At 46.1% G+C, this 121,896-nt stretch overlaps 1 protein-coding gene across 1 annotated transcript; it reads left to right on the forward strand.

Moving 5' to 3' along the window:
- Positions 1–10,442: 10,442 nt before the first annotated feature.
- On the forward strand, positions 10,443–120,191 carry PPP1R16B (protein phosphatase 1 regulatory subunit 16B). The gene is made up of 11 exons (XM_003411713.3): positions 10,443–10,502; positions 41,792–42,142; positions 96,511–96,581; positions 101,239–101,384; positions 103,358–103,461; positions 105,239–105,363; positions 108,694–108,819; positions 109,375–109,450; positions 110,252–110,381; positions 110,474–110,642; positions 115,698–120,191. Exons 2-11 carry the CDS (start codon positions 41,893–41,895, stop codon positions 116,205–116,207), a joined length of 1,707 nt encoding a protein of 568 aa, XP_003411761.1. The 5' UTR covers positions 10,443–10,502; positions 41,792–41,892; the 3' UTR covers positions 116,208–120,191.
- Positions 120,192–121,896: the final 1,705 nt, after the last annotated feature.

Genomic DNA, 121,896 nt, shown 5'->3' on the forward strand with positions numbered 1-121,896 from the left:
GATTTTTATTATTAATGTTTATTTATTGATGCTGTAGCCAACAACCTTGAAGAGCTCTCTTATTAGTTGTAAAATGTGGGGGGACTGTGCTTCTATGACCAAGCAGTGCTTTGAGACTAGACCACGTGGACCCCGACTTCCGCCTGCTACAAACATGTGCAAGCACACGGTAAGACTGTGCATGTAGAATACAAGAACTAGAGAAAAAGAAAACATGAAAAATACTCTATTAATATAATGGAACAAAAAACTAGACTGAAGAGAGGTAACATAATAAAAGCCATTTTAATATAAAGAGAAAAATCAAGAAATTGAAGAATAGTGTGCTATCATGAAGATATAAAAAAGAAATGAGGATAAAATTATAAAATACTTCAAAAATAAGTTGAAATCTATAATGCCCTTGATATTAAGTACAGGGTCACAACAAGAAAGCAAAATGATATTATTATTGCACTAGCTTTCTAAAGAGACGTGGTCTGGAATTTTCAGTCCCTCACTCACAAGCTGCATGAACTTCGGCAAAGGCAGGCAACTGCTGGAGACTGGAGGGTCAATTAAGACAGAAAAGCTGAATTATCTATGAGGATCAAATTGACAACGACAACTTGACAGATTAGATAGGAACCTTAGGGAGAAGTGAATTTATGTTAATGGGGGAAGACCAAAAAAAAAAAAAAAGAAATCTGAGACAAAAACACAGGCTAGTAAAAACAAAAGCAAAAAGTGCACAATGGTATATGACCCTGGGAAATTCGGCCCCATCCCCAAATCAGAGAACTCCTTTGACTCTGCCAGATCCAGGACAGCCTCTGGTCTGGGGTGGCTGAGTCATTCTCTCTGTGTGGTCTCTCATCCTCAAGGAGTCTTCTCTGGTTTTGTTCACTATCTGGCCGTGTTCTAAGAGAGCCAGCCAGAGAGCCAGTCTCGGTGCCCAAACTGCTGGCATCCCGAGTCAGTGTAGAAGGAGACTACGAAAGGCAGGATAGCAGGAGGTGTGGCTCATTGGGGCCCTTAATGTAAGAATCCACCACAGCAGGCATGCCTGGCCCTTCGCCTATTCATAAACCCAGGTGAGACCTTTCCTGGAACAGTCAAGCATAGGCAGATGGGACCAGAGCCAGTGCAGTCTGAATTATTGTTGGGGGAGGGGGAGGGTGTTTTGATAAGAGGACTGAACCAGGTGCTGGGGCAGCACAGAAGGGGACCAGGGGGCGGATTAACCAGTAAGCAAGGTACGCACAGGTTTACAGTAAGCAAAGTCTGCATGGGCTTAATTGTGTCTACTTACTAATCTGTCATGCACAATTTCACATCTTTGATGTGGTAAAAAAACAGGTGAAATTGTGCACGACAGATTAGTTAATAACCACAAGTAAGCCTGTGTGTATCTTGCTTATTGGGTAATCTGTCCTTGAAGGGGACTAACCAGTACCAGGCTTTGTACAGCTAGAGGTGACAAACAGATTGTGGACTCAGACCAACCGGGGTTCCAGTCTTGACTCTGTGGTCCTGGGCCAGTAACTTCCCCTCTCTGATCCTCAGTTTCTTCTTCTGTGAAATCTGCATCATAGAGTTGTTTGAGAATTAAATGAGATCAGAAGAGCTCAGCCTGGCACATGATAAGTGGTCTATAGATGGCAGTGGTGGTGGTCAGTGTGACAAGAGTGATGGGAAGGGTAATGACTGTTGATGAGAATGGGGACAGGGTTCAGGGATGCTGTGGATGGGTAAGTAAGAGTGGCCTGTGAGAGAGGGGCAGGGAAGGGCATCCTAGGCAGAGGGAATGGCATGGCCAAAGGCCTGGAGGTAGGAACGAGTACCACGTGCCATCAGGAGTGTGTGGTTCAGTGGACAAGGGGCACTGTGGATGATGGCCTGTTCCAAACACATCCATGGCACGTCCTCTTTTTACAAAGTGACCTTGACATCCCTCCCACCATGTGGTGGTCTATGCCCTCTCCCCCCTGAAGCTGGGTGGAAACACTCATACTTGAACCCAGCTACCATGCTGTGAGGAAGCCCAAACACAGAGAAACCACGTGGAGAGACGATAAGTAGGTGTTTGGGCTGACAGGCTAGCTGAGGTCCCAGCAGACAGCCCGCATCAGTCGCTAGACTTATGAGCGAAGATGCTTCTGCATCACCACCTCCCCACCCCCCGCCCCCAGCCTCAAGTCTTTCCCAACTGATGTCTCAGACATTGTGGTGCAGAGAGACAAGCTCTCCCTGCTGTGCCCTTTTCAAATTCCAGACTTACAGAACTCAGGAGCATGATAAAGTGATCGTTTATACAACTAAGTTGTGGGGTGGTTTGTTACTCAGAAATACTAACACTCGAGGGCTCTTTGCAGAGCAGCCACCACCAGCCTGGCTTCCTCTCTCAGATAAAAACGCATCCACTGCACTCCCTCACTTTGACAGGGAGCTGATACTGCCATCTAGTGGCCCAAAGAAACAATGCACGATCCACTGTTTTCCCTTCTTAGAAGAACCTTGTTCTCATTCATTCATTCCACGAACAGTCACAGTCCCTGCAGGTGGTGGAACAAGTGTGGTTTAAAACAAACAAACAAAAAAAACATTGTACCATTATTCTTTTTGTATGCTTTCATTTTTGGTCATGAAATTTCCCTCACAAATCCTCAATCTCTTTACCTTTCTCCAAAATCCAAAATTCTCTGAAAACTGAGTTTTTCCATCAGTTTATACAAGCTCATTCAGTGGTTAAACTCCATAAATATGGTTAAATACCATATTTAGGGTATTTATTATTTCACAGCAGAAATATTAATCTTTGATAATGGGGTGCTGCTCCCCTCTGGGATTTTATATAATAGAAAGAGAGCTCTCAAACTGTGGGTCCAGACCAGCAGCGTCAGCATTATCTAGGGATTTGTTAGAAATGTAAATTCTCGGGCCCCACCCCCAACCTACAGAATGAGAAAACTCTGGGTGGGGCCCAGCCATCTGCTGTTTAACCAGCCCCCAGAGGCTTCTGATAAACACCTAAGTCTGAGAACACGGAGTACAGGCACATTTATAAAATCCAAAAAATCCTGAATCCAAAGCACATTTGGCCTCCCCATGATTTCACATAGTGAACTGTGGACTCGTATTTTAAAATTTCAAGTAACATGAAATGTTTATGTTTAAAAAGGGGACAGAGGTTCCTTTTAGAAATGGAGAAAGGGTATGATTAATAATAATAAAAGCTAACTTTTGTCAAACGTTTATATCTTTCCGGGTACTGTGCTAAGTGCCTCCCCTCACTTATTCCACACAATGAACCTAGGAGATAGGTATTGTTATCCGTGGCTTCAAGCCGGTTCAGAACAGTTTGGTAATTCTGACTTAAACAGGGCAGAGTATATATGCACTGCATAGCAACCAAATCTTTTGCCCTGTTGTATTTTGACCTGAGTAGGAAACAAACAGTGGTGATCGGCTCAAAGATGGCGGCAAAAAAAAAAAAAGACCACGCTGTTTTGGATATGTGTCGATCTCCACAGTCCTGCCATAATCCAATCTCCCGCATTGATCCCCAAAATTTCAGGAGCTGATATGGGAGATTGGATTATTGGCAGGACTGTGGAAAGCAACACACATTCAAAGCGGCAAGCTCTGTCGCCATCTTTGAGCAGGGCACCACTGTTTCCTACTCCGTCAAACACTAGGTACTAGGAGCAACAGATTTGGTTGCTATGCAACGGGTAGGCTGCCCTCCTTTATGTTGGCAATTACTGAGTCATTCCAAACCATTTTGATGCCCTGTTTTTATCATTCCCATTTTATGAATAGGAAAACAGGCAAGGGGAAGGAGCAATTAGCAAAACCTGGAGAGAGTAATCAACAGAAGCTGTGGCCTTCAGTAGAAGGATGCAGCCAACTCACACAGACTCATTTCTCACTCCCCTACTCCCCCAGGCCTCCTGGATCAGAATCTCCACGGGGAGGGCTTAGCAATTTGCATTTCCTCTAATTATTTTACTTTGAAAAATTTCAAACCTTACGGAAAATTGAAAGAATAGTACAAGGAACTCTTGAATACTCTTCAACCCAGTTCAGCAGTTGCTCTCATTTTGCCACATTTGTGCCTTTTCTCCCCGCCTTGTCTTCCTCCCAACATGTCTCCTAAGAATGAGATAAGGACCGCCTCTTACAAGAACACAACACCATTACCATATCTATGAATAATTCAATAATATCATTTAATGTACAGGCAATATTTAAATTCCCAAGTGCTCAGCTGCTAACCAAAATTTTGGTGGTTTGAACCTACCCAGCAGCTTCATGGCGTCTGCCCCCATAAAGATTACAGCCAAGAAAACTCTACAGGGCAGTTCTATTCTGTCACATGGGGTCACTATGAGTCGATGGCACCCACCAACCACAGTTTAAATTCCCAGTGGTCCACAAAATTTCTTTTCTAGCTATTGTTTTATTTTCTCAATCCAGGATTCAATCCAGTTTCATACAATATATATATTTTTTTTGTTATGTCCCTTTAGTCTCTTTTTGATCTAGAATAAGTCCCAGCCTTTATTTCCCCCATGCTATTAACTTTTTAAAAAAGAGTCCAGGCTTATAGAATGGCCCACATTCTAGATTTGTCTAAATTTTCCTCATGATTAAAATCAGGTTAAGTATTTTTGGCAAGAATATGACATAGAAGATCTGGCATACGTCCTATTGCATCACATCAGGGGCACACAATGTCAGCTTGTCCCGCTCTTGGTGATGCTGATCCTGATCGCTTTGTTAAGGTAAAGTTGGCTGGCTCTCTCCCCTGTAAATGGCCATTTCTCCCTTTTTAATAAATAATCTGTGGTGTGATGTTTTGAACCATGTGAATATCCTTTTACCCAACAACTTTTCACCTACTAGCTGTAGCGTGTATCAGTGGTCCTTGCCTCCTTAATCAATTACATTGGTGATTGCAAAATGGAATCTGCATTTTTAATAAAGTGCTTCCAAGTGATTCTTCTACTCCTGGAGTTTGGAAACCCCGTTTAAGCCCAGGCAGAGGATACAGGAGAAAGAGGTGTTGCTACCAAGACAGCTGAAGGCATTTGCTAAGGCATACTTTTTTTTTTTTTTTTAAACATCAGTTAAAATGCATATTCCTAAACCCCATCCCATACCAATGAATCAGAGAGGGATGTGTGGGGCAGGCCTAGGAAGCAGCATTTTTAACACCCTTCCCCTCTTCCCCCTGGTGATTCTGTGCTCACTGAAGTTTAAGAAACACCTGCGAAGGTTGATATTAACCCTGGCTGCACTTGGCACATTCCACTCGTCTCGGGGAGTTTTTTGTTTGGTTTTTAAATAGTAATGCTTGAGCCCTACCTCCAGATATTCTGATTCAAATGGTCTGGGATACAGCCTGGGCATCAAAATTTTTAAGCTTTTAATTAAAGAAAATTAATTTAGTTAATTTTTTTTTATTCTAACGTACAGCCAAGATTAAGAACTACTGCGCTAAGAGGATTCTCTCCGAAGTGAATATAAACATGAAAACCAGCCTGCCCCCCTCCTAATTACCATGATTCTCACAGCATCACAGGCCTTAGCTCACCAGTTAGAGAAAAAAAATCCTGATGCTGCCTTTACCCCACGGATAGAGCTCCCACTGTGTGCAAACAGCTCCCACTGTGCTCTTTGGGGAGCTTACAAAAGAGGTAGAAGAAAGGTCACTTCCTTCAAAATCGTGGGGACGTGGGAAAACACACACACACAAATACACTGAAGTATGGTACAATTGTAGTTTTACAGACCAGGAAACCGACGTTCTGGAAGGGGAAATGACCGCCCAGTGAGTTAACGGCACAGCCAAGGTTCTTACCCAGGATGCCTTTCTTCTACTTGGTTAATTTGTACTTGAGCCCATGTTGGGCCTTCTGAACTTCCTGCACTTCCATTGGCTGGGTCTGGCCTGGAGCCAACATCTTCAGCAACAACGTCGGCGTCAAGACTGGAGCCTCTTATCAGGGACTTACCCTGGGCTAGATATTGGACAGTTGAAGGAATGAATGGAGGAGTGAATGAAGGAATGCAACCAGTTCAGCACCTGCCTGGCTGGAATTAAGAACCATTGGATCAAATAACCTCTAAAATAAATCCCTTTTGAGGCTAGAATTAGCTCATTTTTCACAGGCTCAGGAATCTCTAGGCCTTCCTTCTTCTGGAGGCCTTGCCCCACATTATATATATATATATAAAAAACAGAAAACCCGTTGCTGTCAAGTCGGTTTTGACTCATAGCAACCCTACAGGACAGAGTAGAACTGCCCCATAGCGTTTCCAAGCAGTGGATTTGAACTGCTGACCATTTGGTTAGCAGCCAATCTCTTAAACACTATGCCACCAGGGCTCCAGCCCCACATTATAGCAACCATATAACTCATCCAAATTCTGCCTTATTTATAATGCAACTATGAGTTGACTTCAGTTGCAGTTGACTAGCTGACCTAAAGTTATATAGGTATTTAATTCTATATTTATAACCACCAATTTTTTAGACTTTATGTGGTAGAGCCAATCCATTTATTTTCAGGTCCTCAAACATTTCCCATAGTGTTTGGAATGTTCGTAGGTCCTGGAATGTACCTTAATGTCTAAATGGACCATAGGTAACCCCGAAATAAAGGCAGGGACTTTTCCTGCCTGGGGTCAGGAGAGAGGTTTAGAGGACACAGTTGGTGTAGCCTTCAAGCACCAAAATGTAATTTTTGATTTTCGTAACAGCTTTATTGAGATATGATTCACATACCCTGTAGTTCTGGTGGCGTAGTTCAAATCCACCAGGCACTCCTCAGAAACCCTATGGTTCTACTCCGACCTATAGGGTCGCTATAAGTCCGAATCAACTCGACGGTGACGGATTTAGGTTTCTGGCTTTATAGTTCACCCATTCAAAGTCTGCAATTCAATGTTTTCTAGCATATTCACAGAGTTGCACGGTCATCACCACAGTCAATTTTAGAATAGTTTCATCACCCCAAAATACTTTTGTTTTACCCTATAGCAGTCACCCGTGCCCCCCCTTTTCCTTCCAACACCCCCTCCTCCCCAGATCTAGGCAACCCTAATCTACTTTCTTTCTAGATTTGCTTATTCTGGACATTTCATATAAATAAAATCATAAAACATGTGGTCTTATGTGACTGGCTTCTTTCATACAAGCGTAATGTTAGCGGGGTTCATCCATGTTGTAGCATGTATTAACACTTCGTTCTTTTTCATTGCCAAATAATATTCCACATTTATTTATTCCTTTATCAGTTGATGGGCGTTTGGGTTGTTTCCATTTTTTGGCTATTATGAATGATGTTTCCATGAACATTTGTGTACAAGTTACTGTGTGGACCAATTTTTTTTTTTCTCTTGGGTATATACCTAGGAGAGAAATTACTGGGTCATGTGGTAACTGTATGTTCAACATTTTGAGGAATTGCCAGACTGTGTTCCAAAGCAGCTGCACCATTTTACATTCCCGCCAGCAGTGTTTGAGAGTTCTGTCTTCTCTACATCCTCTCCAGCATTTGTTGTTATCTGTCTTTTTGATTATAGTCATCCTAGTAGGTGGAACGTAGTATCTCATTGTGGTTTTAATTTGCATTTCCCTATGGCTAATGATGTTGACAATCTTTTCATATGCCGTTTGTATATTTTCTTTGAGAACTGCCTATTAAGATCCTTTGCCCATTTTAAAATTGAGTTTTTGTTTTTACTATTGAGTCGTCAGAAATCCTGGTGGCGTAGTGGTTAAGTGCTGTGGCTGCTTAACCAAAAGGTCGGTGGTTCAAATCCACCAGGTGCTCCTTGGAAACTCTATGGGGCAGTTCTATTCTGTCCTATAGGGTCACTATGAGTCAGAATTGACTTGACGGCAGTGGGTTTATTTATTTTTTTTAATTCAGTTTTAAGACTTTTTTACATATTGTAGATACAAATCCTTTATCAGATATATGACTTGTATTTCCTCTTCGGCTGCAACATCAGCAGCTGTGGCTTGTTTTCTTACTTTCTTGTTGGTGTTCTTTGAAGCACAAAAGCTTTTAATTTGGTAAGTTCCCATTTATCTATGTTGTTCTCTTTTTGCTTTTGCTTTAGGTGTCATATCTCAGAAACCATTTCCTAATTCAAGGTCACGAAGATTTACGCCTGTTCTGAGAATTTTATAGTTTAGCTCTTACATTTCAGTCTTTGCTCCATTCTGAGTTTATTTGTTTTATGGCGTGAGGTAGAGATCTAACTTCATTCTTTTGCATGTGGGTATCCAGTTGTCCCAGCATCATTTATTGAAAAGACTATTGTTCTGCCATTGAATTGTCTTGGCACCCTTCTTGAAGATCAATTGACCATAAATGTAAGAGTTTTTTTTTTTGTCTGGATTCTGAGTTTTATTCCATTGCTCTATATGTCTATCCTTATGCCAGTACCACACTCTTGATTAATGTAGCTTTGTCGTAAATTCTGAAATTGGGAAACGTGAGTCCTCCAACTTTGTTGTGAGTATAGTTTGACTTTTGACCTCGAATACTGTGGGAGGTGGGTAACCAGCACAGCTAGGGATTTGAGAGCCCATGCCCAACGGCTTCATTTCAGGAGCACAGGCCCCAGGTTCTAAACTAGCTTGGAGAGCTAGATTCTCACCTTCCCAGCCCACAGCTCTTCATTTTAAATCAGAGGAAACATTCTGCAGGAAAACAATGATCCCCTTGGGTTATTTTAAACATCACTTTAAGTCTTCCGCACCTGCTCTGCTCTCTAATTGCTCCTACAGAAACAGTGTCATTCACAACTGCATTATTAATGAACTGAGAGGAGCCTGGGGGCAAGTTGGGGAGGGGGCTTTCAGAGGACCTGGGGGTGCCTGGGAGCCTGGAACAAGCCCAACTCCACAGGTTTTCATTCCCCCAAGAAAGGTTGCTGTGTTTCCTTAGCAAACATGAAACCAGTAAACTCAAGGCACACTGTCAGACTCAAAAGAAAATTGCTAAGGATATAGGAGACTGCTGGAAACTGAGCTAACTGGGTGTTGCTGTTTTTAGTTGCCGCCGATTGGTTCAGACTCATAGCAATCCTATGTACAACAGAATGAAAGACTGCCCGGTCTTGTGCCATACTTATAGTCATTGCTGTTGGAGCCCATCGTTGCAGCCACTGTGTCAGTCCATCTCATTGAGGGTCTTCCTCTTTTCCGCTGACCCTTTACTTTACCAAGCATGATGTCCTTCTCCAGGGACTGGTGCCTCCTGATAACATGTCCAAAGTGCGTGAGACAAAGTCTCACCATCCTCACTTCTAAGGAGTATTCTGGCTGTATTTCTTCCAAGACAGATTTGTTAGTTGGAGCTGACTGGGTACAATCTCCAAACCGCAGATTTAAACCCTGCTGCTCCCCAGCTGACCGGCCCTGGGGTGCCTTAGGGCACTAATCTGGAGGCTGGGAAAGCTCTGGAAAGAAGGCCCTTTGTAGAGAAGAGAACCCTATTGTTCTGCAGCCAGTGTTCAGCAAGGGTAGATTCCAGAGAATGTTTTGGGATAAAATTTTTTTTTCCTTTGTTTTTTAACTTTCTCTCCTCTTCCAGAAGAGGAAGGGGGAGGGGGGATGATTTCAACAACAAATTAAAAATAGTTATGTCCATTGTCCTGTAAAAAAGGCTGGTGCTCAGGGTGCAGTGGCGTTCAGCCAGGCAGAGAGGCTAGCATTAAACCATAGCTGATACCGCGTGCGTTTTGCTTTTTTTTAATCATAAAATCTCTGGGACCCAGCACCTATCTAGATACCGCACGTCTCAAAGGTTGGCAGACGTCAGCGGAGGTACGACCACTTCCTTCCTCTTTCGCTTCACCTCCTTTCCAGAAAGAGGACATAATGCGAGGCCCCGCGCAGGCCACGGCCCCCATGCTCCCACCTGGCCCCACTGATCTGTCCCCAGGGCTAGGCCCAGTCGGGCCCCTGGACGTCCTGGGAGCCTTCAAGCCCAGGCTGTGTGGGCCCTCAAAGTAAGAAACTTGAATTCCGGGGACTAGGACTAATTCTGTGTGAGCTCGGGCAGAGTTCCCCCTGGGGGCCCCTCTCTGGGCTTTACGCTGCCCATCTGTGAAATGGGAGCAAGAATACCGTCCTCGGCTTCCCCTTTGCATGATGGTGATGCGGCAGGAGTGTAAAGAAAACTATTCGGAAGCCTGGCCTCATCTTCCCCAGCCCTTCTACTTCCTGCTGCTCAAAGGAGGGGCTTGGCCCTAGAGGGCAGAGACCCTTCCTCTCTCCGCCGCGCGCCCCCGCCGGCCGGACCAAGCGGAATCTGGTGGAGCGCGCCCACCCACTCCGGCCAGTTTAGGCTCCGCCCCGGGGAGGGGCTGAGGGGCGGTGCGGAGGCTGGCGACCAAGCGGAGCCGGCTTCTGTCGCCGCACCGCCAGCTGCGGCTCGGGGCGTACTGACAGATCCAGCCAGGGCCGGGAGCGCCCGGGGCAGGGCTCGGGAGAGCGGGTGAGTTCCCGGGCGGCGCCGCCTCTCTCCCTGCGCTCTGAGACTTGACAGGTCGGACGGGGAGGTGGGGTCCCGGCATCCTTAACCTGGCCAGGGGTGAGGGGGTGCGTTTTGGCCAAGGGCCGGCGGTTCAGATTTGAATGGGAGGGGAGTGCGTATTGGGAAGGCGGGTATCCAGAGCGTAGGGCCAGGCTGGGGGCGTTTTCCTGGGCCTCGCGCTCCAATGATGAGGCTGGGGTCGGGGGTGCATTGGTAGGTTGTTGGCCCGGGCCTCCGTGGCCTGATCTTGGGGTGGAAAGGGGGTTCCTTGTCCGGTTCTGGATTCATGGGCCACCGTCTGCCGGGGGGCGCAATACCGAGCGGCGGGAGCTCTAGCCGCACCAAACACACCCCGCATCCAGTGTCCGGGCCCGGCATGGGGCACCGCCCCCTCGCGTGCTGGCTCGGGACCCGCTCTTCGCCCCCGCAGGCAGCGTTTGAGCGCTGGAAGCGTTCCTGCCTGGGCGGGAAAGGTCCCCAGGGCAGGCGCCCCCGCGTGCAGCCCTGCCCCGCCGTGGGATTTGGGCGGACAGTGCCCGCGGGCTCGGGTCGGGAGCCTCCGCGCGCGGTTCATCACTGGGAAAGGTGCTCCTGGCCTCTTGAAAGGGCCGCCTTGCGCCGGCTGCTGGGTGCCTAGCGCCAGGAGCGTTCCCCTCCCGGCTCTGACTCCGGCCGAGAGGAGCGCCCCCGAGCGCCTGGGATGGACTGAAGCTGTGCAGCCCGCCCCAGAAAGATCGCGCAAAGGGGTCTCCCCAAGGTCACTCGGAGCGCTCTGGCTGAACTGCCCGGACCACTCCGGGTGGGGAGCGGGGAGGAATGACTGTAGTTGCCCGCCTCCTTCCCTGCAGCGGCCTTCCCCCGCGCCCAGCCCGGACTCGGCTTCACTGGAGATGCCGCTGATGCAGCCCCCAGGCCCGGGCGGACAATTGAGCTAAGTCGAGCTTTGAACCTGGCCCTCCCGGGAGCCAGGGCTGCGGCGCCGCCGCGCTCAAGGCCCGGAACTGGTGCTCCGGGCAGCTCAGGAACCGAAGGAGAGAGACGCGGCTGTACAGGCAGGCGCCTGTCAGAACCGAAAGCCGAGCTGCTTGCGCGCCCATGTGATTAAATTCCACATAATAGTCCCCTGTTCTCGCTGTCAGAGGAGCCCACCAGCTCCCCGCGGCCCCAAGCACCAGGTGCCGCCACTGAATCGCCCTCTGTGGAGGGCCGGGGGCGTTCTTTCCCCCAGGGCCCTCTCTGGAAGGGGTCTGTCGTTAGACTCCTCAGCCCGCCAGGGTAACTTCGCTGTGTGCCCTGCCATTTCCTGCGGCCTTCTCCTGAGGTGGTAGTAAAGCTTCCCGGCTCTGCCGGCTACTAGCTGTCTGCCCATGGGCAAGGCACTTGGCCTCTCCGACCCTCAGTCGCCTTAAGGAAGAAACAGGGCGAATAATCCCGCTGAGGGAGGATGCAATGGCAAGTGCCTGTAAAGTGCTTGGTGCAGGAAAGCTGGCAGGAGAAACGCCCCTAGGTAAATGTTGGCTGTCTTTGATATTGGGTTTTAGTGGGGCCGTGTCTTCTCCTGTAATCCCGAGCAAGAGAGCAAGAGTGGGAGCCCTGGTGGGTGGTTCTGCAGGGGCTGGGGGTGTTTCCACATCTTCTCCCTCAGCTCTGTCATAAAATGCCAGCTTGCCGAGTCCAATGGGGGCCGGTGAATCCTTTCAGCTCCCTGCTTGCTCACAGGGCCTTCCCACACAAATCCCCCACCCCATTCTCTCCCACCCGTCGTCCAAACCCCATCTTCTCTGCTGGAGACCCCAGGATGCTGGGGGCCAGATATCAACCAGGGCACTTTGGACCTTCAACTTTGCGCCTTCCTGTCCCCTGGGGTCTACCCAACAATGTCCATCCACCCTGGAATCTCTCGCTCCTCTCCTGGCTTCAGCTCTTCTGGGCCTCTGGAATGCCTTCCTTCAGGGAGAACCCTTGATCCTTCCTACCCCTCTTTCCGTCTCCTCCCACAGAGCACACACTGTGACATTCCTCTGCCAGCACTGTGGTTCTTGTGTCAGAACTCTGTGTGTCCTGTTGCTTTCTGCATCTTCCCTAGCCTGGAAGACATTGTAGGCAAGCCCCCATGCCCATGTAGACTTTGCTCTCTGGTAACTGATGCTGGGGTGGAGGTTCAGGTCTAATCTAGCTGTTAAATCTGGTAGGGAGCCTGGGCCACAGGGTGAAGAGGATGCTGATACAGGGAGATGGTTTTTACCTGAGGCAAAGAGCCTCTCTGCAGAGCCCATTTGGACTTTTTGGAAGCTTAGGCCTCAAGTACTTCTCAAAACCAGCTCCAGACCCAGAGTGAACTTTCTTTACCAACAGAGGCTACAGCCAGCTGGTTTTGCAGATTGCAGAAGGCACATACCTGAATTCTCGTGCTGGGCTGGCACTACTAAGGACACCCCATCTTCTCCCCAGGACCTGAAGCATATGTTGGACCATGGGTCCCAACTGATATTCTTCAGGCAGAGACACAGCAACCTTCTTTGCCCCTAGCACATCTTGAAGAACAGGCTTCAGAGAGGCTTGGAGAGGCCTGTTTCTTAAGAGAAAGCTACAAGTGATGAAGAGCAGGATAGTGAGACGGGTCTAATTCAAATTGTGGCTCTATATTTAAAAGCTGTGACCCTATGTAAATTACTTTCTCTTGGAGCCCCGGTTTTCTCATCTGTAAAATGAGAATAATAATAGTGCCCACTTCATGGGGTTTTGAAGATTGTGTGAGATGATAAGGCATCAAAAGTACTTAGCACAGTCTGGGGTCTTAAATGCTAACAAGCGGCCATCTAAGATGCATCAATTTGTCTCAACCCACCTGGATCAAAGGAGAATGAAGAACACCAAGGTCACAAGATAATTATGAGCCCAAGAGACAGAAAGGGCCACATGAACTAGAGACTTACATCATCCTGAGACCAGAAGATCTAGATGGTGCCCGGCCACAACCGTTGACTGCCCTGCAGGGAGCACAACAGAGAACCCCGGAGGGAGCAGGAGAACAGTGGGATGCAGACCCCAAATTCTCATAAAAAGACCAGACTTAATGGTCTGACTGAGACTAGAAGAATCCCAGTGGTCATGGTCCCAAACCTTCTGTTGGCCCAGGACAGGAACCATTCCCGAAGACAAACTCATCAGACATGGAATGGACTGGACAATGGGTTGGAGAGAGATGCTGATGAGGAATGAGCTACTTGTATCACATGGACACTTGAGACTGTGTTGGCATCTCCTGTCTGGAGGGGAGATGGGAGGGTAGAAAGGGTTAGAGACTGGCAAAACGGTCATGAAAGGAGAGACTGGAAGGAGGGAGCGGGCTGACTCATTAGGGGGAGAGTAAATGGGAATATGTAGTAAGGCGTATTTAAGTTTATATGTGAGAGACTGACTTGATTTGTAAACTTTCACTTAAAGCACAATAAAAGTTACTTAAAAAAAAAAAGTACTTAGCACAGTCCTGATGTGGGCAGAAATGCAGGAAGTGTTTATCATCACCTTCATCATTATCTCCTTTGTGCTGGGCCCCCAGAGATCCTACCTCCTCCAAAGGGGTGGGGGGAATCAGACCCTGTCTCTTCTGCCCCAGCTACCAGGGCAGGGGACGCCTCTCCACCAGGAGAGGGCGGGCACTGACTCCTGGGAATTTGAGTCCAGGGAGTCTGTGAGCCTTGGCTTAGCCTTTCTCAGCTGGCCGCCATTTTTCGGGATTCATTCATTTATTCAACAGGTATTTCCTGCCTTCCAGACCTTGGGATTTTGAGATGAATAAGGCAGCTCTCAGGAGTCACACTCCATGGGGTCTGAGAGGCAGGCCTGGAATCAGTTACTGAGGACATGGTGTGACAAGAGCTTCAGCAGCAAAGAGAGGGAGTGAGGAGGAGTCATGGAACAGGTGGGCTGAAATAGGCCCAGGCGGGAATCCTGAGTCCACTGCCTCATAGCTGGGTATTGATGGACAAAGGGCTCCCCTCCCAAGCAGATAATCTACCTGCCTACGGTGCGGCTGTGAGCATAAAAATGAGACAATGTGGGTAAAAAACTTAGCACAGGGCCTTCTAAATATGAATAAGTGCCTATACATGTTAGTTGCTGTTGTTAGTAGTCTGTTATTACCAGTAACAAAAAAAAAAGGTGGGTAAAAATTGCCATGGGAGCACATTTGAGCCCTTCACAGACAATATTGCAGGTGGCAGGTAATCCGGGGAAGGCATCCTGGGCAGAGGCACAAAGGCCTAAAAGTACTTGGTGTCTTTGGAAAGCAGTGGGCAGGAGTTGCAGTCCAGGGTGTCACTGAGGCAGGGGCAAGGGGCAAGGGGCAAGGCCAGGGAGGGAGGAAGAGGCCATCCTGCCATGGGCCTGAATGATTAAACACTCACTGATCCGAGGCAGGCACCCTGTAGCCTTGTCAGGCACGGCCCTCTGAGGAGGATTGTCTGCTTGTAGCACCTGAGAAAGTTCCAGAATAACTTCTGCATGGGAGGAAGGGCTGGCCTGGGCTCATTTGCCAATACAGTAAACGCCCCCCTCTTGCTTCCCACCTTTCTAACGCCACCTTAGGCAGGTAGGTTATCTGCTTGGGAGGTAAGCCATTTGTCTCCTCCCTCTTCCTGAGATGCAGTCTCCACCTCTGTACCTGTTTCTCTCAGGACACAGCTTTTCATTGCAGGAAGGAGGTGTGGGTGGAACAAATGTTTTGACCTGGTTCCCTATTGATACTGGACCAAGGGCTTCTCTGGATGCTAGTCACTGCCCAAGGACTTTCCCTGCATTGCCCTTAAGCCCTCATACCAACTCCTTGAAGTAGGTGCACTCATCATCCCCATTTCACAGAGGGGGAGACTGAGGCAGAGGGTGAGATGATCTGATGAAGGGCATGCAACTCATAAGGGGCAGGAGCCCATGTCTGAGAGCCTCCAAAGATGCCCGTGCTATCCTGCACCACCTTCCTCATGGTGCTCTTTGTAAATATCTAAAGCTGACTGCAGAACGTCTGGCTTCTCTGTCACTGTGTACCCTTGGGTGCTGGGCAGTACACACCTTGGAGATGGGGTCACAATGGGTATAGTCTGGGTACTTGGGGTCTGCTCTCTTCCCTCCCTGCCCTAGTTTTTGAGAAGGCCTTATATATGGGTGCTTGAGGGGAGGTGTTCTTGGATGTCTTAGATGTCTCAGAGTCCAGGGCCAGCATTGCTCTTCCTGCTGGGACCCCACAGACATTCTTTGATGCCGACAGTTTGCAGCTTGACTGATGTGGCTGGTGGTGGCCAAGCTCCACAGTGGCCCTGGGATGGCTGTTCAGATCATCACGTGACCGCAGACCCTCCCTGTTTACAGAAGACATCAAAACAAAGGCTCAAATTTCCTTTTCCAAGAGACGCAAAGTTTAGGGCAAGAGTTCAAATCCCAACTCTGCCTTCCACTGACTCTTGGGCTTTGGGCAATTTCTTCACTATCTTGAGCCTCGATTTCATCTGGAAATAAGGCTTATATATTCTCTTATGTATAACTGTATATTTTTCTGGGTGTATAACTGTATATATACAGCATTATATGTTCATATCTTCCGAGTTGTCATAGGGATTTGTAATCATATGTGAAGTGCCTGACTTCCAAGTGGTAGATAAAACCAAAAAAACCAAACTCTTTGCCATCGAGTCTGTTTCAACTCATAGCGACCCTATAGGACAGACTAGAACTGCCTCATAGTGTTTCCAAGGAGTGGCTGGTGGGTTCAAACGGCCAACCTTTTGCTTAGCAGCTGAACGCTTAACCACTGTGAACTTTTCTTCTATGGTACTTATCAGAATTGTGATTATATGGTTATTTGTGTCACTGGCATCTAGTGGGTTGTCATGACCCATGTGACAGAGTATAACTGCCCCATAGGGTTTTCTTTGGCTGTAATCTTTATGGAAGCAGATCACCAGATCTATCTACTGCGGAGCGGCTGTTGGATGCTGCTAATAGCCCTATAATGCACAGGACAGCCCTGCCCTAACAGAGAATTTTCTGGCCCCAAATGTCAATAGTGCTGAGATTGAGAAACCCTGCACTGGACCAATAAGCCGCGTAAGGTCAGTTGCTGTGTATAACTCATTCAGTGCTGTGTCCCCAGAGCCCAGCAGCATGCCTGGCACACTGGGGAAGGGATGAATGAGAACTTGGAAAGCCTCATGTCCCGTGGAGGTTTGGTTTGCAGGACGTTTTGAATGGACGGAAGAGCTTCAGATGAACCTACATGATGGACGGCCAGTCGATGATTTGGGCCAAAGACATTTAACCAGGCTTTCAGTTTTCCTCCCCAAGCAGGTACTTAGGGCCTGAATTATCGAAATTGCCATTGCCATCACCACTACCTTTTTGCCCATGTAAGTACAGGGCCCACCTTTATCTGGACGAGTAGGCCGGGGTGGGGAATGCTGTCGCTGGGCCCCTGGGATTTGCCAAGCTGGGGCGCAGCTGCTGTCAGTTTCCTGTTTTTTCCCTTTCTGGTGGAATGAAGGAAGCCCACTGAATGGCTGTTTTCCACTGACATTTTCAGCAATGCGATAGGCCTTGGATTAATGAGGTCAAGCTACAGTGTGAAATCTGCGCGATAACTTGAAGCTCGGCCAACAGGAAGAAATTGCTTGTTTTCTTTGGGTTGTTTGATGTCTTTGGATGGGCTTTGGACGGGGGAGCAGGGGTTGCAACTCTGTACAAAAGAGGGGGGTGTTTTGTACCCTGAAATTACAGTGGTCAGAGCGGTTGTCTCTTTTTCAGTGTGTTGGGAAGGTTTATTTTAATGTGGAGTTTAAATGAATAACTCGCGAAAGTGAAGGTTCACCCTGAGTCTCAGGCCAGCAGCGGAGCATGGATCTGGGTGATAGGAAAGATCATGCTGTTTTTCCGGACCTCTGTGGGAGTTTGAAGGAAAAGATTGACCCCAAAGGATGTTTGGACAAGTCAGGTGTGCACATGGATTAGAACCTATTCTGCCAGTGGGGAAGGGTCTAGGGCATATGCCTCAAACTTGAATGTGCACATGAATCACCACGGGCTTCCTATTGAAATACAGATCCTGATTCAGTAGGTTTAGGTTTGGGATGGGGATTCTGCATTCTGCCATTTTGTTGGTTCGTAAACCCCTCTTTGAGTAACAAGGATCTGGGAACTCCAAGTCTACAGTGAGGGGTCCCTGGTGTAATCCACTCAAGCAGAAGCAGGCTTTTGTCTGTGTTCGCACAGCATCAGGGCCGCAGATATGGACGGCACCCCTTCTGAGTGCCCACGCCAGAGACAAAACACGAAAGACAGGCTACTTACTCCCAAGGAGCAATTCAAACAGCCAGAACAAGGTGTGAAGGGCTTCTAGTGCTTCCGTAAGCATCTGTCCAGGAATACACTATTCCTGGGTCATCTGGTCACAAGGAGGTTTATGTTAATGGGGGAGGAACAACGCAGAAAGGGAGGGTAAAAACTGCTGTATAACTTGAAGAATGCAATCAATGTCACTGAATTGTACATGTAGAAACTGTTGAATTGGTTTATGTTCTACTGTGTATATTCTCAACAACAATAAATAAATAAATAAACCCTATGGAGCAGCTCTATTCTGTAACATATGGGGTTGCCATGAGTCAGAATGGACTCAACAGCCCCAGATTTAGATTTTACGGTTTTATAGATCAGGAAACTGAGGCTCACTGAGGTTAAGCAGGTAAATTACTCAATGTCACAGAAACTGGTGGAGGCAAAACTCAAATACAGATCCCTGGGCCGTAGCCCAACCCACTAATGTCATAATCCACCAAGACAGGATACCGGGAACCTGTGTTTTTAAAAAGTATACCAGGTGGTTCTGATTCACAGGGTGGTTGAGGGAAAGCGGGGAGGAAGAGCTGACACCAGTGGAGGTTAATTGCTCAGCAGGACCCATGTAGAGTTGTGTACTGCACAGTGGCACCGGCTGGGGAAAGGGGCTGAAACCCAGCCAGCCCTCTGCTTGCCAAGCCCTGGACCCTGCAGGGTGGCATCTGCCTGGAGGGCGGGTACCTTTTTCTTATTATGAATAATATTCGTTAACACTTGGTACTTTTCATGAGCCGGGTGCTGTCTATTTAACTCTTTTAGCTCACTTAACAACTCTATGAGTCAGAATCGACTCGATGGCAATGGGTTTGCGTTTTTTTTTTTAACACTCTAAGGGGCAGCATTACTCTCCTGATTTTACTGCGAGGAGAGTGAGGCACAGAGAGATTCAATGACTTGCCCACAGTCACATAGCCAGGAAGTGACAGAGTCAGGGTTTGAATCCAGGACATTAAGTCCATGCACTTAAATTATTACACTCTCTGGCTTTTCTTTGCACAAAGAAATGCTGTCTGTGTTCCATGGGGCTGTCCCTACTCTGGGGGAGTTTTTCCCTGGTTCTTCCCCTAGAGAGGGTAAGGCTAGCAGTGACCTTGGCTGGCTCTGGAGTCAGACCTGGGTTTGAGTTTTGCCTCCACCAGTTTCTGTGACATTGAGTAATTTACCTGCTTAACCTCAGTGAGCCTCAGTTTCCTGATCTATTAAACCGTAAAATCTAAATCTGGGGCTGTTGAGTCCATTCTGACTCATGGCAACCCCATATGTTACAGAATAGAGCTGCTCCATAGGGTTTATTTATTTATTTATTGTTGTTGAGAATATACACAGTAGAACATAAACCAATTCAACAGTTTCTACATGTACAATTCAGTGACATTGATTGCATTCTTCAAGTTATACAGCAGTTTTTACCCTCCCTTTCTGCGTTGTTCCTCCCCCATTAACATAAACTCACTGCACCTAAGGTTTCTGTCTAATCTTTTGAGTTGCTGTTGTCACTTTGATCCCATATAGATCATTCTTAAAAGAGCATCATGCTCAAGGCAGACATTTTTTACCAGAGAAGCTAGACCATTGTTTGGTTTTAAGAAGGCTTCAGAAGATATTTTTGGCTTAAGGTTTAAAGATTATCTCAGGGGCTCCACAGAGTTTTCTTGGATGTAATCTTTATGGAAGCAGACTGCCAGGCCTTTCTTCCGTGGCACTGCTGGGTGGGTTTGAACAGCCAAACTTTAGGTTAATAGTCAAGTTTGTGCCATCCAGGGACCCTGTAAAACTGTAAAATAGGAATAGTAATAGTATGAGATGATAAAGTTAAGTATTTAGCCCTCTGCTTGGCATGTAGGATGAACTCAGTACATGTCAACTATTATTATTACATTATTATCATTAAAATGAGCCTCTGGGAGTCATAGGTGGCTTCAGAGCAGAAGGGTGAGCACAGCACTGTGTCATGTGCCCAGGGGCTAGGCTAGTTGTTTTGTTCACTCAGGTTACCCATGTCCATTACTTCCCCGGGCATCCATAGCCTTTGCTTTTTTTTTTTTTTTTAGAGCCTGTGAGAGCTGAGGATCATTTTATTTTTTTTTAAATTGTGGTAAAATATGTATAACAAAACTTTTGCCATTTTAACTATTTGTAAGTGTACAATTCAGTGACATTACATTCACTGTGATGTGCAGTCATCAGCAGTATCCATTTCCAATGTTTTTCATTCCCCAAATAGAAACTCAGTACCCCTTAAGTAATAATTCCCCATACCCGCTCCGTCCAGACTCTGTAGCCACTAATAAACTTTCATCTCTATGTAGTGCCTATTCTAAGTATTTCATATAAGTAAGAGCATACAGTGTTTGTCCTTTTGTGCCTGACATTTTGCTCAGCATAATGCTTTCAAGATTCATCCATGTCATGACATGCATCAGGTCTTCATTTCTCGTTATGGCTGAGTAGTATTCCATTGCATGGACGTACCACATTGTGTTTATCCATTCTTCTGTTGATGGAACCTTTGCTTCTTGGCTCTGGTTAAAGGCTTCAATGCCCCTGCCAGCCTTGTGAGTTCTCAGAATTTCTTGGCTCCCAGAATGGTTCAAAGTCTCAGTCAGAACTGGCTTTATTTCTTGTCATCCAAGACCAGGTTAAAACAACAACAACAAGACAAACCATTGCCCTCGAGTTGATTCTGACTCATAGTGACCCTACAGCACACAGTAGAACTGCCCCATAGGGTTTCCAAGGCTGTGATCTTTACAGACTGCCACATCTTTCTCCCACGGGCAGGTGGTGGGTTCGAACCACTGACCTTTTGGTTAGGAACCATGCTCTTTAACCACTGTGCCATCAGGCCTACTCAAGGACAGGTTAAAGGCACATTTTCTCACACTTACTCTCTTTAGGGCTCTTTGGCTTTTCTCTGTCTCTAGGTTCCTTTCTGTAACTGGTATTGTCATAGGCTCTCCCATGGACTGGACAGAGAGGAAACGTTTCTTTATAAAGAAAACAGGAAGATTTTTCACCAAAATTACACCATTTAAAAATTTTTTTTTGTTATTGTTGAGAACATACACAGTAGAACATACACCAATTCAACCGTTTCTACGTGTACAATTCAATGACATTGATTGCATTCTTCAAGTTGTACAACCACTCTCACCCTCCTTTTCTGAGTTGTTCCTCCACCATTTACATAAACTCACTGCTCACTAAAGGTTCCTATCCAGTGTTTCGAGTACCCAGTGTTTCGAGTAAAAAAAAAAAAATTTTTTTTCGAGTAGCTGTTGTTAATTTGATCCCATATAGACAGATCTTAAAAGAGCACAATGCTCAAGGCAGACGTATTTTATTAGTTAAGCTAAACTATTATTTGGTTTGAAGAAGACTTCAGAAGATATTTTTGGTTTAAGATTTGAAGATAATCTCAGGGCAGTAGTTTCAGGGGTTCATTCAGCTTCCATGGCTCCAGAAAGTCTGGATTCCATGAGAATTTGAGATTCTGTTCTGCATTTTCCTGCTTTTGATCAGGATTTTTCTACAGAGTCTTTGATCAAAATATTCAGTAATGGTAGCCGGGCACCACCCAGTTCTTCTGGCTTCATGGCAAAGGAGACAGTTGTTTATGTGGGCAATTAGCCACACATTCCGTATCCTTCTATTCCTGACTCTTCTTCCTCTGTTGCTCCAGGCGAATAGAGACCCATTGTTATGCCTTGGATGGTCCCTTGCAAGCTTTTAAGGCCCCAGGCACTGGGCAGTGAACAAATTAGAAGGTAGAACAGAAGCACTAAACACATTAGGAGGACAATTAACTGGGATGTCCCATGAACCGTGACCCTAAACCTCCAAACCAAGGAACCAAATCCCTTGAGGTGTTTTGTTGTATATAAGCAGCCTCAGCAGCTACTCTCTTTTTTTTGGGCGGGGGGGTCATTGTTGTAAATATAGCTATCACATAGCTTTTGCCAATTCAACGTTTTATAGGTATGCAACTTATTGACAGCAATTACATTAATCAGCTGGGCAATCGACCTTTTTTTTAACATACAAAATTATGCTTTTGTTTTCTTATTGCTGTATTTTATGCTTTTTAATTATAAAAGGAATACAAACTCATCGTAAAAGAAATCAAACAACATAGAAGTGTGGAAACTGGAAAGTAACATTTCCTCATCCATCTCCCCTAGCCGCTCATTCCTTTTCCCCAAAAGAAAGCCGTGAGTGTTTTATGTATCTCTTTATAAATTTATTATGCATATACAAACCCATATTCATGTATATGCCCACCCTTTTTTTTTTTTAATACTGTTGTTATGGATTGAATTGTGTCTGCCAAAAATATGTGTTGTAAATCCTAACCTCTATGCCTGTGGTTATAATCCCATTTGGGAATCGGTTGTCTTTGTTATGTTAATGAGGCAGGATTAATGTAGGGCGTGTTTTAAAGCAGTATCTTTTGAGATATAAAAGTGATTAAACAAGCAAGATAGAGAAGAGGGGAAGAGAGATGCCAAGCCGCATGAAGATCACCCAGGAGCAGAAGCTAAAAGGGTCAAAGACCTTCGTCTAGAGGGAGAAAGCCTTCCCCTAGACCTGGCACCCTGAATTCAGACTTCTAGCCGCCTGAACTGTGAGAAAACAAATTTCTGTTGATTCAAGCCACCCACTTGTGGTATTTCTGTTAGAGCACCACTAGATAAGTAAGAAAACTGTTCTGAAACTTTCTTTTTCAGCTAATTTATCTTAACACATGTCAATACATACAGGCATACCTGTCTTCACAGCTACCTCATATTACAAGAATTGACCATAATTTATTTTCCATTCCCTTGCTGCTGATGACAGTTGTTTCCAGTTTTTTTTCCTACTACAAATGTGTAATGCTGCAACCTCCTTGTTCGTGCAGTGTTTATTGTACACCAGTGTGATTTTATCCATAAGGGAAATTCCTTGCAGTTTGAATTGTGGTATCCAGAAAATTCCTCCCAAGAGGCCAAACCAACCTCTCTCCCTCAACAGTGTGTCACTGCCTATCTCCCCACCTCTTCCCCAGTGCTAAGTGTTAAGTAACTCAAAGTTTTGCTAGTCTGATTGGTTTAAAATAGAAGGAACTTTTCTGAGTCAGGTACTGCAGTAATTCAGATTTTATGACCTTTTAGACTGTGCCTACGTAAAGATTGTTAAATATTCAAGAAATACATTTTCCCTGACCTTATGATTGACGTTAGAGATCCAAAATTAAATTAAAGCAGCCCCTGCCCTCAGGAGGAGGCAGAGCAAGTAAAATAAGAGCAGAACAGCGTGGTTCAGGTGTGCTAGAGGAGTACAGAAGCTCAGCTAACTTTGGTTTGATGAACCCTGTCCTCATGATCGTCACAAATGAATCTGCAAAATACAGCGTGCGCTATGTCCCGGGGAAAACCCCCAAAATCAACCTGGTTAGTGTTGAGTCAATTCCAATTCACAGCGACCCTGTAGGACAGAGTAGAACTGCCCCCAAGAGTCTCCAAAGAGCACCTGGCGGATTTGAACTGCTGACCTTTTGGTTAGTGGCTGTAGCACTTAATCAACACATCACCAGGGTTTCTAACGAGGGACCTTGAAATTCTCAAAAGGCAGTGACCTGATCAGAAACAGAAAAAGCATACAGTTTACTCCTAGTGGGGACAGTAGAAAAGGTGGGAAGTCAGGAAAGGCTAAGTAATTTTGAAATACTCTCTTTGGTGGATTCTTACCTGGGCATCCTTAGCCCTTGTATTTACTAACGGGGTTTGTTTGAGGGAGCCTGTGCAGGACCCCAGCTGAGTTTGCAGCTGGCAGTCATTACTAACCACTCATACCAGGGCAAATCCATATGTTAGCTCAGAGAGCGTGGGAGCAAGGGAGCAGAAGGCTGGCTTTAGGAGTTCACGTCTTTGCAGCTCATAGAGGTTGGATGTGTGTGGCACACCTAGGCTGTCTGCCCCAGAGGTTACAGGAGGTGTGTTCTGAACAGTGGTCATTGTACAGTGGTTGCATAGAATGGGTATCCAGTGAATGAGTGAGCGTCAAAGACCTATGTCTCTGCCTTGTAAAGGCGCCTATCTCTTAGAAAGGGGTATGATCACTTAATCTACCCACCTGTCTGGAACCAAGCCTTAGCTGTACTTTTTCATTAGGCCCACCTGTCTCAGATACCTCTTCGTTCACTTGGGTCATCTTAAGAATAGTACAAGACAGGAAGCGATTGAGAATATCCGAACCTGTGCTGTGGAATGAATCTGTTTTACAACAGATCCCCTAAGCAGGAACCTATAGAGCCAATTGCAAAGCATGCAGAGTTGAAAGGAGAATGTGAAGCCAGAGGTAACCACTAACCCATTCTCTCATGGAAGGAACGGCAGGTGTGTCCTGGTTCCGGTTCCAGTGTTCAACCACTTCTTCCATTGACCAGGTCTGTTTTGTCTGGTTTGGCTCTTGTTCCGAGCCAAAGGACCACTCCTTTGACTCTTATGACAGAACTGATGGACTAATCTAAGTGCATTTTTAGTCTCTTGGTCTTTTACCCCCTGTACATCATCTCCCATTTGTTATATTCCTACCATGTGCTGAGTGCTGAGTGGCTCTATGATGGGGCTATAAAGATGAATGACATGTATCCCTTGTCTTCTGAGAATGTCCAGTCCAGTGGAAGAAGTAGGTTTGAAAACAACAATTACCAGGATGTTGAGTACCATGACAGAGATGTCGTCAAAATGCTTTGGAACTAGAAAGGAGAAAGAAACCCATTTGAAATAGGCATATAAGGAACAATTCAGAGGGACTACAAAGAACATTGAGAAGTCTAAATGAGACAAGTCAAGTGCTGACCATGGTGCCTGGAAAACACTTAAGAGATGATAGATAATATAGCAGCACTTGAGCTAGCTCTCAAAGAACAAGGAGGAGTATGCCAGGTGGAGAGAAAGAAGGGTATTATTGCCTCTTCATGGAACAGCATGTATAAAGGTGAGGAGCTGAGTGTAGCGTAGAGAAAAATGCATGGGCTTTGTAGCTAGAGACATCTGGGTTCAAATCCTCGCTCACCCACTTACTAGCTGTGACTTTGGGTGTGTCAAGATGAACTTCCATTTCCTAATCTATGCAGTGGGGATAATAATACCTGTTTTTAAAGCTCACTGTGGAGACTAAAGTTAATGTAGGCATAGTACCTGGCACAAGTAGATACTCAGTATATGGTGGATACCATTATGGAGATGAGAATCCATCAGACCTCTTCAGTGCAGCTGGCATACCCAGTGTGTAGTGGGTTAGAGTGGGGAGAGAGATTAGGAGGGCCCGAGATAAGGCTGAAATGTCAGGGCCAGTTGCCGAGTGGTCTGTCTGGCCTGTGCAGTAGAGAACCATCAAATGCTTCCTTACAGAGGAATTACAGGATCAGACTTGGTTTAAGAATGAACACTGGCAGTGATGTGGATGGTGGATTGGAAGATGAGAAATGGAGGCAAGGAAATCACCTTATGAAATGCTCCGTTCTGAATTCTTGTCTCGGCAACTCATAGCTCACGTTAGCATAGTAAAGGCTCTGCTAAGTCCTGCAGTTAAGTACAACTTAGAGAGGCAGTTTAAGGCAGTGGTTAAGAGCACGGGCTTCAATGTCAAGGCCAATCTGGATTTGAATCCTAGCCCTGTTGCTTACTGGCTATGTGATCTCGGGCAAATTACCCTACTGAGTTCTAGTTTACTCTTCTCTAAAATAGGGATTTTATCGCAGGGTCATTGCGAGGATTAGACAAAATGGTGGAGATAAAGCACTTAGCTCAGCTCTAGGAACACAATAAATGTTCAGTAAAAGTTGGTAATAATAATAATGAAGAAATATATTACTTCTTTGGCCATATAACACCAATTAACATCCTTTAGTGCTTATTAGTATTCTACATATAGAAAACATCTTGCTTTAGACTTTCTGGAGAAGCAGCAGCACTTTCTGCTCCAAGAATTAGTAAGGAGAGTTGCCAAGTTCTAACGCAGTGGTTCTTGGATGCACATTAAACCCACCTGGAGAGCTATTAAAAATTTGGATGGCTGGCTACCCACCAGACCAATTAACCCAAAATCTCTGGGGAGGGGACCCATGCATCAGTATTTTTTTAATTTATTGATTTATTAAGGTATAGAAAATATAGAAAAGTACATATATTCTAAACACAGGATTTTTTCACAAACAGAACATACCCATGTAATACATTTCTTGTTCAAGAAACAGAATGTTACCAACCCACCCCCCAGGGAAACCGCTATCCTGTTTGATACCAGCATAGATTCCTTCTGCTTGTTGTTGAATTTTGCATACATAGAATCGTATAGTATGTATTTATTTTTCTGTTTGGCTTCTCTTGGCTAACATTGTGAGATTATCCGTATTGTTGAGTATAATTGTGTCTTGTTCTTTCTCATTGCTATACAATGTCCCATTGTATGAATATTCTTAATTCATTTTTCCACACTATTGTTGATGGTAATTTTGGGTAGTTTACACCTTTGAACTTTTACAAATAGTGCTGTGAACATTTTTGTATGTACCTTTTGGTGAATGTACATAGAAGTTTCTATTGGGTGTATTCCTAGTAATAAAAGTGCTGGATTATGGGGCATATATAGGGTCAGGTTTAGAAGATACAAAAAAAATTTTTTTAGAAGATATTGCTGTACAGTTTTTAAAAGTAGTTGTACCAATTTATATTCCTACTTAGTGTATAAAGAATTCTTGCCAACAGTTGTTATTTTCTGTCTTTAAAATAAAATTGGCCGTTCTGGTGGGTATGTAGTGGTATTGCTTTATGGTTTTAGTGCACATTCCCAGCATCAGGTTTTTGTTTGTTTCATTTTGAAGCTCTCCAGGTGATTCCACTCTGCAGCCAAGTTAGAGAACCACTTTCCCGACAGGTTTTTAAAGAGCAAAATACTTGTAAGTGGAACTGGAGAAAGAGATGTTATAATGAAGAGTGCCTCCGCGTTGATTTCCTTTGGTGTCTGTATTCAGAGATTTTTTTATAGACCTGACCTGGCTAATCAGCCAGCGGGGGTTATTTTTCCTATGGAAGGAGAAGGTGGAGGTGTATCAAACCTGACAGCCTGCCCATTATTCCTTTGTTATTTATGTGGGCAAATGGGTCTATCAGCAATGATTTGGAAGGTAACTTGAGGAACCATAAAGTCCCGGAAAGAGGCCAAAGAAGGACTTCAATCCGTTTTTCCAATTTAAGACCTGAATGAGAAGGGAGGACATGAGGAGTGACTAGTAGTCTGTATAGATGTTGCCAGTTGGAAAGATTTGGTCTTTGGGACCAGAGATTAAAAAATTTTTTTTTTTTTGTCATATTCTTCTTCCAGTACTTGGCCCTTCGAAGGTGCTCAAAAGATGCTCATTGAAGTAAATATTAGAAATGTGTAATTGTCTCTAGTGAGAGGCCCAGCTCACATGGGTGGAGAGGAAGGTGTTGATGAGGATTTATCTAAGCTGACCGATAGTTTAGGTTTTCTTTGTAGTTTATGTTCCTATCTGTTTATTACAAGCATATTTTCCTTTACATCCATGAATATAGTTATAACAGTTGCTTTAAAATTCTTATCGGTTAATTCCAATATCTGAGTCATCTTGGGATTGGTCTCCACTGATTGTCTTTTTTTCTTGAGTTTTTATCTGTTTTCCTGTTTCTTTATTTATGTCTAATAATTTTGGATTGCATCTTGAACATTGTGAATGAGTCTTGAAGAGATTCTAGATTCTATTATGTTCCTCAGAACAGTCTGATTTTTTTGCTTTATTAGGACAGTTAACTTGGCTGAACTCAGACTCTCTTGATCTCTCCTGCGTGGAGCTGAAATCTTTTTAAAGTTCCTTGAGCCTTTGTTGGGTTGCCTAAAATCCATCCATTTTTTATATGCATCATTTAGGGAGTTTTGGGCAGAGTTTATACTCAGAACCTAGGGCTATTTGCTCTGTGACTATTTTCTGGGATGTCTCTCCTTATTTTCCAGCTCTGGTTACCTGAACTCTGTCCTGTAATTCCTCAAACAGTAAGACTGAAGGTTTCTATCTGGATTTTAGCTGCCATGCACAGCATTAACTGAGGCCTGCCCTTAGGTAAAAAGCTGTAAAAACATGGAAGTCACCTAGTGCCATTTCTTTCTTTTAAGTGTTGACTCCCCTTCAGTTTCTGCCTCCTTTCAGTTGGACAAATCCAGTGCCTTCTAATAGGTTATTATTATTATCTCTTTGTCCAGAATTTATGAGAGTTATATGTGGGAAGGTTAGTCCAATAAGAGCTACTCTGCCTTTATTAGAAGCAGAATCTCTCTCATTAATAGTTTTGCTCATTAAGGGATCCTCGGAGCCCCCCTACTTTAGTACCTAGCACATAGTAGATGGCAAAAAATATTTATTTGTTGAATAAATGAACGAGGCTTTAAGTTAAAAATGCAAGTGAATTCGGGGAGAAAATTGCCAGAAGACCCTAAAACTAGTTGATGACATCAGATATGAAATAGAGAGGATGTTCAATAATTTGCTGAAGAAAATGGTGAGTGAGCGAGAGGGTTGAAAGTACATTAGGGCCCCAAATATCTGACACTCTAGCCCAAAGTGGTTAAAATGAACTCAAGGTTTTAAGACAAGGAGATAAATTCAGTTCTGATAGTAACACCATTTTCATGGGATTGAACTCATGCCTTTTAGAGAGCTTACCATGTTCAAAAGAAGTAGAGCTGGTCAAAAGGGAAGCAGAGGTATGTTTGAAGTTCCGTACACCTGAAAGGGGGAATCAAAGTGAAGGGACTTTGGCTGGAATTCAAAGAGGGAAGAAGAACAGAAGTATAATAGTAGCCTACTACAGCTTCCTTCTCTGCCTGGTGACCTGGAAGGTCACAAATCCGTTACTGAGGGACTTCAAAACCTGTGTATGGGCTAGAAGCTTCATTTACTATAAGGCAGACTATCTTGAACTTCCTGATTTGTTCCACTGAACATTTCATCTGTCAGGAAGTAGAGGAGTCAGGACAGTTGTTATGAACCTGGTTTGGGAGCTGTTGGTTGACATGAAAATGGGAAAGTGTTCACCAAAGAGGGGAACACTAGTCATAGGTGGCTGAGCCCACCAGTGTTTGGAAGGCAGGCTTCATGAAATTTAGGATGAGATATATATTCTCTGTCCAAACTTCCAAAACTGATGATGGCTCCAACAGAAAGGGAAGTTATGACTGTAATCAATTATATCAGCTCTGCATATTTCATTTATTCTCCTTCAAAAACTCTTCTTCTTGCTACTAGTTGTGCTACTGCAGACCATCTTCCATGTCTGACATTTCTTCTTTTATTTTCAAGTGAGGAGATACTAAAAATGCTTCACCATTATGGCACAGCCACTGCTCTATCAAAACAGACACCCAACTAGTCAGAGGAGATGCCAGTTGCAACAACTGGAATATTAGCCTTGCTTACATGTTCCTTAACTTCTCTGAATCTCAGTTTTCTCCTCTTTGAAATGGGGACAATGCATGCATTGTAGACTTGGTGCAATGCTTTCAAGATCTGCTACACGTCAAGAGCTTGCCCGTGGAAAGGTGTGCGATGCATAGCTGTCACTATAACTTTGCATTGTTTATCTCTGGGTTCATTTCATATGCATATTTTATAAGTTCTGCAGTGTTTAGCTTTAGTTTCATTGAACATATGTTTTTCTCTGTGCTGATTTCAGAGACGCAATGGTTGAGAGTTCAGGCTGCTATCTAAAAGTTTGGTAGCTTGAATCTACCAGTCATTCCTTGGAAACCCTATGGGGAAATTCTACTCTGTCCTATAGGGTCACTGAGTTGGAATTGACTCCACGGCAACAGGTTTGGTTTGGTTTTTGTAGTGGTTCAGGGTAGAATTCTTGTCTTCTACGCGGGAGACCCAAGTTTGATCCCCAGCCAATACACCGCCTGTGCAGCCACCACCTATCCATCATTGGAGGCTTGTACATTGCTATGATGCTGAACAGATTTCAGTGAAGCTTCTGGACTAAGATAGACTAGGAAGAAAGGCCTCAGAAATCTACTTCAAAAAATGAGCCAATGAAAGCTCTATGGATCTCAGCAGTCTAAACTTGTGCATGGAGTTGCCATGAGTTGGGGGCTAGATCTGGATGGAAAAGGGTGTCAGCTAGTAGCTGGGCCTTTGTCCCTCCTCCTTCAAGAGTGCACCCATCCAGTTACCAGCAGAATGCTTATCTCCCTACACTCCAGGAACACGGTTAGAAGAGGTGGCAGTCAGCTACAGGGCCTGTTATCTTTTGCTTGAGTTGGCCCAGCATACTGCTTCCTAGAATCTGGACCCAGTCTGTTTAAGGGGATGGAGTACAATTCTTCACCCCACCCCCCCCGGAGCAATGAAGTTATTGGAGCAGTTCCTATTGGGACCAGAGAGATCCTTGATTTTCTCTGCCATTGAGACTGCAGTGATTTTGTGTTGTCTGAATGATATAATGGGACCTAAGGGGCCACTCCCCACTTCTTTTTATTTTGGTTCAATTTTCACTTCCCATGTCTTTACCTGTGCCAGACATTGCTGATCAATCACAACACTCATTCCTCCTATTATCTACATGGCCTTATAACCCCTCTTTTCACAGTGTACCAAGAAGTCACAACCAACCAACGAGTTGGCACGAGAGAGGAAAGCTTGGCCAAGGATGTCACACTCACAGAGGGAAGCAGAGGAGATAGAGGCAATCTCAAGCCTAGCCCATGTGAACGACTATGTGTGTAACCTAGGAGGGCATTCTGTGGCCACAAGTGGTCTCCTTTGGAAAATGATACCTTGAACTGCAAAGGGAGTTTTTGTTTTCCTGCACAGGGAGGGGGTGGACCACACTCCTTAGAAGCTTAGAGAAACAGTGTGCGTAATTTGACTCTCATTTCCCTGTGCTTAGCTATTACATAAGCCTCTTTAGAAGACTGGCTGTTTGGTTTAGCAGTGTGACTGTGACTAACTATCATGTCTGTAGACATCATGTCAACTTCGTGTGTGCCCTCATCCTTGGCACCTTTGTTCCTGCTCCCTTGCAGCCTCCTCGGCACTGACATTTTTACCCACAAGTGTGCGGGCCTCTCTATGGGTTCAGGTTCATGGGGAGAAGCTCAGAGTGGAAGGCTGGCATGTTTATGGCTTTCCTTTTACTGTTGGAACCGTGGCCTCCTTGAAGTATTCTTGGCGCTGAGCCTGAGAAAGCTGCCTCATCCTTATAGACAAAACCAATCCAAAACATTATCAGTGTCTACTTGGAGCACTGTGAGAAGAGGGATTATGAAGCCATGTTGATAATAGGAAGAATGAGTGTTGTGATCAATTAGCAATGTCTGCCCTGGGTAAAGAAGTGGGAAGTGGCTGCATGCGTACTGAGAATGCAACTGTGTTCTACATCATGCTTGCCTAAACCTGGATTTGAATACTTCTTTTGCCCATTGTTCAAAATCCTGTAGTCTTAAATGAGAACATCTAGAAAATCATCAGATTGAGTGGAAGGGCCCTGTAGGTCCCATTATATCATCCCAAAACAACACAAAATCACTGTGGCCTCAATGGTAGGTAAGAATCAAGGATATTGCAGGTTCCAGTAGGAGTTCTTCCTTGGTGGCTGTTCAGCCTGGTGGTTACCAAATGCTAGCCTACAAATTTGCGTGATAGAATGATCTTTCTGCCAAGCCAAGACTGGGGCTCACTAGGTCAGTTCCACCTGCTACCCAGCATGGACCTTCTCTCTTAACAATCTACTGAGTGGCCATGGAGTTTCTGGTGGTGGCAATCCCAGTATTGGGCCATGGCTGAGCTGTGCTGAATTGTTTCGTGTTGGCCAGTGTCTCATCATGCCAGGCTGACCATAATTCTTCATATTGCCTGTGTCAGTGATTCCAGCTTTGGAGGTTCAAAACAAAGCTAATCCTCTCCTTCATGGCTTTTGTAAAGACCTTAGTCCTATACCCCCAACATGGCCCAACCAGTGCAGACAGAGGTCAGCAGGCCTATTACTATGCCAATGCTGGACATGATTTCTTTCCTGAGAGAGCTCAAGATACATTAGCTACATGATCACTCACTGTTCTTGTTAAATTTATGGTTATTGAACCCTGCCTTCCCACACATACACATAAAACCCCTTGCCATCAAGTCGATTCTGACTCATAGCGACCCTATAGGACAGAATAGAACTGCCCCATAGAGTTTCCAAGGAGCACCTGGTGAATTCGAACTGCCGACCTTTCAGTTAGCAGCCGTAGCACTTAACCACTACGCCACCAGGGTTTCCCATATACACATAAAGTCCTGCTAAATCGGGTTGTAGTAAGTGGACTTCCATTGGGGGTGGTGCAGGACTGGGCAGTGTTTAGTTTTGCTGTGCATGGAGTTGCCTTGAATTGGAGGCCTACTCAATGGCAGCCAACAGCAACAACAAAAAAATGGACTTCAGGCGACAGTGACAAGTCATGGCCAAGCCTAGGGCCACTACTCAGAGGTCTGAATGAATGAGCACAGCTGGAAGGGTCAGAGTTAAGAAGCAGGTTCCTGGGGACTCAAGTCCCACAGTAGACTTAAAACCAGGAGGCCTGTCTATGAGGACTGTGCCCAAAGTCTAGAAGGTTCATTCCAGGAAGGGAAGGACATTCAGTCCACAGAGTCCTATGAAAATGGGGTCTGGGGTACAAGGCTAATTTTTAATTCAGATATTTGGAGCACCAAAGGCCCCAGCAGTCTCTTTAATCATAAGTAAAGCATCTTCATGCAGAGAAAAAATAATACTGTTATTCAAAGAAATGTGTTGTGGGAGGGCAGGGGTGTGCATCCTTCAGGAGGGAAAGTGGGTCCCAAGTGAGATCCAAGGAGGAGAGAAAGCCAGTGCTATTTATTTTATTTTCCTTTTTTCCTTGTGTTCAATGGTACAGGAAGCACAAGGGAAAAGCACTAACGGCCTTCCTCCAGACTGCTGCCAATATTGTGTGGAGAAGAATAGCTGAAGAACAAGAAAAAAAATCTTACATTTTCATTAACAGTGTGAACTTTAGAACACTTTCTGACTCATGTTTTAAACTCTCTTCAATTTTGAATTCACCTTCCTTTGTGTTGTTTTTCTCAAGGCACCAGACTTGAGACTGTCCAAAAATGTGCCAACTAGCCGTGCCCCTGGGATTAAGGAGTTGCAAGGGGCTGGGACCCCCTTCTCCAATCTCAGTGGGTGAGGTTGCTGGGGGTACCTAGCTTTGACCTGCCTACTGTTCCTCAAGGCTGGCCCTCAGCTTGGGCTTGAAGAGCTTAAGGGGCTGTTGTAGGGAGAAGTGGAGGTATCTGGGGATAAACCCCAACAAGAAGCCACTGATTTTCTACAGGTGACAGTTCCTCCTGGGTCCCCATTCCTGAATTCTCAAGTGTTACTGCTTTTGGTTGCAAGTAACAAAATCCAACTCAACTGGCTTAAATAACATAGCAGGTTTTATTGTTTTGGGTAGCTGGAAGCCCAGGGGTCCCTAAGTTAAAGGACCGTGTTTCTCTCCTCTGCCTTCCAAGTATTGGCTTGGTCCAAAGGCTGACTCCCTTCCAGCACCAACTGAAATTCCTGCTTCCAGTTCGCACGTGGTAGAAAGGAAGTTTCTGACTGGGCAAACTTAGGACGTGTGGTTATCCTGAACCGAGCACTGTGAGCTGGGCTTAGGCCATTGCTGACAGGCTCTGGCAAACTGGGGCCCAGCACAGAATGATAATGGATGAGCTACAAAGACCACTACCAAACCTGCGTCCTTCATTGGATCAATGTCTTTCTTCCTCCTCTTCTATCCCCTAACCTCTTGTTTTCCCAGAGGCATATTCACTCCCAAAATAATACCCCTGAAATAGTTACTTTATTTGGGGGCAGGGGAAGGGCTCTGTAGCACATCCTACCCTTCTGCTCTGGCTCCACCCACCCACCCACCTAAGCCCTAGCACACTTCCTTGTCCTTTGGAAACTCAAGGCTCAGCCTCCTGGACCTTAGCCTCTGCCTCCCCAGGTATCCACAGACTCTGTTTCTCCTTAGCAAGGGCTAGTGGACTCAGTGAGAGGAATCAAGTTCAGACTTCATCAGACAACAACTAGAGGCTGAGTCAAGGCTCTGGGGGAAGAGGTGAGGACACCTCAACAGCCTGCTCCTCTTTCACTGAGGGTCAAGTGCCTTGGCCTCTCACTTCCTGCTGGCCACAACGGGGCTATTATGGTTCATCTACCCAGACCTAACACAGCCATCTGTTGGAAAAATGAAGTACCCCACCCTATCTCCCCCTGCCTCCAATTTCTCTCTTCATACCACACATGCTTCCTGGATGATCTCAGCCCAACCTGGCCTCTGCCGACCCCTCCCCATGCCCACCTTGCCAGCCTGAACACTCCTTTGGCTTATGGTCCCACATGTCCAGTTCTCTGCAGGGTGGTCCATCTTGGTATTCCATAACACACTGGGCTCAATATGACTCCAAGGAGCTGCTTGTCCTCCAAGTGAGGTCTTCCTTGGGGATTCCTTTTAAGTATCAATGTTACCATTATTCTCTTGGGTCCTGGCAGTTTGGGCTTCGTCCCCATCACCATCCGGGGCTTTCTCTGGAAGTATGGGTGAGTGTGCCCAGGTCTCAGGACGGGGCCAGCCGGCAGCCCAGCAGAGCCAGGCCTCTGTGGGGCAGCCCCAGCACTCAGGCAGCGCCCTGTCTTGGGAGCCGCCCAGCTGCTGTGTTAGCAGGACCATGGCAATTCTTTAATTAGACCAAGCAGGGTTTTCTCGGACAGAGGCGGGAGGAGGTGTGTGGGTCTGTTCGGGGGAAACTAGGTCACCTGAAAACCAGCAGTCAGGAGGGAGCTGTCCTGGAGCCCCAGCTCCAGCTCAGGAAACCCAGAAGGGTGAGGTGGGAGGGGCTGGCAGGGAGAGCAGCTGGAGAAAATGTGCTCTGACCCCTTTTATTGGCCCTTGGGAGGCATTGTCCTCACCCTTCTCCAGGGGCCTGGGCAACTGCCCTTAATTCCTTGGCGGAAGCAGACTGCCTGAGCCAGGGAGGGCTCTGCAGTGAGTCTTTCTCTTTGCCTGGGGGCCACCACTCTGGAGCCCTGGAGGGAGCCCTGAGCTGAGAGTCAGGACCTCAGAATTTAAGTTACTGCTCAGAGTCTGTATCGATGGAGCATGTCACCCACTCCTTTGCACCTCTGTTTTGTCATCCACCCAATGGGCAGGAACATAGCCATCTTTTGCCCTGTTGTATCCCCAGCCCTTAGCCCCAGCCCTTAGTCTTGGTATGTGGTACCCAAAACCAAACCTGTTGCTGTCGAGTCAATTCTGACTCATAGCGACCCTATAGGACAGAATAGAACTGCCCCATAGGGTTTCCAAGGCTGTAATTTCTACTGAAGCAGACTGGGACATCTTTCACCCTGTGGAGTGGCTGCTGGGTTCAAACTGCTGACCTTTTGGTTAGCAGCCGAATGCTTAACCATTGTGCCACCAAGGCTCCTTGGTATGTGGTAGGCACCCAGTAAATATTCGTCAAACAGAATAATGAGCTTGTAAAAGTGCTTTTTAAGAAAATGGTCATCATGAGGATTGGTGGTGAGGTGGGTTTCCCAAATGTCAGTCACTCATAATTTTTGCCTACACTAAATACCATCATTACTTTTTTTTCTGTACTACCAATTTACTATTTTTTGGCTGAAAAAATTTACTTAAAAAGGAAATTTTATATTGCTACCATAAATAAACAGTAACTGTGAAGACATATTTACAGAAAACAAAACAATGTTATCACATTCTATCCTACATACAGTTGTCTGCCCCAGGCTATGAGCCAGAAGCCTGCTTTCTCTTTGTTTACAAGGGAGGTTGGCATGCTCATAAAGGCGTTAAAGGCCTATTAGCACTGACCTGAGACTTTCTTCTGGAGAAAATCTGAAAGATTCAAAAAGAAGGGAAAAGCGTACAATTTGCTCTTTATGAGTCTGTGTTATGTTAAGCCTGTCCCTGTACTATTGAAAATTACCTTGGTTAGATTCTCCTTCCTCACTTAGGGAGACACTTCGTTGAGATGATGGCAGGGAAGTTCTTTGAAAAGGAACAAGTGCAGTGATTGGTATGCTCATCTTATCTTCCCTCCTAGAGTGTTTTTGGTACCTCCCACTTAGTAGGTGTACAGTGAATACTTAATGATGAAGAAATGCATGCCTGTATACAGAATCTTAGGGCTGCAAGAAACCTTACACAATACCTAGGATGGTCTGCCACCAGTGGAAATTTTATCCTCCAGCGAGTGATGGAGAACTTGCCGCCTCCTGAGGCAGCCAGTGGACCACGTACACCTTTGCTCAATTGCTTGTTGGGAAGCTGTGGCAGCTGGGTGTCCATCTTTCAGCTGTGCACACAACTGCTTCCCTGTACCCTGGTCCTGTTCTGCATTTGGGAGGCTCACAGACTATCTTCTCTTTCTTGTGCAGATCAGACCTCTGAATATTTGGAGACTGCTGTCTCATTCTGCCTAAGGCAGGGCTTGCAAACAGGAATGATCATGTTGTTAGGTGCCACTGAGTAGGTTCCGACTCATAGCGACCCGATGAACAACAGAACGAAATACTGTCCAGTCCTGTGCCATCCTCATAATCGTTGCTATGTTTGAGCCCATTGCTGCAGCCACTGTGTCAATCTATTTCATTGAGGATCTTTCTCTTTTTTGCTGACCCTCTACTTTTCCAAGCATGATGTCCTTCTCTAGGGACTGGTCCCTTCTAATAACATGTCCAAAGTATGTGAGACAAAGTCTTGCCATTCTTGCTTCTAAGGAACATTCTGGTTGTATTTCTTCCAAGACAGATTTGTTCGTTCTTCTGTCAATCCATGGTGTATATTCGGTCTTCTTCACCAACATCATAATTCAAAGTCATCAATTCTTTGGTCTTCCTTATTCATTGTCCAGCTTTCACGTGCATTTGAGGCAATTGAAAATACCATAGCTTGGGTCATGCACACCGTAGTCCTCAAAGTGACAGAAATGACCATCATCTCATCCATCCCATTGCCGTCGAGTTGATTCCGACTCATAGTGACCCAACAGGACAGGGTAGAACTGCCCCAGAGAGTTTCCAAGGAGCGCCTGGTGGATTCGAACTACGGACCTTTTGGTTAGCAGCCATAACACTTAACCACTATGCCACTAGGGTTTCCAGAAATGACCATAGGAGCCAGCAAGTAATGTCAATTAGTGAAGGGGGTCAGATGGGAGTAACAGGGAGTAGTGGGGACTGTGAGGAGGAGCTCTGGTGGCACAGTGGTTAAGCACTTAGCTGCTGACCAAAAGGTCAACAGTTCAAACCCACCAACCGCTCTGCAGGAGAAAGATGTGGCAGTCTGCTTCCATAAAGATTACAGCCTTGGAGCAGTTTTGCTCTGTCCTACTGGAAACCCTGGTGGTGTAGTGGTTAAGTGCTACGGCTGCTAACCTAAAGGTTGGCAGTTCAAATCCTCCAGGCACCCCTTGGAAACTATGGGGCAGTTCTACTCTGTCCTATAGCGTCACTATGTGTCGGAATCGACTCGACGGCAACAGGTTTGATTTTTTTGGTTTATAGGGTCACTATGAGTTGGAATCAACTTGATGGCAAAGAGCCAGTGAGGGGAATGTGGTTAATTAGAGGGTATGTGCCCCATCTAAAAGGAACAGCCTTTATCTGTGCCCACTGATTGTTGCCTTGGGAACCCTAGATGACCAGATACTGAGATGTTCTAAGAAAAGTTAAAAATCTGATTTTGCATATAAAATCTCCAAGTTTTAAATGTTGCCAGTGAATTCGAATATTGGAAAACGTGGTGTGGACCAAAACCAAACAAACAAAACACATGATATGGACCACAGGGGGCTTTCTGTTTAAGTCTGGCCCACAGCCACAGTTGGTCACAGCTGCCGCCAAGACTTCTGTTCCCTTTGGCCTGGGGCCCCTTCCTCTTCAAGCCATGTTTGTGTGGGTTGGTTTCCAGACTTCCCACCTTTTTGGTCAACCCCTCTGCATGCCTTTAAACATTGCCATGCTCCCTCTTAGCCCATGTCTGCCCCTCTCTTCTAGGGAACTCCTACTCATCCTTTGAGATCCAAATCTCTTGTCCCATACTCTAGAGCCTTGCCTGATAACCCCAGGCAGACTGGCTCTTCCATTTTCTATATGTGTGATGTTGGGTAAGTTACTTAGTTTCTTTATCTGGAAAATGGGAATGATAATATTCGAACTGCTGACCTTTTGGTTGGCAGCTGTAGCTCACTGTAGCTCTTAACCACTGTGCCACCAGGGCTCCAATAGTACCTACCTCATTTGGTTGTCAGGAAGATTAAGTGGATTTATAGATAGATAAGCAGACAGACAGGAACTTCCTAGAAGGCAGAGCTGGTCCCTGATCCATCTCTGAATCAGAGCTTGTCACAGAGTATGTGTTCATTAAATGGGTGATCAGTGGAGGAAGTGGGAAGGAGTAAACACATGGTCCACTAGCTCCCAGTGAGGTCTGACCACCATGATGATACTGTGTGGTTGTGTGCTGAACTCTTCTGAACTCCTCACTTCTAAAAAGGCAACTAAAATCCCTATCTAAATATTAAAAAACTGAACAGTGACAACACCAAATGCTAGTGGAAAAACTGGATCACTCATCCATTGTTGGTGGGAATGAAAAATGGTAGAGTCACTCTGGAAAATAACTTGGTAGTTTCTTATAAAACTAAGCATGCAATTACCATACAACCCAGCAGTTGCATTCTTGGGCATGTATCCCAGAGAAATGAAAATGTGTGTCGGCACGAACACCCGTACCTGACTGTAATAGCCCCAAACTGGAAGCAACCAGTTTAAAGGCATGCAGAGGGGTTGACCAAAAAGGTGGGATGTTCTTCATGGCACATCCACAAAATGGAATACTACTCAGCAGCAAAAAGGAATGAACCACTGATAAGCTGCAGCAATTTGGATGAGCCTCAGGGAAATGAGGCTGAGTGAAAAAGCCAGTCCCAGAAGGTTACCAACCATACGATTCTATTTATATACCATTCTTGAGATGAGAAAATTGTAGAAATGGAGAGCAGATTGTTGTTGCTGTGTGCCATTGGGTTCCAAGTGCACCATACGGTTTCCTAGGCTGTAATCTTTATGGGAGCAGATCGCCAGGTCTTTTCTCCTGTGGCGCCACCAGGTGGGTTCAAACCACCAGCCTTTCGGTTAGCAGCCAAGGGCTTGACTGTTGCACTACCAGGGCTCCTTAGAGAACAGATCAGTGGTTGCCAAGGGTAGGGAAAGGGCGTGGGGAGGAGAGTTAGGGAGGGAAATCATGTGGTTAAAAAGCAACACAAGGGATCCTGGTGATGATGTCACCATTCGGTATCTTGAGTGGTGATGGATGCACAAACCTACTAAAAAACAAACCTACACATGTGATAAAATTGAATAAAACAAAACACACGCACACACAGAGATACGTACATGTAAAATTGGGGAAATGTGAATATAGTTGGTGGACTCTATCAGTGCCCATTTCCTGGTTGTGATATTGTATATTCAAGATATTGTGATATTCAGGATGTTACCACTGGGTAAAGGGTACACAGGATCTCTCTGTTCTTTCTTACAATTGCATGGGAAGCTACAATTATCTCAACATAAAAAAAAAAATTGCAAGGCACTCAAAACAAAACAAAAGGCAACTAAATTTGGTTGGCTTGTTTCCTGCTGAGACTCTCCATTGGCTTATGTTTATGCTTGAGGTCAGGTGCAGTTACTCCCTTGGGACCTTTGTCCTGTGAGCATGGCTAAGCCAGCCCCCTCCCCATTGTGCCCGTATGGGGTTTATCCTCCAGTCTCAGAGCTGGGAGAGACTGTGGAGCAATCTGACCCAACCTGAGCAGGCTAAGGCTGAACCTGGGCCTCCTGAGGAACATCATTCTGGGAGGAAGCCCTGAAGTGGCGGACCCAGGAGATTAACAATCACTTCCCAAAGTCCAGGGCTATCCTGAGTCCCTCTGTGATAGCAGGCCTTTCCACCTGACATGGATGCCAACCTTCACTGCTGCCCAATAGCCCATAAGCGTCCACCAGCCTTGCTTGTTGCTCTCCCTCCTCCAAGGTTGCTTCTCTTTTCTATTAAATGTATAACTTTTTTGGCCAGCTCTTTTGACTCCTTGAACACCTGTATGTGCTGGCAGGTGGATAGGACATTTTACAGGTGGAAAAATTGAGACTTTGAGAGGTTCCAGTGATTGTTCTAAGACCCTTTCCCTCTGTGTCTGAGATCTGGTACCATCTGGGCTGACATGAAGATGGGGTCAAAATCGCTGCAGAATCTAAAATGTTGTTGACCTCATATTTTCCAGGAAATGATGAGAGCAAGAGAGACATAGTGGAGAGAAGCTTCAACTAGGATTGTCTAGGTCCCAGCAATTCAGTAGTTATCAAATGTTTTGGTGTTAGGACTCCTTTTCACATTTAAATTGAGAACCCCAAAGAACTTTCGTTTATGTGAATTATACATATCAATACCTATCATATCAGAAATTAATACTTAGAACTTAAAACATTTAATATTAAGTCTTTTAAAAATAACAATAAACCCATTGTTACAATAATATACATGTTTATGAAATTATGTTTCAAAAATATAGCATTCATATAACAATATATAACATTTTTATGGGAAAATAACAATTTTTTCAAACAAAAAATTAGTGAGAAGGGTTGTTTTAAAATTTTGCAAGTCTTTTTAGTGTCTGGAAACCCTGGCAGAGTAACGGTTAAGAGCTATGGCTGCTAACCAAAAGGTTGGCAGTTTGAATTTACCAGGCGCTCCTTGGAAACTCTGTGGGGCAGCTCTACTCTGTCCTATAGGGTCGCTATGAGTCAGAGCCAACTCGACGGCAACGGGTTTGGGTTTTTTCTTTTTAGTGTCTGGCTTAACAGGAGACATCTGTATTCTCATATCTGCTTCTTTATTAAATCTGTTGCAATAGCAATTGTGATGTGACTTCAGGAATCACTTGTGCTATAACGAGGTTGGAAAGGTTAATAATAACTTAGTATAGTTATGGAAATAGTTTTGACCTTATGGACCCCCTGAGAGGGTCTCAGGGATTCAGGCTCAGGGTTCCTGGACCATACTTTGAGAACTACTGCCACAGTCTTATACCTTCTGGCCTCTTCCCAGTCCTGCCCCTCCCATCTCCATAACAACTTGCATCTCATAATGAGCAGAATAAAAGGGGCCTGCACAGAAATGTCAGGGGTTCATGTTTCTGAGGATTTGGCTTCTATGTGGATGGCCACATAGTCTCCAGCCTTTCTGGATTCTGCAGCCCCCGTGTGTCCCCCTAGTTCCAGCACTCACACACCAAACTCCTTAGAGTACCTGGACTTTATTTACGTAAGAAAGCAGGAAGGACGAGGTCCCTGTTAAGGTGGCTGTGGCTGGAGAGGCAGACCACCGATGCTGTCCAGCAGAACTTCGTGCAATGGTGGAAAGGCTCTTTATCTGCACTCTGTATCAGTATGGTAGCCACTCGACTGACTTGGCTACTGCGCACTTGAGATGTAAGTAGTGCAACTGACAAACTGAATGTTTAATTTAATTATTTAAAAATTAAAATAGCCAGTATCATCACAACCAGACTTTGGGGGCCTTACAGGCTACTGTACGGATTTGCACTTTAGTCCCAGGAGCAATGGAAAGTCTCAGAGGAATTTTGAATGTGAGGCTGGGTGATATAATCAGATTTGAGGTTTTAGGCCTGACAGTTGTATCCATCTGTGTCTCTCTTCCCCCTGCAGGCCCCACCATGAGGCCCCAGCCCCACAGGAGCCTCTGCGCTCCCCTGGCCCCTGGCGCACCGTGCTAGCCTGCGGCCAGGGCCTGGCGAGGCGAGGTGGCAATGGCCAGCCACGTGGACCTGCTGACGGAGCTGCAGCTGCTGGAGAAGGTGCCCACGCTGGAGCGGCTTCGCGCCGCTCAGAAGCGCCGGGCCCAGCAGCTGAAAAAATGGGCACAGTACGAGCAGGACTTACAGCACCGTAAGCGCAAACATGAGCGGAAGCGCAGCACGGGCGGCCGGCGCAAGAAAGTGTCCTTTGAGGCCAGCGTGGCACTGCTGGAGGCCTCACTGAGGAATGACGCTGAGGAAGGTAGGCTGCTTCTCTTCCTTCTCCACTGTGGGACCCCCTGGCCTCTGGTGACTCCTGCTGTGGGTGTGGACTCCAGGTTCTGTGTGGACCCCTGGTCTGCAGACCCTCCTCTTTCAAGCTCAGGCACCTCTTAGGAGGAGGATGGCTCTAGGGAAGGCTCTGAATTTATCTTAGACTTTTTTGGAAACAGGAATTCCAGGTTTCTGCTAATGAGCACTAATAATTTTCCTTCTGTCCCATAAATACTTACTGACAACCTACTACTTGCCCATTAATTTTGTAGATGGAAGAATATTAAAAAACAAACAAACCAGGCCCATTGCTGTCCAGTCAATTCCGACTCCTAGCAACCTAGCAACCTTACAGGACAGAGTAAAACTGTCCCATATGGTTTCTAAGGAGTGCCTGGTGGATTCAAACTGTGGACCTTTTGGTTAGCAGTGGTAGCTCTTAACCACTATGCCACCAGGGTTTCAAGAGCTGACCTGGTAATGAAAAGGTTAGTAGTTTGAATACCAGCCACTCCATGGAAACCCTATGGGACAGTTCTACTCTGTCCTATAGTGTCACTATAAATTGGAATCGACTTGAAGGCAACGGGTTTGGTTTGGTTTGGTAGACATAAATAGGAGCCCTGGTGGCACAGTGGTTAAAGTGCTTAGCTGCTAACCTAAAGGTCAGAGGTTTGAACCCACCAGCTGCTGCTTGGGAGAAAGATGTGGCAGTCTGCTTCCATAAAGATTATAGCCTTGGAAACCCTGTGGGGCAGTTCTGCCTGTGTTATAGGGTCACTATGAGTCAGAACGGAGTTGATTGCAATGGGTTTTTTTACGGGTTGACATAAATGATGTGGAGTGGTGATTAAGGGCATAGACTCCAAAGGTAGACTACCTGGGTCTAGAATTGCTTTGCCAGTTACTTCCATTGTGATCATGGCAAATAGGCAAGTCACTTTGGCTCCTCTACCTTAGTTTCCACATCTGTAAAATGGAGATGATAATAGTATCTACCTCAAGGGTTTGCTGTGAACATTAAATTAGATAATTCCTACAAAGTTCTTGGACGTGGTTCCTCACGTCAGTGGTTATTAGTATGTTTTATTTTGTTATACTATTACTATATTTTTATATTAATATTAGTATATGGTGCCTGTAAAGTCTGGAAACAAAAACAAATATATGCAATGTTGTTAAGGACATCTTCAATTTATAAAGTGAATGAATGAATATAAACACATAAGGAGCCATGGTGGTACAATGGTTAAGCTCTCAGCTGCTAACTGAAGGGTTGGTGGTTCAAACTCCCCCAGCAGCTCCATGGGAGAAAGACCTGGTGATCTGTTCCCGTGAGGATTATGGCCTAGAAAACCCTATGGTGCAGTTCTACTCTGTCACATGGGGTCGCTATGAGTTGGAAGCGACTAGAAGGTGCCTAACAACAATGCAGGTATATAATCTATGTTTCCAAATTTTATGGATACTCTGTAGTTGTTATATTTTATTTAAGTATATTATTATTATGTATCCCATGATCTAGACGTAAAGATACCCAAGAGGCACTTATATGTATAATGTTGTTGTAGTTAGGTGCCAATTGAGTCGGTTCTGACTCATAGCGACTCTACAGGGCAGAGTAGAACTGCCCCTTAGGGTTTCCAAGGAGTGGCTGGTGGATTTGAACTGCCAACCTTTTTGATTAGCAGCCAAACTCTTAACCGCTGCACCACTAGGGCTGCATATGTATAATAACACCCATTGTATAGATGGGGAAACAGACTCAGAGAGACTCGGTACCTTCACCTTCAGATCCAAACTCTTCTCACGACCCTCATGGCCTTGTGGCTTTGCTTCCTGTGGTGAGAATGAATGGGGACCTGCCATATGACCAAAGCCCACTTCTCTGAGTGTGCTCTGAGGGGCTCATGCCTGCTCGTCACACAATCAAGGTTTGTGCACACGTCCTGTGGCTTCCTCAGCAGCCTCTGGTCCATCCTTGCACATACTAACCCTTTCTGGCTGTCCCTGGAGGGCCCCGGCCATGTTCCCTGGGTCCCTCTGGCCTCCTTCCTCTTCATATCTAGGACACCTAAAGCAATTAATAAGAGAACTGAGGGGCGGTAGTCCTTACGGCACAAGAGGGTGTTAGGTTTTATGCACGTTGCTGTTCAGGTTCTAGAACCTACTCAGAAGCACATTTCCATTTTCACCCTGGTAACAGAGGGCTCTGGGAAGTGAGCAGAGAGGCATTTCCGGTACCACTCAGCTGGAAACAGCCCTGCTGAGAGCCTAGGGTGAGCGGCCCCCAGGAGAGAGGCAAGATGTCTCAGGTTCGGGGGATGAGGCCTGTGAGGCACCTTCCCACGTGTGATCTGCCAAGTGACGCCATAGCCCCATCCCACTCCGTGGGCGACACATCATGATGTCTGATCTTTGTCGGGGGCGGCGGTTCCTTAGCCTTCTTTCACCACTCATCTTTTACTCACTCCTTCCCTGACAAAGCCCCGTCTCCCCTCCCTGAAGGGGCTTTTCAGAGACTCCGTGTGAGCTGCCGGTGCAGCTTCAGGACATCCACCTGGGGTGGGGCCTCCTGCCAGCCCCCTGCTTGGGCTGCACCCATGGGAGTGTGTCATGGGCCCTGTTAGAAGGAGCACTGGGCTTGGAGCCCCAGGACAGTGTCACTTCAGCCCTGCTGTGTGACTTCGAGCAGTTGATTTCTTCTCTCTGGGTCTAGTTTCTTAATCTGCAAAATGGAGTTTTGAATGCTTGCCCTCAAGGGGGTGTGGCAAGAATGAGACAAGATCTTGGATGTGACAGCTCTGTGAAAATTACCCTGAACCCTGTACCAGCATAACAATCATTTTAACACACTTTTTCTCTGTATGTATTTAATAGACTTAAAGTTTTTAAGAACCCTAATAATATAGAAACATATCCTTGAGGGAAAAAACAAAGAACACATAAATGTACAGAGTAAACAGTCTCTCCCCACTCTGCCTTCCTTCCTTGTGGTGCAACAGTTAAGCACTCAACTGCTAACCGTAAGTTTGGACTGTTTGAACCCACCCAGCAGCTCTGTGGGAGAAAGACCTGGCGATCTGCTCCCATAAAGATTACAGCCTAGAAAACCCTATGGGGCAGTCCTCTGTCACACGAGGTGGCTATGAGTTGGAATCGACTTGATGGCACCTAACAACAACAAGTGCTGTTGGCTTTGGGTGTTTCCTTCCAGGCATTTTCCTCATTTACCTATGTATTTATGGTCTTAGGGAAATATAGAACCAGGTTTTTTCTTTTCTTTTTAGTTTTTGGTTTTGTTAAGTGATGACATACTGGATGCATTATTCTGAAATTTTATTTTTTTGCTCAACAATACATCGTGAAGGTATTCCGCGTCAGTACAGGTACAGTATGATAGAGGTGCATCGTCCTTTTTCACTGCCACGCAGTATTTGTTGTACGGTTTACCAGAACTTTTTAACTAGTTCCGCATTGAGGGGAATGTAGATTTCCCCAATAGTTTTGCTTTTGTCAGAGCGAACATTTTGTGCACATATGCACTTGTTTCTGTAGGACAGATGTGGGAAATGGAAGAGCTGGATCTAAGGGTTTTAAACCTGAATGAGAACAACTCAGAAAAGGAGGGGCAGAATGGTTGCACAACTCAAAGAATGTCGTCAGTGTCACTGAACTGTACACGTAGAAACTGTTGAATTGGTGTATGTTAGGCTGTGTATATTCTCAACAATAACAACGAAAAACTTGAATGAAAAAAGTGTCAGACAAGTGAGGCGGGAGGCGCCTTAGCCCTATGCTGTGGGTGGGACAGGCGGTTCCCCATGGAGCCCACAGGTGTCTCAGTTTGGGTCAGGGAAGTGTGTGAGGCTGCCATCGGTCAGCCGGTGATTTCGCCCAGCTTGCTGGCAGCAGGAGAGAGCCCGCTGCTGCCAGCTGTCTGGGAATTGCTGCTGCTTGCTCAGAGCTGGTGTTTGGGAGGCTGCGGGAGGACTGCAGGATGGGAGCGTAGGGTGGCAGCTCCCCCGCTCCCCTCCCCTGCTCCCCCCCACCCCTTCCTTGAGCTCACAGCGGGGCTGAGTCAACCTCTCACCTCCGCTTCCCCCACACACCAGCCTGGGGAATGTGAGGCAGCTCTGGAGAGCTCACTGAATTTCCTCCTCTGACTCCCCACAGACCTCAGTGACCTTCTTGACCTTGAGCCTGCTTGAGCCCCACCTTACTGCCCCCACATCCGGGCCTTCCCCCTTGCATGACAGCCAGCTCCTGCACCTCTGATTCCTCTTATGCCCTGTGTTCTCTTACCTCCCCGCTGTTGCATGTGCAGTTCCCACTGTCTGGAATGTTCTTCCCTGATTAAATCCTACCATCTTTGAAGACTTGGCTCCAGTGTGACCTCCTCCGTGCAGCCATCTAGGAACCTTTTCTGCACACACTCCTCTCACTAGTTAGGGCAGCACCTCAATTCCTGGCTGCTGACATTTACTGAGAGGCAGTGTGGTATCATGGCTAGCAGCACAGGCTCCAGCTAGTTCTCCAGGATTCAAATCCCAGGCTACCACTCACTGGCTGTGCAACCTCGGGAAAGTTACTTAACTGCTCAGTGCCTCAGTTTCCCTGTATGTAAAATGGATGAAAATATACCTCCCTCATAAAATTGTGGGGTTGAATTGGGTTGATAAATGCTGAAGTGGTATGGTAAGTACTAAGCAAGTAATAAAATTTGTTGTTTTCTACATGATTTTTTCTGCATTTACATAACCTATTATTTTTGTATATCCTGATTACCAAAGAGCCCTGGTGGTACAGTGGTTAAAGCGCTTGGCTGCTAACTGAAAGGTTGGCAGTTCGAACCCACCAGTCACTTCCCGGGAGAAAGATGTGGCAGTCTGCTTCCGGAAACCCTGTGGGGCAATTCCACCCTGTCTTACAGAGTTGCTATGAGTTGGAATCAACTACATTGGGTTTGGTTTTGGTTTTATCCTGATTACCATCCTTATTGTTATTATTATTTATCAAGTGCTTGCTCAATGCCTGGCAGCCCGTTGTAAATGCATTCATCTTGGTTAATCCTTACAGCAACCCTCTGATGTAGGTAGAGCATCAAACCCCGTTCAAACAAGCAAAAAACCCCAGCTTTATGGAAGTTTAATTTATGTATCATGAAGTTCTCCCATTTTAAGTGTCCCAATTTTTACTTTAAGCCAATTTGTAGTAGATTTACAGAGTTGTACATCCATCACCACAAAACAGTCTGGAAACTTCCATCACTCCGGAAAGAAACCTTGTGCCTCTTTGCCATCCCTTGCACTCATCTGCTCACTCATCTACTTTCTGCCTCTATGTATTTGCCTATCTCGGGACATTTCATATAAATGGAATCATGCAATGTATGGTCCTTTGCAACTAGCTTCTTTCACTCAGCGTAATGTTTTGAAGATTCATCCATGTTGTAGCATGTACCAGTACTTCTTTTTTATGGTTGAATAATATTCCATTGTCTGGTGGTGTAGTGGTTAAGAGCTACGGCTGCTAATCAAAGGTCAGCAGTTCAAATCCACCAGCTGATCCTTGGAAACCCTATGGGGCAGTTCTCCTCTGTCCTATAGGGTCGCTATGAGTCAGAATTGACTCAATGGCAAGGGGGTTTGGTTAAGGGTCTGTATCTCCCACATTTTGCTTATCCGTTCACCAGCTGACAAACGTTTGGGCTGTTTACCCTTTTTGGCTATTGTGAATAAGGCTGAAAAGAGCAATTTGTGTGCAAGTTTTTGCACGGACGTATGTTTTCATCTATCTTGGAAGTAACATTGTTGGGTCGTATGGTAAATTTATGTTTAACTTTTTAAGAAACTGCTAAACTGTTTTCCAAGATGGCTACACCATTTTATATGCTCAAAGCCCATTTTGCAGATGAGGACATGGAAACCCAGAGGGGCAACGTCATGTGCCAAGGTACAATGTCACTGTAGTCACAAGTTCTTAATGAAAGACCGTTTGGAGCAGAGCACAGGCCAGACGCTTCTCATGACGTGATCAGCAGGCATTCACAGAATCAGCAGGACAGGAATGAGTAGAACAGCACACATTATCATCAGCCGAGGTTTCCTGAAGTTACGGTCCCGTCCACAGCGTTGGATTGCATCCAAGCACCCCCCAGTTCACATCTTGGGAGGAGAACCCTAAGTTCCTCTCTCCAGGGATTTAATGCTAATTGGACAGCTGAGCCCCCACGCCAAGTAGCATGTATAGAGAACAGGTAGGGGAAGGGGCAATGAAAGACGGCAATAAAAGGTACAAAGGAGTAGTAAAAGTGGAAGCCGGCCTGTAGGCAATGGACATCATTTATTGCCCCGTTCAGGCCATTCTAGATTTACTGGCACCAGAGAACAGCCCTTCCTCCTTTACACCCCTAAGAGAGTTTCACAGAGTTTTGGGTTTATCAGAGGGCAGTCATCTGCCCCCTCAGGCACAGACTTTCCTTTGTGTCCATGAGTGGCTATTATGTCCAGTGGCAGCTCAGAGTCAGGGAGGGGGCAATTATAATACAGTATATAATAGAATAGAACTACTATAATATAATATAATATAATATAATATAATATAATATAATATAATATAATATAATATAATATAATATAATATAATATAATATAATATAATATAATATAATATAATATAATATAATATAATATAATATAATATAATATAATATAATATAATATAATATAATATAATATAATATAATATAATAATAATATTAATATAATATTAATATAATATTAATATACATCCAGCACGAGGTCTCACAGCTTTTGTGTCAAACTGCAGACTGAAACCCAGATTGACTGACTCCAAAGTTCAGGCTTTGTGTGTGTGTGTCTACATGAAAAAAAAAAAAATTTTTTTAGCTAGCGGTAATATACAGGTAATTTGGAGTTTGCCGTTTTAACCATTTTAAGTTTATAGTTCAGTGCGAAGCCCCTACTCTTGACTAGTAGGCGGCTTTGGCACCTCCCGCTCTTGGAAAGCCCTGAGACCCACTGACTCATAGCTCCCATCCGTGTTTCTTTTGGTTTTGTAGATCCTGGCGTTTCTCCTGGCCTCTTCGGCCCTTTGTCTTGGGGCCCCGTGGTGAAACCCTTCACCCCTAGCTGTAACTTCCTCCCAAGGCCGCATGAGTCTAGCCTCCCTTGAAAAATGAACCTATGTTATGTTGTCAGGGTTTCTGTTCTCTCAGGATGTGTAAAGTTCTCTACAAGGAAACTTCCTTCACATTCAAAAAAAATTTTTGAGTGATTCTTCTGTAGTCTAAATTTAACTCTCCAGCTGTTATGCTCATGGTAAAAGTTTTCATTTTTTTTTTAAAGCAGTGGAACCTTTTCTTTAAGTATTATGTGGAAACCCAATATGTAAAACAGATGAAAGGGCTATTCTGGCTGAGGTAGGCTGGGAGGTGCTGGAAACCCATCTGCTCGATCTCCCCGCCCCCACAAACCACTCCCCCGACCGACTGGCATCCGCAGACACCTGGCTCTCAGGGCACGGAGTAAACCATTGGCTCATCTAAATGAGACATATCGCTGACTTTCACTTCTGATGATTTTGAAAAGGAAAGCTTCTTTTCTTCTGACTATAAAAATAATGTGTCCTTTCAAAGCGACAACAGCAGCTCAAAAGATTAGATAGGAACCTTAGGGAGCAGTGAGTTTGTGTTAATGGAGGAGGAACAACTCTGAAAAGGAGGGTGAGAATGTTTGCCCAACTTGAAGAATGTAGTCAATGTCACTGAATGGTACATGTAGAAACTGTTCAGTTGGTATACGTTTTTGAGTTGGTATATATTCTCAACAACAATAGTATAAAAATTTTTAAAAATGGTATACGAATGGGAATGGTATCTGAATATATTTCCCAGTACTTAGGTCGGTTATATCTATAGTTGACAATCAAGAAATATTATGTACAGTTAATAAACAACAAAAAAAATGCATCCTTGTTGAACAATTTTAAAGCACTGCTCAGGAAAAGAAGCTTTAAGAAAACCACCCATATTCCCACCAAACAGCAACCACTAATCGTATTTTGGTACTGTTGCCTCAGTCAGAGTCCTGGGAGGAAAGAACGGTGCTCTGAAGTGGGGTAGTTTGAGGAGCGCTTAATAAAGGAGAAACTTAGAAAAAGTTTAGAGTAGTGGTTCTCGAACTTTTTGGTCTCAGGACTCCTTTTTAATCTTAAAAACTGAGAACCCCTCTGAGCTTTTGTTTAACTGAGTTTTCCTTACTGATATTTACTGTATTAGAAATTAAAACATATATATATTTATTAATTCATTTAAACATACCAGTAAACCCATTACATGTTGTATTAGTTATCTATGGCTGCATAGCAAGTTAGCTCAAAATTTTGCAGCTTAAAACAATAAACATTTACTGTCTCACATGATTTCTGTGGGTTAGGAATCCAAGAATGGCTTCTAGCCCAGAAGCTGGGTGGTTGTAGCTCAGAATCTCATAAGGTTGTAGTCACCTGATGGTTGGATTAAGGGTGGAGGATCCACTTCCAAATGGCTTACTACTCACGGGGCTCTTGGCAGGAGGCCTCAGCTCCTCTCCACGTGATTCTTTCCATGTGGCTGCTTGAGTGTCCTTACAACATGGCAACTGGCTTCCTTTAGGGTAAGAGATCCAAGAAAGAGAGTAAGGAGGAAGTCACAGTGCCTTTTATGACCCAGCCTTGGAAGTCACCTACCATCCCTTCTACCGTAGCCTTATCCATTATCCATTAGAAGTGATTAAGTCCAGCCCACCCTCAAGTGGAAGAGAATTAAGCACCTCTTGAAGGGAGGAGTAATAAAGAATTTGTAGGCATGTTTTAAAACCACTACACATGCTAACATAAATATATTTATTTAAAGAATGATGTTTAACAAATTAAAAAAAAAAAAAAAGAAGAGCAGCCTTGTTTTATATTTTTGCAAACCTTCTTAAGGTCTGGCTTAATAGACCACAGCTAGAATTCTCATACCTGCTTCTGCATTCAATCTGTTGATATGTTATTTTGGTTTGAGTACGTGAGGAAAGTCTTACCTCGCTTAGATATGTAGTTGGAAAAGGGAGGACATTTCAGTAGCCTTTTCAGATAATAATGGATATTCTTTAATACTGCACCCAAACTCAGCAGATGGTAGTTTCTTAAAGGTTAGCTGCAATGTGGAGTCTGAAACTTTATCAGTTTTTAGCATTTATTACTCTGTTACATTAAAATCCATTGATCTGCCTTGCATTTTGAATGGCTCTTTAACCCATGTGTGATTTTTTTTTAAAGCATCATTTATCTTTTGGAAAATATTGGTCACTGAGTTAGCAGGTCTTCCAAATGTTGACAGACTTCATCATACAATATTAAAAAAAATTACACTCTTACCTCCCATATCACAACAGAAGTCTTCAAGTATTGGGAAGCTATAAGCTCGTGGTGGTAGAAACCAATTTTCTAAAATTTTAATTCTCGCTTGAAAGCTCAGATGGTATCATTGGTGACAAATACTGTCGCTTGTAAGAGGATCGCTTTGTTCATTTGAGAGAAAATGTCTGCTAAACGCTGATGTCTGAATAACATTGCTTGTTAGTCATTAAGTAAAAATGGTGCTTCATAAAGGGGGGGCTACTTAGCTCACAGCTTAACCGATCACACAAGTTATGCACATGGAGACAATAATCGTACTTCTCATGTCATCACATAGAATATTAAAGACATCTGTACTTGAAGGTTGAGATTTAATAAAATTAATACATTTTGCCATTTCATCAGGGACATTTACAAGTGGAAGTGGTATTGCTCTTTCTTTTACTGTGCATGTGAAGCAGTGGAGAACAGGACGGTGACTAGTTCAACCTGGTGCCACCACACTGATTCTGTTAAGGCGACAGCAGGTTTATCCACCATTGCTATTGTACCATCACTGCCAATGTTGACACAGTGAAAAGGCAAGTAATGCTTTAGTATTCTATGTTCCTTACAGATAAAACGCATGTGTTAGGTAAGCTTCACTCAGGCATGAGTCATAGAGCTCTTTGGTCATGAGTTCAATGTTAATGAATCAACCAAATCCAAAAAAATCAAACCCCTGTTGCCACTGAGGCAATTCCAATTCATGGTGACCCCATTTGTTTCAGAGTAAATTTGAGCTCTGTAGGGTTTTTTGACGGTAATCTTTACAGAAGCTGATTGCCAGGCCTTTGTTCTACGGTGCCACTGAGTGAGTTCATACGGTTAGCCTTTTAGTTAATAGCTGAGAGCAAACCATTTGTGCCATGCAGGAACCTTAATGAATTGACAATATATATTAAATAAATGTCTTTAATCTGAAACACATAAAACAAGGTTATGTGTTGATTGGTTGACAAAAATGTTGTGACCTGAGGCTTGCAGGGACCTAACCCTGTATTTCCCCTGGGAGCAATGGTTCAGTATTTGCTAATTTGGTGTTTGCAGTGACTTTACAGAACATTACTATTCTGAATAACAAGAATTAATTGTATTTGGCCACAGCTTTGATTATTTACAGACGGTGTATCTAGATGGCATAGTGGTTAAGAGCTATGACTGCGAACCAATAGGTTGACAGTTCGAATCTACCAGGCGCTCCTTGGAAACTCTGTGGGGCAGTTCTACTCTGCCCCATGGGGTCGCTATGAGTCGGAATCGACTTGATGGCAATGTGTTTGGTTTGGTTTTTTTTTTTTTTTTTGGTATTCTTAGAATTGCATTAGATTTAAGGATGTAAACAAACATCTACAAGGTTTCAATATAAACTGCTAATTTGGTCTCTAAAAAGGCTGTCTCGGTTTACACTCCCACTAGGAGCATGCTCGTCACTGCCTTTCACGTCAACACTCCATGATGACCCTGAAAACATACCTTTGCTGATATACTGAATGTGTGGAAAAGAGTCCCATTGTCTTAAGTCACATAGAATTGACTCGTTAAATAAGGCTGAATACCTATTTGTAAGCTTACTGGCCATTCATATTTCTCTTTGAGTTGTCTGTAGTTTTGTCACCCTCCTTATTTATTTATTTTACTAGTGTGTTTCTTCTTTTTTTTTAAATTGATTTCAAGACTGGGTTATATGTATGTGTGTGTTTGAGAAGGATAGGGAGAAATAGGGAGAAGGGAAGGAAGGGAGGGAGTGAAAAATGGAGAGAGAGATAGCAACTCTTTTTTGTCACGGATAACTCATTGCCGTCGAGTACATTCCAACTCATAGGGACCCTATAGGACAGAGTAGAACTGCCCATAGGGTTTCCAAGGAGTGACCGGTAGATTTGAACTGCCAACCTTTTGGTTAACAGCTGAGCTCTTAACCCCAGTGCCACTGTTTTCTGCAGAGTGTGTGTTTGCTTTAAAATTTTGTTTATAGTAGGTTCGTGGGTTTTTTGATGCCCTGGAGTTCTTAATTTTTGTGTAGTCGAACCTAACAATAGTTTATTATTATTATTACTTTGCTTTTTGCTTTTATCCCTCTAAAGCAAGAGTCAGAAAACTATGACTCACAGGCCAAGTCTTCCCACCACCTGGCTTTGTGTATGATTTTATTGGAACACAGTCATGCCCGTTCATTTATGTATTGTCTGCAACTGCTTTCACACTACAATGGCAGAGTTGAGTGGTTACAACAGAAACCATATGGCCTGCAAAGCTGAAAATATTTACTATCTGGCCCTTTGCAAAAAAAAAAAAAAAAGTTTGCACACACTTGCTCTAAAGTGTTTCCTCATCTAGTAATGTGGAAAAACAAATATATGGAGCCCTGGTGGTGCAACAGTTAAGCACTCAGTTGCTAATCTAAAGATTGGTGATTCCAACCCACCTAGCCACTCTGTGAGAGAAAGAGCAGGAGATCTGCTTCTGTAAAGACTACAAGCAAAAAAACCCAATGGGGCAGTTCTGCTCTGTCACATGGCATTGCTATGAGTTGAAATTGACTTGACGGCACCCATCAACAACAGATATATGTGTATGTGTATGTATTTAAGGACCCCTGATGGCACAGTGGTTAATGTTCAGGCTGCTAACGAATAGGCCAGCGGTTTGGATTCACCAGCCGTTCCTTGGAAACCCTATGGGGCAGTTCTACTCTGTCCTATTGGGTTGCTATGAGTCGGATTCGACTCAATGGCACCACCAACAATATATATATATATGTGTGTGTGTGTGTGTGTGTGTGTGTGTATGTATGTATGTATACAAAATATTGTTTGCAAATGATAAGGTTATCTGACCATTCCAGTTTTCATTGAGCCTGAGGGTGCTAGTTCTGCCCATACTGTGTCCCCCGTCTCTTCTCTCCAGGTAGCTACTACTGTTCCTTTTGTGAGATGTGGCTTTAAGATTTGTGAACATGCTCCTTTGTCTATATGCTTCCCAAAGTTGAACCTGGCTCCCCTTGGGGTGAGTGGAACTGTCACCTTCCTCATCCTGGTAGAGTTTGTCTCTTTGTACAGCCCAAGTTTCCACCAGCTTTTTGGGCAGCCACCGTTGACTCATACTGAGCTTATAAAAAACTAAAATCCCCAAATTGGTTTCACATTAGTGAAACCTACCTCTTCCCCATCCTGTCCTTATGCAAGTGATTTTTTAAAACCATTTGTTGAAGCGTATTTTTATACAGATAAGGGCAAGACTTGCTGCATTTTCATAAGCCAGATATATCCATGCGACCAGCATTTATTAGGACTAAGAGGCAGAACATCACTGGCACCCAGAGCCTTCCTGGACAGTTAATTTAAAAAAAAACAAAAAACAAAAAACGTGTTTTTTGGGAAAGTTTACATAACAAATTAGGTTCCCATTTATCAATTTTTACACAACTTTTTCCATGACATTGGTTAAATTTTTCACAACTTGTCAAGGTTCTCATTATTTCCATTCTGCTTGTTCTGTTTCCGTTAATCTAGCTTCCCTGCCCCTCCTTAGCTTCTCATCTTTGTTTTAGGGTAAATGTTGGCCTTTGGTCTCATGTATTTGATTATTTAAGGGAACACAGTGTTCACAGGTGATATTGTTTATTTTATAAGCCCATCTGTTATTTGGACGAAAGGTGACCACTGGGAGTAGCTTCAGTTCCAAGTTCAAATGTATCTTAGGGCAATAGTCTTAGGGATTCCTCTAGTCTCTCTCAGTCCAGTAAATCTGGCCTTTTTCAGGAATTTGAGATTTGTTCTACATGTTCCTCCCTTTCTGTCCTGGACCTTCTATTTGTCCCAGTTCAGAACAGTCAGTTGGTAGTGGTAGCCGGGTCTTCTGGTCTCAGGCTAGATGAAGCTGTGGTTTATACGGGCATACAATTGATTTTTACAATTGATGCGGAAGCTCTAATTTATCTTGTTGAGTTTTGATCCCATCATCCACCTGCACAAATAATTTTGGATTCTTGAATGATATGTATCTTAGTTATCTAGTGCTGCTATAACAGAAATACCACAAAGGGATGACTTTAACAAAGAGATGTTTATTTTCTCACAGTAAAATAGGCTAAAAGTCCAAATTCAGGGTGTCAGCTCCAGAGGAAGGCTTTCTCTCTCCGTCGCCCCTGGAGGAAGGTCTATGTCATCAATCTTCCCCTGGTTGAGGAGATTCTCAGGCACAGGAACCCTGGGTCCAAAGGATGGGCTCTGCTCCTGGTGCTGCTTTCTTGGTGGCATGAAGTCCCCAGCTCTTTGCTTGCTTCTGTTTCCTTTCATCTCTTGTAAGAGAAAAGGTGGTGCAGGCCACACCCCAGGGAAACTCCCTTTACATTGGATCGGGAATGTGACCTGGGTAAGGGTGTTACAATCTCACCCTAATCCTCTCACCATAAGATTACAATCACAAAATGAAGGACAACCACACAGTACAGGGAATCATGGCTGAACCAAGTTGATACATATTTTGGGGGGGACACAATTCAATCCATGGCAACATGTAAGGAATTTTGGATTGCAAGTGACAGAAATCCAACTCAAACTAACTTAAGCAAAATAAAACTCCATTGTTTTATATATTTCAAACATTCAAAGGTATCAGCGCTTCAGGCACATGTGGAAATGTTTCAGAGTAGATAACTCAGCAGTTCGAAATGTATACCCTATCCTTTTAACAACCCCAAGATAAAAAATTTCTCTTTCCAGTAGTGTCTTTGTTTCAAAAAGTATCAGAATTGAATTTCGTTGTGTAAGATTGGTTATATATATATCTATGAGCCAATCACAATGGCTGGAGCTGGGATGCAGTGTTATGATTGGTCTAATCTGAGTCATATGCCAATCAGATTCTCCAAAATATATGACAAATGCCTAGGGATATATTGTACCTGCCCCAAGGAAAATTGTGATGTGATACTTTTACTAGGGGGAGAGAACATGGATGCTGTCCAGGCCATGCTTAAATATGTCCATCCCAAATGAAATTTTCATCAGCAATTCCTATTCTGTGTCATTTATAAATGTAATGGGCATTTGCCTTCTAGGGCAGTGTTGTCCTATAGAACTTTTTGCAGTGGTGAAAATGTGTTATCTAATATGGTAGTGGAAACCCTGGTGGCATAGTGGTTAAGGGCTACGGCTGCTAACCAAAGGGTTGGCAGTTCGAATCCTCCAGGCACTCCTTAGAAACTCTATGAGGCAGTTCTACTCTGCCCTATAGGGTCGCTATGAGTCAGAATCGACGCGACGGTGCTGGGTTTTGTTTTTTTTTTTTGGTTTTATTATGGTTGCTGTAGTAGTCTTACTGGGCTACTTGAAATGTGGCTAGAATGACTGAGGAACTAAAGTTTTTATTTTATTTAAAGTTAATTTAAATTTGTGTGGTAAAATATGGCTAGGCTAGAGGCTATACCGTATTGGATAACACAGTTCTAGGTCCTTATCCAAGTCCCTGATAAAAACATTGAACAGGTCATGGCCAAAGACAGAGCCTTGGGGTGTACCCCTAGAAGGCCCCACCGTATTAAGGTATTAAAACTAGTCATTACCCATCGAGGATAGTTGTTCAACTAGAATGAACTCGCTTTTCTGTCATTTGTAGTTGATATACGGGAACAATAGCAAGAATCTCTGCTATTAAAAAAAAAAAAAAAAACAACAACAACTTATTTCCTACCAAAACTTTGAAACACATTTCTCTCTTAGGGTTAAGGTACCACAAAAAGTTTAATGGATCAGAGCAGAGATTTGTGTGCACAAATTCATGGAACAAAGGCAGGAAGGCATCATTAGGCCAGCCCTGGTCGTTCAGTAGTGAACAGGACTTGAGTCCTCCTGGCTTTCTTGGAGCTCGTAGTCTAGCAAAGTCACTTTGAAGAGAGTGAGGTATAAACATGCTTAAAAGCTGAATAGAATTATGATACAAAGGGCCTAGTCAAGACCAGATGCCTAGAAAAAGGAGACTAGGAGATCACAGATGAGCAATGTTATCTAAATACTGTCCAGGGTAGAGGACAGTGTGACCAGCTACTTCGGAGATTACCATCCTGCTGTTCAGGACAATATGATTATAGAAAAGGGAGACTTCAGCCCATCTTGGTGTAATGCCATTAAGCACAATGATTATGTACCTCCATCTGATTATAATTTGGCTTCCTATCCAGTTCTGCCTACAGACACAAAATGAGTCTATCATGCTTGAATTTCTGGTATGCGGGGCAGTGCTCTTTCTCATTGTGGTTTTATGTGGCAGCCTCATAAATTTGGATAGTATCTCCCAGTTTTAGGAGAAGAAATCACTCTCTGCAGGCTGGTAAACCGCTGTTAATCACCAAAGTGATGCCATATTGTGGGGTTCGGCAAGATTCAGCCAACTAGAACTGTCCCAAAATCTCCCCAAACTCAAAGCACCATGACACTTAGCCAGGATTTCTCCAGGGTGTCCATATGGAGATACGCCGAGAGGCTTGTCAAATGCTCATTGGAGTCTAGTCCTCCTTAATGTTGGAATTTCATAGGCTAGTGACCCTGTCAAGGGCATAGATGAGGTATTTCTGGCATGATTTATTCTTTCTTGGTGTCATTGGACTACTGATTCTAATAGAGTGAGAAAATGGTCACTGTCACTGTCAAAAAAGGGAAACTCTTCAAATGCACTTTATCCCAAACCCTTCTCTCCACCATCATCCAAGCCAAAGTTATAAAACAACCATGTGGCGGAAAGCTGAGATTTGAAAAACAGAAGAACGCTGCAGAATCTACATTGTCCAGCACATCCACCCACATGCTGACAGAGCTTGTTCCATTGCCCTCCTCTACCATACTAAGCTATGGAAGTTGCATCCAGAGCAGAAGCAAAGACTATGAAAACAAGAAATAAAAAAAAAAAAATGAAAACAAGAAATAGGAAACCCTAAAGCCTGCTAAAAGGGGAGAAGGAAATGATACCTTTGTCATTTACACAGAAAAAGCTAAATGAAACCCAAATCTTTATGGAGCACTCAGGGTTCTCAGTCCATTAAGAGAAACCCTATGACACAGGCCTTTTGGCTTAAGGACTCTGGATTCCTTGGACATCACAAAGGTAGTAATAGCAGTTTTTCAGCTATGTCAATGTCAGGAACTTCACTGTATCTATCAGTTGCCTATTGCTGCATAACAAACCAAACTAAAACACTGAGTGGCCTAAAACAACGACTTAGCATTTCCTCCTGTTCTGTGGGTTGACTAAGCAATTCTTCTGTTGGTCTTTCCTGGGTTCCCTCATGAGGCTGTAGTCAGCTGGTGGGTTGTCCAGGGTCTGGACTTAGCTGGAATGACTGGGCCTATCTCTTCACGAGGTCTTTCATCCTAGTCTTCCCCCAGCATGGTTGAATTTTATCAAACCTCTGCTTGCATTACATTTGTTGATGTCCCATTGGCCAGAGCAAGTCACATGGCAAGATCAGAGTCAATGTGGGAGAGGTCTACTCAAGGGCATGGATATTGGAAGGCATGATTCATTGGGTGCCATTGTTGTTAAAATTACCACACATTCTAGACTTTGCTGTGCTGTAGACTGGAATTCCAAATGGTTAACACAGCTGCTATCCAAAAAGTTGGTAGTTTGAGTCCACCCAGAGGTGCCTTGGAAGAAATGCTTGGTGATCTACTTCTGAAAAAATCAGCCATTGAAAATCCTATGGAGCACAGTTCTACTCAGACACACATGGGGTTGCCATTGAGTTGTAGTCAACTCAATGGCAGCTGGTTATTTCTATCAACTTAGTATGATAGCTCTGGGAGTGTCATGTTGGTCAAGCACTGTTATTGGCTGTTGATGTCTCTGGAACATCTGAGACGTACTGGGTGAACCAAGTACTGTTATCGGATCCCCCTTTCAGGGAACCCTGGACCCTGGGTTGAGCGTGCCTTGTATGTGATTGGTGTTGATACTAAAATCATGTGGCAGTCAGAATTCAGTGCTGGGGAATAGTGCTTATGCTTATTTGATTTCATTGCTTATTAGCTGCATAGCCACGACAGTGATTTATATGATTTCATAATATTATGTTTAACCCTCAGTAATTGGGGTTAAAGTCTGGATCAATGTTGAAACAGAAACAGGAATAGAAAAATAATCATCTGCCAGATGGAACAAATTATTAGTTCACAAATGCAGTGTGCTCATTAGATAAAATCTTTCAAAATGTGGATGGCATGGGAGAAAAGGAATTGAAAGGGACTCTTGATGGAAAGGTTGGGAAGCTTTGCATAAAGGCAGTAGACCCTGGAGATTAAGAACATGGAGTCAGATCAAACTAAGTTTTAATCTCTGTTTTGTGACCATGGGTGAAATCTCTCTATGACTCAGATTTCTCATCTGTAAAATGGGAGAGAATAATGCAATGGGAGGTGCTGTGAAGATTCATAGAGAAAGGATGGACAGTGAACATAGTCAGTGTAGGTATTACTATCACCCGTTCTTGACCTCAGCGACAATGGGCCAGAGGCAAGATTAACATCTCTTCCTTCTTTCTAATCCTTCTGCATGTTCCCATCACCATAGCTATCCTATTTTCTCTATCTCCACTAACTCAGTGCCAGCTTCCTACCAGTCATTCACATAGGAGTATTCTGAGGGCAATCATTCACACTTTAGCATGAAAGAGTTAAGACTTTTTAACAGTAATTTTCATTATAAGTCAGTTTGAAGTGAAAGGCTTTTGCCAACCAATATAATATAAAATTTAGAAACCTGCTAGCATTTGGGAACCCATTCAGAGTCCCTGAAATCAAAGTTAGGAGCTGTTCCCTGAAGGACTTCTGTCAAACTGTTGTCTAAGACCATAGATCTTAAGGTGCCCAGGATTTCGTGGCTCTCCTGTGCCATCTCAAGGCAGCTACAAATATCCGTTGTGCTCGGCTTGGGCCATTTAAATGTCTAAAACCCATTTGTAATTACCAAAGCTCTTTGGAGGGACCCTAATTAGCTTCTATAAATTGCTTTTTCTAACCTTTTGGAGTTAATGTAATCTATTCCCTTGTTATTAAGAGGTGGGGAGGAGGGGCAGATAACCTTAGGATATTTCACAAAACTTCACCCAAGTTACTTGGCATCTACGTTTTGTGAAGGAGACATGGTGGCCAACCTTCTTTTGAACGGGCTCAGTTTCTACACAGTCATTCCTTTCGGCTCATGACTTTCTTCTCCATTTGCTGCCCACGGATGCTGAAAATAACTTGTTTTCTGGCAAGCTTGGGGTGAGATCTCTTATGATTTAATCAGATCCATAATGAAGCTCTCCCAGCTTTCAGGAGAGAGCATACTGAACTGTCCTGGGGAGGTGAAGAAGCCTCCTACCTCATACCTTATACCTGGAACCAGGAGAGGTTCTGGAGGGTCATGTCACCCAACCCTCCTGTCTTAGTCATCTAGTGCTGCCAAAACAGAAATACCACAAGTGGATGGCTTTAACAAAGAGAAGTTTATTTCCTCATGGTAAAGTAGGCTGAAAGTCCAAATTCAAGGTGTCACCTCCAAGGGAAGGCTTTCTCTCTCTGTCGGCTCTGGAAAAAGGCCCTTGTCCTCAATCTTCCCCTGGTCGAGGAGCTTGTCAGGTGCAGGGACCCCAGGTCCAAAGGGTGCACTCTGTTCCTGGTGCTGCTTTCTTGGTGGTATGAGGTGCCCAACTCCCTGCTTGCTTCCCTTTCCTTTTCTCTCTTGAGAGATAAAAGATGGTGCAGGCCACACCTCAGGGGAACTCCCTTTACCTCGGATCAGGGAGGTAACCTGAGTAAGGGTGGTGTTACAATCCTACCTAATCCTCTCAACATAAACTCACAATCACAAAAAGGAGAACGGCCAGACAATACTGGGAATCATGGCCTAACCAAGCTGACACATATTTTTCAGGGGACGCGATTCAATCCATGATACCTCCTAATGTGGCTGAGGCTCCTGGCTCAGCCTGGCAGCGTTCCATGGCTTGTACCACGTGGGCTCTGCCTTCCCACTTCTTGCAGCCCAGACCAAAGACTTCAAAGATAATAGGCAGGAAACATCCCATTTCTAAACATCAGTTGCTTGGCCCAGGGAGAGACCGTTTCCTATAGAGGTATATATACACCAGGACAGATTTGTCCTGGCTAAAGGGTTTCCTTGACTGTTCCAAACTGGTGTTGCATTAGAAGAGAATAACTGCAGATAATACAGGGATGGGAGAGAAACTGGGAGTGCCGGAGTAGCTGGGTGATGAATGATCTGGTAGGTAGTAATGGGGAAGTAGCTGCAGAGAGAGGGAGTAGCTGGGCAGTAAAGGAATAGTTGGTAGATGGTAGAGTAACTGAATAATGAGGGTGAAGGCACAAAATGGAAGTTAATGCAGTGAGAGAATAGAAGGCAACCCCAGACCTGGGGTAGGGATCATTCTGCCCTGCTCAGGTTGCCTCCCTTTGCTACTTTCTTGGGGCTTGCAGAAACAAAATCAGTCTAAATCCGTATCAGTTAGGCTGGAATCTGGGCTGTTTTAAACTAGTGGGGTAAAGCTCCCTGGGATTAAGGCTGATGTTGTGACATAGTGGGTAGGTGGGAAGTGGTTGGATGGGTTTCTCCCCTTGAGGAAGGGGCTCTCTCTTCTCTTAGCCCCTCAAAAGATGGGTGAGATTGCCTGCCAGAGGTCTTGGCCTAACTGACATCTGAGCCCACTACTGCCCATCATCACCGTCATCATTCCTCAGACTGGTTTTTATTGGTCACTTGGGTGCCAGGCACTGTGCTAAACTCTTTCCAAGCATCATAGCATTTCATCCTCCCAACAGCTCTATGAAATAAGGATGTCTATGAAATTAGTAACTCCATTGTATAGGTGGGTAAACTGAGGCTTAGAAAGGTCTAGTAACTTGCCCAGGGAAGAGGCAGAGCCAAGACTGTTTGATTTCAGAACTTGTGCTCTAAACATATGTCTCACTCATGGATTACGCTTGGGTGGAGCATTCGTCCCACTTCAAAAGCCCAATCCTCTCCACTCCCCATTTAACAGCACTTAGCAAGGCCCGGAAGGAGCCCCCGTGGCACAAATGGTTAAGTATCCAGCTGCTGATTGAAAGGTTGGTGGTTCGAACCTACCAGTGGCACCACAGGAGAAAAACCTGGTGATCTACTCCCGTAAAAATTACATCCAAGAAACCCCTCTGGGACCGTTCTGCTCCGTCCACGGGATCACTGTGAGTCGGAATTGACTCGAAGGCATCCAACAAGAGCAAGACGCAAGATCAAGGCTGGGAATGAGGGATCAAATGGTGTCTTCTCAGAGTGAAGAACCTGAGAAACAAGCCACTGCCCACGGCCCCCACTTCTGGGGGGGTGCAACTACCTGGCAGCCCTGTTCCAAACCCAGCCTCAGTGAGGCCTGTCCGATCAAGTCAATTCCAAATCAGGCTTCCCTATGGCACACTCCCCGTTGGCAACCAGACCTCATTTGCGCGGAGACATTTATAGTTCATGGTGAATTTCCATCATCTGTGTAGGACGAGACATAGGAGTGGAGGCTCCTGAGCTTGGGAAGTTGCTGCTTCGCTCCTGTTGGGCAGCCATCTTGGAACAGATGCCTCGTCAAGGGTCATACCCTGCTGATGTTTTCGAAGCATCTTCTGATACTAGATGCTTGGAAAACATATGGTAATAATTCCAAGCTCTAAAAAGAAAAAGAAAAAAGACTTGCATTTGGGTCGTGAAGAGCCTGGCGGTGCTCCTTGTTTCATGAAAGTATTGTCATCGTGTTGTCATATGTGACATGGTGGCTTATTTAATAAGCTGTTGGCTCCAAGATGAGCCATTCACTTCAGGAAGCTTTTGGTTGGTAAAAATGGTTTAAGCTTAAGGTTAAGCACTAATTAATGGCAGGGGGATTTGATTTTATATAGATAGGTAGGTAGCTTTGGGGATATGTCAAATATACCATCTTTGTGCCTGCAGCTGAAAATATCTTCTTAAAGCCCACACAACTCTGTAGATTTTTTAAAGCTCCATTTTTGGCAAGCATATCTGATCCTGGTGTGCTGTGGCTAATAAACAGCATCTGACTCACAGCACTTAGGGGCTGATCATTGCATTGGCCCAGGTGCCTCTCAGGGAATAGCCAGCCGATGGGGGTCCAAATCCCCCAAGTGGGTTGAGCCAACCAGTCTTTCTTGGTGAGCATGGCTTGGGGACCTTGACTACGCACTGGGGTACTTTCTGTTTTCAGGGCAGCAGGCTGGCTTCTTCAGTTCCCCTGGGCTTCCCTGCAATGCTGGAGAATCGTGGGAACTCTCTAAGGCGAACTTGAAGGCCTCCCAGGGCTAGGGTGTATTCCAGAGGACTGGCTGCAAGGCAGGAAAGTTCACAGCTGGCTGGAAGGGCTATGGGGTCCCCAGACCCTGGCAGAACTCAGGGTGTATCATTTGACAGGAAATGTTGTTTGGTCCTGGTCTTTGAAAATTTTCAAGTGGAGAGGAAAGGAAAGGGTGGGGGGCGGTGTGGAGAGGAAGGGACAAACTTGATTGTTGGGTCAATGAGTAGACTTGGTAGCTGGCACTCTCCCTGGGACATGAGATTTGAGGAGGGAGACATGATTCAGGTCTGCAGAACCATGGAGAGGGGAATGGGCTTATTTAGCAAACCCTTTAAGCTGCCCGCAGAGGCATCCAGGAGCTTGGTAGAAGTAGAAATGTGGAGGGGAGCTGTATTAATTAGGGAGGTGTTCTGGTTCTCTACCACCATGTAAAAAAACCACTTCAAAATCTACTGACTTAAAACAACCGTTGTATTACACCTACTCCTCACTTACCGACTATCTCATTATCTGACATCTTGTGTTTATGACAATGGTAAAAAAATCTATTCTTTGACTGTTTTGCACATTAACAATGTATGTCTGGCAGTAACAAACTCCAAGATGTGGGGCAAGAGTAATGCTGACTGTGATGGTTAAGGTTATATGTCACCTTGGCTGGGCCATGATTCTCAGTGGTTGGCAGTTATGTGATAATGTAATGATGTGATTTGGCAGTTATGTAATGATGTGATTTGGCCGTTATGTAATGATGTAGTCATCCTCCATTTTGTAATCCGATGTGGTCATCCTTCATTTTCACATAACACTGATTTTTGCATAACGACCTGGTCTTTGAAACCCAACCATGCTGGTAAGTAAGAAGTGGAAAATTCATCCCTGATGTACAATGCCTGGGGCCTCAGTTTTGTTGTTGTTAATTGCCTTTGAATCTGCTCCCATGAACAGAAGGAAATGCTATCTGATCGTGTACCATCTTCATGATCGTTTGTATGCTCAAGTCCATTGTTGCAGACTCTGAGTATTTTGAGTGCCTTCCAACCTACGGGGCTCATCTTCTAGCACTATACCAGACGATATTCTGTTGTGATCCATAGGGTTTTCATTGGCTAATTTTTAGAAGTAGAATGCCAGGCCTTTCTTCCTAGTCTGTCAGTCTGGAAGCTCCGCTGAACTTGTCTACCATGAGTGACCCTACTGGTGCTTGAAATACCTGTGACATAGCTTCCAGCATCATAACAACCTCAGCTAGGGTGGCTAAATAGTTGGGGGCTGGGACAGCTGGGAGACAGCTGGGCATCTCTTTCTCTTTATGGAGTCCTAGGGTCTCTCCAAGTGACCTCTCCAGCGTGGTGGACTTGGTATAGTCAAACTTTTTACGTGGTGGCTCAGGGCTCCAAGAGCAAGTATCCCAGGAGCCAGGAAGTGAAAGCTGTCAATCTCTTGAGGCCTGGAACAGTCATGAAGCCCACCCAGACTCAGGCAGAAGGAGTGTCAGAATTTGTGGCCATCTGCCTTAGGAGGCTAACTGCTATGACATTTTGAAGCTTATCTATTGTTCATATCACAGTCTAATGCTGGTCTTCCTGTTTGGAAGACCCTCATGGGCAGCTCTCCTCCACGCAGTGACTCCGTGCCCAGGCTCCTTCCATCTTGTCGCTCTGCCCTCTAGAGGACCCACACCATCTAAGAGAAATATAATGTGCATCACATATGTAATTTAAAATTTTCCTATTGCCACATTAAAAAGTTAAGAAGAAACAGATGAAATTAATTTTAATAATATATTTTATTTAACCTGCTATATCTAAAATATTATTTCAGCATACAATCAGTATAAAAACTTAACAGTGAGGTATTTTGCATTTTGGGGGAGCAGTACTAAGTCTTTGTATCTGATGTGGATTTGACACATCATACATCAGTTCAGACTAGCCACATTTCAGGTGTCAATGGCCACATGTGACATGTGGCTTGTGCCACCTCTATTGGGCAGTACAGCTCTAGACCCTCAGAGTCCCCTCCATTCAGGCAGGGGGTGGAGTGCGCATGGGAATCCAAGGGACTCTACAGGCCAGACCTGCAAGTGGCATAGATCACTCCTGCCCATGTACCATTGACCAGACTGTGGTCACAGCTTTGCAAGGGAGACAAAGACAGATAGCCCAGCCATGTGCCTAGGCAGATGTGGAAACAGGGTTTGGTGAGCACAGGGCAGGTTCTGCCCAGCAGCCAGGAGTTTTTGTGCACCTACCACATGCTGGTCAGACTGGTTGGCAGGCTCTGCCTATGTTTAGGTTATTGATTACTCAGCAGTAGTAAGTGGGAGGAAGCTTTGCTTTATATATTGGTCTCCCTTGGCTCATAGTCCATACTCCTTCAAATGGCATCCAGGGTCTTCTGTGCCATCTTGCTCCCTAGTGCTGGGTGGACCTCTGTAGATCACATCTGAATGCACTCTCTCCTGCTGTTCCTCCCACTGGGAATGTCCATGTCCTCTTCTGGGCCTGTGACCATCTCCTCTGACTCTCCACCTTTCCCTTGACCCTTGGCTTCTTGCTCTCCCGTTTGCTGCCCCCGCTGTGTACAGGCATACTGGCAGCAAGGGGGAGGGGCATGCAATTCAGAAGAAGACAGGCCTGGACTCCAGCTCTAGTTCTACGTGACTTTAGGAAGACACTCAACCTCTCTGAGCCATAGCCTCCTCCTCTGTAAAATGGGAGTAATCAGAGCTATGCAGGATGTCGGCCCCTGCCTGTTCTAGTTCTGCTCAGTTGCTAGCCAAAGCCCAGTTGGTACTTGAGCCAGTTCTGACCAGGAGAGGCCCTAGAAGAGGACCAGACCCCTACCCTCTGAGGGGGCTGGACTTGATCTTGCTGCCCCAAGATGTTTAAATGATAGAATCCATAGTCCCCATCTGTGAGATGCATGGGATGGGCCGAGATTAGGCTAGGATCTCAGTCAGGTCCCGATGGGGACCCTGCCCTTTTGTAAGTATCTTCCTTGGAGGTGGAACCCCTCCCCCTAAAGCCAGTCCGCCCTCTGTGGTCCTCCTTAGAACCAGGACAAAGGCCCCTGTCCTGCTACAGTTCTGCTATTGCTTCAAGATTCCTACTGTCTTTGTCACCAGCTGACTGGACCCCTGGGAGGTTGACACCAGCCCTGATCACGCCCAGCCCTTTGAGAGGAAAGGCCTAAATCTAGCCCCTAGCTGTGGAGGCGCCAGCCTCGTTGCTCCACACCTGCCTTCCTGCCCTCTGCCCAGGGCAGTGCTGGGCTGAGTGGCCGAGGCACCCAGAGAAGCTGTGAAAGGTGGACAACGAATGTGTAAAATGCCTCTCACTGGGCAGAAGACCATGACCCTGAGACACAGTTGCCATTCCGTCTGTTCAGGGGAGACAAGAACAGTGTTAGCATGTTGAATGCTGAACTGGCTAGAGGAATAATGAGGATAGAAACCACAAAGCAGGGACTGCTATCCCCATTTTACAGAAGAGGAAACTGAGGCCGAGGGAAGTTCAGAGACTTGCCCAGGTCACATAGCTCCTAAGTGGCCAAGCTAAATTTTGACTCCAGGTCAAATGGATGCTGAAGTCTGTGCTTCTAGCTCTTGCACAACGCCACAGGTTCAAAAAGAGAAAGTATGAAAGCAAATATAGAGAGAATATAGCTGATAGATACCCAGAAGTGAAGTGAGGGGCCCTCGAGGCTCAGAAGTGAAACCACTGTCTGACTCTTTGTCTAGAAAAATCCTCATTTAATGGATGAGATTGGTCATCCCAACAAGCACTGAAGGAGTCAGGGTTTCTCCTGGGTCAGGGCAGGAATGAGCAAATTTTTGAGGAAATGAGGACTCGATGAAGGAGAATGTTCAGGAGGGTATGAATAGCTGCAGGGTGGTTTTGGGCTCCCTCAGAGAGGAGGTGAGAGTGCAGGGTCTTGGGGCTCTTGGGAGTCTCCCTTCCCTGCCTTCCTGTTCACTCCACATCCTATCATCGTGGCCTTTGGAGCCTGCTGGAGTCTCTACCCTGTTCCTGGCTCCCCTAGCTCCTGACCTGTTACCAATTTAGCCTCCCGGGGGTTGTGAGGCTTGTCAGAAGGTGTGCAGATGGTGGACGTGAGCATCCTGGTTGCTGGAGTTAACTTTGGAGTCTACAAACACAGTGGGCTTTTGGTGTAGACAACAGTCCTCAGGGGGCAGGAGGACTGGCCCAGCATTGGGTGCCTTTCTGGACTCTTCCTGGCTGAGGACTGGAGCCTGACCATGGCAACACACTGAAGGACATCACCAAGGATCGCTCGTCTTCTTGCACATGACCTGCCTCCCTTGTCCTTACAAACCACAGCACAGACCATCCAGGGTGTGGACATGGAAAGTTCCCAGAGGCGACTTCCTGGCCCTGAGGTAACCATGCTCTGACCGCAGAGGCCTTGTACATCTCTTACTTTCCCTCCCATCTGCAGAGCATGAACCTGGCTGGTTTCATTCTGCCTCAGGATAGAGGCTTGTCTGGGTTGCTTACCCTCAGAGCACCCCCACTGCTCAGACCCCTTAACCTTGATATAGCCATTGGACACACACTGGCTCCTGCAGTGTGACCATGTGCAGCACTGACCCCAGGGAGCTTACCAGCTGGTGCGGTTCACAGTCGCATCAGAATCCAAGGCTCAGTGATGCCCTGGGGGGGCCTGAGGGGCCACCGAAGGTGTACTGTAAGATTTTGCATGAGTCAAGAAGTGGAATAGCAAATAAATAGCGTGTCAGAAGAGCAAGGACTTGATAGCCAGGCCTAGGGTCCCACCCTGACTTTGCTGTGTGGCCTTGGGCAAGTCATTTTGTTTCTTTGAGCCTGAGTTTCGTCATCTGTAAAATAAGGGCATTAGCAGGATGCTCTGGGGTTTAAATAAGGAAATGTACATCAGGTGTGTTTGACAGTGTCTGGCGATGATAGATACTGATAAATGGTATATATTGTTATTATTTTTAGGACCTCCCCAGTTTCTATCTGGGCTGTTGCTGATGTCTTCCCTTGAGGGCCTTGTCCCTGGAATGTCTGAGCTCTGCCCTTCAGACTGGGCCTCCTAGTAAAACCAGAAACACCCATTGGTATCTGACTCATGACCCTGTGGGACAGAGCAGAATTGCTCCGTAGGGTTTCCTATGGCTGAAATCTTTTTTTTTTTTTTAATTTTTATTGTGCTTTAAGTGAAAGTTTACAAATCAATTCAGTCTCTCGTACAAAAATTTATATACACGTTGCTGTATACTCCTAGTTGCTCTGCCCCTAATGAGACAGCATATTCCTTCTGTTCACCCTCTACTTCCGCGTCCATTCAGCCAGCTTTTGTCCCCCTCTGCCTTCTCATCTCCCCTCCAGACAGGAGCTGCCCACATAGTCTCATGTGTCTACTTGAGACAAGAAGCCCACTTCTCACCAGTATCATTTTCTGTCTTAGTCCAGTCCAATCCCTGTCTGAAGAGTTGGCTTTAGGAATGGTTCCTGTCTTGGGCTAACAGAAGGTCTAGAGACCGTGACCTCCGGGGTCCTTCTAGTCTCAGTCAGACCATTAAGTCTGGTCTTTTTACGAGAGTTTGAGGTCTGTATCCAAGGCTGAAATCTTTACGGAAGCAGACTGCTACATCTTTCTGCCATTGAGTGGTTGGTGGGCTCAAACCACTAAACTTCCAGTTACCAGCCAAGCACATAGCCACTGTACCACCAGGGCTCCTGGGCGTCTTAGTGGGACCTGGTAATCTGTAGCCCCTAAGGTGTAGGCCAAGGACCCTTTTGCCTTCTTTTGAACTTTGCCTTCTGTTTGAACTTTGTCTTGGTCTGGCTCTTCCTGCTCCTGTTGGTGAGCTCAGCAGGTTCTGCTGGGTCCTGTCCCTGATGCATGAGCTGGGCCCACATCCTCAGAGGCCCTGACCCTGAACCAGCCGTGGCATGTGACCAACCCCCACTCCCAGGTATGGCTCAGGGTCACCCTGGACCTCTGATCTGGGCATGGTGGGGTAGCAGGGGTCCAGCCTCTCCAGAGAGGGGTGCGGTAGTTCCCTGGGATGGGCTGGGGCCATTGGAGAATAAGGCCTTAGTCAGCGGCCTGAACCTAGCACCAGTGGGGAGGGCATGAGACCTAGACGTCCTGGCAGAAAGCCAGGCTCTGAGCCACAGACAAGAAGCAGTTGGTTTTGGGTGACTCTGAGGGACTAACTCGTTTCTGACCCAGTTTGGGAGTTCCTAGCCCTTCAAGGAGTTGGAGCTACAGGGATCGATTTGCAGACTGACAGTTTCCACTTAATTAGCGTGGCCTCCTTCTGACTGGAAAACACCCTTAAATGGGCTGGGTTGGCCTGAAATCACGATGGTGGCCTCAGCCCCAAGCCCATGTGGTTTCCTGTCCCTTGGGCTCTGTCCCCTTAGCCAGGCTGGAATTCAGCATGGCCTGAGTTTCCAATTTGGAGCGTGAGACAATCCAAGCCCGGGGAAACACCTGGCTTGAGTGAGGCAAGCTGTAAAATGGCCCTGGGGCCTAGAGTCTTAGGAGATCACCCTACCTGTGGAAGAAGTGGGGGTTTACCCTCACACCTTCTGCCTCCCTGGGCCCCTCAGCCTGCACCAGGCCCACCCAGCTGCCCCAGCTGAGCTCTGACTTCTCACAGGAACTGACGCCAAGCCCTGCACAGTATTGTGGGTTTTTTTTTTTTTTTTAATCACTTTTTTCTGTATCACCTCTTGCACCCTTTGCCAAAGCCCCACAAAGGTGGGCTCAACTTTACGACAAGGAGACCGAGGATCAGAGAGGTTCTCACTTTCCTGAAGGTCACACAACCAATAAGTGGCAGAGCTGGATTTGAACCCAGGTCTTTTGGGATCCAATGCCCATGTCCTTACCTTCAGGTCTCCTGGCTTCTGGTGCAATCCTGGGGCCGCCCCTGCCAAGCTTGTCTCTAGCTTGAGGGCAGCGCCCATCACCTGTATTTCAAGAACTTCTAAGGTTTGATTCCTGTTCTTTGTTTTGGAGGGAGGGTGACATGAGGCTGTGGCCCCCAGGAAATAAGGAGCTCGCAATCCTGGGGGCGCCGTTCTCTGCTGGGTGAATGTATGCATGATGAGAAGAGGGCACACTGCGGATTCTACCTGTGACTTGCTGTGTGAGCTTCTGCAACTGACTTAATCTCTCTGAGCCTCTTCCTCATCTGCAAAATAACTGGAGCACGTGCCACGGTTGTTGTGAGGATTAAATGGGATGATGTATAAAAGCTCTTTGGCATGTAGTCAATGTCAGGTAAAGGCTGGCTAGTGATCTCCCCAGTACGCTTGTCATCAGCTCCTTGGAACCTGGCACAGAGTCAGGCCATGGATGCTTGGGGTGTGAGTCTTTCTCCCACAGAGAGGGGCCACTGAGGGTACACAGCCAGGTATGCAGGGAGCAGCCTGGAGATGGAGGGTGGGCCTCTCTGACCCAGAATACAACCTCTCCCTTGTTGTGGAGCTCAAGTGGCCCACACTGTGGGAACTTCTGCTTTTAAAAGGTACTTAGGGAGAAGGCAAGGCTGGGCCCAGAGGGATGGCACCTGTTGATGCCGGCTGAGGGTAGACCCTCCCTCCATTCTGGCCCCGATCTCTCACTCACACAGGCTGAAGCCCACCCCTGCAGCAATGGCCAAAGTGAGGGTTCCAAAGGGCACCTCTGTCCTGTCAGCGCATTACTGCTCATTCAAGCTGGTGCTGATGGGGTGGAGGGAGGGGGTGTCCCCAGGGCATGGGGATGGTTAATGATCTACCAGGGACAGAAGATCAGCATCTTGTGTGGTCCAGCCCAGGAGTCACAGAAGTACGTGGTTCAGACCCTGGGCTCTGGGCAGAGGCCTTGCTTTAGCACAGTGTCTAGCATAGATGGAGGATCCAAAACATGCCAGCTTCCAGCTACCATCATTCTTTGATTATATCAGGTGGCATTCAGTTCTTACAGTTGCAGTCTTGTGACTGTGCTGAGCCCCTGACTGGGCCAGGTTCCTACTTCGCATCCTCATAGCTTGGTATGGAGCAACCCAGTGCCCCTCACATGGGTTGTTTTTCATCTGCATGTGTGGCTATCTTGTTACCGTCCACACCTATGTGCCCAGGAGGACAATGACTTGGTCTGGTTTTGCCCAGACAGTATATATATATGCCTCGCCATATGAATGATATCTCACTCACACTGCTTCTGCCTTTTATCGTAGGTGCCCAAGGTCCTGCCCTCGTGGGCTAAATAAGCTTGTGCCTTTTTATTTAGAGATAATCGTAGATTCACATGCAGAGCTGTGTCCCATAGGGTTTTCAATGGCTGATTTTTCAGAAGTAGATTGCCAGGCCATTCTTCTGAGGCACGTCTGGGTGGGCTTGAACCCCCAACCTTTCCGTTAGCAGCCGAGCACGTTAACCATTTGTACCACCCAGGCTCCCCTAAGAAATAATAGAGATTCTTATACCCTTCACACGGTTTCCTCAATGATAACATGTTCCAAAACTATAGTACAATGTCACAACCAGGAAATTGATAATGATAAAATTTACCAACCCTGTTTTTATTTTGGAAACCCTGGTGGTGTAGTAGTTAAGTGCTACGGCTGCTAACCAAAAGGCCGGCAGTTCGAGTCTGCCAGGCGCTCCTTAGAAACACTATGGGGCAATTCTACTCTGTCCTGTAAGACTCACTATGAGTTAGCATCTACTCAGCAACAATGGGTTTGGTTTTTTTTTTTGGATTCATACTTCCTCAGTTTTAAATGCCCTGGTGTGTGTGTGTGTGTGTGTGTGTTCAGTTCTATGCAGTTTTAATTACAGGCATGGATTTCTGCGACCATCACCACAGTCAGGAAGATGCAGAATTTTTAAATGTTGATTACATGATGAAATGATAATATTTTTTATATATTGAGTTAAATAAAATATTATTAAAATTAATTTCACCTGTTTCTCTTTCCTTTTTTAATGTTGCTACTAGAAAAGGCTAAATTACACACATGGTCCACAGTGTGTTCCCATAATGTGTGCTTGCCTAGAATATCACCATCACTCCAGAAAGTTCTCTTGTTCCCCTCCCTGTCAGTTTCCCTTCCTGGCAACCACTCTTTTTTTTTTTTTTTAGTTTTGCCTGTTCTAGCCCTGGCAGTGCAGTGGTAAAGAGCTACGGCTGCTAACCAAACGGTCAGCAGTTCGAATCCACCAGTTGCTCATTGGAAACCCGGTAGGGCAGTTCTACTCTGACCTATAGGGTTGCTATGGGTCGGAACTGACTCGATGACACCTAACAACAGCAACAGAGCTTCATACAGGTGGAATCGCATGGTATGGGTCAGAGCTTCAAACTGGTTCATTCCAGTTCGAACCCCTGCTGAGAATTTGCATTTCCACCCCAGATATACTGAATCAGAATCCCCAGGTGATCCTTATGTATAATAAATTTTGAGAACCACTGCTCTACTAGTGGTTCTTAGAATTGCACCCTAACCAGCAACATTAGCATTGCCTGGGAACTTGTCAGAAATGCAAACTCTCAGCAGGGGTTCCAACCAGAATGAACCAGTTGGAAGCCCTGGGATGGATCTTCATATGGGTGGGTTTGTTTCTCTTAGCCAATACTTGAAGATTTTTGAGGTGTGTGGTGGGAAGACCTGAAAAATCATGGCATGACCTACAGAGTATATTAAAGGGGAAGATAAGATTCCTCAGGGCAAGGGTGGCAGCTCACCACCTGCCCCCTCACCTTGCCCATTCCCTCTTGCAGATAGATATGCCCGTCTTCCTTTAGTGAACACCTGCTGTATGCCAGGCCCTGTGTCAGACTCATTAATAAGAAAAAAGGACATGGCCCCTACCCTTGTGGGGTCTATAGTTTAGAGGGGAAGCTGACAAAATTCAACAAGCACACAATATATAATTTAAAAAGTATGACTAAGTGTTATGAAGGAACAAGCAGGACCCTGAAGTAGAGGATAAAGGTCAGTCAGGGAAGGCCTCTCCCAGGAGGTGACATTTGGGAGACCTGAAGGATGAGAAGGAGCCAGCCATGCAGAAAGACAGAGGAGGCTGGGCTGGAGGAGAGTGTCCTAGGCAGATAAAACAGCCTGAGCAAGGGTCCTGGGTCAGAAAAAGCCTCCACAGTTCAGTGCTAGGTTGGGAAGGGTGAGAAACCAGTGGGAGGGGATGAGAGTTGTCACTGCAGGCCCGATGGCCTGTGGCCCAGAGTCACAACCTTATGTTGGCTGCAAGCAGGACTGGGAAGTGAAGGGCCTGGTGCTGGGACAGTCCCCTTGTTGCTCTCCCAGCTCCAAAGGGTAGCTCTGTGGCAACATTGTAGCTCATCCACTGTTTTGCAGCCTCAAACTGGAGCGCTGGGGTGGGGGTGTGTGTGTGGCAGGGGCAGGGAAGTGAAGGCCTCTGTGCCAGAGCCACCAGGGACATAGGCCTGTAATAATACTGCGCTCACTTCCATCTCCGAGTCACCTCCCTGCTCACTTCCAGCCCCGAGTCACCTCCCCTGTACCCTGAAGCAGGTTTGGATGTTCGATCTCGCTGACTCACGCGCACCCTGAGCCTGGTGCCCTCCCCTCACTGGGGAGCTTGGCAGTGAAGCCCCAAACCCAGGTCCATGCCAAAGCCATTTCCTGGAATTCAGGAACAAAGTGTGCACACACACGGGAGTCCTGACCTCAGGGCTGAGCACTCCAGAGGTCTGTATGAAGAGAAAACTGATCCCAGCCCTGTTACATAAGGACAGCTTTGGAATTTGGCTCCATCTGAAGTGAAAAGAGAAAACCACACCTAAACAAGCAGGTATGGGGAATTAATGAGGAGAAATCCGCCCCCAGGGTCACCTCTGGGCCAATCTGTGTTCTGAGCAATGGTTTATTCATTTAGTAAACACTATTGCACCTACTTGGTGACAAGTCTTATGGTAGGGGTACAAGAGAAAAAAAAACAAAAAAACTTTTTGCTGTTGAGTCAATTGCAACTCGTAGTGACCCTATAGGACAGAGTAGAACTGTCCAATAGGGTTTCCAAGGAGTGGCTGGTGGATTCCAACTGCCGACATTTTGTTTAACAGCCAAGCTCTTAACCACTGTGCCACCAGGTCTCCAGAAGGTACAAGAACAGGTGTTCAATAAATGTTTGTGGAACAAAAGGGGGGAAGAGAGGAAGGGAGGAAGGAAGGAAAAGAAGGTGGAAGGAGGAGGAAGGGAGGGAGGCAAAGACGGAAGGAAGGGGGGAGGGAAGGATGGGTGTAAGGAAGGAAGTAAATAAGGAAAGGGAGGGAAGGAAGGAATAAAGGAAGTTGGGGGTGGGGAGGAAAGAAAGGAAGATAGATGAACAGAGATACGCTAAAGGATCTCACAGCTGTGTTTATAGCTATGTAACTAAATATTTACTGCATAGCTCAGCACTGTCCAGTAGAAAATTCATGCGAGCCACATGTAATTTTAAATTTCTAGTAGCCGCATTAAAATGTTAAAAAAAAAAAACCCACAGGTGAAATTAATTTGAATAATATATTTTATTTAACCCAACATATTTCAGCATGTAATCAGGATAAAGAATTATTAATAAGACATTTTACATATCTTTGTTTTCTGGACCAAGTCTTGGAAATCCAATGCACATTTTTTACTGAGCTCATCTCCATCTGGATCGTGTACCTTCAAGGGCTCTGCAGCCCAGTGGCTCACTGGCGGTGCCTGGGGGGACACTTGATCGAGGTATGCACCCACCTGCTGGGGGGGGCATTTAATTCAGGGTCCAGGAAGATCTAACCGAGGTGTTACATTCAGTCATTTATTCATTGGCTCACTTAATGTTCAGCTAATGTTTAATGAGTGCCTCTTGCACTGGGTGTGAGGGCTGGGCAGGGATTTTGCTGGGAGGAAAAGAACATTCCAGATTGAGGGGAAGGCAGACTGCAAGCTTGGGGAGGGCAGAATTGGTGCCTGTCTCATTTGTTGCTGTTGGCTGGCACAGCGGTGGTGCTCGGTGAATATTTGTGGACTGGGGAGAGGAGAAGTTGGGCATGGTGACAGACAGGAGCCACAGGAAGGATTGGCAGGAGAAGAGACTGGAGCAGTGTTTCTCGAAGTTCAGCTGAAGGGCTTGTCAAACAGATTGCTAAAGATCCTGATTAAGTCGGTCTGGGGTGGGACCAGATAATTTGCATGTCTGACAAGTTCCCAGATGATGCTGTGGCTGCTGACGCAGGAACCACACTTTGAGAACTGCTGGGCTAGATTATGGACAGTGTGAAGGCCATGGGGAGCCATGAGAGGTTTTTGAGCAGGAGAGTAGTGTGTTTAAGTCTGTGATTTAGGAAATTGCTATTGGCTGCTTAAAGTGTGGATTGCAGTCTCCTCCCTCACCTCTTTCTAGCCAGGACAGTGGTACTTTTAGATCAGGAGGGTGGCCTAAGACCTGGCCCCACTCTTATTCAGTAGGGAAACCTGGGCTGTGCCCTTGGACAAGAAAAAGACTCAGATGATGATAATTTTTAGCACTGTGGGCGGAAATAGAAACCCTTAGTCAGCTGTAGGGTTCAGTTAAGAATTTCCCTGGTTAATGGAAATGTGGCTGCCTGTGGGAGAGGGGGAAGCCCAGGTTACAGGAACATCTGTGAGTTCTGGACTTTTCAGCTCTCATGGTGCCCAGCTCAGGGTTGTATCTTTAGGCTTGAACCCTCCATGTCTGGTTGCATTTCTTAGTTATCTATGCTGCAGAACAAATTACCTCAAAACTTAGCAACTTACAGCAACAGCAAACATTCATTATCTCAAAGTTTTTGTGGGTCAGGAATCCAGGAGCAGTTTAGCTGGGTGGTTCTGGCTCCTCCTGAGAGGATCTCTCATGAGTGATGTCAGCTAAGGCTGCAGTCCTCTGAAGGCTTGACTAGGGCTGGAGGAGCTGCTCCCAAGGTGGCTCACTCACACAGCTGTTGGTGGGGGTTCTCAGTTCTCCACAGTGTGAGTCTCTCTCCGTAGGACTGCTTAAATGTCTTCATGACATGACAGCTGACTTCTCTGAAAGTGAGCAGTCCAAGGAGCAAGACGGAAGCCACAATGTCTATATGTGATCTAGCCTCAGAAGTTATACTTCAAGGTGTAGCCTGTGTTGGTGACACAGGTCAGCCCTATTCATGTGGAAGGAACTACATAAGAGTGTGATTCCTGGGAGGCCGGGATCCTTGGGGAGAAATGGTAGAGTCTGAGTCCTTAACCATTACACCCCACCATGGTTTCATGCCAGTTGCAATGCTTAGGTGGACCAGATGTCCCCCAATGGCACATTGTAGTGGCCTCTCACCAGGTTGGGAATGATTATAGCAAAGACCAGATGAACCCTGTCTTAGTCATCTAGTGCTGCTATAACAGAAATACCACAAGTGGATGGCTTTAACAAAGAGAAATTTATTTTCTTGGAGCATAGTAGGCTAGAAGTCCAAATTTAGGGTGTCAGCTCCAGCAGAAGGCTTCCTCCCTCTGTCATTTCTGGAGGAAGGGCTTTCTTATCAATCTTCTGCTGGATTAGGAGCTTCTCTGCGCAGGAACCCTGGGTCTAAAGGACGCACTCTGCTCCTGGTGCTTCTTTCTTGGTGGTATGAGGTTCCCAACTCTCTGGTTGCTTCCCTTTCCTTTTTATCTCTTGAGAAATAAAAAGTGGTGCAGGCTACACCCCAGGGAAACTCCCTTTACATTGAATCAGGGATGTTACATCCCACCCTAATCCTTTTTAACCACAGGCATAGATTATGATTTATAACACATAGGAAAATCACAAAATGGAGGACAACCACACATGGCCTAACCAAGTGAACACATATTTTGGTGGGACACAATTCAATCCATTACAAACCCTTTCATCCCTCAAGCTCAGAGGCTGGCACTGGGTCTGCTGTGTGAACAGGAAACAGGATGGCCCTAGGCTGCAGACCCCCCTCTCTTGAGACCTGTGGTCAGATTTGGCTCTAAGATATGCATTCAAGTCCTCATGGCAGAGCAAGCATTGAATTCAAGTGTGGGGTAACTGGGTCCCAGCAGACCTGGGTTCGAATTATGACTTTACCTGTTACCAGATGAATGGTTTAGGGCAGGTTATTTAAGCTCACTGTGCTTCAGTATCCCCATTTGTCAAGGGAAGATCATCATAAAGCCCACCTCACTCCTGCTTGGGGCTCTGAGAGAATTAAATGAGATAATTCCTGCATGGTGCTAGGCACAGGGCTGGGTATACAGTAAGTGCTCAGTAAATGTGAGCTCTTGTTACTGCTGACTTGTTGGACACTGATGTATCTGACCTCTATTTCTGCCTCTGGGTGAGTCATGGGGGATATGAGAGTTGAGGACAGTGGCATTTTTGTCTATTGCTGGGAGGCTCAACAAATAGCCCCCAAGCTCTCACGGCTGAAGACATTTCTCAGCAGACAACTTCCAAGTACTGTACTTGATTTTACCTCCAGCATCCTGTCCTGGTTTTACCTGAGCCAGGGCTTGTTGAGAGCAGTGGGTTCGAGAGGAGCCAGCAGAACTACAGCTTGTGCCCCACCCAGCCTAGCCAGCTCCTCTCTAGCTGTTCCTCTCTGTTAGAATGGAACATTTCCTGTAGCATTTTGTAGCATTTCCTGTAGCAGAAACACTCCTATTTCCCCTCTGCCCACCCAGCTGCCCTGGTTTCTGCTCCTGAGCAGGCAGATGGGTATCTCACAGTCACAAGAGATTACGCAGCACACGGGAGAGTATGCAGTACAGGGCCTGCAGGGCAGGTGGGACCAGGTGGCAGGGAGCATACCGCACTAGGAGACAAAACTCCTCTGTCCTGCTGCGACAGCGAGTCGAGTCTGTAACAGAGATGACAGAGGCAAACACCAGCAAACAAAAACCTCAACCACCAAACAGGAAGCAGAGTCCAGATAAAAATACCATCCTTTTTGCAGCTGCAACCTCCACCATACAGGTTTCAGACGATCACACTCTCAACAGGAAATGTGGCTGCTTTCAGAGGGGAAAGGTAGCTGAGTTGGGGGGCAGGAGTATAGACAATCTAGAGAATGGCGAGCGACAGCAGGCTCCTGGGGGAGGGCGCCCCTTCACACCTTGGCAGGTGGGGACATCAGGTCTGATCTACCTTTACCCTGCCAGCCACAGTCGCATAACCCAGCCTGGACCTTCATTCATTTCTTCCTCTTCCACCTGAGGCAGCAGGTTCCCATACTTTCGGGACCATGATACTTTTATTGTGAGTGCGAAATGAGACTGTGGTTTTGAACATACTTTGTTAGCTGAAAAGCACTATACCAGGAATCAGCAAACTTTTTCAGTAAAACACCAGGTAGTTAATATTTTCGCCTTTGTGGGCTGTAAGGTCTCACTTGTAAGTGCTCAACTCTGCACATATAGCACAAAAGCAGCCATAAATGAGACTGGGCCAAGATGGCAGAGTAGTCAGACACTTCCTGTGGTCCCTCTTACAACAAAGACCTGAAAAAACAAGTGAATCGATTATATATGACAATCTAGGAGTCCTGAACATCAAAGACAAAGTTGAGGCAGGAGGAGGGAGAAATAGTTCAGAAGCAGTGAGGATTTGCCAGACCTGACCTGGCTGGCATCCTGCAGGCTGGATTGGCCAGTGCGTGCAGGCTGAAGCAAGCAGTAGTGCTTGAAACACGTTTTACAAACCGGGAGAAACTGAGTGGTGAAGAGTCTACACAAGCCTCTGGAGCCACTGAGAAGTGACGCTGAGTCTGTGAAAGTTAAGTGCAAGCACCGTGTCCCTGTTCCCTAGAGCACATAGGTGGGTGGATTTTGCCCTTGACACCAACTTATTTGAGGAAAAATCAGATAAAAGAAAGTCACCAAGACATATTATAAACTCGCCAAAACCGAAGATAAAGAGAGAATTTTAAGAGTGGCTAGGGCTATACAAAAAGTCACCTGCAAAGGAGAGCCAATCAGACTAAGTTTGGACTACTCAGCAGAAAACATGCAGGCAAGAAGGCAATGGGGTGACATAAATCAAAGCTAAAACACTGAAAAAAGGGAAACAGAGACATCAATATGTAAAAGACCACAACATTAAAACAAAAGAGAGGGACTAAATAATACAGTCATAGATCTTTCATATGGTGAGGAAATCAAGGCAGTATCAAGAAATACAAGATTGGTTTATAATTTAGAAAAATAGAGGTAAATATTAAGGTAACCACAAAGGAAACTAACAAACCTACACATCAAAATAAAAAGAAAAACATAAAGACTCAGCAAATACAAAATAAACAACAATGAAAAAGATGAACAGTAAATACATAAAGAAAAACAACTCGGCACAAAATTAAGTGGAACAAAGAAACTGTCAACAACACACACACACACACACACACAAACTACATCAAAATGACAGCACTAAACTTATACCTATCAATACTTACGTTGAATGTAAATAGACTAAATGCACTAATAAAGAGACGGTGGCAGAATGGATAAAAAAACACAATCCGTCTATATGCTGCCTACAAGAGCCACACCTTAGACTCAAAGACACAAACTAAAACTCAAAGGATGCAAAAAAATATATCAAGCAAACAACAATCAAAAAAGAGTAGGAGTGGCAATATTAATCTCTGACAAAATAGACTTTAAAGCAAAATCCACCACAAAGGATAAGAAAGGACACTATAATGATTAGAGAGTTGATACACTCGGAGGACATAACCGTAATAAATATTTACGCACCCAATGACAGGAATGCAAAATACATGAGATAAACTCTGACAGCAATGAAAAGAGAAATATACAGCTGCACAATAATAGTAGGAGACTTCAATACACCACATTCAGTGAAGGACAGAACATCCAGAAAGAACCTCAATAAAGACACAGAAGATTCAAATGCCACAGCCAACCAACTTGATTGCATAGATATATACAGAACACTCCACCCAACGGCAGCCAAGTATACTTTCTTTTCCAATGCACATGAAACATTCTCCAAAACAGACCACATATTAGGCCACAAAGCAAGCCTTAACAGAATCCAAAACATCAAAATATTAGAAAGCATCTTTTCTGACCATAAAGTCATAAAAGTAGAAATCAATAACAGAATAAAAACCAAGCCCTTTGCCGTTGAGTCCATTCCAACTCATAGTGACCCTAAAGGACAGAGTAGAACTGCCCCATAGGGTTTCCAAGGAGCACCTGGTGAATTTGAACCACTGACCTTTTGGTTGGCAGCCATAGCTCTTAACCACTACACCACCAGGGTTTCCAAATAGCAGAATAAGCATGAAAAAAAAAAAAAATCAAATACATGGAAACTGAACAACACCTTGCTCAAAAACAACTGGGTTGTGGAAGAAGTCAAGGACAAAATAAAGAAATTCACAGAATCACATAAGAATAAAAACACATCCTACCAGAAACTTTGGGACACAGCAAAAGCAGTGCTCAGAGGTCAATTTATAGCAATAAATGTATACATCCAATAAGAAGAAAGGGCCAGAATCAAAACATTAACCCAACAACTTGAACAAATACAAAAAGAGCAGCAACAGAAGCCCATGGGCACCAGAAGAAAGAAAATAATAAAAATTAGAGCAGAAATAAATGAAATAGAGTGTCATGAATTGAATTGTGTCTCCCCCATAATGTGCGTATCTGGCTGGGCCATGATTCCTGGTATTGTGTGATTGTCCACCATTTCGTCATACTGATTTGATTTTCCTAGGTGTTGTAAATCCTGTCTCTATGATGTTAATGAGGGAAGATGGGCAGCAGTTGTGTTGATGAGGCAGGACTCAATCTTGAGGACTGAATTGTGTCTTGAGCTGGTGTCTTTTGGGATATAAAAGAGACAAGCGAGCAGGGGGACCTCATACCACCAAGAAAGCAGTGCCAGGAGCAGAGTGTGTCCTTTGGACCGGGGGTTCCTTTGCAAAGAAGTTCCTAGTCCAGAGGAAGATTGATGAGAAGGACCTTTCTCCAGAGCCAAAAGAGAGAGAAAGCCTTCCCCTGGAGCTGATGCCCTGAATTTGGACTTTTAGCCTACTTTACTGTGAGGAAATAAACTCCTCTTTGTTAAAGCCAGCCACTTGTGTTATAGCAGCACTAGACAACTAAGACATAGAGAATATGAAAACAATTGAAAGAATTAACAAGACCAAAAGCTGGTTCTTTGAAAACATCAACAAAATTGATAAACCATTGGCTAAACTGACAAAAGAAAAACAGGAGAGAATGCAAATAACCTGAGTAAGAAATGAGATGGGCAATATCACAACAGACCCAAATGAAATTATAAGAATCATAACAGAATACAATGAAAAATTGTACTCCAACAAATTTGAAAACCTAGAGGAAATGGACAAATTTCTAGAAACACACTACCTACCTAAACCAACACAACCAGGGATAGAACAACTAATAAACTTAAAACAAAAGAAGAGATTGAAGAGTTAATTTAAAAACTCCCAACAAAGAAAAGCCCTGGTTTTGACAGCATCGCTGGAGAATTCTACCAAACTTTCAGAGAAGGGTTAACACCAATACTACAAAAGGTATTTCAGAGCATAGAAAAGGACGGAATATGTCCAAACTCATTCTATGAAGCCAGCATAACCCTGATACCAAAACTAGGTAAGAACACCACAAAGAAAGGAAATTACAGACCCACATCCCTCATGAACATAGATGCAAAAATCCTCAACAAAATTCTAGCCAATAGAATTCAACAACATACTAAAAAAAAAAAAAATTCACCATGACCAAGTGGGATTCATACCAGGTATGAGGGGATGGCTCAGCATTAGAAAAACAATCAATGTAATTCATCACATAAATAAAACAAAAGATAAGAACCACTTGACTTTATCAATTGATGCAGAAAAAGCATTTGACAAAGTCCAACACCCATTCATGATAAAAGTGTTCAGCGAAATAGGAATAGAAGGTAAATTTCTCAGCATAATAAAGGGCATTTATTCAAAGCCAACAGCCAACATCATCCTAATGGAGTCCGAAAGCATTCCCCTTGAGAGCGGGAACCAGCCAAGGATGCCCTTTATCACCACTCTTATTCAACATTGTGCTGGAGGTCCTAGCCATAACAATTAGGCTAGAAAAAGAAATAAAGGGCATCCAAATTGGTAAGGAAGAAGTAAAAGTATCCCTATTTGCAGATGAAATAATCTTATACACAGAAAACCTTAAAGAATCCACAAGAAAACTACTGGAACTGATAGATTTCGACAAAGTATCAGGATACAAGATATACATGAAAAATAAGTTGGATTCCTCTACACCAACAAGGAGAACATTGAGGAGGAAATCACCAAAATCAATACCATTTACAATAGCCCAAAAAGATAAAATACTTAGGAATAAATCTAACCAGAGACCTAAAAGACCTATACAAGGAAAACTACAAGACACTGCTGTAGGAAACCAACAGAGACCTACATAAGTAGAAAAATGTACCTTGTTCATGGATAGGAAGACTCAACATTGTGAAAATGTCAATTTTACTTAAAGCGATCTACAGCTACAATGCAATCCTGATCCAAATTCTAATGACATTTTTTAATGAGATGGAGAAACAATTCACCAACTTCGTATGGAAAGGGAAGAGGCCGCAGATAAGTAAAGCATTACCGAAGAAGAACAAAGTAGGAAGTCTCATACTACCTGATTTTGGAATCTATTATACCGCCTTGGTAGTCAAAACAGCCTAATACTGGTACAACAACAGATACATAGACCAATGGAACAGAATTGAGAATCCAGACGTAAATTTATCCACCTATGAGAAGCTGATATTTGACAAAGGTCCAGAGTCCGTTAAATGAGGAAAAGACAGTTTCTTTAACAAATGATGCTGGCATAACTGGATGTCCATTTGCAAAAAAATGAAACAAGACCTGTACCTCATACCATGCACAAAAACTAACTTAAAATGGATCAAGGACCTAAATATAAAATCTGAAACGATAAAGATCATGGAAGAAAAAATAGGAAAAATGTTAGGAGCTCTAATACATGGCATAAACAGAATACAAAACATAACTAACAATGTACAAACACCAGGGGAGGAACTAGATAACTAGGAGCTCCTAAAAATCAACAATTACGCTCATCAAAAGACTTTACCAAAAGAGTAAAAAGATAACCTACAGACTAGGAAAAAAAAATTTGGCTATGACATGTCCGATCAGGGTCTAATCTCTAAAATCTACAAAATACTGCAAAACCTCAACAACAAACAGACTAATAACCCAATGAAAAAGTGGGCAAAGGATATGAGCAGACACTTTACCAAAGAAGGCATTCAGACGGCTAACAGATACACAAGGAAATGCTCACAATCATTAGCCATTAGAGAAATGCAAATTAAAACTACAATGAGATTCCATCTCACCCTGACAAGGCTTGCATTAATCCAAAAACCACAAAATAATTAATGTTGGAGAGGTTGTGGAGAGACTGGAACACTTATACACTGCTGGTGGGAATGTAAAATGGTACAACCACTTTGGAAATCGATTTGGTGCTTCCTTAAAAAGCTAGAAATAGCAGTACCATACGATCCAGCTATCCCACTCCTTGGAATATATTCTAGAGAAATAAGAGCCATCACACGAATAGATACATGTACACCCAGGTTGATTGCAGCACTGTTCACGATAGCCAAGAGATGAAAACCACCTAGGTGCTCATCAAGAGAAGAATGGATAAACAGATTATAGTATATTCACACAATGGAATACTATGCAATGATAAAGGACAAGGATGAATCCACGAAGAATCTCACGACATGGATGAATCTGGAAGGCATTATGCTAAGTGAAATTAGTCACTCGCAAAAGGACAAATATTGTATGAGACCACTATTATAAGAACTCAAGAAGAGGTTTAAATGCAGAAGAAAACATTCTTTGATGGTTATGAGGGTGGGGAGGGAGGGAGAGGGGAATTCACTAACTAGATAACTAGATAGTAGACAAGAATTATCTTAGGTGAAGGAAAGGACAACATACAATACAGGGGAAATCAGCACAACTGGACTAAACCAAAAGCTAAAAAGTTTCCTGAACACAACCGAACACTTTGACAGACAGAGTAGCAGGGGCAAGGGTATGGGGACCATCGTTTTGGGGGACATCTAGGTCAATTGGCATAACAAAGTTTATTAGGAAAATGTTCTATATCTCACCTTGGTGAGTGGTGTCTGGGTTCTTAAATGTTTGCAAGTGGCCATCTAAGATGCATCAATAGGTCCCAACCCATGTGGAGCAAAGGAGAATGAAGAACACCAAAGTCACAAGGAAAATATTAGCTCAAGAAACAAAAGGGCCACATAAAGCAGAGACTCCATCAGCCCGAGACCAGAGGAGCTAGATGGTGCCCGGCTACCACCGATGACCACCATGACAGGGAATACATCAGAGAGCTCCTGACGGAGCAGGAGAAAAGTGTGGTGCAGAACTCAAATTCATGTAAAAATACCAGACTTAATGGTCTAACTGAGACTAGAGGAATCCCAGAACACATGGCCCCTGGACTTTCTGTTAATCCAGAACTAGACCATTTCCAAAGCAAACTCATCAAAGATTAGACTGGACTAAAAATGTAAAATAATACTCATGAAGAGTGTGCTTCTTAGTTCAAGTAGATACAGGAGACTAAACAGGTAAATTTTTGTATGAGAAAATAACTTGAGCTGTAAGCTTTAAACTAAAGTATAACCAAAAAAAAAAAAGAAAGAAAGAAAGAAAGAAAAGCGGCCATAAACAATATATAAGTGAATGAGTGTATGTCTTAGTTATCTAGTGCTGCTATAACAGACATACCACAAGCAGGTAGCTTTAACAAACAAAATACAAATTTATTTTCTCACTGTTCGGGAGGCTAGAGCTCTGAATCCAGAAAGTCAGCCCTAGGGGAAGGCTTTCTCCCTCTGTTGGCTCCAGGGGAAGGTCCTTGTCACTTTTCAGCATCTGTTTCTTGGTTCCCTGGAGATCTCACGTGGTGTGACATCTATCTTTCCCCTACTGTTTGCCTAATCTGCAATTTTTATGTCTCCAAAGAGATTGACTCAAGACATACCCTATAGTAATATTGCCCCATAACATAACAAAGAAAACCGATTCCCAAATAGGGTTATAACCACAGGTATAGGGGTTAGGATTTACAACACATATTTTTTGGGGATACAATTCAACCCTATGGGAAAGTTCTACTCTGTCCTATAGGGTTGCTATGAGTTGGAATCAACTCAATGGCAATGGGTTGGTTGAATATACCTATTTTAAAATGCTTAGAAAACACCAGCAACCATAAAATAAAAATCACTGATAACCACAGTTGATGTCTTGATTTTTTTCCCAATGAGAAGTGTATGTTGCGAATGTATTTTTCCTTTCCAATTTAGATCACATTAAATATATTGTTAATTGTAGCATTGATTCCAACTCAGGGCGACTCCGTGTGTGCAGAGTGGAACTGCTGTGACCTTTCAGAAGCAGTTACCAGGCCTGTTTTCCAAGGCACCCCTGGGTGGGTTTGAACTGCCAATCTTTCGGCTAATAGTGAGCACTTAACCGTCTGTGCCACCCAGGGACTGCTTAAATGAATGCATAGTTTTGATTATTTATTTTTCCTTTCTACATTATCTATTGAGCATTTTCCCATGTCATTTACAATTCCTCAGGGATGCCAGCTGCGGAATGTTCATTGCATTCTGTTCTGCGGTTTATCTAATCAGTCTCCAATTGTTTAGACATTTGGATGCTTCCAGGATTTCTCGATTATAAACAATGTATATAAGCAATGCTGCTGTGAACATCTTGTCCGTAAATCTTTGTTTCTACTCTGATCTTCAGGGCGTATGGGTGCTGACGATCCCTAGGACAATTGTGCTTCTTTCTTATATTTCTACCAATTTTTGCTTTGCTGAATTTTGCTTTACTGATTATACAGTTCATAAGGTCTCCTGGCTGACTTGATTTCATTCTTCCCACCGCTACCGCTAACCCCAGGCAACCACGCATCTTTTGGTTTATTATTTCCTTTTGAAGTATCTTAAAAAAAAAAAAAATCAACCTTAAGTTGATTATCTCCCTTTTGCCTCAAATTTCATCCTGTATTATAGTAATGTTGCCACCCTCACTTTCTTTTCTGTTTGCTCTTGTTTTATATTTGAACATTCTTTTCTTTTTAGTCTCTCTGTTACTTTGTTTGGTATGTATCTCTTGTAAGTAGCACACAATTTAAAAAAAACACTTTTTTTTTTTTTTTTTGCAAACAAGTCTTTCTGCTTTATGGGGAGGCTAAATGGTTTGCATTTATTATTGGAGCGGATGTGTTTGGGTTTTGGTCATCTCGTTTTATGCTTTGTGGCATTTATGTTTCTCTGTTATTTCTTTTATTTTGTTATTTTAGTGACTGTTATGTTCGTTTGTATTGTTTTCATTGATATAGAATTTACTAATCCTGATTTCAATTTTTCAGGTGGTTTCCTATAAAATTTTCAAATATCTTGTTTAATCTCCTCAACCAGACAGGTGGAAGCCCAGTGAGACTTGTCCCTGTCCTTTGAAATAGGGCACCAAGGTGGAGAAGCATCATCAGAAAAAAAATCAAAATTGAGAGCCAGGCAGACAGGAGCAGGAGGGCAGGAGGTTAGGGGGCAGCAGAGCAGGACCAGGGACACGGGAGGAAAGATGCCAAGTGGGCAGGGGGGTGGATGCTGGAAGCTGGGGGAATTTTCTCCTTCATAGGCAACATGTTTTCTCTGTCTAAATGTTTATAGGAATCAGTTTTATTCTTGGCTTTATTTGGGTGAGGGTCACTTGTCATTAGTTATGACTGGAATCAACCAGACTGGGATTGACTCTCAACATGTATTAGCTACGGTATCTTGGGCAAATCGCATTTGTTCTCTTTGAATAGGTTGGTAATAGCACCTAAGTCATACGGTTTTTTTTTTTTTTTTGGTAGGGATTAGCTGGGATAAGACATGTAATATTTTAGCACAGTGGCTCATACTTGGAAAATATTCAATAAATGTTAGATGTTACATGATGGTTGTGAAACCATTTAAGTGTTTATGTGTATCTGGAGGGCTGGGAATATTTTTATCTATTACTTGCCTGGAGATATGAAATAATTGAGCTATTTAAAAAATTCAGGAGAGATAGGTGGAAAGAGAAGTGGAAGTGAGAGAGAGGGTTAGGAGAACAGCAAGCTTTCAGGAAGAGGAGTGCCAGGCTATGGGCAGGAAGAGGGAAGTGGGTATAACAGTAGGTACCTTGGAGAGTTCCCCAGCCAACCAGTTAGTTTGTGTTTGGCAGACAGGGCTCTTCAGGGCACAAGGGTGAGCAGGATACTGGATCTACAGGGAGAGGTGCTGAGGGAAGTCCCAAGGTAGACTCAGTGAAGAGTAGGGACCTGTTATCCTTGGAGTCAGACATGTTCATGAATGGAATGAGGAAGTTCCAGAGTCATTTCTGAACAAGCTGTACCCTTGCCTGAGTCCCTGTGATAAGGCACTGCTGGGGGCAAGGTACCTACAGAGAGCAGAGAGGGAGGGACAGAAGCGTACACAGGCACAGTCTTTGCAGCTTTGGTGGAGTCACCTTATAGACCCACATTTTCCCACATTAAAGCCAATCATTTGCCTTCGAGTCCCTCAGGTCGCTGGGTTTGCACTTGACTACTAACCTCCAGGTTAGTGGTTCAAACCCAGCCAGTGGTGCCGTGTAGGAACGGCATGGAAACCTGCTTCCATAAAGATTATAGCCGAGAAAATCCTAGGGAGCAGTTCTTCTTCTGTTATACATAGTGTCACCATGAGTCGGAACTGATTTGATGGCAGTGGGTTTTGGCTATTCATCAGATGATGGACATATGGGTTGTTGACACTTTTGGCTATTATGAACAATGTTCCTGTGAACATTCATGTACACGTTTTTGTGTGAACATATGTTTTCATCTCTCTTGGGCATATACCTAGTACTTGAATTACTGGGTCATATGGTAACTCCATGTTTAACTTTTTGAGGAACTGCCACTTTTTCCCAAAGCAGCTGCAGTATTTTACATTCCCACCAGTGATGATGGAAGGCTCCAATTTCTCCACATTCTCTTAAATACTTGTTATTGTCTGACCCTCCTCTTCAAATGGGCCCTGGAGTGAGGCTACCTGGAAAAGAGCAAGGGCTGGCTCCTGGGGCCTGGGCTGGGAATGTGACTTTGAGGGAAACCCACATGTTTCTGGCCCATCCCTCCCATGGCAACTGAGTCATTGCCCGGATCCTGGGGTGAATTGCCTGGCAGTGGGGCGGGCTGAACCAGCCACCGCAGAAGCCAGCATTAGACTTGACTGCTCCCACCCCCGGCCCTATGTGGCTGGGCTTCCCTTGAAGCAGCTATTTCTGGCTATTTCGGCTCCAGGGATGAGCAGCAGTGGGTGGAAAGGGTAAAATTGCTCAATGGGGCAGTTTTGGAAGCACAGTGCAGTGAGAGAAGAGAAGAGAGAAGAGCCATGGGGTTGCTTTCTGAGAGCACTGGCCCTCCAGGTGGTGTCTGAGCAGAGGGCCATGCCTGCTGCAACCCTGGCAACACCCTGAGGAGGAGGGAGGGCTAGGGAGGGGCCAAGGAGCTGGCTTGACCAGGCTGCAGGTGATGGACCCTGTGAGACACTGGGCAGAGCAGATCCGGGGTCCAGGGAGGAAGCAGATGGAGTCAGTGTGGGTGGGCTTTTTCATGGGAGTGTTGCAGCTGGGGACAGGCCACCAAGGTGCTTGGAATCAGGGGTGGGGTCTGCCTAGGATGGGGATACAAAGGAAGACAAATAGGAAGGGCTTGAGCCCAGGGTCTGGAGTCAGCCCCAGAGCTGCCACTTATTTGCCATGTGACCTCAGGCTCAGTGTTAACTTCTCTGTGCCTCAGTGTCCTGATCGGTAACCTACAACAAGCCACTACAATGACGGTTAGCTACTGTTGTCTTTGTTACCATGTGATGTTTTGCAATGCTGAACCTTATTGGCAATAGTCTTAACCTTTCTTTTTGCCAGCAATGAGGCTTTCTTCACCCTAAAATCCATATCTATCCTGCATGCCTCTCTGATTCCTATGTTCCCTTCCCTGGGTCCTTGTTTGGCACCATTTTAGCAAAGTGGTGACAGGTTCAGTCTTTGGAACAAGCCACACCTGCATCCAAATCCCAGCCATGTGCCCTTGGGCAGATCATTTTCACATGTTCTATCCTGAAACTCAGTTTTCCCTTCTGTAAACTGGGACAGTAATAGAAGATAGTTAATTAATAACCAAGCCAAACCTGTTCCCATTGAGTTGATTCCAACTCATAACAACCCTATAGGACAGAGTAGAACTGCACCATAGGGTTTCCAAGGAGCAGCTGGTGGATTTGAACTGCCAGCCTTTTGGTTAGCAGCCAAACTCTTAACCACTGTGCCACCAGGGCTGGAATACTGATGGATACCGAGGAAAGGCATTTACTCATGCATCTCCACACAAAATCCATGCTCATTGCCTTTCAGTCCTTGAGTAACTCTCCTGGTGAGACGTTGTCTGTGGCACGACACTGAGAAAAGTCCCATAACCCCAAGAGCAAGCAACTCTGGTCCTCTGGAGCATTTTCCCCTTCCTCCTTTCCCTCCCTTGTTCATTCACACAATAGGTCTTTACTGAGCACCTGCTGTGTGCCAGGCTCCATGCTGGGCAGTGGGAATATCAGTCAATGAGATGGACAGAATTCCCATCCTCATGGAGCCCAGGAAACTAAATACCTAAACAATCAATATATACTAATCAGCCTGTAATTACACTTCACCATAAGTACTGCTATAAAGTAAAAATGCAGAGCATTGTGGGAGAGAAGAATTTGGGTGACTCAATTGAGACTGGGATGATCGGGGAAGGCCTCTCTAAGGAGGTGACATTTTGGCTGGAATCTGAAGAATGGAGAGGAGTTTGCCCTCTCCAGAATGGGAAGGAAGAGGACTTCAGGTGCAGAAACCTTTGTGTGTAAAGGCCGCGAGACTGGGAGCTCAGTTTTTGTTTTGTTCCAGGAAGTGAAAGAAGCCAGCGTGGTGAAAGCAAAGAGTGATCTGGGGAGGGTGGTAGGATGTGGTGCAAAGCAGGGGTGGGGAGGGACAAGGGCTTGATCTTGCAGCACTGTGGAGCCCTCGTTGCTGGACACGGCAGGAGAAGGAGCCAGAGGGGAGGGAGGAGGCCTGGGCAAGTGGATATCCCACCAACGTGACGGTGCAAATCCTGTGACCAGGTGGCTGCAGCTCAGCCTCAGGGCACCCCTGGGAAGATGTAGCTTGCCCAAGGTCTACCTCCAGTGAGCAGACCCCCATCTTAAAAAAAAAAAAAAAAAAAAAATTTTTTTTTTTTTTAGTGTCCCATTAATGCCCCCAGAGCAGGAACAGGAACTATACCTGTGGTTGCCTGTCACCAACCACCTAGGGTTAGACAGTCTGCTGTGGGGGACAGAGTGGGTCAGGTGCCAGAGGAAACACAAACTTGTCAGCAATGCTTTCTCCTGCAAAGGCAGCCGCCACCAGCTTCCTGCCTAGAGGGGCTGGCTCAGCCTCACTCCCTGCAGCTGGAGAGGAGGGAGCAGATGGCCCAGCTTGGCCCGGATTCCGGCCATATTGCCGGGGAGGTGTGGGTGGAGTTGGGGGGGCATCGGCACCAGGAGCTGGGATACATGAGTGAGGAGGGCTGGAGCCCCTTGGTACCTTCTCCATGGGGTCTTGCCTGTGTTGGAAGGCTAGGGGACATCGGCGGTGGCCTTGAACCCGGTGTGCTCAGAGCTCCCTGGAGAGGCAGTTTCTATTATGGCCCGTTTGAGAGCTCTTGAGAGATGCAAGATGTTGGTGGCTTCATGAAAATATCCCAAGCACCCAGCACAAGATGAGACACGAGGCAGTAGCTCAGCGATCTTTTTTTTTTTTTAATAATAAATGATAATATTAGCTCTCGGGCATCATCTCACTCAATTCTCACGGCACCCTATTTTATAGACGAGCACACAGAGACAAAGTCATTTGCCTAAGGCCACAGCTAAACAAATTGCAAGAACAGATGGATCACTTTGACAAGCCCATGATCAAGCCTGGGAGTTGGCACTTTGGGGGCAAGGAGTAGGTGTGGGCAAACAGGAGAGGTGGTGGGTGCTCCTGGCTAGAGGAGAGAGCATGCCCCCTCCTGGCTTTGTGTGCTCCCTGAGTTCTGGTTGATCCCTTAGACCCCAAGCCAGTTCCCTTTACTGTGGAAGGTGCTGGAGAGCAAGAGATGAACCTAGAAAAATAAGCAGACAGGGTCTTCAGGAGATGCCCTTCACATACACCGTGATGAGAATGGTGTCCCCTGGAATTGTGCAAGGTGGTAGTTCTGTAGTAGGGACCACACCATGCAGGACCTGGAAGGCCAGGAGTTGGCAGACCTTTTCTGTGGAAGTAGAAATTCTGGCTCATGAATATTAAGGGCTTTTTAGAGATGAGAATGATTTGTCCCCCACCTTGGGCTGAAAAAACTGTCCAACGTTGGGGTAACTACATGTCTTGGGCTCCCATGCAGCATGGAGAGCACCCCAATAATTACTGCACACAAATGCTGTATTTGGAAGCTGGTGCTTAGTCTCTTTCTCAAAGAGTGTCTCCTGGCCAGGAAGCCTGCTTTACAACCCACACCTATGGCATTTGAATCCTTACCACATGTGAGCCGGACCTTGTAAAAATACATCCTGGACAGGGGCGTAGTGGCTGCTTCTGCTGTCCTGAAGGCCACCTTCCAGGCCCAGGTCACCACAGTGGCCCTCAGAAAGGATGGGTCTTGGTGATCAGTGGGTTTGCAATAATCTCCTCACACGGTCTTGAGGCTGAGCCCAGCGACCAGATCATTCATGGCCCCACAAGAGGGACCTGTGCACAGCCAGAGGTCATCACTGGAGGGCTGGTCTGCTTTGCTAAGAGACAGAGAGGTCTTGATGATGCCTTGATGGTCCTTAGAGTGAAGTCATCATGATGATGATTAGGTCAAGGTCTTAGATGAGTTCTTGAGGCCCTACTGTGTGCCAGACCTTGGGTATAGAGTAGTAAGTACCAAGTCAATGTCCTGCCCTCTTGGGGCTTAGTGTGTAGTGGGCAGACAGAACCAAAGCCCATAATTATCCAAATAGTTATGTAATTATAATTGCAATAAGGCTATGAATGAGATGTACATATCAGGGGATGTGCCCTATTCTGGGGAGTCAGGGAAGAAGGCTTCCTTGAGGAAAGGATGTTTGAGCTGAGACCTAAAAGATGAGAAGTGAGGCAGGTGTGTGTGTGTGTGTGCATGTTTGTGTTGAAGATGGATGGATGGATGGGTAGATGAATGGATGTGTGGTGGATAAATGATTGAACCTTCAAGCAGTGGGAACACGTTATACAAAAGCTGAGAGGCCATAATATCATGTTTAGTGCTTCTGTTTGACCTCCTAGTTCGTCGTATAGTACCTGGGATCTTAAAAGCTTGCAAGTGGTCATCCAAGGTATAACAATTGGTCTCAATTCACCTGGAGAAACAGAGGAAAAAAGAGAATCAGGAGTAGGAGGAGAAAATGGAATGTATGGCTAATTGCCTCCATGAACAACTGACTCCTTTGCCATGAGACAAGAGCTAGATTGTGCCTGGCTACCATTACTGAACGTTTTGATCAAAGATTCTATAGAAGAATCCTCATCAAAAGGGGGAGAACGCAGAACAGAATTTCAAACTCTCATAGAGTCCAGGCTTTCTGGAGCCACTGAGGCTGGGTGAACCACCAAACCAGTGCCCTGAGATAATCTTTCAATCTTAAACCAAAAATATGCCCTGAAGTCTTCTTCAAACAATAGCTTAATTAGTAAAGAATGTTTGCCTTGAACATTGTGCTCTTTTAAGAACTATCTATATGGGATCAAATTAACAACAGCCACTCAAAAGATGAGACAGGAAACTTAGGGGACAATGAGTTTATGTTAATGGTGAAGGAACAATTTGGAAAAGGAGGGTGAGAATGGTTGTACAACTTGAAGAATGTAATCAGTGTCGCTGAATGTAAACAATGTAGAAATTGCTGAATTGGTGAGTGTTCTGCTGTGTATATTCTCAACTACAACAACAAAAAAAGCTGAGAGGCCTGAGGATGTGTGGTGGCTCTGTAAGCTGAACAAAGACCATTGTGGAAGGTGTTGGAGTTCAGCAAGCGAGGCTGGAGAGGTGGGCAGGCAGAATCACTGTGTGCTGCTGAGCAGGGTCCACACCGCGTAGCTTCTGGCTAAGCTCACTTCACAGACCACCATGTGAATGGTGGCAGGGATCACATCATGCAAGACCTTGAATGTCATAGTAAGAGATTTGGAATTTTATTTCCAGGGCAGTGGGGAGCTGAGGAAAGGTTTTAAGGAGTTTGTGACAAGGCTAATTTCCATTTATTATGTCCCAAAGCAGCACTGTCCAATAGAACTTCCTGTGAAGACGGAAATATTTTATTTCTTCATTTTCAACACAAGTAGGCTTATGTGACTACTGACTACTTGGATGTAGCCAGAGCACCTGAGGAACTGAAGTCTTAATTCGTATTAATGGAATTGAAATGGCCACATGTGGCTAGTGGCTACTGTAAGATGGGGCAGCTCCAAAGGGTCTGAGCCTGAATCAAACAAAGTCCTCCCACACCTAACCCCCAGGGCAGCAATGCACCTGGGACAAGCCTACTGGAGAGGCCCAGTCTTGCTGGGAGGCTGGGTGGAGGCCTCAGCCTCTCTTCCAGCTGGAAGCTGGGCCTAGTGAGGGTGGAGCTTAGAGGTCACCCCCACCCCCACTGCTTCTGAGGCCTCGTGGATCTGCTCCCCCTCCTCACTAGTGTCCTTTCTACTAGCACCCTGGGGGTTGCTGACTGGGTGGATGGCCTTCTCCCTACCCTTCACAGCTCACTCCTAGATTGTTCCCCCTCAGCAAAGGGAAATTCACAGGAAACTACCTCAGCCTGCCTCATACGTGAATAACGTACCATACTGTGGACAGGGGTCCAGAGTGGGCACTAGGGGCATGCACTTTGGTTCATGTTTTGGGAGGAGCTGGACTTGGTGGGGTGGGGGGTAGCTCAGAGGAGCCTGCTCCTCACATTTGCAGGATCCAGGGAGCCATCCCTGGCTTTGGCCTGTGCCACAAGGGCCTCAATGTAAGCCAGCTTGAATGTCTCAGCTTTGTCCACTGGCCCCACAAACAGCTACCCCTTGGTCACTCCCTGGTCCAGGAGTATGCCATAACTGCATTAGAAGCTAGATGAGGAAGAGGTCTGTGCAGGCCCTGCAGGTAGGCTGGGGCCCTTTGGACCAGAAAGGTAGGGGTGTGGTCTAGAAGAGGAACCTTGGCTCTGGTGGGTTCACCTTGTTGGCCCCATGGGCTTCTCACTCCATGAGGGGAAGTGCGGCTGAGGCCGGCCAGAGAGGGTCTTACTAAAGCAGGGGTCCCAGCTGACAAGACTGGGAAAGGGGCCACAGGGCTGGGGGGGCTAGCACCTCCTTCCTTCACTTTGCACTTAGGTTCAGGATGAGAACGAGGGCCTGAGTGGGGAGCGGGGGTTGGGGGGGAGAAAAGGAGGGAGGGTTGAAAGGTAAGGGAGATGTCCTCCTCAGTGGGAGAGATTGGAGACTGTGGCTGGAGCTTAGTTTGGCCTCCCTCACCCCTAGCTCCCCGTGTACCTCCCTCTCCCCCGCCAACACACAAACACACACACACACACACACAACTAGACAAAAATCTAGGGATGGGGTGGAAAAAACCTCTGCCTGCCTCCCCACAAGGCTTGGGATGGCCAAAGAAGGAGCATTTGACATTCACAGGTGGGTGGTCCCCTGGTGTAGGGGCCTGCAGTTTTAATAAAAATAACAGGAACAGCTACCATTATGGGAGTTCACATTCAAACCACATGCCAGACACTGTACTAAGCCCCTGGCATGGCTCACCTCAATTACTCCTCACCTTACCTCCTCAGGGTAGGATTAGCATCATCACCATTTTACAGATGAGAAAACAAAGGCACAGAGACGGGAAGTATCTTGACCGAGGTCACACAGCCAATAAGAATGATGCCCAGATTTGAACCCAGGCCATCTGACCCCAGAGTGTATGCTTTCCACAAGTAGAATAGGCTGTCCTCTCCAGACAGCAAAGATAAATCACTCAGCTCAGTACCTGGCACAAAGGAAGCACTCAGTAATCATTAGCTGTTGTTGTTGTTATTCCCCAACAAGACAGGCGTTGCTGCCCACCACTTGGAAATCCTGGACCAAAAACCTATGTTCTGCACCTCAGTTTCCTCATCCGTAACATGGGGGAAGGTGTTAATTCTTACCTCAGAGGGCTGATGTAAAGCATAAACAAGGCAGTTCATGTCAAGAGCTGGGAGAGAGTGGGTCTTACCTAGTCCCCCCCCATCCCCACACCTGCACAGCCAGTGTGGCAGGAAGCTTACTCCTGTACTCTCCTGTTGCAGTCCGCTACTTCCTGAAGAATAAGGTCAGCCCTGATTTGTGCAATGAAGATGGACTCACGGCCCTGCACCAGGTAAGGCCGGCCTCACTGGGGTCCACACCTGGACACGCTTTTACCCTGCGTTCTCCTGCCTGGATGCCCCAGGGAGGAGGGAGAGGAAGGCAAGTGACTACATCTGCGCCATCTGAAAGGCTCTTGTCTGCTATGGAGATGTGTGTGTCTGTTACAAACACTCCCACAGACCCTCTGTGCATGCACATGCGCACGGGCATGCGCGCGCACGCGCGCACACACGCACACACACACACACACACACAGAGGCCCCAAGGACAGGGAGCCTTTGTTCACTGCCCAGCAAGGAGTTGGAACCATAAAGCAAGTTTGTATGGAGCTTGACAGTTTACAAAGCTTATTCACACCAACCAGGGCAGTCTATCCACCCCCACAACAAAAAGCTGACTGGTAGGGGCTTATGTGACCTATCCAAGGTCATATGGCTGTGAACTCTGCGTTCTCACAACACATGTGCTTTTCCACGGCAGCACTATGGGTCCAGCCCTCTGTGCCCTGGGAAGGGGCTGCTCTGGCTGGCATCTCTCACGTGGACCTAGCAACAGCCTCTGATAGTCCCCAGCCTCCAGCCCAGCCCAGCCACAGTTCTTTCCCCACCTGGTGGCCACAGGAACACTCAAATGAAAAACTGTCAATTCTCAAGGTCAGGCAGTGCCTGCCAACCATGGGCATGAGATAAATTGCATGGACTGCTTCCCGTTGGGGGCTGTAGAGTGAGGTAATTGGGGTATAGAGTCAGTCTTAAGGCCTGGCACTGCACTCACTAGCTGTGTGACCTTGGGCAAGTTACTTAACCTTTCTGTGCCTCAGTTTTCTCATTTGTAAAAGGAATAATAAGTACTTATCTCATTGGGTCATTGTGAGGATTAAATGAATTTATACATGTAAAACCCTTCAAGCATCACTTGGTACTGCATAAATATTGTTATATATTTCATTTAAAAAATTTTTTAATTCATTTTAAATTTGTTTTGTGTCCACTCCTCTGCAAAGCACTTCATTTATATCTTTCATTTGATCCTCAGAACAGCCCTTTGAAATATTATTATCCCCATTTTACAGACAAGGACACTGAGGCTCAGGGACAGTGCTGTCCCACAAAACTTTCTGTCATGATGGAAATGTTCTATATCTGCACTGTCTGGTACAGTAGCCACTAGCCATCCGTGGCTATTGAGCATTTGAAATGTGGCTAGTGTGACCAAGGAAGTGAATTTTAAATTTTACTTAGTTTTAATGAATTTCAATAAATAGTAGTTCCCAGATTACACAGTGCAGTTTGGGGAGCTAAAGTTTCTTTGCTCAAGGTCAGATGGTGGGGGAGCTGGGATTTGAAATAAGACAGTCTGATTACAGAGCTGGTGCTCTTAACAGCTTGGTGGACACAGTGGCTCACAGTGCCCTGAGCCCACGTCTGCCCCTTGCATTGCTGTCCCTGCTACGGTGACCTCTAGGCTGGCACCTTCTCTTCAGCTCGGGGCTCCTATCGCCTCCATGTCACAGCCCACTTTTCCCTTGTTGGTCAGCTCGGTTCCCTAAGACCAGTTCCTCCTGTGGGTTTCTCGGCCCCTAGGGTCTCATGGTCAAGGTCAGGAAGGTGGGAACTCAGCAGGCTTGGGGTGTCCCTGTATGGAACTCATGAGTGGTGAGCTGAAGTCCCCCTTCCACCCTCCACTGGCCCCATTTCAGGAGCTCTCTCAGGGACACATCCTCCCCACTTTGCCTGTGGGGTCCTGTGGGCTCCAACTTGTTCCTTGAAGAAATACTTAAACTGTACACTTGCTCATGCCAGGTCCTCTGCTGGGGACAGGGCCCCAGAAGTGAGCTAAGGCAGGGCCTCAGCTCTCAGTGTTGTGTGGCCACAGACCCATAAATAGCAACAGAAGTGATGCAGTGTGGTCATCCCTCAGATGGAGGTAAGCAGAGGGCATTGTGGGAGCTCAAAGCAGGGAGCTGATGACCCTGACTCAAAGGGGAACTAAGAAAGGCTTCTAAGAGGAAGGGGCATTAGATCTGGGTCTTGAAGGATGAGTAGGAGTTTGCCAGGTAGAAAAGGGTGAGGAAGAGCATTCAAGACAGAACGGCATGTACGGAGGCGTGAGAAAAGGGCTCAGCATTTCAAGTATGGAGTCTGCAGGGTTCCATGTGGCACAGAGTGCAGAGGTCCCAGGGGGACTGACGGGAGGCTGGACTGGGAAAGGTTGAGAGCAGTCTTTGGAGTCAGACTGCCTGAATTCGAATCCATCTCTGGAGCTTACTGTATGTGATGTTGTACATCCGGGCCTCTTGGAGCTAGTTTCCCTGGCTATAAAACGGCCTCACAGTGTAGAGTCAGAGCTTAGCAAGGTGCTTGGGAAGCCTCCAGAAAGCCTTAGCTATTGTTATCGATTGTGTGGTGTGTTACTATTACTGTGGCTGCTGCCGTTGTTGTTATTGGTGTTGTTGTGACTGTTACTATTGCTCCCATACAACGGAGGAGATGGGGCACGTTAAGAAGAGCTTTGCCTGCCAGGTCAAGGAGTGTGGATTTTCTTCTTGGCAACAGGAAGCCTCCAGAGGCCCGTAGACTGAGTGCAGCGTGGTTAGATACATGAGGCCGCTCTCTCTGGTGGAAGGTATTTGGAAGGGGAGCCTGGGGCGGCAGGGAGCTCAGTGCAGGGACAGGGTAGTGGTGATGGGTTGTAGAGGACATGGGGGTGATTTAAGAGGTGGAATCCAAGCTGCTTCCCTGGGCGAGGATGGGAGGTGGGAGGTGAGGGGGCAGGAAGAGTGATCCCCGAGTGCCAGGTGCCATTTCCCACCCTGGGGAAAGCAGGGGAGGAGGCCTGCCCCCCGCTTTCTCCCTCCATCACTCAGCCCCCACGCCAGCCCTTTGCTCAATCTGAAGCTCCCCCGCTCTGTGTTTTCTGCAGCCCCTAAGGGTGAGCTCTCCAGCCCACCTGTCCTCCGACCCGACCCGGGGGCTTGGCTGCCACTCCTCCTATGCTCCCCAGACTGATCTCCCAGTGACAGCCTCCAGACCCTCTGCCTTTCACAGCTGCCTCACTCCTGCGCCTTTGGCGCCCTCTGGTGGCCGTGCTATGCACTGCATGGGTCTCCAGACCACCTGGGGCAGCAACTCCCCCCGCCCCCCCCCAGGTCTCAAATGCCTCACAGGGTCATATTTTCGGACACATCTTCCCATGCCCGCCAAAGAGATGGCCTCAGACCTAGCCAGCCCCAGACTGGCTGACACAGAAAGAGAACCTGGGTCTCTGGCACCATCTGTGCAAACAGCCGGTCCCTTCCCACGTGCCATTCTGGTGCCAGGCCCTAGCTACACTGGGGGTAGGGGTGGGCGTGGGTGTGGGTTGGGTTGCCACCCCATTCCACACCCACCTTGGGCCACAGGCTCATATAGGTGCCCCTGGCTTCCTCTGCTGCATCTAGTCATTTCTATCCTTAGGCTTACTTCTGTAGGCCAGGCCACCATAGTCTCTTCACTGGGTTATTTCAACATAGGCCCTCATTGCCTCCTTCAGAAAAATACACGCACGCATGCGCGCGCGCGCGCACACACACACACACACACACACACACACACACACACACACACACACACACACACTCACACACTCACACACACACAGTCTGTTCTCCACATGCAACCAGAGGAGGGATTTTTAAAAAAGAAGCAAGTCTGATTCTGTCACTTTCCTGTGTACAACGCCCCAGCCCTTACCTGAACGGGCAGTGGAGCCCAGATCCTCGCTGTGCCCCATCCGCTTCTCCCAAAGGCACCTTTACGGAAGCACCTCCATCCTGCTGTCTGTACAGGGGCTCCCCTCTTTCTTGCTCTTCTGTCCTTGTCTCACCCTCCTCATAGTTTGAGGCCCCTCCGCCCCCTGGGATCTTCTACTTCCAGTCTCTGGAATTTGGGGGGCTCCATCGGCTGTCAGAGCCCTACGTTCTCTCTGGGATGGGGGGCTACAGCCTCCTTACCCTCCCTGCTCACCAGGGCTGACCCACGTGTGGTCAGTCCTCCTCAGGGCAGGAAAACAAACAAGCCCATCTCCTCATGGGGACTGTATGAGGTCCCCTTGGAGCCCTCACATGGAGCTGTGCTCTGTGTGGGGCGGGGGTGGGGGCACTGATTACTCAGGGCTTCCCCAAGAACTGAGCTCCTGGGTCAGAAGTTCCTAAATCCAAAGCTTCCAACTGTGATCTGGGGCCACACCTTGGAGGCTGATTCTGGAAAGGAGGGCCCCCCCACCACACATACCTCTGCTTCAGCCCAAGCAGTGCTGCTTGAATTTATTGGTTATAAAATTTTATATGGCAGTTCTTCATACACGTTTGTTTGAAAAAATGCTTATGGAATTAAAAAAATAAGTTTTAAAACCTCATTCAAAATTTTGTCTCATCCAACTAACAGTTGCTTTATAGCTGGTAGAAAGTTGTTGACCTTGATGTTTTTATCTGATGTATTATTTACTCATGAGAAAACAGGCTCAGAGAGATTAAGTGACTTGCCCCAGGACACACAGCATGGACGTGGTAGAGCTGGATGCAAACTCAGGCAGTCTAGCTCTTTGTGGCCTCTCCCAGGGAACATGGCATGTCCCCTCCAAGGCCTGGGACCTGCCCTGAGCTGACTCTGCTTGTGTCTCCCCCACAGTGCTGCATCGACAACTTTGAGGAAATTGTTAAGCTGCTCCTTTCCCACGGTGCAAATGTGAATGCCAAGGACAACGAGCTGTGGACTCCCCTGCATGCTGCGGCCACCTGTGGCCACATCAACCTGGTGAAGATCCTCGTTCAGTAGTACGTGCCTCTCTTTCCCCACCCGGGTCCCAGGAACAGCCTTCCGAGGGACAGGGCTCTCTCCTTCCTGCTGCCTGCTGTCTTGCTGTCGGTCTGTCTGCCTTTCTGTCTCTGCCCCTCTTTCTCTGTCTTTCTTGGTGCCTGTCTCTCGTTCTTGTTCTCCCCACATCCTCTCTTCATCTCTCTGTTTGTACCTCTCTCCACCTTCTCCTCCTCCTCCTCCCATTCCGCCTTTCTTTCTCCACCTCTGCAAGTCTTTCCCCATCTTTTTGTCTTGCTCTCTGTCTCTCCTTGACTCTCTGTCCCTCTCTTTTTTCCACTCTTTGTCTCTGTCTCCTTATTCTCTTTCTCCCTCTTCATTCTTTTATTGTCTCTTTTTCCCTGTCTCCGTGAGTCTGTCTTCATCTCCCCTGCTATCTTTACGCTATTGGCATTTTTGTCTCTTTCACTATCAGAAACAGAAACAAAAACCAGCAGGCATGCGTCGTTGGCCCTGCCCCTCCAAATCCTGTCTACAAGCTTTTTTTGGAGAGGGGGAGGCTAGAACCTGCTTATAGGGTCGCAGTGAGTTGGAATCAACTCAATGGCTACGGTTTTTTTTTTTTTTTTTAGAACCTGCTCTGCAGCACCATGCAGCTATGTCTTTTCTAGGGCTAAAACTATTTCCCTCTGAGCCACTGTGAGTGTCTTTTCCCACCCTGAAATTCTTTCTAGTCTGTTTGGATTCTATAAACACACAGAAGAGGCAACAGTCAATTTCAATGGTGTTTATTGACTTCAGCTAATAACTGGGGACCCCTGCGCTGACCAGGCCCTGTGCTTGAGCACTGGGCACACAGAGATGCAGAAGTCCTGGTGCCCCGGGGCGACGGGCAGGAAATGAGGAGATGTCAGAACCAGAGCTCTCTCAGAGGGAGACCATTGGGCCAGGGTCACAGAGGCTGAGGGCAAGTTCCGTGTGCCGGGAGTCAGAAAGAGTGGCTGAGAGGTGGGCTTTTGCAAAGGTCTCAACAAAGCAGCGGGAGCCCTCCCAGTGGCTGCCAGGGAGGTGGAAATGGCAGTACTGCTGCCCAGCTCAGAGAGGTTGGTTGGCTTGCCCAAGGCCACACAGGAGCTCAAAAGGCTGGATGGTGGCCCATACCCACACCTTTGACGACAACATGGGCATAGCTACATTAGCAGAGAGCAACAAATGGCCACAGCCAGATCAGCGTTGGTGCCCAGAGGACAAAAGGATTGGGGCCAACCTGGCGCAGTGGGTCCCCAATGCTGATCTGTACCAGAACCACCTGGGGCGTGGGCACATTCTATCAGGGAGCCCCAAGGCTGTGTCTTGCCCCTGCTTTGGCCAGCCTTTTGGGCAGGGACTTGGATGAGGAGATCGAGGATATTTCTGCATGTGGGCAAAGACTGACATAGAACACAGAGAAGTGAAAGAGCTGGGACATGAGAGACCGGTTTGAGTTTTGACCTACCACATAGTAGCTGTGTGACCTTGGACAAGTTACCAAACTTTTCTGAGCCTCTGTTTCCCCTTGAGTGAGATGGGGCTAACAGAACCAACCCCAGAAGACTGTTATGAGGATTAAACAAGATGACGTGGGTTAAGGACTTACACCGGGGCTGGCTCTAAGCAGGTGCCTGGTGAATGGTGCTACTGTTAATATTCATTATTGTCACCAGGGAGGACTTTGACATTTGTCCTCAAGGGCCTATCTGCTGGTTCAACAGAGCAGGCAGCTGGGGAAAGTCTGCAGGGATAGCTCTCCTGGGACCTTGGATGGGCCCCCTGGGATGCTGAGGCTGCCATGCTCACTCTGGCTGTATGGTGGGCAGAGCCAAACATCACCTTGCTGGGGTTGTGGGTGCTGGGGTGCATCTTGAGGTCATGGGTCAGAGGCCAGAAGGCAGAGCCAGCCCAGACCAACCCTAGCCACACCTACCCGGCCCTTACCTTGTCCTTGTCTCTGCAGTGGGGCCGACTTGCTCGCCGTCAACTCTGACGGGAACATGCCATATGACCTCTGCGAGGATGAGCCCACCCTGGATGTCATTGAGACCTGCATGGCGTACCAGGGTAAGGGTGGGCCAGCATGCTGTAGGGGGGTGTGGGGTGATGCAGTGAGCATCACTTACATGAATGCAGGTGAACAGATTAGCTGGCTACCTGCCTGGTGCCTGCCTGCCCCACGCTAAGTGCTCAACAAATGGGATATGTTCTCATTACTAATGTTATCTGCGTGATTACCAGGATGGGGACTGGCAAACTGTCCAGTGCCGTGCAGAAGGAGGGATTGTTCTCATCCCTGTCACCCACACACGCAGCCGGCCTCAGCTGGCCTTGTCTCCTCTTCATCAGCTGTAACAATCCAATTCAGCAAACATTCACAATAAAGATATATTCTCATTTGGGAAAATAATAAAAAATCAAGAACATTTGCAGTGCCTGCTGTGTGCCAGGCACCACGCTGGCTGCCAGGGCCCAGATAAACAAGATGTGGGCTGTTCGCAGCTCCCAAATGAGATTCAGAGAGGAAACAAATGTGGTAATCAGAGAGGCCTGCCTGTCGCCTGTCCACCCCATACTCGCTTCTGGAGGCCTACTCAGAGACAGAGCTCAAATTCCTTCCCTGGGCTACAGCCCCGAGGTACTGGCCCGCCTCGGCCTGTGCTTCTCCCCAGATCCCTGCAGTAACCACGGATGTGGCCTCCCCGTTCCCACCACCCAGGCATTTCCTTTCCCTCTTCTTCTGCAGAGCTTCTTAACAATTTCTGTGCCAGTCTGGCGAATCTATAGGCCCCTTCTCAGAATGATGTTCTTAAATGCAGTTATAAAATCATAGGATTGTAAAGGAAGCCAATTATATTAAGATATAACTGCCAAAATACTTTTTAAATGTGTGATATAGAGCATTATTAATTCATTAAATAATAAGATCATGTGATATGGAACTATCTGTCATGTCATCTGTTGGTGGCAGAATCACGGGCACTAATATTACTGTGGGTTTTGCCTACATTCATAATGGAAGGAAATGGTAAATTTAAAGGCTAGTAAAAATAAACATGGGATTTTTTTTCTCCGTTCAAGTTTACAGACCTCTGCTGAATTCTATCCAAGAACCCCTGATCTAATGGACCCCTTTTTAGAGCATGTAACCCTTCTCCTTAAATACCATCAGTAGCTGCCAGTAACACTTAAACTTCTTAGCCAGGAATTCGGGACTATGAAATGTCTTTCTGGGTCCCACTACCTCAATTTACATAACTCTTCATTTAAAAATAGTATATTCATTAATTTGGTCACTCCTGCAACAAAAATGTATTGAACATTGTGCCCAGTGCTGTGAACATACCATTTTCAAGCCTCACGGAATTTACATTCTAGTGGGGAGTCAGGCAAAAAATAAGCCCACAGGAAATATTAAAGTTTGCAAAGCATGAAGGAAACTAAGAGAGACCCTGGTGAGATAGGCTGCTCAGGGCAGGCCTGCTGGGAGGTGATCCCAGTTGGAACCTAGAGGATGAGACGGAGCCAGCCATTTGAGCAGTTGGAGGTGGGCAGGTAGATGGCAGGGATTTCCAGGTAGAAGAACTGCATGCCCCAAAGCTATTGACATTAATGCAGTGACTACTGGGTGCCAGGCAGAATGGCCCTCGTTCTGTGGGCCAGCACCTGGCATTTGTGCTCATTGGGCCTGGGGGCACAGTGATCTATGGGCATGTCTTTCTGTCCATTCATTTGACTGGCAGATCCTGGGGAACAGGAGCCATGACCCCCTCATCTGCCCTCCCCTCCCCTCTTGGGTCCAAGGCTTGAGGATGCCGAATAAGTGCTGCTTTCTCCATCGTAGGCATCACCCAAGAGAAAATCAACGAGATGCGGGCGGCACCCGAGCAGCAGATGATTGGGGACATCCACTGTATGATTGCAGCTGGCCAGGACCTTGACTGGATAGATGCCCAGGGTGCCACACTGGTGAGGAAATGGGCCAGACTGGTTTGGACTGGGGACGCCAGTAGCAGAGCCGAGGCTAGCCAGGGCTGAGCTGGGCCAGCACTCAGTGGGGATCAAACCTAAACAGTTAGGGCCTGTCTGTGGCCTAGGATCTCCTCCAGATCCCCTTTGGGGCCAGGGTGGCTCCTGAAATATGGAGGGTTAGCAGAGCAGGGATCAGTCTTTTTGAGAATCTGACCACTCTTAGCTGGGGCTGGAGTCAGGAACCCTGGGTAGGAGGCTTGGCTCTCCTATCCACTTGTTCCTTCTCCAAATTTCTCCTTCTCCTCAGGTTTCGGGTGTCTAATCCTGAGATCATTACTTCCCCCCAACTCCAATCATATTTCCCCTGTCAAGAACGAGCACTACCATTCGACCACTCACCCATGCCATCTTGCTTTGCACTATCCATTCTCCTGCCTCAGTGTCTCCTCTCCTCCCACTGCCATAACTGCCTTGCCTTATCAGCTCTCTCTGACATTGCTGCAACAGCCTCTCCTCTGGGTTGCCTGACTTCAGAGTCCAGACACCCCCAGGCATCCACCCATCCATCTGTTCATCTATTCGTCCGTCCATCAGTCTATCCATCAGTTCATTGGTCCATCCATCCGTCCATCCGTCCGTCCGTCCATCCGTCCGTCCGTCCGTCCGTCCATTCATTCATTGGCTAGCCCTTCCTTCCTTTCTTCCTTCCACTCTCCTTTCCTGTCAACACACATTTATTGAACACCTCTTCTGTGCCACAAGGAGTCCCTGGGAGGCAGTTAAGCTGTCAACTACTAACTGAAAGTTTGGTGGTTTGAACCTACCCAGAGGTGCCTTGGAGGACAGGCCTGATGATCTTCTTCCAAAGGGTCACACCTTGAAACCCCTGTGAAGCACAGTTGTACTCTGAAATGCATGGGATCGCCATGAGTTGGAATCAATTCAATGGCATCTGGTTTTGTTCCTTTTTTTTTTTCCTATGCCACACCTTTACTAGAATAATAGAGACTTCTTCTCTGTCAGATCTGCCTGGTTAGCTCCATCTCACTCTTTCAGCTCATGTCAGTGACTCAGGGAAACCCTCCCTGACCTCTCCTTACTGGTTCTCACAGCACAATGCAGCCCAGTATTGTGAGGGTCAGCACTGCAGCCTCTAAACCAAAAACAAGAGTGTCGCAGGGGAAGTCCGCCCCCCTGATGGCTGGACCCTGCCCTAGGCCTGGGCTCCATGTTGGTCATAAGAACTCAGGGTTCAGGGTCAAGCTCACGAGGAAGGGCTCACCAAGTTCCCCTGACTGTCCCTCAGGCCTGACCTGGTGGCCCAGGTGTGATAATTGGGCTTCTTCCATCCTGTTCCTGGGCCCACCCCTCTGCCTCATGCCTATTTCTATTAACTGGGGCCTGGCTCAGATCACCTGCTCAGCTCAGCACTCAAGGCTGGGACCAGATGGTGGGACTGAATGCCGTAGTCTGAAGTCCAGGCCAGGCTGTAACACAGCATCACCCACCATGGCTGGAATCCCACTGGGTCTGTGGCTGGGCCCTCTAGACACAGGGCTTTCATGTCCTGGGCTGAGGCTGGCCTCAGGTGGCCCCACCCACAGAGGCTAGGTCTCAGGTCTTCCCAGGAAGGTGGAGATAATAATAATACCTTCCTCTCAGGGTTTCGTGAGGATCGAATGAGATTCTGCATGTAGGTGCTTGGCACAGAGTCCATAAACTTTCAACAGATGTTAGCGATTGTCATTATTATCAATATCCCAGTCATCTCTTTTTATTCCCAGCTGAAGTATGGAAGCCCCAACAGTTTAATGTCTTGCTGGCTGACCAAGTATCATTCTTCAAAACTGGCAAACATCAGACATTTATGAATCAGATAATTATATTGTTATGTGGGTCTGTACCAAATCATACTCTGGATTTTGTCTGAGAAAAAGAGAGAGAGAAAAGAAAGGAAAACCTCCATTTACCAGAGCCTTACAGCCTAGCAATCTTAACCCAGGGTGAGGTAGCACATGACCATCTGGCTGTGCTCTGAAGCGTCACCTCCTGAGGCCATGTCTTCTGTATCCCACTGGCTCTGCTGCCCCGGACCTCAGCCCCCCTTGAGTTCTCTGGCTTTGTCATCTCCCAGCCAGTGGAACTGCTGGCCTCCTTGGGCTCTCTCCTCTATCTCCTACCTTCCCTGGGCAGTTGATTTCTCTTTGCCTCACCTCCTTCTCCCTCCTTCATCCATTCCAATGGTGCACCTTGGCATCATTTAGGGCCTTCTGTAAGAAGGTGCATCATTTACCGAGTGTTTACCATGTGCTGAGAACTTTATGCATTTTCTGGGAGATGTTGTAGTTGTCTTGTGCCATTGAGTCGATTCCAGCTCATAGATACTTTTATTATCTCCACTGAAGAAGCAGGACAGCTGAGGTCTGCAAGGTGATGGCCGTTACTGGAAGCCACTGGGGCTTCAACATGGGGCTTTTCCTCATTGAATATATTAGCTGCAGAACAAACTAGACTTCACATCTTAAAACAACAATAAGCACTTGATTACCACATAGTTTCTGTGAGTCAGAATTGGGAACAGATTAGCTGGATGGTTCTGGCTTGGAGTCTCTCATGAGGTTGCAGTCGTGATGTTGGCCAAACCTGTAGTCATCTGAAGGTTTGACTGGGGCTAGGAGGATCTATTTCCAAGATGGCTCACTTATGTGGCTGGCGAGTTGGTGCTGGCAGTTGGTAGGAGGCCTCAGTTTCTTTCCTCAGGACCTTTCCTTAAGTTACTTGAGTGCCCTCACAACATGGCAGCTGCCTTCCCCCAGAACGAGTGATCCAAGAGAGTACAAGGCAGAGAAGCAGCAATGCCTTTTATGATGTAGCCTCAGAAATCATACACCACCATTTCCACAATATCCCGTTTGTTAGAAGTTGAGTCCCTCAGTCTGGGCCACATTCAATGGGAGAATAATTAGGCTTCATCTTTTAAAGAGAGGAATGTCAAAGAATTTGTAGACATATTTTAAAATATTGGACTTCTGAGACCCCTTCCTGTAGATCTCAGCACGTAGTAGGGGTTCAGTAAATGCTGTTGCCTTACCACATGGGCTCTAAGACCAACCACAGGAGAGAAGAGTTTACCTCTTGCTTTCCCTTCTAGGTCCATATTTCAGAGTCTACGAGCCTCTGGAATGTGGCTGGTATTTCCACCTCATACTATTCTGTTCTGCTGGCCCCAAGGAAGCTCTGGGACTTGGGTGGGGGAGAGTAATACCTGGCCTTCAGATGTGGGGCCAGCTCCCCCTATGGAATGCTCACCTCTTGCCTTTCCTGCAGCTGCACATAGCTGGAGCCAATGGATACCTGCGGGCAGCCGAGCTCCTCCTGGACCATGGAGTACGCGTGGATGTGAAGGACTGGGATGGCTGGGAGCCCCTGCATGCAGCTGCTTTCTGGGGACAGGTAGTACCCACCTACAGGGCTGTGGGGCAGGCCACGACAGGGTCAACTTGCTGTCACCAAGTCCTTTGGGCTGCCAGTTGGTTCAAAAAAAAAGCACAAGGTGCTGACTATAGTTAGTATGTGGAATATGAAAAGGCCTAGAGAGTTTACGAAAACGCTTGACAAGCTGTGTCCTAACAGGATGATAAGCTTGTAAAACTAGAAAATCCCCATCTTTCTGCATTGAGTGGTTTCTCCAATTCTTTGCCAGATATAAAACTCTGATTGCAGTCTACCCAAGTCCTCTTTTGACACCTGACAGCACTAGAGTCACAGCTGATTCCTTTATCTGCCACTTGACTTGCCCTAAGTGCTCCTGGAGGAGCTGCCAAGCCCTATGGGCATTCCATCTGCCAGAATTCCCACCTTGGCTCTAGGGTGCAAGGCCTTCCCTGGGAATCAGCTTTGCCCCACCATTCTTTGGGTCACTTTCTAAGAGGCCTTGGCCACTTTCTCAACATCCTAGACTTTCTGAGCCCTGAGTGGGGGGAACATGGGCTTCTTTTTATGTTTCAGATGCAGATGGCAGAGCTGTTGGTGTCCCATGGGGCCAGTCTCAGTGCTAGGACATCCATGGATGAGATGCCAATAGGTAAGTCCAGCATAAGACCTGGTGCATCATCAACTTTTTGATTGGCGAAGGGATGAATGGGTGAATATAAGGTTGGGTAGATTGATGGATTCATGTGTGGATTGATAGATGAATGAATAAATTAATGAATGGGAAATTAGTAAATGGACAGATGAGTGGATAGATAAATGTATAGATAATGAATAAATGAATAGGTAAGTAGATGAATAAATGGGTGGATAAGTGGATGACTGGATGGGTGGGTTGATAGGTAGATGTGATAATGGTGGCTGACTGGCTGGTTGGATGGATGGATGGCTGGAAGGATAGATGGGTAGAGCATAAATCTATGGATAGAAGACTGGGTTAGTAAGTAGGTAGATAGATGAATGAAGGACTTGGGTAGGTTGAGTGGGTGGGGGCTATGGATTTCTCACCACTGCCACATTATTTCACGCTGGAGCTACCGGGGGCACCTGCTTGTTTTTTTGATACTTCTGTTATCATTGGAGGGTTGATAACTTCTCTTTGGAATACTCAAAGGTGTGGGATTCCCTCAGTCATAACTGGGAACCTTAGGGAGTTGTAACTATGCATGGAACCTGGGTTTTCCATTCCTATACTCCTCTAAGGATTCAGTTGTAACCCATAAGTAAGGCTGATATTGTTTCCTCTCTACCCTACATGCCTTAAAAAATACTGGGATGATGCTGGGGAACTTTCAGTGGGCTGGCATGGCAGATCTTCTGATCTAGAGCACCCTCTTGGGCCACAGGCTCCTTCCCTTTCCCCTCCCTCACACTGGCTCCCCTGCCCCCTCAGACCTGTGTGAGGAGGAGGAGTTCAAGGTCCTGCTGCTGGAACTAAAACACAAGCATGATGTGATCATGAAGTCACAACTGAGGCACAAGTCATCCTTGAGCCGGAGGACATCGAGTGCGGGCAGCCGGGGGTGAGTCAGGGGCAGGTCGGCCAGGGCTTCCCATGCTTGCTCTGCCTGCGGCATCTGAGCACAGCCACCCAGCATCCCCTCTGTCCCCTCAGGAAGGTGGTACGTCGAGCCAGCCTGTCGGACAGGACCAACCTGTACAGGAAGGAGTATGAGGGAGAGGCCATACTGTGGCAGCAGCGGAGTGCAACTGAGGATCAGCGGACCTCAACCTACAACGGGGACATCAGGGAGACCAGGACGGACCAGGAGAACAAGGACCCTGTGAGTGGCCTCGTTCTCTGCCCCAGTGTTAGCCACTGCCTTTGAAAGAAGACGGGGCCCCAGCCTGGCCTTGGCTCTTCATCTCAAGAGCCTTCAGAGGGAGATTAGCTGGGCAGTGCCCTAAACCACCTGGAACCAGTCTGAGGGCAGTGACTACGTAGTTAGTGAGGTTATCCTACGTGTCCTACCCGTCAAAGCTGTTTTAGTCAGAGCTGAGAGCCTTGGCACACAGTAGGGTCTCTATAGTTGACGGGGAGCAGGTGACTGCCACGTGTCTGCCTGGGCTCCAGCAGAACCAGTTTGGGCTCCCCAGAAGAGGAGGCTCAGTAGGGCAGCTACCCGAGATCAAAGGACATTAAAATTTTTTGTTTGTTTGTTTTTTTCCCCCCGGAAATATAACAAGATGTTGAGAATTGTGTTTACCAGAATACATCTGGTTGGAAGAAATTTTTCTGAAAAACTAAGTAGGGTGCTGGTAGAGCCTGTAAGAAATCTGCTCCAGTAGCAGCCAATGGTCCTGGGCTTTAAACTGCTCTCCTAAGAGGATGCTGTGTTAGCTTCCTGGGGCTGCTGTAACAAATGACCACTAACTTGGTGGCTTAAAACAACAGAAATATATTCTGTCATACTTCTGGGGGCCAGAAATCCAAAATTGAGGAGTCAGCACGGTTAGTGCCTTCTGGTAGCTCTGAGTCAGAAGCTGTCCCATGCCTCTTTTCCAGCTTCTGATGGCCCTACAGCCTTGGCTTGTGGCAGCATAACTCCAATCTCTGCTTTCGTTTTCACATGGCTTCTTCTTATGAGGACATCAGTCATTGGATTAGGACCCACTCCCTTTCAGTTTGACCTCATCTGAACTCAGTTAATTACATCTGGGTAGCCTTATTTCCAAATGAGGCCACACTCTGGGATTCTGAGTAGACCTGAATTTGGGGGATACTATTCAACCCAGTACAGATCCACTCAGGTCCATAATGGCTGCTGTCTTGCTGAGTGGGGTGAGCAAATTTGGGGCCAGAGCGGAATTGCTGGGGACAAGTGGGAATAGGCTGACTACCAGTAGCAGTCTGCCTTTTGGACTCTTCCACTACAGTGAGCCGCTAGACATACTTATAGAGAGCGTTGCTTTGGTGAAATGCAAAATGATTAGTTGCCCAGAGTGCCCACATGTCTCAGTGGGAACCTGTTTGCTTCCCAGGGTAAAGAGGGAGGTCATGTGCAGGCTCGTCTCACCAGCAGTAACGAAGGCAGCTGACCAAGGGAATCCCCATCAAAGCTGCTGGCTGGGGGTAGAGATGGCACATACGGAGGCTCTGTTCTGCAGAGTCCCTAAACTTGGGAATTGGCAAGAAAAGGAGGGTAAATCAAAGTCAAATAGCATTTCAGATGCCTTCCAGCTGTATGTTATTTTTTTCTTTGTGATTGCAGTATAATTTATGTGTAGTAAAGTACACAACTCTTAAATGAATTTTTTCAGTGAGTGTTTGGAAATGTGCACACCTGTGCAACCACTATCCAGATGAAAGTATACATTTCCATCACCCCAGAAGGCTATCTTGTTACCCTCCAAGTTAGCACCTCCTCACCCACAGCCCAATGGTCACCTCTGTTTTGACTTGGAGCACTAAAGATGAATTTTGTCTTGGTTCTTAAACTGCGTATGTGCCAGTATGCAGTCTTCTGTGTCTGGCTTCTTTTATGTCTGTGAGATTCATCGATGCTGTGGTATGTAGTAGTAGTTCACTCTTTTTCATTGCTCTGTAGAATTCTATTGTTTGAATATACCACAACTTAGGTATCCCATTTTCGTATTGATGGATATTTGGGTTGCTCCTAGTTTTTGGCTATTATGAATACCGCTGCTATGAAAATTCTTGCACATGTTTTTATGGATATTTAAGTGCTATTTTTTGTTAAGTATTTTTATGTACTCAGGAATGAAGTGTGGGTCTTGGGGTAGGCATATGTTCAGCTTTCATAGATACAGCCAGACAATTTTCCAAAATGGTTGTATCAATCTGTTCTCCCATCAGCAGGGTATGGGAGTTTCTTACTAATCCTTGGTATAGTCAATCCTTTTAATCTGAGCCATCCTGGTGGGGTTGTTGTGGTAGCTGACATTTTAAATCTGTAGTTCCCTGATGATGGATGGTGTTGAACACATTTTCAGGTGCTTATTGGCCATTGCTCTTTTGTGCAAAATCTGTTCATCTTTTGCTCATTTTTGGTCAGGGTCCTTATCTTTTCCTTATTGATTTGTAGGAGAGACAAGAGATTCTAAAGACATCCTCATGAGAACAGCCCGTCCTCCCCCATGCCTACTGGGTCCTTGCATTCATTCAGATCTTACAGGCCCCAGGACTTCCCTAAAGATGCCCCTTGATGTGGAGTCTCATAAATCATAAACCCTGTAGGGAGTGGGGCAGAGGGATACAGGCACTGGAAGCCACCCTCAGTTAGACCTAATTTTTGGCTGCAGTTTGTTTGGTGTTTGGTGAGGGCAAGCAGATGGTTTACTTTGCCTTTGAAGTTGGGGTTTTAGGCCTGGGTGGGGGAGAAGAGAGGGTACAGAGGTGGCATAGCCAAAAGCAGACTGTCCTTCACCCCAGTTACCCAGTCCAGTCCTAAGACACCTGTCAGGACAGGGCCCCAGATTCCAGTCCCAGCCCTGGAGGAAACAAGATTGAAAGGCATAGCTGCAAAGCCCAAAGCTTGATCCTTTTCCTTCCCTAGTCCTCTCAAGGCTTTAGGTGACTGCAGGAATGTGATAGTCTCTAAGGTAGAGATTCTCAAAGTGTGGTCCCTGGACCAGCAGCAGTAGCAGCACCTGGGCACTTGTTAGACACGCAGGTTCTTAGGCCCCATGGCGACCTTCTGAATCCAAAACCCCGGGGCTGGAGCCTAGCAATGTGTGTTTTAACAAGCCCTCCAGGTGATTCTAATGCACACAAGAACTTGAGAAGCACTTATGTAAGGGTGCGTTTGCTTTCTTTTTTTGCTTAGCTGGCTCCCTAGGTCAGATTTCTGCCAAGGCTTTGAAAGCCCCCCGAGCTGGCTTTGGGAGAGCCTTTAGGCAGAGAGAAGTCCCTGGTACTAGGCACAGCAGGGTAAGATAGGCCCAGTCTCTTCAACCAGTAGTTCTTAAACTTGACTGTATAATAAAATGACCAGAGTAGGTGTTTTGTTTGTTTTAATCCTGATATCGAGGCTGCAATCTAAGATGATTAAGCCAGAATTTTGGGTTGAAACCCAGGCATCATATATATGTTTTTTTTTTTTTTAAATAATTTTTATTGTGCTTTAAGTGAAAGTTTACAAATCAAGTCAGTCTCTCACACAAAAACCCATATACACCTTGCTACACACTCCCAATTACTCTCCCCCTAGTGAGACAGCCCGCTCTCTCCCTCCACTCTCTCTTTTCGTGTCCATTTCGCCAGCTTCTAACCCCCTCTACCCTCCCATCTCCCCTCCAGGCAGGAGAAGACATCATATATATGTATTTTTAACCCCCCAGATGATCCCAGTATGCAGCCAAGGCTGAGAACCTGTGTCTTAAATCCCTGCTACTCAAAGCATTGGCCGGAACTTTTTAAAATGCTGAGTCTCTGGCCCCAACCAGGACCCACTGAATCAGAATATGCATTTTTTTTTTTGTTCTTCCAGACTGCTTCTTTTATTTTCTTTTTTAAATTTTTTATTGTACTTTAGATGAAGGTGTATAGAACAAACTAGTTTCTCATTAAACAGTCAGTACACACATTGTTTTTTCTATGACATTGGTTGACAACCCCACGACATGTCAGCATTCTCCCTTCTCAACCTTGGGTTCGCTATTACCAGCTTTCTTGTCCCCTCCTGCCTCCTAGTCCCTGCCCCTGGGCTCGTGTGCCCCTTGAGTCTGGTTCAGGATATGCATTTTAACAAGATCCCCACGTGACTTGTATGAAGAGTTTGAAATGTACCTACTTAGACCACCAAGAATCTGTCCCCCACATGGCATCAATCTGCCTGCATAGTTCAGAAGGAGCCATAAAAAAATAAACACACAGGCACATACATGCACGCACATGCACACACACACACACAAATGGAAGCTTACTATGGAAAATGACCTTCACCTTACTGTATTGTAACCTAATTATATATTTCTTGGAGCTCTTTCCATGTCAGCACATGCAGATTTTTTTTTTTTTTTTTAACCAGGTACAGAGTATTCCAGCACCAGCATCAGCCCTAGTTTACAACTTGCCTAATGACGCAGCGTAGCTTACTTTCAGGCTTCCCTTGCATGAGCAAGTATAGCTGTGGAACAGAGTTCTAGAATTGGAGTTGTGGATGCAAAGTGTATATTCTTTCTTTCTTTCTCATTTAACATTAATGCATAATGCTAAACTGTCCTTCAAAGAGGTTGTGGCAGTTCACACTCCCACCTGTTTCTCCATACCTTTGCCAACACTAGATAATAAAAACTTTTCTTATATTTGCCAACGCATAGGTAAAAATGATATTTTGTTGTTTTAGTTTCTATGTCATTAATTATTAGTGAAGTTGAATATTATTTTATATGTTTATATGCTATATATGTCTATGTGTATATACATATACATATATAACTAAAAAAAAGACCAACAACCCAACGGAAAAAAAATAGTCAAAGCATGCTAACATGTAGCTCACAGCAAAAAAAAAAAAAAAAAAATATATATATATATATATGTTGGTGCAAACAGTTAACACTGTCAGCTGCTGACCAAAAGGTTGGTGGTTTGAGTTTACCCAGAGGTGCCTTGGAAGAAAGGCCTGGTGATCTACTTCTGAGAAATCAGTTACTGAAAATCCAGTGGAGCGTGGTTCAATTCCGACACACACAGGGTCACCATCAGTCAGAGTTGACTCAACGGCAATTGTTTTTGTTTTCTTCTTTAAGTTACGCAGGAAGGGAAAATGGATGGAGACAGGTCCAAGCTGGAATGCCCTCAGCACAGGTGCAGGTGGGCAGTGGTGGGTTCGGATCCTCTAGCCAGCTGGTAATGTTGTCCTTCTCACTCTCAGAACCCCAGGCTGGAGAAGCCCGTGCTGCTCTCCGAATTTTCTACCAAGATCCCACGGGGTGAACTGGACATGCCTGTTGAGAATGGCCTCCGGGCTCCGGTCAGCACCTACCAGTATGCACTGTCCAACGGGGATGTCTGGAAGGTACATGAGGTGCCCGACTACAGCGTGGCCTATAGCAACCCTGGCATTGCTGACGCCACCCCGCCTTGGAGTGGTTACAAAGAGCAGAGCCCCCAGACGCTTCTGGAGCTGAAGCGGCAGCGGGCTGCAGCCAAGCTACTCAGCCACCCCTTCCTCAGCACCCACCTGGGCAGCAGCATGGCCAGGACGGGCGAGGGCAGCAGTGAAGGCAAGGCCCCCTTGATCGGAGGCAGAACTTCCCCGTACAGCAGCAATGGGACCTCGGTGTATTACACGGTCACCAGCGGGGATCCCCCGCTCTTGAAGTTCAAGGCCCCCATGGAGGAGATGGAGGAGAAGGTCCATGGCTGCTGCCGCATCTCCTAGTCTCTGTGTGACGGAAGAGATATGCCTGGCAAGGCTCCCTGGGATCCAGGCCCGCCCAGCAGCTCTGGCTGGGGAGGCACCTGAGGGCAGCTGGGGGGAGGTGGGCTCTGCTTTCCAAAGGAGCACTGACCCCATGTCTCACCCAGCTGCCCATAGCATCACCACTCCCCATGGTCTGCTTCCTGCTGCATTGTCCGCCATCTGACACAAGGCCCATAAGTGGACCCCTGACTCACCCTGCTGTCCGATTTTGGGAGGACGGGCTTGGGATGACAGTTCTGTTCTTGGTAAAGGCTTGTCTGGACCAGTACTTGCATGTCACATGTTAACACACACATACTCACGTACTCGATCAACTTGTGCAGGAATGACTCTCCTGGGCTCATGGGAAGCAGGTGGGGCTGAGTGAATTTAGAGGCTATTTCCAAGAGGATTGAGGTTAAGACTCAGAGTCCAGTCACCACTGCCAACATGGCTACAGCAGGGAGGGACCCTGAGACCCTGCTAAGCTGAGGCCCAGAGTCCTACTCAGAGTTATCCAGTGTCCAGGCCACCATCCACACCTGGCAGGGCCAGAAGTCCTCTCTGTGTTCAGAGGGAGCCACGAATCCACATGGTTAGATGAAGTGGGCGTGGACCTGCTCCCCACAGCCCTGCTAAATCAGTCCTCCTGCCCATGCCAGGAACCAGCTATGTGATCACCCAGGGGCCGAGGTGGAAAACCAGGCTATCCCATTCTTGGAATAATCCGAATCATAGTTTGCTCTTGGATGGAAGTATCAAAAGGGAGGCAAAGTCAGTGTTCCCACAAGTGCATTTGATAAGCCAATTCTTTTCCGCTGTCAAGCCCCAGGGAGAATGAACTGAATGTGCTCTCTATCACGGATAGTAGCGTGGCCATAGTTGTTACTGGTTGTCCTTGGAAAAACGAAACCCAGTGAAGAGTTCCATCAGGGGGAGTTTGCCAGGGAGAGGGCTGAGTTCCTGTTAATTTCTGAAAACATCTCCAGTAACCACGACAGAACCCAGCATCCTGGCCGATCCTTGTGAATATTCAGACTGTTTCAGGCCAGTGCTCCTCAGACTGAGCCATCAGATTACAGGTAGCTGTGGCCCCCACTCCTCCCACCTGACACGTCATTTGTGTATGCAGGGTGCATGCTCAGGACCCTGGGCCCAGCTTTGCCTTTTCCAGAATGCTCAGAGAGACAAAATGCCACCTGACCTTTCTGAGTTCCTGCCTGCCCAGTGGATCCCAGCCTGCTTGCACCAGGGTGGTGATGCCCCGAGGCCCCAAATCCAAGGTGCCCATGGTGGACACCTGCACAGCATTAGTGCTGGCACTGGAGGTGGGTCTCACCCCAGCCCCACAATTTTCTGGCCCAGTCTTCCTGATGCTGGAGAGGGAGGACCACAGGGGCAGGCCGCCCTCCACCTGTCAACTGCAATCTCTCATCATCTCGTTTGGGATTTGTTGCCCATGAGTTAGGCGCAGTCCCCAGGTTCACCCAAAACCTCTTGGGGTTACTCACATGTTGCAGGTTTGTTCCCTGCTCTGTGCGCCTTTTAATTGTCCTAAAACTACCTCCTTAGAGTTCTGAAGGCCCTCCCTGCCAGGTCCAGATGCTGGGGCTTGGGGAACAAATCTGGGTTCCTTTAACCTTTGTCTTTCTGAGCCTACGAGAAATTCTCCCGGAGAGGCACCTGGAGCCGGGGGCTAGAAAAGCCCTCCTGTGCCCCACCCTAGTATTGGGCTCTGCTGTCTACCAGTCCCAGTCCCCACTATGGTCTCTATGGCCCCCACAGCCCAGAGAGGGAGCTGGACCCCAAGGGACCTACCTGATACTTTACTAGGAGCAGGGCAGCTGGGCTGGAGAGCAGAGGGCTCTGGGGAGTCACTGCGCCCCTGGTGGCCACTGGACGCAGTGAGGGTCACAGCACCAGACCCTTGGGGCCTGGGCTGGTTTGGATCCCACCCCCACCCCAACTCCTGGCCGGACCCAGTCTAGCGGGGAGGGGCGGCCTAGGAGACCACAAACAGGTGTGCCTCTCACCTCTCACGTCCCTGTGCTCAGGGGCGGGCTCTCCATCATCTCAGCCTATGGCTGGAGCAGGGCAGGGATGATCCAAAAAGGACATACCTTTGGCTTTAAAACAGTATTCAGCTCAGACCGACTGACACTGGAATTGCTCTTGAGCCGACTTGAGCTGCAAGGTGGGGAGTGTTGAGGGAAGCCAAAGGCTTCTCTGGAGAGAGCTCTGCAGGTTTTTGGACCTGTTTGCTCAGGTACCGGAGACCGAGGACATTTATTGCCCTCCCTGAGCCCTCTGGCCATTCCTCCTCCCCCCTCCTTCTTGCCTCCTGGGTCATTCTTCTCCTACCCAGAAGGCCGGGAATCCCAGCTCTTCCATAACAGAAGCCAACTTCAGACAAAAGGTGACTCTGGGCACCAGTCTATGTTTTCAGCAAGGGATAAACCATCTCTTTTAGGGCTGCAAGTACCTGGGGAGCTTTCCCTGTGAGTCTCTTGTGCATTGAGGGACAAGCTGGGGAACAACCTGGGCCTGGATCATTCATTTATTCACTCCTGTAATTTCTTGAGTAGCCGCACCCTGCCAGGCACTGTGTTAGGTTCTGAGGTTAAAGGATGAACAGGCAGAGTGAGAACTGTTCTTCACAGTTTCATCCCTGGAGGACCTCGGCATCAGCAGCCCCATCAGTCTCCCTGGGGCAGTGACTGCATCCAGCTCCAGCATCCTCTTGCTTCCAGTTCCTCCAATCCCTAGAATATGAAACAGCTGTCGGGGATGCCCCTGGATAACATTTGTCACTAAGTGCAGATGCTGGATCTCGGGTTCCAGGCAGACACCATTCCAAGTCCGTCTGGAGCTTTCAGGGATAACTACCTTCAGGCCAGCATCTTTGGTGGACCATCTAATAGGAGTTGGAGGTGATGTCTAGATGAATAAGGAGGCCAGAATTTGCTGCCAAATGCATCTCAGGTTCTTAAAGTCATTGTCTCTTGCTCATTTTAATTAGTCATTAACTAGCCTCTTCTCCCCACCAAACTCTGAGAGGAACAGAGAGGTTCACCTTTTAACACGAAAGTCTTTGCTCCTGAGTCTGCCACTCTCCCTGGCAGGTGTGGATCAAGGAGCTTGGTGAAAGCTTTCAAGGTCGACCAGATGCCCAGCTTCTGCCGTGCCCCAGGCCTGGTGGCCACTTCCAAAGCAGTGCCACACAGCTCACCAGGAGCGATTGATGGCTCTGTGCCCATGCTCCCACCCGGTGCCCCAGACAATTGAGAATTGGTGGTTGTCACCAGATGGTGAGTTTCTGGCCAGTAGTTCAGGGAACCAAACCCTGGGCCCAGGTATACTGAAAGCTCTGGATGTAGTTCTCCATCAAATACGCAGCACTGTTAGAACTGAGATGCAGTGTTCCATCAATTTCAAGGGACTTAGGAAAGTTAGCAAGGGTGTGTCTGCTCTCCTGGCCACCACAGTTTGCTGGCTTTGTAATAGTAAGATCATTTTGGTTATTGGTGTCAGATACCTTTCGATCTTGAGCTCTCTCTTCTACCTGCTCTCCCAGAGCAGATACTGGGGTACTTTCCAGAAAGGCGTTCCTTACAAGATGCCCAGATGGATTGTATTTAACTCTTGCTATATGTAGCCTGGGGACAGCCTCCTCTCCCCCCAGAGCACAAAAGAGCAAAGGGGCACTGGTCAGTGGATGACTCTACAGAAGTGACCTCCCCGCCCTTTGACAGAAGCCGAAGCCCTCTCCTCAACCACAGTCTCCTGTTGGCCAGAGGGCCTGCTTCCCATGGGCATTGCAAGTGCCATGGTGCGGGGCCTGGCTCTGCGCACCCAGGAAAAGTCTGCAGACCCCCAGCCCTCCGCAATAATTCACCAGACCAGAAGCCACTGATGTACAGAGAACACTTAAAAATGTATTTTATGTGGAAAAAAAAAATTAAAACTCTGTATACTGTATCAGCAGCTTTGTGTAAAAATGGCAATCAAAAGAGTCTAATATATTTAAAACTTTTTTTAAAAAAAAACCCTCGCGGATCTTTGATATTGTATTGAAGTAACTTCCAGGGACCTCCTCACCATGTGGCAGTGGTGGGTCTTGTGTCCAAGACCATGTCTCAACCACATCCCAAAGGGGCTTGTCCCAGAGTTGCTTCCAGCTGCCAAGGCCTGTGATGGAATTCGCTGTTAAGAATTTTTAATTAAGATTATTAAATTCCTTTTAATAACACCTGCTAGTGTGGCTGTGGTCACTGCTGTGAGCTTTACTCTAACTGTGCTGACTTGAAGTCATGAAGAGGTAGTGCCTGGGATAGAATGTGGGTGGGGGCTCCGGGTTCCTGTCCCTACCCCAAGGGACCTTCCAGGAGGGCCCTGGAGTAGAGGGAGCTCTGGGGCTTAGACATGGAACAGATGTCTTGCTAGACTGGGACCTGGTGAAACCTGATAAATTCAAGAAAAGGTAAGTGGTTGGAATAACCTTTACTCTCTCAAATGTTCCTTTGAAATCGACATATATATAATAGTGTACATACGTCATGGATTGAATTGTGTCCCCCCAAAATCTGTGTGGCAAATCCTAACCTCTATACCTGTGGTTATAATCCCATCTGGGAATGGGTTGTCTTTGTTACGTTAATGAGGTAGCAGGGCTTTGAGCGGTTCTTCCAGTTCCAACCCCTCCGAGAATTTGCATTTCTGATAAGTTTCCAGGGGATGCTAATGCTGCTGGTTAGGGACCAATTCTAAGAACCACTAGTATAACAGTGGCTCTCAAAATTTATTATACATAGGAATTATCTGTAGATTTGGGTTCAGTACATCTGGGGTGGAAATGCAAATTCTCAGCAGGGGTTCGAACCAGAATGAACCGGTTTGAAGCCCTGTGAGACAAGATTAGTGTAGGGTGTGTCTTGAGTTAATGTCTTTTGAGACATAAAGGTGATTAAACAAGTAAGCTAGGAAGCAGAGATGGGGGAGGATCAGTACCAAGCCATATGGAGATCCCCAAGAAACCAGGAAACAAGTTAAAGAGACAAGGACCTTCCCCAAGCCAACAGAGAGAGAAAGCCTTCCGCTAGAGCCAGCACCCTGAATTCAGACTTCTAGCCTTATAAACTGTCAGAAAATAAATTTCTGTTTGTTAAAACCATCCACTTGTGATATTTCCGGTATAGGAGCACTAGATAACTAAGACAACATACATATATACACACATACATATATATGTATACACACACACACACACATACACACATATATATATATATAAGGAGCCCTGGTGGCACAACAGTTAAGTGCTTGGCTGCTAACCAGGAGGTTGGTGGTTCAAACCCACCAACAGCTCTGCAGAAAGAAGACCCGACCATCTGCTCCCATAAAGATTACAGCCTAGAAAACCCTATGGGACAGTTCTACTCTGTCACATGCGGTCACTATGAGTAAAAAATTGACTGGAAGGCACCCAACAAAAATATATAGAGAAAAAGAGACACACACATCCTGGGCGATGAGAACCGTTAATGCGTGTGCTCAGCTGCTAACCAAAACGCTGGTGATTTGAGTTCACCCTGAGATACCTTAGAAGAAAGGCCTGGTGACCTACTTCTGAAAACTCAACCACGGAAAACCCCATGGGGCACAGTTCTAT

The sequence above is a fragment of the Loxodonta africana genome, chromosome 24, assembly GCF_030014295.1.
Source record: "Loxodonta africana isolate mLoxAfr1 chromosome 24, mLoxAfr1.hap2, whole genome shotgun sequence".
NCBI classification, from domain to species: Eukaryota; Metazoa; Chordata; class Mammalia; order Proboscidea; family Elephantidae; genus Loxodonta; species Loxodonta africana.

What these genes read in the sequence shown, in the direction of transcription:
- PPP1R16B (XM_003411713.3), top strand. Translation starts at nt 41,893, where the DNA reads ATGGCCAGCCACGTGGACCTGCTGACGGAGCTGCAGCTGCTGGAGAAG. An exon ending in GACTCACGGCCCTGCACCAG is followed by an intron (nt 96,582 to 101,238) that starts GTAAGGCCGGCC and finishes TCTCCCCCACAG; the next exon opens with TGCTGCATCGACAACTTTGA. An exon ending in ATGCCCAGGGTGCCACACTG is followed by an intron (nt 105,364 to 108,693) that starts GTGAGGAAATGG and finishes CCTTTCCTGCAG; the next exon opens with CTGCACATAGCTGGAGCCAA.